Source organism: Canis aureus, chromosome 26 (assembly GCF_053574225.1).
Source record: "Canis aureus isolate CA01 chromosome 26, VMU_Caureus_v.1.0, whole genome shotgun sequence".
In the NCBI taxonomy this organism is placed as follows: domain Eukaryota; kingdom Metazoa; phylum Chordata; class Mammalia; order Carnivora; family Canidae; genus Canis; species Canis aureus.
Window position 1 is genome coordinate 22,656,359 of NC_135636.1, and position 143,700 is coordinate 22,800,058.

The 143,700-nt window shown below is 47.8% G+C and overlaps 2 protein-coding genes and 1 pseudogene across 9 annotated transcripts; 2 read left to right on the forward strand and 1 right to left on the reverse strand.

Annotated features, from left to right (window-relative positions):
- The first annotated feature begins 11,667 nt into the window (after positions 1-11,667).
- On the forward strand, positions 11,668-44,628 carry ADRA1D (adrenoceptor alpha 1D). Of its 3 annotated transcripts, XR_013365016.1 has the most exons (4): positions 11,668-12,981; positions 29,337-30,618; positions 33,966-34,608; positions 35,076-44,628. XR_013365016.1 is itself a non-coding variant. In XM_077872335.1 (2 exons), the coding sequence occupies exons 1-2, from the start codon at positions 11,871-11,873 to the stop codon at positions 29,939-29,941; spliced, it is 1,716 nt and encodes a 571-aa protein (XP_077728461.1). In that variant the 5' UTR covers positions 11,668-11,870; the 3' UTR covers positions 29,942-30,936. The 3 variants fall into 3 exon arrangements, 1 of the variants encoding a protein (XP_077728461.1); XR_013365015.1 differs by lacking the exon at positions 33,966-34,608; XM_077872335.1 differs by lacking the exons at positions 33,966-34,608; positions 35,076-44,628 and having other exon boundaries at positions 29,337-30,936.
- SMOX (spermine oxidase) lies at positions 30,279-97,650 on the reverse strand. Of its 6 annotated transcripts, none has more exons than XM_077872330.1 (8): positions 97,629-97,650; positions 63,447-63,680; positions 59,548-59,774; positions 55,199-55,372; positions 54,278-55,037; positions 53,367-53,527; positions 51,436-51,525; positions 50,518-50,979 (listed from the first exon to the last, which is right to left on the reverse strand). In XM_077872330.1, the coding sequence occupies exons 2-8, from the start codon at positions 63,652-63,654 to the stop codon at positions 50,842-50,844; spliced, it is 1,758 nt and encodes a 585-aa protein (XP_077728456.1). In that variant the 5' UTR covers positions 63,655-63,680; positions 97,629-97,650; the 3' UTR covers positions 50,518-50,841. The 6 variants fall into 6 exon arrangements, with proteins under 6 accessions (XP_077728460.1, XP_077728456.1, XP_077728454.1 ...); XM_077872328.1 differs by lacking the exon at positions 97,629-97,650 and adding an exon at positions 89,116-89,306; XM_077872329.1 differs by lacking the exon at positions 97,629-97,650 and adding an exon at positions 82,877-83,090.
- Positions 97,651-136,945: 39,295 nt separating this feature from the next.
- On the forward strand, positions 136,946-137,058 carry LOC144298927 (U4 spliceosomal RNA; annotated as a pseudogene).
- Positions 137,059-143,700: the final 6,642 nt, after the last annotated feature.

Genomic DNA, 143,700 nt, shown 5'->3' on the forward strand with positions numbered 1-143,700 from the left:
TTTAAATCAGTGTCTTTAAATGGAGTGAAATAATGTTCAGACACAAAAGGAGTGAAGTACTGAAACACATCAAAACACAAATGAATCTTTAAAATATTATGTTAAGTGAGAGAAGCCAATCCCATGATTCCATTTTAATGAAATGTTTAGAACAGGCAAAAATCTATAGAGATAAAAAGTAGATGAGGGGCACCCAGGTGGCTGATCAGTTAACCATCTGACTCGTGACTTTGGCTCAGGTCATGATCTCAGGGTGCTGGGATCGAGCCCCGCAGTGGGCTCTGTGTTCAACAGGGAGTCTCCTTGAGGATTCTCTCTCTCTCTCTCACTCTCCCTCTACTCCTCTCCCCTAGTCACCCTCTCACTCTCTAAAATAAATAAATCCTTAAAAAAAAAAAAGTAGATGAGCCATTGCCCAGAATGGGGGAGTCAGTGTGAGGGAATAGGGAGAGGCCACCTATGACAAGGGGGGCGGGGTTTCACAGTTAAAAGAGTAGCCTCTACCTCAGGTGGTCAGTGGGTCAGTCGTGACAAATGGCAATCCCAGAGGGGGACCCAAGGGTGAATGGAATAGATATGCCCCTGCCCACAGGCAGCCTCAAGTCTAGTAAAAGAGGCAACCATGAACCATCAGCCCAAGGGAGGACCCTAAGGAACAGTAACAATCCTGCAGGCACTCCTGACCAAGAGGCCACACAAGACCAGGCAGTTTAGAAGGTCCAGATGCCACCTGCCTGGAAAGGAGCAGGGGTAACATACTGTTTCCTCATCTGAGTGATGGTTACACAGGTATGTTTATTTCATGAAAATTCAGCAAGATATTTACCTATGATTTATGCATTTCTCCATGTGTTATGGTTTAATATGAAAATATCCTATTGATTCAAATATTCCATTAGAATTAAATGTAGACACCTTTCTGCATCTCTCTCTGGCCCCCAGCTTCCTCTCCAACTGCAACTCATGCCCTCAATCCTCATTCTCTGTGCTCTAAGATCACCAATCTTCATTTGGTGGCAAGAATGCCAAAATTGCCCTAGCCTGAGAATTTTCTACATGCTTTTGTTCTACCTGAAGTGCATTTGTCTGTTCTTCACAAACTTGGTATTTCTAAAAATCCAGTCTCAGTTGAAATGACATTCAGAGACGTTTGACCTCACCACTCCACCTGTGTTGCCCAGTGCCCCACATGGTCCTATCACAGTGCCCTGTGTGTGTTCTTCATTACACTAGACTCATTGCACTATTGTGTTTTACCACCTGTCTACCACAATAAACTATGGTATCCAAGGAAGTCAAGGCTGTATCTTACTCAACCTTTTACCCCCATGCCCAACAAAGTGCTTGATGTATAGTGTACACTTGTAATAAATATTTGTGAGTGAATGGGGAAATGGAGGGCATGATCAACCCAAGAGTGGAGCAAAGACGTGACTCTTCAGGCACTGTGGCAAGACAGTAAGTGAGGTTTTGTTGGCTGAATCTTGTGGCCTCCATTCAGTCACCCTTGATTAGCAATAACTGGAGATTATGAATTACAGCTACTCCTAGAGTCAAACTTTCAAGGCGGAAGGAAATGTGTTAAATTGCACAATGAAAGGAACAAAGCCCCTATAATTCCCACCATCTCCTCACACCTACCAACCTAGGAAGTCTGTGGCATCACAGAATCTTGATTCTTAACACAATGGCACAGGGGCAGTTCTGGCTTGTCAAGGGATGTGACTGTGAAAGCATCTTTGTGTGCAGGTGTGATGATACATTTCCCTCACAGCAGGGAGAGATGGCAGGCTGTAATTTAACCCTGCCCTCTATTATCAAAACCATTTTACTTCCTCCCCAACCTTAGAATGTACCTAAAAGTATTCCCCCCAAAGGTACCAGGTACAGCTGAGGATGGTCTCTTAATGTCAAAGGAGATGTTTAGAAAGTTGGAAGAGCTTAAATCAGGGTCAGAGGTAAGGCCAGTATTCCTGGGTCAGCCCTAAACTGGTAACATACTCTCAGAAGAAAACCACTGACCAACCCCATCGGCCTGCCCTGACCAGCCACCAACCCCTTCCCTGAGTACAGCCTAACCCTCACTCCACCCACAGCCTGACCTCCAGCATGCCCACAGCCTGATCCCTCAGCCTGGCCTCAGAAGGGCCCCCCTCCCCCGCCCCCAATTCCAAACACATAGTCCTGCCCTTCAACGTCCATCTTATTTCCTTACCCATACCGTGAACTTGCTGAGGCGAGACACCAATATCTCCTGAGGATCTGAATATACAAATGGACATTGGCCAGACCATACATGACAATAGAACTTTTACCCACGGTCTGCAGCAACCCCCCTGGGGAAGTCAGATGCTCATACCAATTGGCCTGGAATGGTCAGGAATTGTTCAATGACTTCCAGCTTCTTGATTTTATACACCTGCTTCCAACGCAGGCACCACCAAAAGAAGGCAAAGATGCACCCCCACCAATCACATAAGATGCTCTTCTTCTAGTTGCATTCCCTCCAGTGTCCCTGTGATACTGGAGGGACAATCACAGCACAATCAATCACACCTGAATCACAGCACACCTGAAACCTTCCTTTGTCTTTTTGCTAGAACACTTTCCCAGTCCCTGCCTGCCTTTAAGTCCCTGACCAATGCAAGTAATGGTGGCTGACTCCCTTGCTATAATAGGCTCTGGATGAACTGCTTCTGTTTGTTCTCATCTAGAAGGTCTTTGTTTATGTCCACAGTTTTCCTAAAGGTCCCAACAAGATACAGTTTGCACTGTGACCCATGGCTGCTGACCCCAGCCTTCGGCCAGGTGCGTTCTACACAGACCTCATATGAACCCTTTGTGCCTTGCTACTCGCAACTTGTCAGATCTACTCCAGTGTAGTAAATCAGTGCTTAGTCTGAACTCCCTCCCTTTGCATTGAGTCCTTGGCCACTTATTATCGGTTTAGTGGGTCTCCTTTGTTTGAATCCTTGGTAGAACTAGGCCATTCCCTTTATCTCTGTTGCTGCCTTTTATGTTTCCATTCAGTGCCCTTCTGTCAAAATTATTGGCCACAAGATGGAGAATCACAGGGCCCCCTACAGGCAGAGCTCCCCTGTAGACCTACAGGTCATGCCAGCTTCCTAGAGTGGTTTGTGGTGCTCACTGCATCGGAATCCATTCAGACGAACTGCTGTGGATCACCAATAAAGCTGAGGGAAGTTCTTTCATCTCAATACCTTGCCCGGAGAGCGTCTTTTCTCTGGTTTTCCATAGGGAGTTGCCAATTGTCAGGCCTGCATTGGAAGACAGCCAACTGTCATGAGGTCCTAAGACACAGGTGTCAATGCACCACCTTTCTACAGACCATTGCCATCTTTCATGAGTCATCCAAGTCCCCTCCTCCTCCAGGAAAAACTCCTGCCTTCAACAGATTATTCTCATTAGAATCCAAATTCTCGTACCTGTCTTTCTAAATGACCTAACTTCACCAAGAATCATTTGGACCTTCAGTAGCCACTCCAGGAAACAAGTGACTTGAACACAATTGTTGATTTGAGAGATACTTTGAAAACAAAAGGAATAAGAAAGATATTTGGATCAGCGTGCAAAGGTCCCCAAAGGAAATTCTGATTTAAAAATCGCTTCACTGAAAGATCCTTTGGCCAAAGCTAATGAGCAATTTGAAAACTTAAGTAACATCAAACTAGACTCATTGCCCTTCATTTTCCCCCTCCTTGTCCTCCAGTTACTGCCCTGGATGCAGCCCTGTCTCTCCCCCTCTTACCCATCCGCTGCTGCCCCCTCCACACCGCCAGTGACTCCAACCTCCTCCTCCCTATCCTTTCTCCAACAACTCCTAAGGTCCTTAAATGCCAGTTACCTCTAAAGGTGGCCCATCCATGGGCCAAGGATGCTGACAAATGTAGAATTAATTAATTAACTAACCAGAACTGAATAATAACCAGTCATTAATTAACCAGAACTGAATTAATAAGTATAATTAAAGATTTCCTAAACCCAGAGAAGACCAGCAACTATTCAGAAAAGAACTGAGAATATGTTTAGGTGTGTGTAAGCCAGGGTTACCTGAGATATTACCAATTTTACATACATTGGTTAGTCTTGGATGACAGGTTCTAATTAAACTGGCCTGGATCTCCCTAACCACAGTGAACCTGAGGGTCAAAACCAGGCCCCAAAAGTAGAACAAGATCCCCTAAAAACCATATCTGAAACTTTTCTGATAAAAATCCATTGGGTCACAACTCAATCATGCAAAAGAGGAAAAGCTAGGCTCTGGTGCCATTATTTGTGTTGCCGTTTGTGTTTCACACACTAATCTAGACGTGTGAGCGTAGGTATTTTGTAGATGTAATAGACATCAACAAGCAGTTCACTTTAAATAAAGGAGATTACCCTCCATAATGTGGGTGGGCTTCATCCAATCAAGGCCTGAAGAGCACAAACTGAGGTTTCCCAAAGAAAAAGAAATTCTGCCTCAAGACTGTAACATCGAAACCCTACCTGGGTTTCCAGCCTGCTGGCCAGTGCTCCAGATTTCAGAGTTGGATTGCAACTTCAACTCTCACCTGATTTATAGCCTGCACTAGAGACTTTGGACTTGCCAACCCACACAACTGAGTGAGTCAGTTCCTTAAAATAAACGTTAAAAGTTTTGTATATATATATATATATTTTTTTTTTTCAGATACATTTATCCCCTATTGGTTCTGCTTCTCTGGACAATCTGTTACATCTCTGAAGATCAAACAGTTAGAAGATAGACTTCCCAACTGACAACCTTTATTAACAAGGATGCATGTAGATACTGTAAACACAAGGCACCCTGGTAAAAGATCAGTCTCTTTTCCAAAAAAAAAAGTCCCTCAATTTAGGTCAATAGGGTGCTCCAGAGAATGAAACCACTCAATATCCTGCTTTATCCATAAACAACTAATGTAAATAACTATACCTACAGATGGTCACCCTCAATGATTCTTGGTAGACACAGCTGCTATAATGTATATGATAAACTGTCTTTGTTCACCTTCTTCCTCAGAGTAAACATGCCACCCAGGTGGCAGATATTTCAAATAGTTTACAAAATTTCCCTATCCCCCAGCCTACAATTATAACCCTTGGGCTTTGACTGAAAAACTTTCCTTCCTGCCCAATGAAACACCCCTGACAATTTAACACGGACAGATTTATTTGGCAAACAGAATTGAAACATTACATGTATACCACAGGGGACTACCTCCGGAGGTTCCAGACGATCTCTCTACTCCTAATCAAGTTGGGTCTGCCCCAGGTATGCCTTTACCTTCTCCTTTGTAGTTGATAAATACACCTTAAAAAGCCCTCGACACCATTTGTGTTGCTTGAAAGGGAATGCTTTGGCAGACCAGAATGCCAATCTCTGGTTGAGGTGTATTCGCTTCCTGTGGCTGCTGTAACACATGAACACAAACTGGTGGCTTAAGACAACAGAAATTTAGGGGCTCCTGGGTGGCTCAGTTGTACTTCTGCCTTTGGCTCAGGTCATGATCCTGAGGTCCTGGGATCAAGCCCCTTATCAGGCTCCTGGCTCAGCGAGGAATCTGCATCTCCCTCTGCCCCTCCCCCTGCTCATGCTCTATTTCTCTCAAATGAATAAGTAAAAATCCTTTAAAAAAAAAAAAAAGACAACAAATTTATTCTCTCACAGTTCTGAGAGCAGAAGTCTAAAATTCAAGATGTTGGCAGGGCCACATTCCCACCAAAAGTTCCAGAGAAGAATCCATTCCTTGCCTCTTCCAGCTTCTGGTGGCATCTGGCAATCTTTGGCCTCCCTTGGCTTATGATCACATCACTCTGTTCTCTGCCTATCTTCACATCACTTTCTCTGTGTATCTATGTCTCACCTCCCTCTGGCTCACTCTTAGAAGGATATTTATCATTGGGTTTAGGGTCCACCCGGATAATCCAAGATGTTCTCCCTATCTCAAGATCCTTAATTTAGTTACATCTGCCCAGACTCTTTCTATAAAGACTTGTAACATTCAAAAGTTCCAGGGATTAAGATGTGGGCATCTCCTTTGGGAAACCACTGTTCTCCCCGCTACACAAGGTTATGATCCTAACTAAACCACCAAAGAGCAGATCCCTAGAGGGATTCAAACAACTCCTAAGATCCTTAAATGCCAGTCACCTCTAAAGATGGCCATTATAAAACGCCAACATTTAGCCTCTGATTTTCAAAAGGAATGCAAAAAAAAAAAAAAAAAACTGTTTGTAACCTTCACCCACATAATTTCACAGTGGCCAGTTGAGTTGGTGGAACCAGATGATTTCAAATGAGTGTTCGCTGAGCGAGAGTCACCAGTGTTCCTCTGCTAAGTATGTACAGACGCAGAGCAGACTTCTGCCCCTATCAGAGAACTCACTGGGTCCTGCAGTGTCCAATGACCACCTTTCTTCAAAGGCCGAAGGCTTTAGACAAAAACCCAAGCCAAAAACTACAGGAACATGTCAAACACATTCCAACCCTGGGCACTTTCTATTCCTTTTTGGGAGCAGGGGCATGCACCACTTAATCCAGGCCCTGCTGGTGACTCCCAGAGGCACTCCTCCTGGGAGAAAAATGCCCATTCTTGCCCTAGACAGACCAGGCTCCCTGGAATGTGCGAAGTCCTCCCTAGTTGCCTCTTGCAAAAGGAACTGGTGCTCAAGGACAGAGCTACACATTCTAACCCTCAATGACACTTAGAGGTGTGCGGTCCTTCATGTCTTCAGTTGTTGATTCACATGTTCATCTCTCGACTGAACAAACTCACTGAGTGACTTCGAGCGAGCCCAGGCCTGTACTCACTGCTGGGCACAACAAGACAAATATGTCACAGTCACTGAAAATCCCCAGAAGGCCACTGTCTCCAGATATCACCAGTAAACAATGAAATTACAAAGGACTGCTGAGGAATAAATCGAAGGCAATGGGGACCCAAAGGAGGAGGTAAGTGAGATTTTTGCAGACACTTAATCCCCAAGTGGGACAGTTATTATCACCACTTTACATTTATAGGGAAATGAAGGATCCAAGAATAGTGACTAACCTGCAGAAGAGAGAGGAAGAGGAATTTGGTAGGAGCCCAAGGAGTGATAAGGCACAGAGAAAGCAAAGTGAGGAAGGCCAGTCTCACTTCCTAATATTTTTTTCCTGGGATACTTGGGATATTTCTTTCTTTCTTTCTTTCTCTACCTTCCATTCCTCCAGAGACTCATTATCAAGGGAAATCCTCCTTTCTTCACTGTCTTCTCCAGAGAATCTTGGCCCAGGAGAAAAGGAAATGGAAAATGGCTTTGAGCCATCTTATTTGTGAGCTGGAAGGTTGACATCCCAGCAGGAATTGTCTTAGCCTCCCTAATTGGGATTGGAGTCATGCAACCCTGCCTGGCCTCTCAAGTTGATTATAGGCCACTTCCTCTGAGTTGACTGGCCTATTTTAATTCTGTGTTAGGAAATCTCCCTCATTAGCATTTGCCACTCGGCTTGAGGGTCAGAGAATTTGTCAGATTAGCAAAGTTTATCCCTGGAACTTTCTCATCTTTCTTTTCATTTGTACAGAATATCCCCATGGACTGTCTTCCCCACTTTTCTGTTACCCACAATGGGTAATCCGATCTCAGGGGCCAGAGGAGGTAGTAAGATTCTAGGTCACTTGTACTAGGAGGTACAAAGAAAATGTGATGTAACGAGAAATACTGGTTCTTGGAGTTAGGAGACTCAGATTACAGGAGTGGACTTCTAGGCAAGGAAGGTGAGAGATTCCCATCTGCACTGGGTGAATCCTACTAGAAAGGGTTCGCTAATTCTCCATGAAGGTTAAAGGAATGCAAGCTGAGCATCCACTGTCCATGTCAATCTCCTGATGCATTCCCAGAGCTGAATGAATTGAAATTGTCACCATCACCAGCTCATTCCCAAATGGTATTCCCAATTCCCACGTTTTTTTAGCAGGTGGTGCTGAAAATGTGCCTGATGGGCCTGGTCAGAAAGGAATAGCCACATGAACAGCATCCACTGGGCCTGGGTGGAGTGTTAGCTGGGGTTCAGAGCAGCCAGCCTACCGGCTCTTTTCACAATCTATCCATGAAGCATTGCCTGACTAATGCCCAGATCAAGTCTTCCCGGGACTCTTGCTGTCCTGCAGCACAGACAGGCTGGGTGGTCATCATACCTGTTCCCTTTTCCTGGACATTTGGCTGAATCACATTTCCTCCTTGCATCTAAGTGAGAGCATGGGCTCGGACAGAGGTGCTGTGTGTGGCTCCTCCTAAGATGTCCACATAACCCTCCATGCTCCCACTCTGTTCTTAGGGCAGCTGGATGTAGACAATTTAGAAGAGGTCTCCAGGATCCTGGAGAATTCCCACACTCTGGGAAAAAGTGGAGCCATGCATCAGAAGGAGCCTGGACCCCTGAGTTCCTCATGGAGATCTGTCCATGAGAGTTGCCAACCTGGTACACTCACACTGGATGCTGAGTAAGTGAGAATTACAGTTTCATTGCACTAAGCCACTGACCTGTGAGGGTTCTTTATTACAGCTTTTAACCTATCCCAACTAATCTCTGCCTCACTCAGAGTTTTCCACCCCAGTGTGTCTTCCAACTTTGTCCAATATGCTGCTTCCCAATAATTTCCTCTCCTAAAGAACATAAAAAGAAACAAAAAGCTATCTCTTAGGAGCAGAAGCAAACACAGCTGCAAAGCAAACAGCCACTGCAAGGGTCTGCAGAACAGCCAGCTCCTTGCCAGGCCTTGAGTAGGATATCATTCTATTGGCGTCCATCCCCAACCTCTACCTTCTCCATTGTGATGGGATATATAATCACTAACCTCCAACTCCATTAATTTTAAGCAAAAATTAGCATAAATAATCCAATCATAACTGATCTCAAGTCTCCTACAGCTTCAGTTGACAGAGGGATCAGGCTGGCTGGGAGGTTATTAGATCACCAAGCATCTCCTTCCTACAAACGACATCCTTTCCCTATATACTTACTCCCTGACCCAGGACCACCGGGAGGTGCCAGTCCTAAGCACCAAATTCTGCTGTCCTGAGGATGAGGGAAGGTAGCCCCAAGCCCTCACGCCTTCACCCAGTGCCCCTGCTGACCACAGTATGTAACTGGAGTAAATGACACAATTAGGGGGATCAGGAAGGCTCAGGTTGTGGGTCAGTAGGGATTATAGGTCTGGTGGTAGCCAGGAGTAGGGTCAAGCCATAGGAAGCTGAAAGGTCAAGCTAGGACTAGAGACCCATTTGCAGCTGAAGAATAGACTGGATGTCCATGTTCTTCATAGGGACTGATCCAAGTGGCTGCTTTAGCCACATCTACCAATGATGTGCATGATTTTGTACTCTTTCAGTCTCCACTACTATTCAGGGGTGGGGAGGTACTGAGAAAGGGTTTCTCTGGATTTGGATTTTCTTTGAAGATTTCATTGAAGAGAGTCTCCAGGACTCAGATATCAAAGCCAGAGAAAGCTTCGGTCCATAGCAATAGGACAGCTCTCCTCCTAACACTTAATGACACTTTATGCCATTTGAATGTGAGCCCCAGAAGTCATTCTGCGTAATTTAACATCATATCCAGTGCCCGGAACAGTTGCAGCATATAGCTGGTGCCTTATTTGTGCTGAATGAACAAATAAAGGTTGGTGGAGTGGAAGGGAGCCAGGGGAATGCTGGTCCCCCAAAACAGGATATCCATCAGGAACGACTTCTCCATCAGTATCCTCTCCCATTCGGCATTCTGACTCTGCAAGTGACAACCACCTGTACCATCTTCACGAGAGAGGAGGAGGTCCAGATCTCCTCAAACCCCTTGTGACCTCTAATAGGGGCTCCAGTTCAGGTTTATCTGCCCAGGGGTTAACTTCTTGGTTGTGGGATGAACTTCTCCTTTTTCTTTATGCTCGCTCTAAAGGGGCCTCATACAGGAGGGGAGATAAATACACATGCTAGGTATCCATCTAAAACCCAGCCTTGCCACTGTATCAAAAAGAACCAAAAGGTCAGGAGGGTCATCAGAGCTCACCTTGCTTTCACTCCTACTCTTCTATGGTAAACTCTCAAAGACCCAAGTAAAAGATGGAAGATGTAATGGGGAAACAGAGGACCTTGGAAGAGCTGTTTCTAAGCTAGGACACTAAGAGCTTTAGCTTCCTGGGCTGGATTTCTAACAAATTTCTACCATTTTCTGCTTTGTCTCCATAGCACCTTCTCATCTAGGTCTCTCCCGGCCATCCACAGCCAGTGGGCTCCAAGGCCCCCAGTTCTCCACTTCTTTCCAGACATCTCTCCAAATAGGCCCTCAGCTCCCTGGCACAGCTCAAGCCTTGGTCACCTTGCACCTACACGGTGCTATTCTCTTCCCCCTGCCACCCAACGTGTCCAGCCAGCATGATGCCCGCCACCCTGGTTAGTAATTTTATGTGGGTCAAATGAATGATCTCTTTTTGTCTCTCCCTACCCAGTCCTGCTAGTTAGCAAGAGGCTTCCCAAATGCAACCCTCCACCTGTGTCCCTGGTTCAAACCAGTTCCATAGATCCTCTGCCCTCCCTGTCCAAGTCCTGCCTGGCCAAGACCCACGCAGCCAACAAACCCAGGCCCTGCTCTGGGGTCTTAACACATTTTAACTAACTCAATGTTCGTATCATTAAATAGACACTACTCTTACCCTCATTTTACAGATGAAGGACTGAGACACAGAGAAATCAAAGAGCTCCTATGGTCCACAGCCCAGATTTGGAGCCAGCCAGTCTGCCAACCACCCCCCCACCCCCCCACTCTTTAACCATCGGTCCAAGTGCCCTTTCCCACCCTCCAGCACTTAACCCTCCCTTCCCGGAAGGCCACTTAGTGTACCAAGGAAGTTTCATTCCACATCTGATATGGAGTAAAGTAACAATGCAGAAGTTGGTACATGCAAACCGATGACTGGTGGGCAGGATCCCAGATCCATAACCAGATAGTCCCGTTCCTTTTCCCGTCACAGAGCAGCACTGGCATCTGGTTCCTCCCGGGACTCTCTGCACTCCCCGCGCTGCACAGAGGCGTTGGAGACCCTCGCCTGGCCAGTGGCTTGGGAGGAGTAAGGAGGTGCGGCAGATCCCTCCAGGCAGTCCCAGGAGGCAAGCCGCGGTATTGCGCGGTCCAGTCCGCAGTCCGCAGATCCCAGGCGCTTGCTGCTCTCTGGCGGCCGGAGCCGGGAGCCGGGGAGCCCCGGAGCCCGGCGACCCGGGAATCGCGCCGTCTCCGCTCCGCGCGCCCAAGGGCACCAGCGAGTGACCGAGAGGCTGGGGGGAAAGGGCGGGAGGAAGGGGCCCGCGGCCGAGGGGAGAGGAGGGAAGAGGCCCGGGAGGGGCGCGCCAGGGGCGCAGCGCGGACGGCGAGGAGGGAGGGCGGTAGTGGGCGCCGGCGCGAGGCAGGGGTGGCTGCCGCCCGGCCGGCGCGGACGCCCCGCCGCGACCCCCCCCCCCCGGGCCCCGGCGTCGCCGCTCGCCCCTCCGCCCCGCGCGGGCGCCCCCTCCCTCGGCGCCGGCCGCCCCCTCCTCCTTCCCGGCGCTGCCCCTCCTCCGTCCCGCCCCCCGCGCCCGCGGAGCGCGCCGCAGTGGCTCTGCCTGCACCGCCCGGCCCCCGAGCCGCCGCTCTGCCCGCTCGCCGGCCCCGGCTCCTCCACCGACCGCGCCGCCAGCCCCGGGAGCCCCGGCCGCCGCCCCGCCCGCCCCGCTGCGCATCCAGGAACTCGGGCGGGACCGCGCGGCGATGCCCGGGGCCCCGCTCCCGGCCAGTCGCTCGCCCTGCGCCCGGGCCCGGCCCCCGACGGCCGCGCGCTGAGATGACTTTCCGCGACCTCCTGAGCGTCAGTTTCGAGGGACCCCGCCCGGACGGCAGCGCCGGGGGCTCCAGCGCGGGCGGCGGCGGGGGCGGCGCGGGCGGCGCGGCCGCCTCGGAGGGCCCGGCGGTGGGCGGCGTGCCGGGGGCCGCGGGCGGCGGCGGCGGCGGCGTGGTGGGCGCGGGCGGCGGCGAGGACAACCGGAGCTCCGCCGGGGAGCCGGGGGGCGCGGGCGCGGGCGGCGAGGTGAACGGCACGGCGGCCGTCGGGGGGCTGGTGGTGAGCGCGCAGGGCGTGGGCGTGGGCGTCTTCCTGGCCGCCTTCATCCTCACCGCCGTGGCGGGCAACCTGCTGGTCATCCTCTCGGTGGCCTGCAACCGCCACCTGCAGACGGTCACCAACTATTTTATTGTGAACCTGGCCGTGGCCGACCTGCTGCTGAGCGCCACGGTGCTGCCCTTTTCAGCCACCATGGAGGTGCTGGGCTTCTGGGCCTTCGGCCGGGCCTTCTGCGACGTGTGGGCCGCCGTGGACGTGCTGTGCTGCACGGCCTCCATCCTCAGCCTCTGCACCATCTCGGTGGACCGGTACGTGGGCGTGCGCCACTCGCTCAAGTACCCGGCGATCATGACCGAGCGCAAGGCGGCCGCCATCCTGGCCCTGCTCTGGGCCGTGGCCCTGGTGGTGTCCGTGGGGCCCCTGCTGGGCTGGAAGGAGCCGGTGCCCCCCGACGAGCGCTTCTGCGGCATCACGGAGGAGGCAGGCTACGCCGTCTTCTCCTCCGTGTGCTCCTTCTACCTGCCCATGGCCGTCATCGTGGTCATGTACTGTCGCGTGTACGTGGTCGCGCGGAGCACCACGCGCAGCCTCGAGGCGGGCGTCAAGCGCGAGCGCGGCAAGGCCTCCGAGGTGGTGCTGCGCATCCACTGCCGAGGCGCCGGCGCGGCCGACGGGGCGCACGGGCCGCGCAGCGCCAAGGGCCACACCTTCCGCAGCTCGCTGTCCGTGCGCCTGCTCAAGTTCTCCCGCGAGAAGAAGGCGGCCAAGACGCTGGCCATCGTCGTGGGCGTCTTTGTGCTCTGCTGGTTCCCCTTCTTCTTCGTCCTGCCGCTTGGTGAGTGACCCGTCTCCCACGGCCCTTTCCTTTCCTCCTCGAGCCTGTGGCTCTGCCTTCCCCCCCCCCCCCCCCCCCCCCCCCCCCCCGGCTCCCAGACGGGGTTGGACGGTGACTCTCCACCTGCGCATGAAGGGTTGACTCGGTTGAGCTCCCTGGTCTCTTAGGCAAGTGCACTTTGTGGTCGACAAACAGGGGGCCCTTCGTACTTGCAGGATTCGTTTCGCAGGCTTCTGACTTCTTTCTTCCCCCCTCTGAATTGCCATGACAAGCCTTGGGCTTGTTTTAATATTTCAGAACCCCCTAAATATAAGAGATCTGTGGCATCTGTGCGGGCATCTGCCCCATAGTACGTGGCCAGCGGTGTACATGTTCCTCTACATATCCCCCAACACACACACACACACACACACACACACACAAATGCCAACCTCCAGAGGTGGGTGCATAATGGGTGGGGTCTCCACTGAGGTGCAGCAAGCACGACATCAGCAGGTACGAGAAGCCACCTGCTTTCTCCAGGAACTTCTTCAGTTCCAAATGGCCAGGAGACCCTCCCCACCTGCTATCCAGGAATGCCCTGGGCTCTCACTTCTGAACATCTCCTTTTGGAGGTAGGGTGCTGTGTGGGATGAGAAGGAAGGGGATAGAGACAAATTATCAAATGAAAAGTTAGTATCGTTCATCGATTTTTCTGACATTTAGTGAGTCCTTTAGCTCTTTTGAGAACTTTCCTATTTGTTTCATCAGCTTCCCTGCAGTCCTGGGAGGTGGGCGGCAGTTCTCAGGGGCTTAGTCCCACCCCTGAAGGCTCCTCCTAGAGGCATTGGGGCTGGGTCAGCAAAGGGAGGTGAAGGGGAGCACCATCTCTGGGGATGCGTTTGCCCTGAGTCATTTTGCCCATGGCTGCAACCTCAGCCGGCCCCAGCTAGGCCTCCCCTGCCTTTCCCCGACCCTGCGGCTGAGTCAGGAAGGGGACGATGGCCTGCCTCCTGCTCCCCTGCAGGCCCTCTCCACATAGTGGCCAGAGTGGCCAGAGTGAACTTTATATATTATAAATTATAGTGTCACTCTCTACTAAAACCCCCTCAGTGCTTTCCAACTGCCCTGGGAACAGACTCCAGACTCTCCACTATGGCCTGTGAGAGGGTGACCTTCAAATTTATTATTGTCCAAACCAAAATGAGACATGATGAATATTTATGCTGGGATCACAGGCACGAACCGGGACAGTGGGAGCAAACCCGGACATGTGGTCCCCCCTCCCGCAAGGAGGGCCTGGAGTGATGGCCTCCTGGCTTTGCTGCCCCTTGCTCACTGCGTGCTTTGGCTCCTCTGACCCGCTCCCGATTCCTTGCCCACAGCGAGCTCATGTCCTTGCACTTGCTCATTTCTCTGTCTAGCCTGCCCTGTCCTCCCTCCTCCTGGCTAACTTTAGGTCTCCGTTTAAATGTCCCCTCTGCAGAGAGGTCTTCCCAGATGCTTCGGCTTCAATGTGTCCTCCTCTGTGCTCTCTCCCTTGGGGCACAAGTTGCTCTTCCTTTACTGGCTCCTTAGCTCTAATTACATCTGCATGTTGCTTGGTTGGTGTCTGACTTGCCTGCACTAGCCCTGAAGCTCTTCAAGGGCAGGGCTGTGTCATTACCAAATCCGCAATGCCCAGGACAGTGCCTGGTATGTGAGGAACAACGTAGTGCAGCAATGAGGAACCACAGGCTCTGGCACCAGGCAGCCTGGGTTTAAATCCCAGCTCTGCCCCTGACTGGCTGTGCAACTTCAGGCAAATCCCTGAACCTCTCTGTGCTTCTGTGTCCTCATCTATAAAATCCAGATGATGGTGATGGTAACAGCACCCACCTGCAGGGCCTTCATGAGAGTTCAGCAAGTTATTATCTGTAAATATCACCATTCCTTGTCATGAGTGCCCTGTGAGCTATTGCTTTTGTAGTAGCTGCTCACTGAATAAATCACTGTTTTGAAAAGCAGCCAGCCAGAGGCTGTGGTGGGGGTAGAGGGAGGCACGGACACTGAGCAATATATACTTGTGGGGGAGGGCAAGTAAGCAGCCAGGAGAAAGCCAGTGTGTCCCTCCCCTTTAAAATCTGCCCAAGATTTAGTACGACCTCCCACCAGGCTCTCCACCCAGGCTCCTTTCTCCCACCAGCCAACCCCTGCCCTGTCCCTGCCCAGCCGTGCCCCACCCCAGGTACCCTCATTACCCCCTGCCTCTCACTTCACACTGCCTCCCCCCCACCACCACATAGGGAATGATCAAGCTGTGTACAGAATGCCACCTCCCATTTGTTATTTTAACTTCTTTTAAAATTTCGAGTTGTAGAACGATGCACAGAAAAGGAGAAAGGGGTATACCAAGTGTCTCTGTACCCATAATCACCCATATTGAACAGATGTTAACATTTTGCCATATTTGCCTCAGATCCCTCTCTCTGTTTCTCTTTCCAAAGAAATAGAACACAGCCAAAAGTACATTCCCTCTTGCTGTCCCTTCCTCCATGTCTCCCGCCCTCCTCAGAGGTTAATCTGGAGTCTGTCACCCCCATTCATATGTTTATACTCTTACCACAAACATCTATATCCACAGTAATATATGGCATTGTCTTGTGTGTCTTTAGGACCTAGATAAATGGTATTATGCCATGCACATCATTCTTCAGTTTGCCTTTCTCGTGCAACATTATGTCGGTCAGATTTATCCATGCTGGTTCGTTTTAGCAGCAGTATGGTATTCCATTTGAGAGTATTCCATGGTGTGTTGATGCAGTCTTGTGCTGAGCATTCAATTTTTCATATTTTTCACTGTTACAGTCAACACTGCAGAGGGCTTCTGTTTTTTTGAGGTTTAGAGCATGTGCTCCTCTTCCAGGAAGTCATCCCTAAATTTCCATGCCCTTTGGCTCTTTCTCAATCCCTCCATCTCTGCTGCTCCCCACACTTAGCATGGGGCCCCCACCGTGTCCTTGTCACCTCCTTCTCACCAGTCTGCGTTCTGCGCAGCCTCCTGAGCCCCAGAGCAGAGCCCAGGGCTGCTCGTGGAGCTGAATTGAGTGGAATCTGGCAATAATGAGCAAGCAGGACAGAGGCCAAGCAGGGAAACAGAATATTCTGATCTGCCTGTGTCATGGTGTGGCTTGGAGGGCGCAGCCACAGGGAGAAGTGGGGAGCAGAGCCTACAGTGCAGAGCAGGAGTGGCTTGAGGATTGTGCAGAAGGGAGAAAAGGTCAGGAGTTCCTAATACCCCAGCACCGGGCCCAGGCCTGGGAGAAGGGAGAAGGCCTTTGAAGGATGAGGAAAAATTCTGAGGAGCAACTTTTAGGATGAGGGAAAATTGTGAGGAGCAACTTTTGGGAGGAATGTGGAATCCAAGGAGCTGGCATATCTTGGTATGGAAGGGCCAATAGATGGTCGGGGTGGAAGATGTTAGAAACTTAAAGAAAGGGGACCACGTCGGGGGTGTTTGCCGAAGGAGGAGCATGGGATGCAGTCTTCCAGAAAGAGGATGGAGGGACAAAGAGAAGAGGGAGGCTGGGGATAGAGCTTCAGGGAGCACTCACTTTGAAGGAACCAGAAGGGGGCCACCAGGAGGAGTGACAGCTCCCTCCACCCAGGCCCTGGTCTTTATGCCAGGTGTGATGAGCACCAGAGGTGGAGAGATTGAGAAAGAGCAGTGTGTGCCAGCCAAGGCTGTAGCCCATAGAAATGAAGACACCTAGTAGGGCCGCAACCCAGGAGTTGTCTGAACAGACCAGGATTCCCCTCACCCACTCGTCCACACACAAAACTGAGTAGAAACAGGAGCCACAGCCACAGCAGTGAGCAGCCCCAACTGCCCAGAGGACATGGAGAGGCTTAGGATGGGGCCCCAGGGTCCCAGAGGATCATTGGCACAGGGGCCATGCACTGCCATCTATATACCTGAAAAACTGTGGGTCAGGCCTGAGTGGCAAAGAGACACAAACTAGATGTCCTGAATCGTGGAACTTCTAGAGGCCCAAGTCACTGGCTAGAGGGGACTGAAACTCAGATTTTAGGAACCAAAAATCCTGAGGGGCCAGGAGAGGGATCTCCTACACCTCCACTGTTCCCCTTTCCCCATAAAGAGCAGCAGCAGGGCATGTGACCGGCAGGCAGAGCGTTAGCTCCATGAACCTGATGTTCATTCTGTCTGTCACTTGTCTGACCCCTAGATGACAGTCAGCAAGGCCAGCAAGGGCAGCATTGGCTCCTGCCGGGGCACCCAGGGAGCTGTGTATAGACGCAAGAAGCGTCACTTGCCCTCATGCCCGCCTGACTGAGTGTTCCTGCTGGTGCCCAGCTGAGCCGCCCGCTCCACCAGAGTACCCATGCACCCTGGTTTGCCCAGGACAGCCCTGGTTACACTGGCATGATCACTGGTCATGCTTCCCTTTCACTCTTAGATCTGTTCCAGGCTGAACAACAGAATATGTGGCCACCAATCCTTGGGGAGGAGGGGCTCTTCGCAGCCCTGAGCATGACAGATATGCACCCCCTACTCTCACCTCAGCGAGCTGACATGGAACTGGGTGCCTTAGAAAGTCATAGGACATTATGTAAAGGTTCCTCCTGATGTCTGGAGGAACCTGCACCTCTGGAATGCATATGGCCTTCCAGTTGGTGCCTGCTGCCCACAGACTTCCAAGGAGAAAGGGGGCGTGGTGGGGTGGGGTGGATTGCAAGTGCACCTCATTAATCCACCCCAGGGCACTTCGTGCAGGAGTCCTCTAACCCTGAGAGGTCTGGGCTAGCCTCTTGAGGTAGAAATCCCCGTGAGCAAGAGGGGAACAGAGAAACTGAGGAAACCAGCAAGCACCTATCTGCAGAAGAGCTCCCTCCCTCTCCCAGCCGCCTCCAGACACTACCTCTCCCCCTTGATGTTCTCATGGCAGCAGTCTGGGTCTGGCTTTGGCTTGCCTGGCAGATGCCCCCTGAGCCATCCCCAGAGGTGGACCTGTCCCCTGGGACCTAAACACACACAAACACACATGCATGTACATGCATGACGGCACCATCTCCTATTATTCCTAGAAACCACAGACAGACCCCTGTCCTGTACCCCAAGCTCCCTGTCGTTGGGCAGGTCCCTGGGCCTCTCTGGCCTCTGAGTTGGCCTCCAACTGTGCTCAGTCATGCAGAGAAGTCTCAGAGGCTCAGAGCCCACAGTGGCCTACCAAGACCACATCAAGGTACCTGGAGGCTCAGATATGAGAAGTCCCAGGACAGTCCAGCCACTGTCCCAGGCCCCCATCTCCCACTGTCCGTGAGCCATACCTGGGCCTCCCACCCTGTACTGTCAATCTCGGCCCTGTGGTATGGCTGTCCCACCTGACCACCCCTGGATTTAGTTAGGTACTCCTTCATGCTCCCCAAATACACTGCACAGGCTTTGATCACAGTACACTGTAATTGCCAGTATTCTTACACATATTACAAAGCATGAGGACAGAGGAAACTACATATGTAGGTGCAGAAAAGTGTAGTTATTTGTGGGGTGCCCTGTGGCTTGGGAGACATGGAATGGAGAGCCCACAAGAAGAGGAGTCATGAGATGAGACAAGATGCCATCAACAGGAGGAGGGGTAAATAAATTGTGCTGTTTTCATAGGGCTGGGAAAAATAACAAGTGTGCTGCCTACAGCAAGGTAGATGAATTCCATGGACACTATACTGGGCAAAATAAGCCAGATCTGCAACTAAAGGCATACATAATACATGATTCTGTGTGACAAAGTTCAAAACCAGGCAAAACGAATTGATGAAAATTAGGATAGTGGGTATGTGTATTGACTGGAAGAGAGAGCGAATAAACCTGAAGGGCTGAGAATGTTCTAGATCTTGAGCTGGGCAGTGATCACATTGATATGTGCATATGTAAAGTCATCAAGCTGTACTCTTAAAGTGCATGTGCTTTATCACTTGACTGTCATTATCTTATGTCTTAATTAGAAATTTCTGAGAGAAGGCGGTACATGCTGAAGAGAGGCTTGAGCCATGCTGAAGAGTTGGTGTCCAGATTGGAAAGCACACACTGGCAGCCACCTATACAGGGTAGATTCCTCATGTGCATGTGAGAGTGTTGGCCAAATGCCAAAGGACTCATCTCCACAGGTTCCCTGACGTGGTGCAGGGGGAGTGGTAGGGGATGCTTTGTGGCAGGTCCTCAACAGTGGCATCACTGTCCTCTGGCCCAAGAGCCTGAAGAAAGGGCTGGCATGACATCTCCTAACTGTGCCTTTGCGGCACCTGGCACATAGTAGGTGCTCAGGAAATATGTGTAGAGGTAGGAAGTGGTGGAACCCATGGCCTCTTCACATCCCCCCATGCCAAGGGTCTGAGTGGTAAAGCACCAGCACTCTTTTTTTTTTTTTAAGTTTTATTTTTATTAAGATAAAAACACTTAACAGGAAGTGTACAATCAACACACTACTGTTAACTGTAGACACAGTGTTGCACAGTCCATCTCTAGAATTTATTCATCTTAAGTGAAACTTTATGCCTGTTGATTAGCAACTCCTTATCCCCTTTCTCCCAACCCTCAGCCTCCACCCTTCCACTCTTTGATTCCCATGACCCAGCTCAACAATGTTAACCCAAGGCCAGTCTCTGTGCATCACCACCCTCACCCGCTGTCCCAACACTGAGGATGATTTTGAAGAACATCCAGACACCATATCTGTTCACGTAAATTCTTCAGTATACATTTCTAGAATACAAGAGCTTTTTGAAAAATAATCACAATCCATTATAACATGTAAAAATAATTGTTTAATATCAAACACTGTCTACTTTAGTGTTCAGATGTTGCCAGTTGTCTCATATATTTGTAGTTTGTTTGAATCAGGATCCAAAAAAGGTGCACATGTTGCATGTGGTTTATTTGCTGGCTAGGTCTATTCAGTTGGTAAGATTTCCCCTCTCCCCACCTTTCCCTTGCAATTTATTTGGTGAAGAAACCAGATCAGTTGTCCTGGAGACTGGCCCATGGTCTGAGTCGGTATCCCCATAGTACCATCTAATGTGTCCCTATACTTCCTGTAAACTGACTTAATCAGATTCAGGTTCAATGTTTCAGCCAAGAATTCTTCTCTTTGGGGCTGTTATGAATGGTCAGGGGCTCAGGTGCCCAATACGATGGTTCAGGCTCAGCTTGTACTTTTCTTCCCCCGAAACCTAGAAGCAGCCATTTCTCAAAAGAGCCTTCGTCCCTTTTAGTGGCAAATGATTATTTAAAGACCACAGTCTGAGCTCTCAGCTTTTCAGGGATACTGAGTTGGTCCCTGATCCAGCAGACAGAGCTAGGAAGTATATTTTATGTTTTATAAAAGAAAAATACACCACTGACGGGATATGCCTAGGAGCTGCCCTTCTGCCTACATCCTCATAGCTACAGAAGAGTGTCCAGGACCAGACAAATAGTTCTCTGCTGGCCTCTCAGAGTTTATGGGTCCTGAGGCAAACATGGGGGCACAGGCCTTCTATTCCTGGTCCATCTCGAGCCAGAGGACTTGCCAATTACCTCTCACCGTGGAAAACTGGCAATGCAAGGAATTCAAGAGAACTGGCTTGGCACAGCTGGCACCACTGTGCCCTCAAACCACCCCTTCATGTTCTCACAATCCATCTGAGACCTGGCCCCTATCCAGGTCACCTCTTTCTGATGGCCTTCCATGATTGTGCCCACTTCAAAATGGCCTTATCTCCTACCACTCTCCCCTTCACCTTCTCTGTTCCAGTGATCCCAACGTCTTGGTTGTCCTCCAACTTCTCAAGTTCCTTCTTGCTTCAGGGCCTTTGCACATGCACTTTCCACTCTCTGGAATTCTCTTTTCTCAGATGCATGGCTCAGTCCCCCCACAGCATCTTCAGGTCTCGGCTCAAGTATGCTTTATTAGAGAGGCTTGTCTGACCCTATAGGGGTCCCAGATGTCCCAGCCTCTCTTGACAGAGAAGCTATTGAGCTCCAGAGTCAGAGCCACTGAATGAGCAGTTGAGAGAAGTGGAAGAGAGAAAGGGAGTATAGAGTGGGGAATTCCGCCTCTCCTAGCCTTACTGGTAAGAAGACACCTGAATATCTAGGAGAGTGTGGTATTTTCAACCCCACTCTATCTCTCTGGCCAGAGAGAATGGCTGCCTGTGGATGGAAAAGTCCCTAGTGATGGAGAGGTGGGAAAGGGGGCAGGCCAGGGTGCAGCTTGATATTTCATGGTCCGCTGCAAGTTATGAGCAATACTGGCTGTGAATTCTGACATTCTGCCAAGAACAAGTTCCCTTCTGGTGATGCCAGAAGAGTGCTGTTAATCACACATTCTGCCCCATGGCTTCAGAGCTATCACTCCTTGGTGAGACTTGGCCACATTGGTCAGCTCCAGCCTAACCAGCATCTCAGTGACATCTCCTAGACCTGGACGTCTCTGGTCCTGAGGAGTGGGGACTGGCTTGTGACCATCAAGGCTGCAAACACAAACCTCATGGGCTGCCTCAGTTTCCCCAACAATGTGTGGGCCAGGCTGACCCCGTCAACATGCCATAGAATGAGCCTACCTGCTGACATAGGAAAGGCCCTGCCTTTAATGACTAGTGAATGTCCAGCCCCACCCCTGCCCAGGACATAGGTTAGACTCCTGATAGAGGCATCCCAATATAGGGAACAGGAGAAGGCAAGTGGGAGCAAGCCTGATGGGAGACCAACATGAGAGCAAGGTCAAGAAGAGAGAAGCAGGCAGGAGTTGGGTCTGTGCTCATCTCCCACCTGCATTCTTACTACCTCTCCACACAGGCACGTAAATGTGACCCCTCCCCTGCGATGAGGAGGAAAAGCAAGCCCAAAAGCACCCCTGCTCTGCGTCAGGTGCTTGTGTTAGAGGATGAAAACAACCATCATTTGCTGCCTCAAGAAACCGGTAGTGTAGGAGGGCAGATAGAGCAGTAACAAATTTTATTAAAATGCACACTTGGGATGCCTGGCTCGGTGGTTGAGCGTCTGCCTTCAGCTCAGGTCATGATCCCAAGGTCCTGGGATCAAGCCCCACATCAGGCTCCCCACAGGGAGCCTGCTTCTCCCTCTATGTCTCTGCCTCTCCCTCTGTGTCTCCCATGAATAAATAAATAAAATATTTTCTAAAAAGGCAGACTTGCATAAAAGGGCACATAACCCAAGCTTGGTGGGGAGGATGCCTGACCCAAGACTCAAGGCCTGGGTGGGAGGAAATAGGGCCAGACAAAAAGGCAGAGGAGGAGCCCAGCCCCTATGGGAAGACCTGCTCGCAGCTTCATCCTCTGGCTCGTGGCCACATTTGAAGGGGAGCTAGCTGGAGATGGCACTGGGTCCTGAAAGGCCTTGAATGCAACACAAGAAAGCTTGGGCTTAGTCCTCAGAGCCTCTGGAAGCCACTCCTGGGTTTCAGAGGTTTAAGTAGAGAAACCAATTTTAGAAAAAGCCTCCAGCTGTGTGCAGAGTAGAGAGGCCAGAGGACCCTTGGGGGCTGTCACAGCCATGCAAACAAAACGAGATGCCAGACTAAGCAAAGGCTTCGGGAGCGAGGTGAAGGCAGGGACCCCACTAGAGAGAAAACTGAAGGCACCGGGCATGATGGCCAGTTGGACCTTCAGGGTGGAGAAGAGGGACTCACTGAGCAAAGTCAGCAGGAGTTCAGCACCTACAGTGTGTTAGATGCACTCAGGAAGGCTTCGGGGCCATGGGAGTGTTGTGCCAAGCAAAACAGGCACAAGTCCTGCCCTGGGGACTTGGCTGCAGAGAGAGATGATGGACAAAATGAAAGCTAACTCCAACAGTACGGGAGGAGGCCGTGAGTGCCACGGAGAGCTACAGCACCAGTTGGGGGGTGGGGGATGGGGAGTCATGGGTGGGAGGGCAACGCAGTTTTACCTGGGAAGTCAGAGATACCTCACTGTAGAGGTGAGGGCATGAGCCATGTGGCTATCTGGGGGAAGAAGATGAGGAGGAAAAGCAAGCCCAATGTGGGAGCGTGTCTGGCATATCCAAAAAGCAACATGGAGGGCAGTATGGCTGGAACGGAGTTGGGGGTTGGGAGGGGATGGCAGAAGGTTTGGGGGAGCCACATGCTGAGCTGTGTAGGTCACAGGCTCTTACTGTGAGGAGAAAGGGTAGTTCTTAGAGGGTTTGGAACCTAAGGAGTGAGTTGATCCAGTTATGTTTTTAAAAAAAAATCACTCTAGCTGCTGGGTTGAGGACAGAAAGCATGGGAGAGTGGAGAGGCTGCTAAGTACTTGAGGTGGGAGATGCTAGTGTCTTTGACAGGGTAGAAGAGCACAGGGAGGAGGGTAGCTGTGAGTTCTGACCTCACGTCCTTCCTCTCTGCCCTCAGTCACTCCATTCTATAACCACCAGCCTCATCATTGTTCTGTGAACATACCAAGGCCACCTCAAGGGCCTTTGCACTTGCTATTCCCTCTACCTGATATGCTTTTCCTAGATGTCCACATACCTCTATTCAACTCTTTACTCAAATATCATGTCTTCAGCAGGCCTTTCTTGGCCAGCTTATCCAAAAATCTATACCGCCACTCCCAGCCACACACAGACACATAAACACATACTTCCTATCTTTCTTCCCTACTTTACTTCTCTTTAGCACATTTTATTATCTGATGTGTTTAGATTTTCCTTGTTTATCCTATGTATTGCCAGCTTTGCCCAATGAAATATAAGCTTCATGAGGTCAGGATAAGTATGAAATGCTGGTAGACACACAGACACACACCCAAGTGGAGATATCTGGGAGGTAGTTGGATCTGAGTCTGGAATTTGGGAGAAGAGTCTGAACTGGAGATAGAACTATGGGCATTATCAGTCTGAAGTCGGTATTTAAACCCATGAGCTGGGATGAAATTACCAGCAGAACGTGAAGGGAAGAGATTCCAGACTCTTCTAGGAAGGAAGGGCACGCCTACGTTTAGCAGTGGGGACTGACAGAAGAAGCAAGCAAAGGAAACTGATACAGAATAGAAAATCCAAGAGCGTGGGACCTGGGATCCATGAGTGAGATGAGAGGAGTCTGGGATGAATGAGAGAAGTGTCCACAGGTTGGGCCCTGGGAGGAGCGGGGCTGTATGGCAAAGCAGTGAAGAGCAGGTGCGGAAGGGAAGTAGGCAGGTGCGGACAGAAAGGATAGAGAGAATGAGGTTTGTAGCCCGAGAACCAGCAGAGAGGGTGCAGCTATGGCAGGTGCATGCCTGAAGGGGACTGATGGATGGAGAGTACTGCCACACAAGCAGGGATGCTGACCTTGGGCAGGAGAAGAGACCTCTTTCTTACAGAGGAGGAGGAGAGGTGAGGAAGGCTTGAGCACATGCCCAACTTCTTTGGCTTCTGTTTTCTCCTCGAAGCAGGAAGTAAGATCAGCTGCCCTGAAGGAGGCGAAGGGACAGAGTAAAGGCTCATGGAGCTGGTGCAGGACCCGGGCAGAGCAGCAAGGTCACGGGGAACCCTGGATGGAGCTGAGGTTGGGGACCCTCACATTCAGGGAATGGGCAAATCACTCCAGAGTTAGAGTCTGGCTGGATAAGCACAACCCAAGTCCAGAAGGATGCGAACATGCGAGGACTGAGAAGGCAACTTCAGAGGTGTGAGTGACTAGGAGTCTCAGCTGAGCAGGGGCAATAGGAGACTTCGAAGGGGCTGCCAGAAGGTCAAAGAATGGTTAAGAAAGAGGATAAGAAGCTGCAGTGGAAAATGGGTTTTATTTTATTTTTTTAATATTTTATTTATTTATTCATGAGAGACACAGAGAGAGAGAGAGAGAGAGAGAGAGAGAGAGGCAGGGACACAGGCAGAGGGAGAAGCAGGCTCCATGCAGGGAGCCCAACATGGGACTCGATCCCAGATCTCCAGAATCACACCCTGGGCTGAAGGCGGTGCTAAACCACTGAGCCACCCGGACTGCCCTGGAAAATGGGTTTTAAATGAAGAAGTGAAATACTCAGGCTTATCTTTTTAAAAGGATCCCTCCAGGGGCGCCTAGGTGGCTCAGTTTTTTGGGCGTCTGATTCTTGGTTTCAGCTTGGGTCATGGTCTTGTGGTTGTGGGCTCACCCTACATCAGCTCCAGGCTCAGCAGGAAGTCTGCTTAGGGATTCTCTCCCTCTGCCCCTCTCTGCACTTGCTCGTGCTCCCTAAGATAAATGAGTAAATCTTTTTTTAAAAAAATAATTAATAAATAAAAGGATCCCCCCAGCTGCTGTGTGAACACGGTGCAGGGGTACAGGGGCAGGAGCAAGGAACCCCCTTAGAACAGCACTTCAGGTAGATGATGATAGTAGCTGGGACCAGGGGGTGGCACAAATTGGGGGTGTGTTCCAGGACCAATAGGAGTTGATGGATGGGATGCAGGCAGAGAGAGGGGTTGAGATGTATGGAGCACCTATGATGTGCCAAGCACATGTAGAGAGCTCACCATTTAAAGATAAGATAGACCTGGGGTGCCTGGCTGGCTCAGGTGGGAGGAGCATTTGATTCTTGATCTCAGGATCATGAGTTTGAGCCCCACATTGGGTATACAGATTAAGTCAATAAATATTTTTTTAAAAGATTAGACAGGAAACTGATAGTCACCTATTGTGTTCTTGGCACTTAGAAGTGAGAAGGTGTGCTATAGGGAGAGTACTTCTAACTGCCAGGTTGGGAAGGGTTGGTATGAAGAGAACTCCCAGGTGGAGGTGCCAGTGGAGCTGGCGGAGGGAAGAGGAAGGGCAATCCCAGAGGAGCAGGAGCAAAAGCCCCCAGGCAAGACTGGGGAGCCTGCTGGGGCCAGAGGGCAGCAGGAGGTCAGTGCAGCCATTTAGCTGATGCACAAAACCAAAGTAAGACTGCTGAGGGGAGCAGGAGCTATAAGAGAAAGAAGAGCAAGGGTGTGATGCTGGGCACCAGTACAGAAAGGTGGGAGGCTGAGGGAGGGTGTCCCACAAGGTTCTCTGTTTCCAATGACAGCTGCCAAGTTGAGTTAGCACAGCTGGGCTTTCTGCCTGCAAGGAAGGCTTCGGAAGAGGGAGCCCCATCAGGACAGAAAAGAGACAAGTGGCCTTGCCTCAGAGCCCCCACCTGCTCATTGAGGCTCTCCTGTAGCTGGGCTCAGGAGCTGACAAAGTGTGTGCCAGGCCGCTGGAGAGGGATGAGAATTCATACAGGCGAGGTTGGCCCGAGTAGCCACAGGTCAGAGTGGCTGGGGGAGCAGGAAGCTGGGGTGGCCAAAAAGGGGCTTGTCCATTGATGCCCCCACAGCCGGGCAGCATTGCAGGGACAATGCCCATGAGCCAGGAGCCCATCCTCAGGGGCCTCGGGGCAGTTCCCCATATTATCCATGCATGCAACGGACAGGGATGTGCACACAGCCCCCTCTGACCCTGGAGATCTTTGCCAGAAGTTCGACCTGATGAGAAAGTATTAGGGGGAGGGGGGAGGACAGCAGGGAGAGTGAGGCTGTACAGGGTGGTGTGGGGGGCAGACTGCAGCTTTCTGGGCAGAGGTGGGTGTGGGGCTCAGAACTGTGAGACAGAGGTGCTGTTGCCTGTAGAAGCTGGAGCCCAGGCACAGGCGCCTGTATTTTCCGGGCAAGATGTCTATACACAGTGGGCAGAGAACACATGAAACAGTTGTGCCACATGCTGTCAGTGTCCCCTCCAAGCCACCACCCTCCCCGGACCTTCAGGGCACATCAGCCAACTTCCATCCCAACACCTGCCTGCACCTTTGCCCAGGGGCTCACTCTCTCCACCCACCAGAATCCTCATCATCTACCCACACAGGAGGCCGGGGAGAAGTGTGGGAAATTAATACCTCTGGGAGTAGCCCAACCGGTGACTGATGGGAGTGGGGGTATAGATACTCCACCTCCCTCATTCCCCTGGTGGGATAGCTCTGAGATTCCTGAACTTCATGGTATCATAGGATTATGCCCCAGTTGCCCACAATTAGTGACTTGCACTTTGATCCTTGTCTCGGGGTCTGCATCTGGGAGAGCCCAAAGTAAAACAGAACCTCAGTGGGACACAGTAGGAAAATCTTGGGGCAGAAGCTTTTTTGTGTGTGTAGGGCATTCCCAGCCTGTAGCAAGCATCTGCACAGGTTGCTTGAGCATAAGTTAGAATAGTGTTTATAACACGGTCCAGGGCATACTACAGTATGCCATGTCGCCCACCAATGTGAGTAAAAACAACACTGATAACGATGCTGTTTGGCCAGCTTCAGGCTTGCAGCTGAAAGCATAGTCCACTGATTTGTCATCCTAGGCTAAATATAAAAGAACTGTGGCCTGAGTCAGAGTTATTTTCAGCACCGTGTCTTACTTTGCAGCCATTGAGGGATGCTATTCAGAGGGCCGCCTTCCTGGTGGGTGAAGTCAACCCTAGTGGCCCCCACATTCCAAGGACAACTGTCTAACTCCCCTCCTAGGGGAGGTTGTCTGCTCAGCATATGCTGACTGATGCCCCAGCCTCCCCCAAAGCCACCAGGTCTTGGCTTCTGTTTCTGATTACTCTCCAGAGCTGGAAACTGGGTCTCTTCCCCACTGGGGTGGAGCTGCCCTCTTTCAAAAGCCACCACATAGGAAGAGGGGAAGTAAAGAGACACCAGTGTTTAAGAGCCTGCGACGTCCTGCACTCTGAAATGCACGCATTTCACAGTGGAGCTGTGTGACCGCAGTTTCAAAGGCCTGTGCCTCATGACACTCGTGACTCTCCTCCTCTGCCACCACCACCATGTGTCTGTCTCAGCAGCAGAAATTCTCTATCTTGTAGGAGGTGGGTGATGGGCAAGAGCTCCCAGGTCAAAAAGGGGGGCATGGTGCCTCTGCCCCCTCAATAGGAGACCCTGCTCTTCTTTCTTTAGGGGCGGAGGAAGAGAGCAGGTCCCATGATTTGTCAAGGACCCCTGTCCCTGGTCTGCTCAGTCTCAAGGGCACCTGCAACTTTTGCCTGGGATGGGACGCTCTTGCCACCTACCCCCTCCATCCACTGCTGCTGAGGATGTGAGAATGAGAGTGGCTTTTGCTTTTAGGGTCATGCCTTTGCATTTTGTCAAGTACCTTTTGAAGACAGGACCCCTTACATGGTGGAGATGCCAGGAGAGAAGTTTGTGAGGAGGAGGGTCTTTCTGACACAGCTCAGGTCTTAGTGCACCCACCCTCTCCTGCCTGGCACTCTGCTCCCGCAAAGCCATCCTAGAAGCCTTCCCTGACCAATTCCACTGGGACAGCCCCAATGACCTTCGTTCCAGCCACCACTGGCATTGTTTACTGAGGCTTAATTCTAGGCTCCGTTTCTTGCCTGCTTGAAACTATCCATGGCTCCCAACTACCACAAATAATTGTGTAAATTCCTTTCACCATCTGTCCCAAATGACATTTTCTCAGCATATCCCAGAGGACATTCCCAGGCCCCAAACTTGTACTCCTCTTGCCCACCTGTCCCCTCCACTTCTAACACCCTCCATCCCTCCTCATCCTGCCAGGCTCCTGTCCATCCTCTGAGAACCCTGGAAGCCTCACACCCCATCCCACATCCTGAGCACCACCATCACACCATCTTCATTCCCTTGGTATTTTATGCACCTAGCTACTCAGGGAATGGGGCTTTGTTTGATGTGAGCCCAGCACAGCACCTGACGTGAGGCAAGCCTTGGTCAACATTTCATTCAAAGGTTCTTACCCTTTTTGTGCTCCAGACTTCTTGGGCATCTGGCAAAGCTTATGGAGCCCTTCTCAGAGTTATGCTTTCAAATGCTTAAACTAAAATACAAAGGATTGCAAATAAAACGGATTTCGTTGAAAACACCAAAACATTTGTGAATGAAATCTCTGGCTTAGTAAGGAATGTGCTTCTAGGTTAAGGCATTAAGTAAGAGAATCTAGTGGTAGGTTCTGATGACTGTCATTTCCAAATAGGAGCAGACAGTATTTCAGAGCATCTGCAGCAACTGAATGTGATAGGAAAATACCTGGCAGGAACTGCTGAGAGTCAGGTCGAATTCTAGGAAACTGCCCATCTTGCACCAGTTTTGAGCTAGGAGAACCGGGACGGCATAGGGCTTCCTCTCCCTCCTACTTGAGTTTGTTGCCTACACTGTCATTCAGGGAAACTGCTCAGTATCAAGGAGACGTCAGTAAAACGGAAGATGATGATTTTTTCCTCATCAGGGACCCCCTTGGGGAGAGAGACGTTGGGAGCCCCGAGCTGGCAGCCCAGCCCCTAGTTGAGGACTTTGCGCCCAGGGGGCTGCCGGGCCTCGCTCTCCTGGAGCTAACAGGCGTGGGTCTCTACCCCCCCTCCCCCCCCCCCCCCCCGCAGGCTCCCTGTTCCCGCAGCTGAAGCCCTCGGAGGGCGTCTTCAAGGTCATCTTCTGGCTCGGCTACTTCAACAGCTGCGTGAACCCGCTCATCTACCCTTGCTCCAGCCGCGAGTTCAAGCGCGCCTTCCTTCGCCTGCTGCGCTGCCAGTGTCGGCGTCGTCGGCGCCGCCGGCCCCTGTGGCGCGTCTACGGCCACCACTGGCGGGGCTCCAGCGGCGGCCCGCGCCCCGACCTCGCTGCCGGCCGCGGCGCCGCGCCCCCCGGGGCCCCGCTGGCCCTCACCGCGCCCTCGGCGCCCGGCTCCCCCGGCTCCCCCGGCTCCCCCGGCTCCCCCGGCGCGCCCGAGGCGCAGGGCCCCGTCGCCGGCCGTCGAAAGCCGCCCTGCGCCTTCCGCGAGTGGAGGCTGCTCGGGCCGTTCCGGAGACCCACCACCCAGCTGCGTGCCAAGGTCTCCAGCCTGTCGCACAAGATCCGCGCCGGGAGCGCGCAGCGCGCGGAGGTGGAGGCGGTGTCCCTCGGAGTGCCCCACGACGTGGCGGGGGGCGCCGCCGGCCAGGCCTACGAGCTGGCCGACTACAGCAACCTCCGGGAGACCGACATCTAAGGCCCGCGGGGGGGCGGGGGGGCTGCGGGCGGGGGCGGGTGCAGGTGCGGCAGGGCGCGGCGGGGGCCCAGCGAGGCTGGCTTGACGCTGATCCGGGCTGCTCCCGGGCCTCCCTGAGAAACTGAGGCTACGGGGTAGGGCCCTGGAAAGGTAAAAAGTTATGGCCTCCCTCCCCGACACAGGTGCCTGGAGCTCTTCCTTTCGGAGGAAGGGGCTGTGGGTTCCGGGGGGCCTGTTGCCCCCAATCCCTGTTTGAGAAACACTGCCCCATCCATGCCTTGAACCCTGGACAGACCGCCTCAAGAGGAGGGGCAGGCCTGCCTGGCTGTCCCCAATGCCTCCCCTAGGGAAAAAGCCAGTGGGACCAGGGGGACTTCTCAATGGACACAACTTCTCCTTACTGCCGACTGGAGGAACCCAGTGGACCAGCCCAGCCACCAACAAGCTTTGGTGGCAGATTGGATGACCATCCCACGAGCCTGTTGTATTTACCCATGGACCCACTCCCCACTACAGAGGCTCCTCCATGCATACCCCACCACCTGGCCCTGCCCCTCATTATGTCCCAAGGGCCTTACTGTTTACACTCTGTACATAGTGCCTGTGCCCATCACTTCTTGCGAGGATCTGGAGCCATCAAATGGGGAGAGCTTTGTCATTTTGAGACATATTTATTGGTAAGAGTACTTCTATTTTGTCCAAACTGTGCAAACTGTCCCTCTTTAGCTTGTAACCCATAAAAAACTACTTTTTTTTTTTTTTTTTTTTCTAAACTCCTTCAAGTTCTAAAGCCCAACAAGAGGATAGTCAGGTCTGTATTCACCTTTCTAGTTTCAACCCAACTATCTGTTTAACGGATGGCTGTTCTCCTCTGGGACTTTTAGCATGACCCTTAAAGGACTTAGGGGTTTTGTTGGCTTTTAAGATTCATATGATGAGTCTTGGGAACCAAAAGGTAATCATAAGCATAAATGTTCATTTTGTCAGTCTCCCCAGATGTATCTGTGATGCTCTTGGTCTCAGTGAGGAAGATGGCCATCAGTTAAATGGATAACACATTACATGAAAAAATATAGAAGCCCAAGTAGACAAGCATACATGGTATGAGAGAACACCTACTTAGGAATAGTGCTGTTAGCTTTGAGTGAAATGTCCAGCACTTGTCACATACTCAAGAGATTGAGGTAATTCAGTCTTCAGCTGGATAATATCAACCACACACATACAGCCGGAGTGGGGGTGATAACTGTGGTCCAGTGGAAAGCTGGTTAGGCAATACCCCAGGGTGTCTGGAGTGGGAATGTTCTAAAACTAGAAGAGCCAGTTGCTGGGGCCAACATGGACCAGTAGTTTGAATCAAAAGTTTCCATCCTGTGCTGAGGAAGTAGTCTATTTGAAAGGTAACCACGATTTTAGACCTCTCCAATTTTATAAGGTAAAAAGATAGCCAGTACCAGGGCTCAGGAGCAGACATTTCATACTGTGGATCTACATCAGCTTCTAGGCCTGGCATCCCCGCAAGGCACAGTAAGGGTAGTTAAAGGCGGGTTCTGGGTACATGCTGTACACCCCAAAGAGGGCCCACTTTACAGGACATTGGCCACCTAAAGCTGGGGACACTGGAGGACAGCCCTTGCTATCTTCTCACAGAGGTGGGGGCCATCCCTCAAATCAGGAGTCAGCAAAGGGGCTGACCCCTCATCAGAGAACTGAACATTGGGCTTCTGGGCAGAGGTTCCAACAGCAGGGGAAGGTCTCTGAGCAGGCGAACATGGGCTCCCACATGCCAGGGCAGTGGAGCCCACAGGAGGTCAACAGTGGGGATAAGGGAGCAGGTTGGGGAGGGAACGTTCATAGGGGGACTTTAGGGGGCCCTCCCTGCCCTGGAAAACCCAGTAGGTGTGCAGGCAGGTGGAGCTGGCAGCTAGCCCAATACTTTCTCTAGGCCCAATGATTAATCTGCAAAACATGTCTCATGTTCAAGCCTCAGCCCTCATCTCCTGGCCACAGGGGCCCTCTGCACACAGCTGTCTCCTCCTGTACCCCCATGCCTTCAGGACATCAGGGGGAGCTACAGAGCTCCCCAAGAGGCTCTGCCACAGGGACCCCCCACCACCACCAGGGACCCAGTTCTAATCATGGATAAAGCACTGAGTTGCTGACCTTGGGGTCAGGACATGTCCAAATGCCGCACAGTGGCCTAGAGGAATTGAGGGAAGAACAAGAGCCACTCTGGATGAGGGAGCCTCTTACAAGTGATTTGGGGACATCTGGAAGAAGTGTATTATTCACTGTACCGTTTCCTGGGTCCTCAGGCGCCCCAGTCCACACATCTGATTAGAGATACCGACTCTGAGGTACATACAGAAAATGAGGCCGTGATCTCCAGGAAGCCTTGTGAAGTACCAAGGTGACCAGGAGAGTGGGAAGACTCTGTCAGTACTGATCAACATGGGAATAAGCGTTCCTTTACACAATCTGCTAGGAATGGGGTGAAGCCTTGAGGGGGTTTGTGAGTGGGAAAGGGATGGCCGTGTGAGATGGGACAGGGACAGAACAGGCCTCCAAGAACACTGGCATTTGCCTAAGCCCTTTGTCCCTCACCATCCTCAGAAAGCCCCATTCCTGCTTCCCACACCAGTCTGCCCACCCTCCCTCTCAAGCTGGGCTCTTGCCACCCATCTTGCCTTGCTTCCCACACTCTTTCAGGGACCTCTGCCCCAGTATCCCCCAGAGCTGCTTTTGCAAGTCACCTGGGACGTCTCATTTCCTCAATCTCCTGCCCTCTGTCTCTGCCACAGTCTACTCTGGTGGCTGAAATGTTCTTCTCCCTGCCCGAGCCACGCCCCTGGGATCTCTTCTGGTCCCCTAACCACACACTCTCTCTCTGTCTCCTGCACAGGCGCCTCTCTCTGCCCTTATATGTCCCCCAAGGTTCTCCTCTCCCTTTTCTCAACTCTGCACACCATCTCATCCACCCCCAAATCATCTCAATGACCACTTGTACATAAATGGCTCCCAAGGGTTTGTCTGTAACTCCAGATGTGTATTCACCTCTCTTTGGGTGGTTTCCAAACACCCCAAATATGTCCACTTGCCTCCTGCAAAACCGTCTCCTTGACTCCATATAGGCATGACAAGGCCACTGGTGCTGAGGCTGGAAGCTCCTGGAAGCCCTCAGCCTGCCCACCTTCTCCACTCCATCATCTTCCCAAGATCTTCCCAGATTCCCTGCTCAAAACTGAGCCCCGAGTGTCCCTTAGCCTCATTGGTAGCTCATACCAAGGTCATCCTGGCTTAGCCCACTGATAGAATCCATACCTGTGTATAGGAAGAGGGCTCCCTGTCTCCAGAGCTGCTCAGGGCTGGGTGTGAGTGTTCATTAAATCCTGGATTGATGGAGTTGGCCCACTGACACTTCCCTGGGACACTGCCCCACTGCCCACCTAATATTCAACATCACTGTCTTTGCAAGACTCTAACCCTTACTGCAGTCCTCACAAGGCTGAAGCCTGTATCCTCCCCCAGCCAGAGAATCAGCTGTGCCAGGGACTTCTACGGGAACACCTGCTCTGTGTGCCTTCCAGCCCACCCAACCCACCACCTGGAGCCCCACCCCAAGCCCTTAGGCCCTCCTGTTCCAGGCGCTGACAAGTCCTGGCAAAAGGTTTGGGACCTTGGTCGCCCTCCCTTCAGTGACCTGTCAGAGCCCCGACTCCTCAGTGCCCTCCTGACCCTATTTCTATTTCCATCCTGTTACACCCCCAGGGAGTTACATGTTCACCGTACACTTGGAAAGAATTTCCTTTTTCTTTTTTTTTTTTTTCTTGAGGCTCCAGTGAAGCACAAAACCAGATGCTCATAAAGGCTAAACCAGTCCCGCAGCCTCTGCTCAGAATGGCTCTCTGGGGAGCCCAGTGGGCCCAGGTGGTGCTAGAGGTGGGGTCTTTGGGCAGGGGGCCTGCACTGGCCTCTCCCCCATTTGGAGCTGGCTTTCTTCCCTTCCCCCACCCGCTCTTGGCAGGAGCAGGGAAACAAAAGGAATGCTGAACAGGACTCCAGCCTATATTCTCCAATTGCTCTAGTCTGGGGAAGAAATAAGCAGGAATTGGAGGATGCATTTAGAACCAAGAAGAAATCCCGGAACTGGGACCACAACAGCCTGAGCTCTTGGAACTGGAGCTGGAGGGAGGGATCCATTGGAGGCCGTGCCAGAAACCTCCCCTGTGACACCTGTAGACACCCCTCCAAGGCCTCACCATTCACTTGATGCCACTGCACCGTTTGTGTCTACCTCCTTCTGTCCTGCTGAAAAACCAAAGAAAGGAGTCCCCATTCCCACTCCTGAGAGTGACCCAGATTGGTCCCACTTATATCTTGAGTCAAGCCACATGGGTCTCTGGTCAGCCTGTGGACTGGCTAATTTGGGGGTCAAGCCTGATCAGCTGGGCAGGCAGATGGAAGTGGATCATATCACACAGCACAAAACACAGCTGTCCAGGTACCAGCATCCACGAGGGAAGTGATGCTCCCAGATTGGGCAGGGACAGACAGCTATGGACATCTCCAGCATGTCACAAAGATTAAGAATGCAACTGCAAGTAATAAGGAAGCTGATGGATAGCTGCTTAAACTCTGGGCATTACTCTCACGTGTCAAATTACAAGGTGGGCAGTTGCTAACATTATCAGTTGCAAGTCTTTGCTTTCTAATCTCTGGTGTGATGACTTGTATCTTCTTTGTTGCTTAATCATGATCAATGTTTCCATAATCCACATTCTTATTCAAAACAGAGGGGAAAAAAGAAAGATCTGCTTTTATCAAGATAATAAAAGCTTTCCCAGAACCCCTCCCCCAGCACACCTCCACTCTGATCTTATAGGCCAGAACTGGGTCCAATTTCCCACAAGGGTGACTGCTAACACCAAAGGCTGGGTGCTTGAGGATGGAGGTCTGCATTCAGCCCACCACCTAATTTTGCACAGCCCACAAACTAAGAATGAGTTTTACATTTTTAAATGGTTGGGGCAGGGTGGGGGGCAGGAAGTCAAAAGAATATGTCACAATAAGAAAATTATATGGAGGTTTCCTCTTGGCTCCCAAAACCAAAATCTTACTGTCTTGCCCTTTACAGGAAAAATTTGCCAACCACTGCTTTAGGGCAATGAGGATCACTGCCTGTCACTGGGCACACAGCAATCCTGAACAAAAGCAGGATTCTGGCAACAGGAAGAAGCAAAAAGGATGGACATGGAAGGGACAGCTCGCGGTGCCTACTACCTATGCCAGTCAACACATTTCAAGCCTGCATCCAGTTATCTAATCTGCAACAGCAGAACGAAGAGTCCCCATTCTAGCTAGGAACCTGACACAAAGGGGTTTTTCTGGAAGCCCTCAGCCCTGAGGACATCTTCCCAGACTGACCAAATGTATAAGATTTTGAAAGAGACCTGTGAAAAGGAAAGGGGGATACCAGGAAATATCAGCACTGGCTGTGTCTCGAGAGGCTCAAGGGGCTATTATTTGCTCAGTGAACTCACCCCCAGCCAAGGTGTTGGTCCTTGATATTATAGGTCTAGAAAATGGATCTGATCAGGATTCCAGAGTTACCAGTCACATAAAAACTGACAGTCTAAGTCACTAGGATGTGAAGTTCATAAGCCCAACACCAATGTGCTAATTTTTCATGGGAAGTACAGCCTAACTATATATATACATACCAATGTTCTCATGGTGACAAACAAACTTGATGGAAATCCAAACTGTGGTCTGAAAGTCCCTTAGTAAGTTCAGAGGCTGAGCAGGGAAGTTGATAGGAAGAGTTGTTGATTTAGTGCATCAGCCATAGGGCTCCATCCCCAGTTCACATATTCACCTCCTTGTACATCCTGCCTCTGTTTCCATGGTACATCTGCCCATACAAATGACTCATGCTTCAATCCCAGCCTTCAGTCTTTCTCTGTGCCTGTAAGTTCCCTTTACCTGTCTCCAGTCTCATCCATCATGGACCCATTTCAGACTGGAACCTTCAGAAACCATTCTTGAGAGCTTTTATGTCTCACCTCTTGGGGAACATCTTATGGTCATCCTAGGGCAAACCTACAAGCATCAAATGACTGGACCTCTTAATTAGGCAGCTGGTGTTCCCCCAACCCCAGGTGTGAACTGCACAGGTGAGGACTTCTGATGCCTTTCCACCAGCTAGCACTTACCAGCCAATAACAAATGGCCAGACAATGGTCACTGCATGTATTTGATAATAGTTACTGAGTATCTAGTTATGTACCCGGTAAATGAAAAGGCATCAGTGTACAAAAGAAAAAAATCTCTGCATCCACAGAATCCTCATTTCAGAAAGGAAGGATGGGTAACAAACAACAATAAACAAAATATACAGTAGATGGTGACAAGCAAAGAAATATAACAGGGAAAGGGAACAGAAGTGTTGGGGATGGGGCAGATTGCACTTTTAGATCAAGTACCCAGGAAGGTCCTCAGGTAGAAGGTGATGTATGAGAAAGGCCTGAGATAGTAAAGGAGTGAGCTATGCAGATCCTGGGAAAGAGCATTCCAGGCAGAGGAAGCAGCAGGTGCAAAAGTCTCAATTTAGGAGGAGACTTGGTATGTTCAAGGATTAGCAGAGGAGGGGAGTAGGCACTCAAGGTGCCAGAAGCAGTAGGTGACAAGGGCCCAAGCATACAGGGCACTGTAAATCACAGTAGGACTCTGGCTTTCCAGGTGGGTCAAGGTGAGCCGGGTTGGGTGGGGGTGGGGGGTTGCTTAGGCAGGCTTGACAAAAGTAGAGATAGGATTGGTCTTGAGGTGAACAGGGTCACTCTGGCTGTTGTGTTGGACTGATACAGAGAAAGAGGGACTAGAGCAGAAGCAGGAGGCCAGTTAGAGAGAGATAACTGCAACAGTCCTGGCAAGAGATGGTGGTATTTGGGCCACTGGCCACAGGGATGGAGATGAGTGATAAGAAGAGGTAGAGCCTAGAGATTTTGCAGATGGCATTTCCACATGCCAGCCCCACACTCAGCATTCCCAGAGTTCCAGCTAGACCTGCCTGCCTTGTTAGAAGCCCCTAACAACTCAGGAAAGGTTTTCTTTTTCCTGCTCTTCTTCTGTCTCCCCCCATATTTAAGCATTTCCTAAAGTTCTATTCTCAGGTTCTCTCTCTTTCTGTGTTGCCATCCATAGGAATGTCCACATCTCAAATCCACATTTCCAACCCCAGCACTATCTCCATACACAAAATCTGTAGTTGTCCATATACAAATTTTCTCCTAGCTTTACTACTGAAACTCATACACACCAGTGGTGGGGGAAAGATCTTTTTAATCAGGGACAGACACTCCTGACTTAAAATGACATCCTATCAAACTCTCTATAAGGCCTCTCCCCTTAAAACCAAGAAAGATCTAAAAAAAAAAAAAAAAAAAAAACAAGAAAGACCTAAAAAGCGGATAGAAATTCAAAACAGGTCTGAAAAGTAAGGATATCAGCCAACCATTTGGAAACAGTGGGGACTCCAGAGCTGAGGAAGTTCAGCTCAGAAAGAGGCTCAGAGGTCCTTGCCATAGCTTTGTCCTCTGCAACTGAGGCACCACTGACCAGGAATTGGTAAGAAAAGGCTCTACCCTCTTCACTGCATACCTCCCAGCTTCCCACCTGTAACCCGAAGAAGGGTCTGCCCAACTATCTAACCTCCAGTCACTGCTCCACTGTCCAAGGACTGCTTTGGGAGCAGCTGAGGACATAGTAATGATGCCCCATCCTCCTGACTCCCTGCAGGAACTTTCTGCCTTCAGCACAGATTTCCTGCTCAATGGATTATTCAGGCTTATGGATCTGGGATCAGAAGAGACCTGAGAGCAGAATAGGACGGGATAGTTTCTCAGATGTTCCATTTGATGGAAGAAGAGTAGCCAGCAACTCTGAAATTTTTAGAACACAGTTCTTCCTCATTAGCTGAGAACTAGTTGAGGGCAGTTGGGGGTAGAAGAGCTTTCCTCAGTCTGTTAGAATAGAACTAAAAGAATGTCCACTGGCTTCTGTCTCCTCCAGCAATTTTAGCCAGAGTCAAGCCATATAATGCATCCTCCAAGGGAACTGAATCCCCTTGGTCCATTCCTACCAGGCCCCTTTGTGAGAATGAGCCACCTTGGACCCTGGGTGGCTTCCCCATCTATGGGCCTATTGCTCGTTCTAACACCAGTGCCTAGAAATATCCCTCTTGGGCTGAGCGACTTCCCCAAAGAGAGGTGTATCAGTCAGCTATTGCCATAATGTTGCAAAACCAGCCACCCCTAAATTCACAGGTTACAGGAGCAAGCATTTGTTCTCTTTGCTTATGTGCCTGTCTGTAGGTCCTAGATTTGGTTACAGGTTTGGAACTATTCCCCTTTCCTCCACATTCTCCTGAAAACATCAGCTATTGGGGGCATGTTCTTCTCATGACAAATGGCAAGTACATGAGAAGTGAAACCCAACTGTGTGAGCATATTTAAAACATCTGCTCATATCACATCATGTCTGTTCACATTCCATTGAGCAAAACAAGTCAGATGGCCAAGCCTAAAGTGACTGGGGCAAGAAAATAAACTGCTCCCAGAGGGAAAGGAAAGTGATTGAATATTTGCTGAATAATCTTCCAATGTATCACAAGTAGCTGGGTTAAGACATCAATATGTGAATCTGAGAGAAACACAATTCAATCTCTTTAGTGGGAGGAGATACAAGGTCATGTGGCAAAGCAAGGGGTCATAGGGAGAAGCGAAGAACCAAGGTCACTTTTGTCATCATTTACAAGTGGCAGCACCAATCTAGTCCTTACCCTAAGCTAGAACAAACACTGGTCCAGACTGGAACACCCACTCCTCCGGCCTTGAACAAGGACCCCATCATCCCAAGCTCTAGGTTTCCTTGTCTGTCAAGGAAAAGACAGCTCACATTTTTCTGTGAGAAGCAAATGATACCCTATTGCACATGTGCTTTGAAGAGCAGAGAGAGTTATAAAGAGAAACTGGTTTTCTAAGCTAAGTAGGGTATCATTCAGGCATCAAGGCAAGAGGCAGATATTTCCAAGCATGAACGAACTCTTCTTTTAAAACAGTACCCTTTGAAAAAAATAAAAAAATAAAACAGTATGCTTTGAAAAAGCCCAGTCACCATAAACACAATGAAAAAGAATATACCTGAAACAAAAGGAGGGTATGACTAATTTCACACAGAATACTGTGGACCATTTTGAAGCAGTAAATGTTTAAACCATCACGGAAATGCCAATTTCCTAAGAAAATATAAATTGCCAAAATTGCATCTCCCCCCCAGAAGTAGGAAATGTTAACAAAGTTAACCATAAAAGAAATTAAAACATCAAAGTTCTACTTCCAAAATAACCAAGTCCAACCAGTTTTGTAAGCAAGTTCTTTAAGTCTCCAGGAAACAGATAATTAACATTCTATACATACTTTCCCAATATACACAGTAAAAAGATGTAAATCCACCCAAATTATCTTAAAAGCCTAAGAGGGGAAGAAAAAAAGCCCTGGAAAGCCCAAGACAAAAAATCTTAGGTCACTCATGAACATAGATACAAAAGCCTAAATAAATATTTGCACATTAAATCCAGCAACATATTAAAATAATAATATGCCATGACTTGTATGATAGATTGTATTATAATTATGAAAACATTTGTTGCCCCAACTCGCTGGGTACTTTTCTGCAGGAGGATTATACATCTATTCACTGACATCAAGCTCAGCCACTGACTGGCTTTGACCAATGAAATGTGAATAGAAGTAACATATGCCACTCCTGAGTAGAAATGTTAAGATGTTCCAGTATCTCTCTTTTCCATCTACCATGAGATGCTCCATCAACGTGGGTCCTAGAATTAAGAAGACATGAAATTAATCCTTTGTGCTCATATGGCATGAGCAGTAAATAAATTTCTATTGTAATTCCCTAAAATTTAGGGATTGTTTGTTACCAGAGCAGAATTTAGCTTAAGCTGACGAATACAACAAAGACTGTCCCCAAAACACAAAGAAAATATTAGAAATATTAATGTAATTAACACATTAACAGATAAAAGGAGAAAAGCCCTATGATAATCTCAATAGATACAGAAAAGGCATTTGATAAAATTCAATATTCATTCATAATAAAACAGTTATGAACTTAATGTATAAGGGAATTTCTTTAACCTGATAAACGGTACCCACCAGAAACCAAAAGCAAACAGCATACTTATTAGGAACTTCAGAAGCATTCCCATCCATGAAAGTCAGAAACAAGGCTATGATCCTCCTATCACTCCTTTACTCAACACTGTACCAGTAGCTATACTAATGCAATAAGAAAAGAGAAAAAGACACAACAGGTACATTGTTGACAGTAAAGAAACAAGACTATCAACCTTTGCAAATAAAATGATCTTCTAGCCAGAAAACCCAAGAAAAGTAACTGATAAATAATTAAAACTAATAAAAGAGTTTATAATTTAGTCAAGGATTAACCAATATTCAAAAACAAATAGCTCTTCTATTCCCCAGCAATAATTATTTGATAACATTTCAAATGAGTGGGGAAAGGGTGGATCACACAACAGGTAATATTGGGATAACCAGCCGACAATGAGAAATAAGCATAAATCCAGATCCCTGCCGACAATGAGAAATAAGCATAAATACAGATCCCTACCTCATACCACAAGTCCACTGAAGATCTAAATATATAAAAGTTTAAGGATTATTTTTAAAAAACATAGAATATTAGCTTTATGGGTTGGGGTAGAAATAGATATTCTTAAATAGGTTATAAAAAGCACAAAATTGATGGGGCATCTGGGTGGCTCAGTTGGTTAAGCATCTAACTCTTGGTTTCAGCTCATGGTCATGGGATCGAGCCCTGCATAAGGTTCTGTGCTGAGCATGAAGCCTGTTCCTCTGCCCTACTGCCTCCCCACTTGTACTCTGTCTCTCTAAAAACAAGACAAAACAGAGTATCAATATTTGTTCATTTTTTAACATAAAGCTTCTACATGTGAAAAGACCTCATAAACAATGCAGCTGTCTGAAGGAAATATTTGCAATTCATATCATGGACAAAAAGACTATTATCCTTAATATAATTTTTTAAACTCATACAAATCACTAAGAAAAAACAATACCACAAATGTGGGCTAAGGTTTAGGACAGACAACCCACAGGGGAAAAAAGACCTGAAATGTCTAATAATCATAGGAAAAAATATCACTAGTTGGGAAATGCAATTAAAACAAAAATGGGACACCTGGTTTTACATACCTGGTGACAAAAAATTTTTTTTCACTACACAGAACGATGGCAAAATTGCATAGATACAAGTATTCTCATATCCTATTTGTGGGAGTGTAAATTTGGTAGATCTCCTTTCAGGATAATTTGGCAGTATCTTCCAAAACTGAAAATACTATGCCCCATGATCCAGGGACCTTTACACATGTGCACACAGAGGCATTGTCTATGTTCATCATAGCATTGTTTATAATAATGAACAATTAGGGGGCAGCCCCGGTGGCACCGCGGTTTAGCGCCGCCTGCAGCCCAGGGCGTGATCCTGGAGACGCGGGATCGAGTCCCACGCCGGGCTCCCTGCATGGAGCCTGCTTCTCCCTCTGCCGGTGTCTCTGCCTCTTTCTGTGTGTGTGTCTCTATGAATAAATAAATAAAATCTTTTAAAAAAATAATGAACAATTAGAATCAACAAAATGTCCATCCTTGGCAAAGTAGATACTTAAATGAAGTGTGGTCATACAATGAACTGCTATCTATCAGTTAAAAGGAATACACGAGACATATAATTTACACAGAGAGTTCTTTTGTTGTATGAACAAAAAGCAAATTAAAAGAGAATGTGTATAGGGCAATTGCAATTCCATTTACTTAAAAATATATATACATACAAAATACTATATAATTTACATTCACATATTGTGGATATAGAAATATATTTTGTTTTTTTTTTAAGATTTTTATTTATTTATTCATGATAGACATAGAGAGAGAGAGAGAGGCAGAGACACAGGCAGAGGGAGAAGCAGGCTCCATGCTGGGAGCCCGACGCGGGACCCGATCCCAGGACTCCAGGATCGCGTCCTGGGCCAAAGGCAGGCGCTAAACCACTGAGCCACCCAGGGAGCCCCTGTAGGAATATATTTTGATAGGACAAACACCAAATTCTTCTTCTTCTTCTTTTTTTTTTTTTTTTTTTTTACAAACACCAAATTCTTAAGGGGTGGTCAGAATTAAGAAAACAATCACAGGAAACTCTAGTTTTATCTGTAAAGTTCCTTTACTTTTAGGAGAATATTTTTAAATTAATTTTTTAAAACCTGAGGATCTTACACCAATTATATTGTTACTTTCATCCACTTAATAAACTTTTTTTGCATCCTTATTAAATACTTGGATGCTATGGGGATACAAAGATGCAATCTCTGTGAAGACACATGGTCACATTATTAGCAAACAAGACAAGTGTAATGATGGCAGTAAAGAAGCAAACCAAAGTGCTTTGGGAATTCAGAAGACAGAAATTTACTAGAAAGGGCAGGGAGTCATAGATAAGACAGTAAAATCACCAGAAAGCTTCATTAAAGGGAATTACCCAGATGCTGGGTCTGAAAGCTTTGACAACTTGAGAGACAATCTTGAGAGGAACAAGAGAGAAACACAATTCTGAAGACAGCAGATTGCACAGAGGCCAGAAGAAAAGCACAGCATTTAAATGCTGAAATAAAAGAGCTGCCAATCAGAATTCAACGTCCAGGGATGCCTGAGTGGCTTCGTGGTTGAGCATCTGTCTTCGGCTCAGAGCGTGATCCCAGGTCCGGGGATCTGGTACCACATCAGGCTCCCTGCAGAGAGTCTGCTTCTCCCTCTGCCTATGTGTCTGACTCTGTGTCTCTCTCATGAATGAATAAATAAAATCTTTAAAAAAAAAAAAAAGAATTTTACATCTAATAAAAATACCCTTCAGGAGTGAAGGGGATGAGAGGAGCCTAAAATGATCCATGTGGTGATAAAGATATCAGTAAGAATACACACTTAATATAGATACAGATAGTTACATATAAAAATATTCATAGATATTTACATACACACGATTAGTAGACACATAGCTCTGTCTGCTGAGAGAGCCTAGAAGGGACATCTCCACAGCAACACGCACACCTAATGCCCAAATCTCGGTTTCTAACACCAAAGAGCTAGGGTTCCATAAAGAAGTGGCTGTTTCTATGACTGGAGCAGGATACATATGAGATGAGCCTGCAATATCTTGTAGTGCCAGAAAGTAAAAAAGTGTTCAAAAAAGAAACACACTGGGACACCTGGGTGGCTCAGTGGTTGAGCATCTGCCTTTGGCTCAGGCTGTGATCTCAGGGTCCTGGGATCGAGACCCACATCAGGCTCCCTCCAGGGAGCCTGGTTCTCCCTGAGCCTATATCTCTGACTCTCTCTCTGTCTCTCATGAATAAATTAATTTTTTTTTAAATCTTGAGTTAAAAAAAAAGAAACATACACATGCGCGCATGCACACGCGCACACACACACACAAACATTGATGAGGGTATGTCAAAGGGACATAGGAGCCAACTAAAAGAGCCAATGGTCAAAGCTGGGACAATTTAATAACAAAATTAAGTAGTATCGGATAATCAAAAGTGTAAAATCAATACCCATGAGTCCGTTTTGATACATATAAATAATTGAATAAATTAATAAAGGGCTAAGGGAGAGAGGAAAGAATTCTCCTGTGCAGAAGAATTCCAAATAGATTAAAGATGATACTCTAAAGAAAAGGAGCACAACTCCTTACTTGTAGCTGCCCATAAGGACTTCCTTCCAAAGAGGAGAGCATGGAAGGGGGGGAAAGAATCACTTTACAGTGCAGAAACCTGACAAACACAACCTCTGTCAAGGGAGCAAGGTCAACACCAACAGTTATAAGTCATGTTGATAATGTATACCACTGATACAATGAGATGGAATGGTACATGATTCCTGTGGTTTTCCTCCCTGAAACCTATGACCTCAGTCTAGTGATGTAGAAAAACATCACACAAATTCTAGTAGAGGAGCATCCTAAAATATACCTGACTGCACTCCTCAATACTGATAAGATCGTCAAAAATGAGTCTGTGAAAATATCACAACCGAGAGGAGCCTAGGGAAATATGACAACTAAATGTAATGTCACATCCTGGGTGGAATTCTGGAACAGAAAAAGGACATTAGGTAAAAACTAAAGAAATTTGAATAAACTAAAAGAAATTTGAATAAACTAAAGACTCTTGTTAATAATAATGCACCATCATTAGTTCATTGTTGTTCATAACAAACATGATATTAATGTAAGATGCTTATAACAGGGAAAATAGTTGGAGGCAGGGGACTCTATATATTTATTTTTTCTTAAGTCTAAAACTGTTCGGGATCCCTGGGTGGCTCAGCGGTTTAGCGCCGCCTTCAGCTCAGGGCATGATCCTGGAGACCCGGGATCTAGTCCCACATCGGGCTCCCGCATGGAGCCTGCTTCTCCGTCTGCCTGTGTCTCTGCCTCTCTCTCTCTCTCTCTCTTTCTCTGTGTCTATCATAAATAAATAAATAAAATCTTTTTTTAAAAAGTCTAAAACAGTCTATTGATGTCACCATAAAAACCTGATAGAACTGAAAGGATAAATAAATACATAATTATAGTTAGATACTTCAACACTATTCTCTCAACAACAGCTAGAACTAGCAAAGATAAAGAAGAAACCAACGTCTAGAACTAGCAAAGATATAGAAGAAACAAGTATCACCACCAACCAACATAATCTAATCAACATCTATAGAACACTCCACCCAACAATAGCAGAATACATATCATTTGCAAATCCCCATAGATTATGTGCCAGGATAGACCATATCCCAGACCATAAAACAAACTCAACAAATTTAAAAGAATTTAAATCCTAAATCCAACTTTTGCTTGAGAAACAAAAGAGTTCAAACTTCTTATCTATTTATTTACTTAGTGAATGTATTTATTAAAGTACAATTAAATCTTTTTTTGAGGCTGGCATACAAAAGGAAGACACTGAAAGCCTGATAGAGAAAGGGAGGGAGGAAAGAAAGAGAAAATCTTATCTTGGACCTAACAAGGTTTCTTTTTACTGTTAAGAATCAAAAATCAGTGATACTCTAGAATAAGTTACAATCTTATTTTATTCACTTATTCAAGTAAATTAAAGATACTTTCTATGATTTGTTGGGGGTGTTGTTGTTGTTGAATTCAGAAAAAACCCCGGAGAGAAACCAGTACACACACGTTCTCCCTGCAGCAAGAGGGCTGTAGTCCCATTTGGCCCGCAGATGGCGCCCGAGGATTGTTTTGGACCACGAGTTGGTTGCTTCCGGACAGCCCGGAGTCCAAAGCCCATCCTCCCCACCTCCCCTAACCTTGGTGAGCGCGGAGCCTGTGTCTCTCTCTGCAACCTAAGGATCCTCAACAATAACCACTAGGGTAAGGATAGTGAGAATGCAGAGAGAGCAAGTGTAGAAAATGCCAGCGAGAAGCTTGGCTGAAAGGAAGGCAAGAGACGGTGGCAGAAAGAGGAGGGGGGTGACAGGAAAGACAAGGGCATCTTGAAATGTGGATGGGAAGGATGGAGTAGAGAGAAGAGGGAGAGGAAAGAATGAGGCAAGGCCCCTGACTTTGGGACATGGGACGCACAAGGGAGAGTCACATACTTCCTCTGTGTCAGGGGGATTGGGGGCGGTCACTATCAGGATGGGTGTGAAGACTAACTCTTTGTAGATTTGGCAAGGAAGTTGCCTCCAGTGGCTTATGTTGAGACTATGAAGCAGGAGACATTGTTGTCTGTTGACAGCGAGGACACAGGGGGTCCATAGTAGTATGAAGGGAGAGAGCTGACAGGGGAAACCTGGGCGGGGGCAGGGGGCAGTTGTCTCAAAATTGCTCAAATACAGAGCTTGCTGAAACAAAATATGCCTGACATTTTGCATCCCCTAATAGAGAGCCAGGTTTTGAAAATCAGTGCCTGCAAAATCAGTGTTCAGCAACCACTACCAGAACCATGAGAGGCGAGACCAGCTTTTGTATCTACAACTCCAATTAAATAGTATGAAGCAGGGCTGTGATCAACCCTTAGCTTCTTACGTTAGATGCCCACCATGAGCTTAGATGCCCTGGATGCCACCTTATTAGGACCACAACCCCTCCCATCTGTTGAGATTTGATTACCCTACACAAATCAGGAGTAGCCTCAACAAACAGCACAGCCAGTCATTACGAGAAAACACAGCCTCTTGTAACTCTACCATTATGTTTGGCAGACCATTACTTAAGCAGGCAGTTCTCTAGACCTGAACCAGCAACCCACCTCGCTCTGCACCTTGAGGTTACTCTTGGGCTCATCTCAACAGGCCCAAGTAAATGCAGGGTGACTCAAAGCAGAAATGCTTCTCTCCTACATTTGCCTGTGGGCAGCACAGACATTCCAAGCAGCTCCCACGAAATAGGAGCTGTTAACCTGTCCCATAGCAGCAAAGGTGGGAAGACATAGTACCTGCCAAGTACCCCAGGCCCTTTGAAGAACATTTCTGAGGCTTCCACAAGACCACAACTGAATTCCTTCCTCATGGATTCACTGATGCCCATAGCACAAGACATCACGCAACCATCCTACTAGAATCTTGTGCCAGAAAAGATATTTCCTTTCAAGTGACTTTCTTTCTTTCTTCTTTTTTTTTTTTTTCAAGTGACTTTCTATAGGTGACTTTTTCTATAGGCTCAGTGGTTGAGCATCTGCCTTTGCTCAGATCGTGATCCTGGAGCCCTGGGATGGAGTCCCTGCACTGGGCTCCCTGCAGGGAATTGTATAACAGGTGTTGATGTGGGTGTTAGGCCTGCGCATGCCACATTTGCCATCCATGATAGAGTCCGATGAGTGTCCACCAATGCCAAGGCTGCTTCAGAGACTTAGTCACAGCAAGGAACTCATCCTATGTTCCCAGTACATCTAGTCTGTCTCGCTTCAGAATGGCCCTTGCTTTTATCTGCTTCAAATCTGGTTTCAGAGGTGCAAACATAAATGCTCCCCACATTATGTGATTGTTGTGGAGGCAGCAACTGGAAGGCTGTGGCAAACTCCATGGCCATGCTTCCCGCACCTGTCCCCACCTTCCTCCCAGGGTAGCTCCCTCCCCCTCGGATGGCATCCTCTCCAAGCTGCGTAGCTTTGAACAGTCCCACACAGTTCTAGGAACCTCCATCTCCTCTGCAGTGAAATAATCCCCACCTCCCTCACATGGCTGCAGATGCCCAGATGAGGGGACGCAGGCAAGGGGTCTGATAAATGGTGACATGCTAGTAAACAGTAAATGTAAGGCCAGTGCTTATCACCAGGCAGCCAGAGGGACAGAAGTAGGTCCTTCCTCCCTTTATCTGTCTCAGGATGTGTCATCTCTGCTGCAAGGAGGAAATTCACTGGGTCAACACAACTGTGTATTTTGGGATGGGAGAGTGGGGGGAAGGGTGTCTTCAGACTCTTTTTAAACTTCTTAAATTGAGTTATATCATACACACAGAAAAGTGCATAAATCTTCAGTGTATAACCCAACGCATTTTTAAGAATGTATATACCCAGGACACCTGGGTGGCTCAGTGGTTGAGCATCTGCCTTTGCTCAGATCGTGATCCTGGGGTCCTGGGATGGAGTCCCTGCACTGTGCTCCCTTCAGGGAGCCTGCTTCTCCTTCCGCCTGTCTCTGCTTCTCTGTGTGTGTCTCTCATAAATAAAAAAATACGATATTTTTTTTAAAAAAAAAGAATGTATACATCCATTCAACCACCATCCAGGTCAAGATACAGAACATTTCTGTAACCCAGGAAGCACCCCCATACTTCCTCCCAGGCACTACCCATCCCTCCATATCTAATACTATGCTTGGGTTTGTAGGTTCTTGAATCTCATATTAAGAAATCATACTGTATGTAGCCTTGGTCTGGCTTCTTTCATGCAACCTAATGCTTTTGAGATTAATTGACATTGCAAATACCAACTTGTTCTTTTCTATTGGTACAGAGTATTCCATTGTATGGATGTACTACACTTTGCTCTACTATTGATGGACATCTGAGCTGTTTCCAGTTTTTGGCTATTATGGACTATGTTGCTATGTACATTCTGGTACATATGTTTGGTGGGCATATGCATTCATTTCCCTTGGGTGTATAGCCAGGAGTGGAAATGAAATGCTGGCGGATGCATGCCAGCTATATAGTAGAATCTGCCACACGGTTCCCCAGTGTGGCATATGCATTTCCACTCTCTCCAGCAATGGCCTCTAATTATTTTTTTCGGCACCAGCCTCTTGTTTTCAGTGCAATAAATAGAGCCTGCAACGTGGACTCAGATCTCAGTGACCTTAGGTGCCATTACTTGACTCTTACAGGATTTGTCTCCCGGTGGGAATAAATTGCCTTCCCCAGCCTGAGTTGGCATCCATATCAAATTAAGAGACCCATGCACCCTGTATTAATGACTGACACCCTGCCTGGTAGGTGGCTGGCTCTAAGTGAATATTCCCTCCCTCCCTTTTTCCCCACACCTGAAGCTCCTTCAACATGCAATCACAGAATAGACATTTATAGCCCTTTCACCCTCATGAACTTCTTTAGAATTCCTCTGCCAGTGATCCTGAGAATCTACTTACTATTTTCTTCCCCCATACTTATGTGACAGGCCACTTCTACCCACCCCTACCCCTTTAGTGGGGAAAACCCAGGACAGAGAGCTTCCTTTGCAAAGTAACTGTGGGCCAGGAAGGAGACACACCCCTTGGCCAAAGAAAGTCCAAACTTACAGTGTCTCTTTAAGCACCATTATGAAAGACCTACAAGATTCATTATGTTAGGGCACCTGGGTGGCTCAGTGGCTGAGTGTCTGCCTTTGGCTTGGGTCATGATCCCAGGGTCCTGGGATCGAATCCCACATCAGGATCCCTGAAGGGAACCTGCTTCTCCTTCTGCCTGCATCTCTGCCTCTCACTCTGTGTCTCTCATGAATGAATAAATACAATCTTTAATTTAAAAAATTCGTTAAGTAAAACAAGCAAAATGCAGAACGAGATGAATACTCTGTCACCTTTGCATAAAAAGGAGAAGGCCCCACATTTATCTTGACATACTAGAAATAGATACACAAGGCATTAATCGCATGAGTTGTGGGGAGCAGCACAGCTACTGGGGACAGCTGGGGGAGGAGAGGTTCCCACAACCCCTTTCATGACTTTTGAGCTTGCACCACATCCATAGAACCTCTTCTCAAAAAATGTTTATATACTTACAATTTTTTGTTATGTGTCAGGTGATTATGAATCCCTGACAGAAAGTCCAGGTGGATTGACCTTGGCAAAGCAAGGATGCCTATGAGCTATGTGCACGTAGTAGTTGTGCGAGCAGGGGTGTGTGTGGAAGTGGATGCAGGTAGGCCTGTGTGTAGGCGTGTCTACGTGTTGGACAGCTCCAGCATGACCAGAGGTAACACGGAAGAGGATGTAACGTCCTATCAGGAGCAGTGTCCCACACGTCTGAGAAGGGAGCCCCACCTAAGTTCACACAGTTAGACTGGGGGCAGGGAGGCACCTGGATTTTCATGACTTCCTCCACCACCAAATCCCTTAATTTTATATAATTCAAATTCTATCATTAGCAACCTGGAGCCAGGAAATGGCTAAATGTTCTTTAAGGTTCTACGCCTGTGTACAAGATGTAGCTGTGTGTAGGTATAAGGGTGCGGGGTGGTGTATCATGTAAGAGTGAGTGTATGGAGGGGTGTGTGTCTGTGGGTGCATGCAAGTATGTGTGTGTGCATATGCAGGTGAGTGTATGTATGTGTGCACGTGGAAGTGAGTGTGTGGGAGGTGAGTGTGTGTATGTGTGCTTTCACGCAGCAAAAAAAAGCAGAGAAGAGTATCTTCCCCCCAGTAAGTGATAGGCCCTTGGAATACAGCAGGTGGGTAACACTTAAGGACATCCTCCCAAATGGCCAGACTATCCACCTTCCCAGAAGTCAACAGTAGCCACCCCGAAGGCCAGACCTAGGGCCCCATGGCCAGGTGATACTCACTATTAATACATCTGAATTTAGCATAGAGCCACAACAGATGCCCCCTCCCCTAGAACTCACCTTCACTCCATGTGGCCATGCCACCCAGTAGGGCTCTGAGAAGTCCAGCAAAGTTGGCCAGTGGGCAAACAACAGGCCCATCCTGAAGGAGCTGAGCTGAGCAGTGAGGCGCCCTGATCCCTGAGGGGTCTCGCCAGCAGGAAGGCAAACAACCACAAGCAGATTGAGGTGAGGAGGTACTCCTTCCAGTAAAGGCAGATACCTTACCTTCTGGGGGCACAGCCGGGTCACAGCCCTCCCATCATCCCCTCATTCAAAAAGGATGTGCTAAAAAATACTAGAGACACACATACACACAAAGAGGCTGAGGTAAATGGAAGAGAGAAGCTGAGGAGCAGGAGAAGGGCAAGCCTCTTTTATTATCCCAAAATGCAAAGTATTGAAGGCACTTACAATAACAAGGCAGGAGGGGGGTGGGGGTCAGAGCACAGAGGTAAATCATCGGGTCCCCTCCCTGGTCACCACCCGGCATGGAGAAGAGGAAAAGCTACAGGACCAGATCTGAAGCCAGTCGGGGTGTCTACCTCTACAAAAGGTACAAATCCATTCTACAGAAGATTAGAAAATGAGGAGCACACAGCAGCAAGGGGCAGGGCTGGCAGTCACAAGTTAGTGGCTCTGTAAGGAACACACTCGGCAGTGAAGAGGGCCCTCAGGTCCCCTGCTGGAAGAGGTCCCGGTACATCTCGATGAGACGGGCAGCCTCGCGCTGGCCAGAGAGCAGAGCACCATGGGTGGTGGAGTAGTACTTGCGGTGAGTGGCCTCACCCGAGAACAGCACCTGCATGGGCTGGGCCAGGGGACGGGGAAGTGAGGGTCGAGGAGCAAGAAAGGCTAGGAGGCTACCTGTCTGCCCCCAGGAACCACCCCCCCCCATCCATACTACAAGTCAGAGAGCAAGCATCTGAGATGCAGGTATTGCTGCTTCCACAGGATGAGGACTTGCCCATCCCACCTGGCCACCTTCCCCTGTTTCTTCCCCAGACATCCAGGCCTCAGTTCTTTCTGCTCCGAGGCTGTCAGGAGTCCTGGTTCTGCAGTCCTGGAGGCTCACTGTGCCTCTTACTAGTGAACTCAGGGCAAGTGGCTTAACCTCCCTAGACCTTGATTTTGTCATCTGCAAAACAGGTTTACACCACCTACTTCTGAGGGTGGTTGAGAGGGTTAATTGAAATAATGTATCTAAAGTACTTAGAACCTGGAAGAACATAAGCACTCAATAAAGTTAGGCGGTAATTTAACAAACCTTTATGGAGCCCCTATTAGAGTCCAGGGACTGTTCTGGGCACTTGGAAGATAAAAGGTGACCGGGCTGCTGCTTTGAGGAGTTTCCTTGCTGGTGGGGAAGCCAGACACGAAACCCAATTACTAAAAGGTGCCACGTGTGACATGACGGGTGTTTGGGCAAGGTGCTGAGAGCCCAGAAAAGAGGCCCACAGTAAGGGGGACTGCACAAAGTTTCCCAGAGGACAAGACCATCAGGCTGCTTCTCAGAAGATGCTCGGTAAACAAACAAGCAAATGACATTTCAGGAAGAAGGAAAAACGGGGGCAAAAATGCACCAGAGCAAGGGACAGTGAGAATTTTGGTATAGCCAGGGCTCAACCTTAAGAAAGCAAGCTCTCTAGGTGGGATCCAGGTGAAGTACGAGTGCCTGCATCCCAAGCTTGAGTTCAGGCTTTTATCTCACTGTATCTCAAACTGAATGTGCAAAGGCACCAACCGAGGACCCTGGGAGAATGTAGTTTTTAATTCAGCAGGTCTAGGGAGTGCTGTGAGTCTGCATTTTGAAAGCACTCTCACTTGATGCTGGTGCTGCTGGTCCACAGACCACTTACTTTGAGTAGGGAAGCTTTAACCCACCAACAAGGAGGCTGCAGAGGCAGTTAAGCTGTAGGAGGGCGGGGTGGGTGGGGTGCATATTGTGGCAGAAGGCAAGCTGCCTACTCCCACATCCATTCTCCTCTTTCTCCTAGTAACAAAGCCCTGATTTTTAACTGGGTCCATTGTCATCCAGAATAAAAATGATGCTTCCCAAACCCTTTAGCAGCTGCTATAGGCAGGTGACTAAGTTCTGGCCAATCAGCTTCAAGTGCACTGTTGTTTAGAGGCACTGACTCAGCCCCGAGGGGTTCCCCTCTTCTGTCCCTCTACCTGTCACAGACTTGAGAGTGGCAACCTTACAGCCCTCTAGAACCACAGAGTGGCCCTGAAGATGGAGCTGGGTGCCCATGATACAGGGTCCTGACATCTACCTCTGGATTTCCCTTTGTATGAAAGAAGGAAACTGTCTGGTTTAAGCCCCAGTTACTTTCCTGTTGTGTTGCTTTGTGCTGTAGGCACCAGTCCTAACTGATGCAGGTGACAAGTGAAGGTTTGGTTTTCAGGAAGGTGGCTGTAGCAGCAGGAAGGGCCTCTTCCTCTCTCCTGCTGAGCACAACCAGGGCATGCACAACACATGCTGGAAATCTTCTTCACCAATTACACCAAAGAATCGTCTTAAATATAATTCTGTTGGGGTTCTAACATTGATTGTATGTGTAGGCTTGGTGGGGGAAACTCAAAATCCACTTTATAAGAACAGAAATATATACAACGTTTCTCTCAGATTTATTATTTTTCTCTATTATTTATTATAGAGTTGATATAATTTGGGGGAGGGTATTTTTTATTTTATTTTCTGAAACATATTAGGGGGAAAAAGTAAATAAAACATATTGGGGAAACTTACTTCTTATTGAATCACTGCTGTCCAACAGAACTTTCCATGATGATAGAAATGTTCTCACACCGCAGCCACTAGGCACATGTGACTATCAAATTTGAAATGTGGCCAGTGCAACCAAGGAACTAAATATTTAATATATTAATTTCAATTTTAATTAGTTAATTTCAATTAAATGTGGTTAATGGCTACCATATAGGACAGCAGAGCATGAAATGGCTCGGCTCTTACAACCTCAATAAAGCGTTTAACATCTCAATTTGATCCCATCTTTTCTTCCAGATGTTAAGTGCACGTCTTTCTTTTCTCTTTCAACACAGAAGTTACTCCATCCATCTCAGCTTGGCACCCCTCAGTGAGCACCGCCCGCCCTCTCCCCGGCCAACCAAACCCACATACAAAACCCCTGCCCCCAGCCCCACAGGCCCTCCTCACCCTGCACCCATGCTCACCGCCATCTTGGAGCTCTCAGTGTATGGCAGAGGCTTGGCCAGCTTCTCTACGTCTGCCCCACTGGAGCCCACCTGCGTGTACGAATAGGAGCCTCGGAAGTATGGGTTGCTGCCCCAGGCTGAGCGCAGGATTCGCCGCGGTTTGGGAATGTTGGGGTTCCCTGTTGGGGAAGAGCCAAGAGGAAGGAGGATAAGAAATGGCTGCACACCGAAGACACCACTGAGCAGGCAACCACCAGTCCACCACCAAGGCCAGGCCCCTGCGGGGAGGCAGGGGAGACGCAGGAGGAGGGAGCAAGGCTGGGGCTCCAGCTGTTTAGCTCTAAGTGCCTCCTTGTGGAACCAACAGATACCCTGCTATCCCGGCAAAACAGCTCATCACTTAGGGGCCCTAATTTTCCTATAGGAAAAAATATTCCAGCTCATCATGTTTCCTCTTCCCATTTCAGGGGCTCTCATCAAGCTTTTCTGGGACAATGGATGAAAAGTGTTCAACTAAAAGAATCAGACAGTGAAATGCAAATCCATCTCAGAGCAGGACAGTATGAGTAGGAAATGGGCAATCTGAGGTTTGGGGGTGATACCTGAGTTTTTTTTTTTACCATCACCCCTTAGAAGAAACACAGTGCCCATGGTTCTGCATGTTTCTTTTTTTTTTTTTTTTTTTTTTTTTTTTTGGTTCTGCATGTTTCAAGTTCCAAGGCGGATAGTGGGGAGGAGCCTGCCATCTGTGAGCCCAGCCCTGCACCCCCTTTGGCAGCTCTCCCAGTAGGCATGCCCCTCAGCTCAGTGGCACAGTCTGGGGCTGCGGAGAGATCCAGCAGGTGCAGGAGATGCAGAGGAACGGAGCAGAGGATGGGACAGGACCAGGGCTGGGAGGCCAATGCAGGCCCAAGGCACGGGGAACACACCTGTAAACTGCCGCAGCATCTCTGTGCAGATCTCAGCCACCGCCTCATCATCGCACTTCTCCATGACAAGGGCCTCCTCCCCGCAGATCCAGCCGCTCAGCACGTGGCCATAGCGCTCAGGTGGGTAGAGCACGTCAAAGCCACAGATCTTGCGGTACCAGAGCTCAGGTGGGTAGGTGAGGGTGCGGCTCTCCGCCTCGTCCTCCCACACAAACTGTAGGCTGTTGCACTCGGGGCCCCAGAAGGGCTCCTCAAATTCCAGAAAGATCTTGTCAGTGGTGCCGATGCCCAGGCGGTGGATGGCAGCCACCTTCTCAGCAGGCAGGCCTGGCCGGAAGAAGCTGGTGTACTGCCTCTTGAGCACACCCAGCGACACGGTCACGATCACATGGTCCGCCGGGATCACCTCACAGTCCTCACACTCCACCAGCACTGGCCACTGCTTGTCCTCATCCCGCCCATCCCCCCGGGGCTCCTCTCCCCCCTGGTCGCCCTCCCCGGCGTCATGATTGTGGTCACCTTCGCCTCGGGGCTCAATCTCAGGGCCCCGGGGGCGGGCCGAGGCCTGGTCCCAGTGCACACAGCGGACAGGTTTCCCCAGCTGGATGACGTGGGTGGGGATGCCCTCAGCCAGCAGCTCCACAACCCGCATGAAGCCGGAGGGGATGATATGGTGGGCCCCGGGGATCTCGGTCCACTCCCCAAAGGCGCTCAGGGACACCTCGTCCATGCTGTGTGAGCTACTCTCACAGCTCTCCACCTGTGGGAAGAGCCAGAGAGGAGCTGGGTGACCACCAGGGCCTGGCCGGGGTCAAACAGGGCCTCAAAGCAGCACCACCCCCCTTGGACCCAGACTCCCCAGAATCCGTCTTCCTCCCACTGGCACCCGTATTCAACAAAGCTCTGGGCAGACAAGGATACCTTGAGGTACTGCTGGATCATGGCGAGCTTCAAGCACTTGGTGGCCTCCGGGTCCTCAGGGTCATCCCTGATGCGGTTGCGCACCTCCTCCCGGGTGAACACCCCCACGCTGTTCTGACTCTCAGCATTGACAGGTTTACCATGCCGGAAGAACTCCTGGGTCAAGTTATAGACCTGCCAGAGAGACCCCAGGAGACTGGAAACACACTCCCTCGCCCCACCTCCATCTCAGGCCAAAGAACCCCAACTCAAAAGTCCCCACCTTCCAGGTGTCCCCAGATAGGCTGAGCCCACAGCTCCTCTTCCTTGGTGAGTCAGTGTGGCACTTAGTGCTGCACTCTGGCTGTACCAACAGGGCCAACGTTCAGGCTGGCAAGCTGCCCTGGGTAGCCAGCCTCCTTGCTTCCAGGACTGCCCTCTAGGACCCTCCTGGGTCTGTGAGGGAGGGAGGGAGCCCTGGAGGCTCACTTGCTGGGCCCTTGCTGAAAATAAAGTGGAATATTTGGTACCTGGTGGGAGAGGAACCGTGTAGCCACGCAGACCAACCACTAGAGAACCCAGGTCTGCATGCATTTCCTTTTTCTCAGAACCACATACCCAAATCCTTTCCCTGCCACTCCTGCCCGAGCCTTTCTGCTTCACCCTCTCCCAGGGGGCCAATGTTTGGGGGGGAAAGGGAGCAGAAGGAGCCCTGAAATCTGAGCTCCCAGGAGATCCTCCCAGGCTCTGCTTGGGTGTACACAAAGTGCCCCTTTTACTTCAGAACCCAGACTTATGTAAGCAAGATGGCCATGTTGGGGCAAGATGTGTGGCAGGAGGGAGGCCCCAGTGTGCCGAGGAATGAAAATACATTTCACAGGCATATTCTGGCAAGAACTTCAACCCACACCTTATCAACAGAGCAACAAACAGGCCCTTGGAGCACAGTCCTGCTGCCTCTCCTGCCTGTGGGGCGCATAACTCCCACCAAACATTGGGCTGGTCTGCCTGAGGAAAGTGTAAGTGAGTCTTGGGTCAGGCATGGCATCCCTAAAGGGCAAGGTCTGAGCCCCAACATTCACTCAACAAACATGTACTAGGCTGTGCCAAACACAGATTATAATGGTGAGCAAGACGGACATTCCCCTGCCCTCACTCAAATGGTTTCTACATGATGCTCTGTGACAGGGGAGAACACAAGGGTTGTGAGATCAGCCCAGATGACCTTGGACAGGTGGCAGTGAGAGAGAGGAAAAGATGAGGGAGAGGAGAGAGAATGCAAGTGGCTCAGTCTTGCAGAAGTGGACAGCGAGGAGAAAGTTACAAGAGATAACTTTGAAAAGACAGGCAGGGGGTGGAGTAGGAGAGATTAAGAGTCATGTCAAGAACTCTGCACCCTGGTATCACTGAAGGGTTGTGAGCATGAGCACACACCCACTCTCCCTCCCAGTACACTGACAGATGTGGGCTCCTTGGCCAAACTCTGTGACTGGTGCCAATTTGTGGGACTCCTCCTCCTAAAGTGAGTTTGAACTTGGTCAGCCCACGTTCATGGCAATGATGTCTGCCCTGTACCCCAGCCCTGGTATAGGCCCTGGGGCTGCACAGTAGAGGAAGGAAGGTGACATTGCCCATCCCCCACCATTCCACTCAAGGGAAAAGCCTCTACATGAGATAGAAATATGAATTAAACATGTCTCTGAGTATACAATATAAAGAAGAAAAGGAGTTAAATTGTTTGCTTTTCCTCCCTACAGTCACAAGATGCTGGGCATTTGGCCTTAACTGGAGTCCTCAGCAAATTCCTCATCCGGCTACTAACTGCCAAGGAGTCAGGCTTTCAGCTTGCCTCCTCCTCCCTGGGTTTTTTCCTTTGGTGATAAGCAACATGGTAGCCAGTCTTCAGCTCATGTTGACTAAAGGCTGGAATGTACAGCTGGGAGTGATAAATTTAGTCTATCTACATGATTCTTTGTGTCAAAAACCAACCGGGTCAGCCTTAACTGAACATGGCTTTGTCATATAACTAGTCTCCTGTCCTGGATTAAATTACATCTTCCCAATGTGACCAAAGGAAATGGTACAAGCCTGTGACAACTAATACTTACCCCAATTTTCATTAAGCGCTTTTCATCAGGATCTCATTTAATCCTCACAACACTCTGAAGTAGATTTAACTATGTCCATTTTACAGGTGAGGAAAGTAAGAGTCAGAGAGCCTCAACAACTTGCTCAAAATCATACAACTAATAAATGATAGAACTAGCATTTGAATCAAAGTAGTCTTGCTTCAAGGGACCAAGTTCTATATGATACTAGTGCACAAACTCATTTATTTGTTAACCAATATAATACTTTCAAATGAGCAGCCCTTCAAAATCATCACCTTCAAAGGAAGGCTGCATATTTATTATGAAGCCACCCTCAGGCAGGACTTCACATGTTTAGAGCATGCCTCTTCAGAATGGCCTCCAGCATTGGTTAAGGGCCACACAAGGAAATCTCTCTTTCCTCATGGCTAACACGTCCTCCTTCTGAACCAAAGTATCACGGCTCCAACTGATAACCCACCTTAACCATCCTACTCTCCACAGCTCACACTCTTAGCTTTCAAAAATCAAACGCACAAACAGAAGCTGATGATGATCTACTTTTAAGCACATTTAAGAGAATGAGCAAGTCATAGACCCTGAAAGTCATTCTCAAGAGGCATCCATGCTTAAAGCACTCACAATGACCTGGAAATCAGGATGTGACTAATTCTCAGTAAGCCAGAAAGGTCTACTTTGAAGAATACTAGTCCTTATCTGCTCATTAACAATTTGGTCTCTTTGTCCATGAGCGAGAACAAAAAATACCATGGGACTGCATGCAACATATCTTGTGGGTGCACATACAGAAGTCACTGTGTGCCTGCCCTCCACTGAGCAAGGACTATCCCCAAAGCAAGAGTCATTTCTCCTTTCCCATGCCGGAGAGACAGAAAACGCACAATAGGTGCTTGTTGGCCAATTTACTGACCTGGAGTGAAGGATCATTACACTACAAATGACAAGCTATCAGAAGGCAGGACCTACATGCTACCTTGCTCTTTAAGTGCAGTTCACAGCACCACTGAAAGATACTAAAAGCGTGAACATTTTTTTAAAAATCTGAATTAGGGGCTCCTGGGTAGCTCAGTGGTTGAGCATCTGCCTTCAGCTCAGGTCATGATCCCAGGGTCCTGGGATCAAGTCCCACATCAGGCTCCTTGCAAGGAGTCTGCTTCTCCCTTTGCCTATGTCTCTGCCTCTCTGTGTGTGTCTGTCATGAATAAACAAATAAAATCTTTAAAAAAAAATTTTTAAACCTGAATTAGACAAAGATGTGTGCCATTGCCACTTCTATCCAACACTGTACTGGAGACACTAGCCAGTGCAATATGGCAAGAAAAGAAATAGGTTGTCTCAGGCTGTGCTGTCCAATAGAGTAGATACTAAACACTGGTAGCAATTTAAAATTAAATACTTAGTTCCTCAGTATTAGTAGCTACATTTCAAGAGCTCAAGACTCACATGTAGCTAATGATTACCCTACTGGATAATATGGGTCTAAAGCATCTCCATTATTATAGAAAGTTCTACTGCACAATGCAGGTCTGAGGATTAGAAAGAAACAAACAAAATTATCATTTTTTGTATAGTATTATATACACAAAATTCTAAAATATTATTAGAATATAAACTAATATGTTGATATAATATTAGCATTAAAATATTGCTAAATATTTATCAGGGTAGCTAAAATTAATATATAATAATCAGTTATAGTTCTATATGCTGGAAAAATTAGAAAATAAAATTTTTAAAAAATCACCACTTACAAGAGTATCCAAAAGCAATAACAATAATCACCACTGAAGCACCTAGTAATAAATCTAACAAAATATTTTTTTAAGATTTATTTATTTATTTGAGAGAGCAAGGGGAGGGGCAGAGGGAAAAGGAGAGAAATCTTTAAGCAGTCTCCCCACTGAATGCAGAGCCCAATGCAGCCGATCCCAGGATCTCAAGATCATGATCTAAGCTGAAATCAAGAGTCAGATGCTCAACCAACTGAACCACCCAGGCCCCCTCTAATAAATGATGTTTAAGGCCTTTCTAAAGAAATATTTAATCATCTATATCAATGGTCTCTTATCTACTACTTCTCCACTCATAATCTCCATTCTGTCCTCAAATTGTCCTGATTTTCCAAATACAGGACCCACAGAGTGTGCAAAAACATGACCAGAATCACAGACCGCCACAGGTCACACAACTCCCCCATTCTGCCAATGTGCTCCCTGCCTCACACAACTCATGTGCCCAGCTGCCTTGCTAACACCTCACCTCGTTGTATAAATCGCTGAATTCCTCAACCACGTCCTTGGGGATCCTGCGGCCACGGTTGGTGAGGTAGCAGGCCACGCCATTCTTGGAGTAGAGGCTGATGCGGCCCACGCTGCGCTCCCCATCAGTTGTCTCTTCCAGGAGGCCATTGGCTTCTGCTAGATGATAGATGGGATTCCCATGGGAGCCATGGATCCAGGTGGCTCCCAACTCAAAGGTGGCGTGTCCTGATGGTGACAACAATAGGCCCTTAGAGGGGCAGGGACTCCTTCAGAGAGGGCCAGAACACTACCTCACCCTTCTTCCTCCAAGAGGATCCTTTCACCCCCACAATAGGGCAGGAAGGGAGTCAGGTCCTTGTCTGGCAACCAATCAAAGTCTTCAGTGAAACGTTCCCAGTGGAAACTACATGTAGCACAATATGGGTTCTGCTTCACAGCTGAGATAACTGCCACCCTGAATAACTTTGTGATTGCCCCAGTTACTTCACTGGACTAGTTAGAAGGCTCTCTTTGTCCATCCTGTCTTTGTCTAACACAGCACCAGACACTGGACCCTCCTTCCTCATTGGTGACTCAGGAGATATTCTGTGGGCACCTGAGGATACAGTGGTCCCAGTAAGGGGAGTGAAGTTACCTGAAATACCCAGTAAGGAGACCCAGGAGGAGGGCCTCTGGCCCAAGGTCCTCATCTGACCTTACTCCAATTCCTCAACATCTCCAAGGGCCCCAGACTCTAAGCCCCGTCACAGACAGAAAGTGGCCCCCCTCCCAACTCAGTCTGGGGCAGAGAAGAAACAGTTAACATTCTAGTCTGGAATACTTCTCCCCAAGGACTCCCCAGGCAGTCTAAAATAGACTTCCAGAGAAGATTAATCTCTGTCATCCTAAGGCAGAAGAACATGACAGAACCCTGGAAGTCTGACTAGGGTAGGGGGCAACTCCTGGAACCAAGCTGAGACTGGACTAGGGCTGGGGCTGGTTCTACCACCCCATCCACAGCCAAAGTAGCAGATGCTTTGAGGCAAGCTAACTCTGTGCCTGGACCTCAGTTTCCTCTTCTGATGCTACAGGGACTGTGGCACACTGTCTCCTTCCTTGCCTAGCTCTCAAGGAAGTTGAAACAATGAAAGGAGAAGAGAGGAACATTTTTTTTTGCATTTTGTTTTGTTTTGGAGGACTGATTCAAGAAATCATGTGCAGTTAACTATTTGCCAAGATGATCACAATAATTCCTCCTATCCATGTACACATGGCCCTTTGCAACGTGACCTTGCTAGTCCTCCCATCAAGAGGGGGGGTCTATTTCCCCATCCCCTTGAATCTGAGCTGGACTTGTGACTTGCTTTGATTAATAGAATGCAGTGATGTCTGTGACTTCAGAGCCAAGGACTCAAGAGATATCATGGCTTCCACATTCCCTGTCTTAGAATGTGACCATGCTGGAGAGGCTTATCCTGCTGGAGATGTGTGGCTCAGCCAAATGCCAGTGCCAACCAGCAGATAAATGGGTAAGGCTGTCTTAGACAAACCAATTCCAATCAAGCCACCAGATGACTGCAGCTGAATGGGAGATCCCAGGCAAGAAGAACAAAAGAACCACCTAGATGAGTCCAGCCCAAATTCTTGACCCACAGAATTTAAGCAAATAACATGATGCTGTTTTAAGTTGCTACAATTGGGGGTGATTTGTTATGCAGCAATAGCTATCTGATACACCATAACAGACAACAGTATCACCCCTCACCACAGGAACTGGACATTCCTTTTTGTGTGTACCTTCCCTCTCCTGGGTTGTGTCTAATTAAACTACCAGTTACTAAAAATAGCCCTGTATATGCTATGTGCCAAACACACACAAGAGAAAAGGCAATCAACCTCATGCCATAGCCAGTGAGACAGAATTTCCCGGTGTCTATGGAGGAAGAGGCAGGAATGTGCATGTCTCTTTGTCCAGGAAAAGCGGGCAGACTGAAGGCACAAGAAAACTAAAAACCCAGTGCCCTATCTCCAGGCTTGGGGTTCCCCAAGGTATCTTGCCTGATTTGAGCTCCCAAGAGAAGAAGGGGACCAGCACTTGGTGAGGAGCATGGGTCCTCCCCAGGGCATGCCAGGGAGCTCCAAATTACACAGTCACTGGGTAGGAACATCCAAGCCTGGGGCACCCTTCCTGGCTCCACACGTGGCACAAGCAGGAATGAGGTGAGCAGCTTGAGGTCAGCAGCAAGGTCAGCATCCCACCGCCATTTGTGAGGCTCTTTGAGGACGCAGGGTGAGCAGGCCCCAATCTAAAGATATTTCCTGCCCTCTTCTATCTGCCCCTCTGTGCTGTGATCCTTGATACCCCTGAATTGAAGGGCACCAGCGCCATCTCTTCATCTACCCCACAGCATTCCCGGAGCCTCTGGCCCTCGACACCTGCTCAACACCCCTGAGATTGACAGCTACCATCTTACACCGCAGCAGGTCCAGCTGCAGCCTGGGCTTTCAGCCCTGCATGACTACACACAACACATGCAAATTCGTCCTTCTATGCTCTCCCCAATCCTGGCAGGGTCTGCCTCGATCTTCTTCACATATATCACTCTACACATACTGCCCCTTCCTTCTTCTGCTCACCCAACTCCCCCGATCACCAAGCTCCCCCAACTCAGGAAGGCTTCTGCCACCAATACATGGTGCATCCCCCTCAGTGTCCTGTAGCCCTGCACTTCCACACCACTGCCTGTACCATGCACGGTATGTCTCAGCTATCAGTGACCACCAAGACTGGGCCATGCGTCCTCTTATCTTCTGCTTCTATGTCACACACTGAATGTCTTATCAAGACTCAAGAACCACAACTGGAGCTGCCCCTTCTCTAAGGCTCCCAGCCAGCCAATCAGATGTCGAGCAAAGAATCCCAGGGCTTCCCTCCTGGCTGTCCCCAGGTTTATGAGTGCCTTGGACGGCACTTTCATCCTCACTGCCAACACACACTCCTGTGTGTGCCAGCAGAAGACAGACGCAACCTCATATACGCCTTCCAGGAAATGCTCTAGAAGACTCGCAATGTATCAAAGTTTCTGAAAGAGAAAAGGGCCCCATATGTGTCCTCAGCGTCTGCTCATTCTAAGCCTGACCACCTATGTCCCAAAGTCAGTTTCCACATCCATCAAATGTGGGCACATAATGTCTGCGTGGCCTTGCTGCCCCATGTGGGAACAGACACTGATACAAAATCTCCTGGAGGATCAACATAGCATGTGCTTTAGGCCATCATGCATGGTCCCTACCCACTCAGACTCTCAGTGGTCAGATCCCCTGGCTGGGAGACGCTGACCTCCAGCTACATTTCAGGCAAGTTCCCCACCCTTTAGGACCCCTGGTGAAATCTATCCACCCCTGGGGTAAGTCTCTTACCTAGCTACTTTCTCCAGAGTCTTCATTATCTGCAACCTAGACAGAGCCTCTTCCCAGACAAGCCTAAGATCTGCCCATCACCCACAAATCCCAACCACCTCTATTGCCCTGAGCTCCTAATTGTCCTAGGACTAGCTCTCAGTCACGATATACTAATTCACACTCAAGAATTAATGACTAATAAAAACTTACAGAACTCCTCTTCTTGTGAAGTACAAACTGGTCCACCCACTGATAAGACACTTTGGTCTGGGTCCTCTCCTTTCTAAACACTGTGATCTTAGGTCATGTTCTAAAAACAAAGGCCAGAGCCCCATCCTGCCCACCTCAGAGGGCTGCTCAAAGGGCAACGGAAGCTTCTGGTAATGCCCAGCCAGCATGTATGATGGAACATTTAATGTGGGGGAAAAACCAAAATAATGAGATTTCAGGCAGGGTCGAAGCACTGGAGGATAAAAGATGACCTTGGCTTAGAAGTCAGAGAGTGGAGACACTTACCAAGTTTCACACTCTGCACACGGCCTCCGATGCAGCTGGAAGCCTCAAGCACAGTGACATCCGTGAAGCCCTGCTCCAGAAGTGCTTTGGCTGCAGCTAGGCCAGCCAAGCCAGCACCAATCACCACCACACGAGGCTGTCCCCTTCTCCGTAGGCCACAACTGAGAGGGTCATCCGCACTGTCGCCACTGGATTCACAACTTTGCATACCGTCCGCACTGGCCTCCTAGGAACCTGCAGGGGGCAGGGGTATCACAGCTTACCTGCTCTGCCTTCACTGCCCACCTGCCCTAAGGAACACTCATGAGCTCTGTCCTCAAAGGGGGGAGAACTCGAGCCCTCCTGTTCTTCCTGAGACCTGGACCAGAGGAGCCATATCCCAAGAACATGGCAGGGAGGAGAACAGAGGGAAGAAAAGAGGTAGGGAAGATACACTGTGAGCCCCCACGAGCAAGCAGGACTGCTGGAAGCCCACTCTAAGCCCCTGAAATCCATCAATCTCATCCCAAGCCTGCTAGGCACTGCCTCTTCCTCACACTTGTGACAAGAGCCAGTTAGGAATGACCAAAAAGGAGAAACTGTTGACACCACTGACCCTGAACCAGCCTGCCCAAATACAGCTGCTGTGGTCCAGGTCACACCAACCCCAGATCCTCACACAGACCTTAGGATGCTCACATGGACCCCAGGATGCTCCCACAGACCTCAGGACTCTTGCATACACAGCGCTGGAGCCTCTACTTTCCCTCCCTTGCGTGGTTCTTCCCTGGCACTCTCCTTTACCTCCTTCTCTCCTCCTCCTTCTCTCCTCTCCTTTCTGTTGTCTTTCACAGCCTGAAAGAAGTGGCAATTTGGTGGGCAGGACAAAGTCCCACCCTCCCCCCCCCAGAGAGTGCCACGAGGCTGGTATCGGACAAGCCTCTGCTATTCCGGGTAGGTCTCTGGTTGTTTTCTCCAGCCACCCAGCCCCTCAGTCACCGCAAAGCAGCAAGGAGCCCAGGAAACGGTGGACTGTGAGGACCCATGGCACCAGAGGCCAGACATCAAATTGACAGTTACACTAGCCAGCTTGTCCAGAGACGCCAGGCTAGAGAGCTGATGGCTGGGAGGCCAAGGGGGGTCCCTGAGTTGCCCCAGTGCTGGGAGAGGCTACCCTTCTATTCCCAGAGTGACCACGAGGGTTTGAAGGTGTCTGTGGGCCATCCCAAGGAGCCACTCAGCTCTGATCCTGTCCCTATTCCCCCTCTGCCCCAAGCAACTTTGATTCCAATGGTCTTGCTGAGGTTTCAGTGGCAGAAGCTCCAGACTCTAACAGCATTTAGGACCTAACAATAGAGGAAGGAGGGGGGACGGAAGGTGGCTGCTGGGCAGTGGAGTGGACAGGGGGCATAAAAAATTGTCTCTCAGGGATCCCTGGGTGGCTCAGCAGTTTAGTGCCTGCCTTTGGCCCAGGACGCAATCCTGGGGTCCCGGGATCGAGTCCCACGTCGGCTCCCTGAATGGAGCCTGCTTCTCCCTCCTCCTGTGTCTCTGCCTCTCCCTCCCTCTCTCTCTCTCTCTATGTCTATCATAAATAAATAAATCTTAAAAAAAAAAAAACTGTCTCGCATACCTAATAAAGCTCAGCATAACCCTTCCAATGACATAGCAGTCACATCCCCAAGAATAAACCCAAAAGAAGCAGGGCAGAGTCCATCAAATGGACATGCTAAAGAATGTTCATAGCAGCTTTATTTATAAAAGAAAAAAAAAAAAAACAGAAGCAGCCCAAAAGGTCCCGCCACAGAAAAATGGATGAATAAATTGTGCTATGTGTAGCATTTTCATTCAAGGGAATATTCTTCAGCAAAAAAAAAAAAACATCAAATCTTGGATACCCTTCCTTGACCATTACATTGAACAAAAGAAGCCAGAGACCAAAGAGTACATATTGTATGACTCCACTTAGGTGAAGCTCATGAAAAGGTGAGGACAGAAGAGAGATCGGGAGGAAGGGAAACACTGAAAAGAGAATGACTGGAAAGAGTCAGGAGGTGGGACGCCTGGGTGGCTCAGTGGTTGAGCGTCTGTCTTTGGCTTAGAGCCTAATTCCAGGGTCCTAGGATGGATCCCCTAACTGGGCTCTCCTTAGGGCACCTACTTTTCCCTCTGCCTATGTCTCTGCCTCTCTCTGTGTGTCTCATGAATGAATGAATGAATGAATGAATCTTTAAAAGAGAAGAATGTCAAGAGGAAACTTTCTGGGGTGGAAGGAATATGCTTCTCGATCTGACTGGTGGCCACACGGTGTACATTTAAACATCCACTGACTTGGACGTTTAGGATTTGTGCCATTATTATATGTATGTGTATACCCCGATCACTATTCGGATATCCATTTCTGGCCCAAAAGGCGGGCGGGGGGTAGAAAGCAAAGACGCTCCCCCGCGGACTTCCTTCTCACGCCTCCCGGTCTGACCCCTAGAGCTGCCGTCCCACCTTGCACCGCACCCTCCAACACCTCTTTCGCATAGGTTTAGCAAAGGGGTTTTTTTCTAAATAGGCCGAGGAGGCTGCGCAGCTGCCCGGCCCGCCTGCCGACGCCTGCCGACGCCGCTCCGCACCGGGGCTCGGGCGGCCACGTCCCCGCCTCCCGCCCGCGAACAACCTGCAAACCCCCGCAGACCGAGGCCGCCGCCGGCGCCCAGCGCTTCCCCAGGCGGCCGGGAGGTGGCGCCCGCGGCGGGGCCCTCCGAGGCCGGGGCTCCGTGGGGGCCGGGGCTCCCCGCCCTCCTTCCAGGGGAGCCGTCGGCAGTCGCCCCTGCGGTCCCCTCCCTCCTCCCTCGGTCCCTCCCCGCCCCCTCCGGTGGGGCGCTGTGGGGTTCTGGGAGCCCGGGCGGCGGCTCGCGTCCTGCCCCCCCACCCGCCGGGCCCAGGTTCTCCTTCCGGGGACTAAATTTAGAGGGGAGGGTGTGGCTGCCCGCCCGGGGCCAGCGGCCTGCGGTGGGGGGGGGGGGGTGTTGGGGCGACGCGGGCCGGCGTCAGGTTGGTAAACACGCACCGCGCTCAGAGCTGCTGCTGACGCCGCCTGCCCGGCTCCCCGCTCCCCGCTCCCCGCTCCCCGAGATGCGACCAGGACTGGAGCCCGCCCCGCACCCGCACCCGCACCTCAGGCCAGGACGGGGACACCGCGTGCTGCTCTCCGGGCTCCATCCGCACCCCCTGCCCGGGGACCACCCTCCAAAACCGCCTCGCTTGTACCACAAAAGAGGGGACTGCCGCAGGGGTCTCACACCTGGTGCCCCCCACACTTCTTGAAAAACTCCCGTGGGGCCCAGAGCGGCGGGGAGGGGGTCCCCACTCCCTTCTGAAGTCACTTCGTAGAACCTCCAGTCTCTGTGGGCCACTGCCTCTGAAAACCCCGGGTCGGGTCGGGTTCATCTGGAAGCTGAATAGGGGAAGGAATAGATGGGACGCAGCACCTTCCCAGCAGGCTACTTGAGCTTCCTGGCTAACCTCAAAAGTGGCGGGCTTGTCCTCACTACCTTGTTGTGATAGTCAAATAAGTCCCTACGTGGACGTTTGTCACAAGATTGGCAATATTTGCCAAAGCCTCAAGTGTGAAAGGCATCTGTAAAGTTCTGTAAATTATAAGCAGAGTGCCTTTGGGTTGGGGCTCAGAAATGCACAGTGGGATATGGCAGGTGGGTACTTTGCCTTTCAGATGAACACAGGAAGAGCCCTGAGCTCCCAATGTTACCAGAGACTTAAACTTGAACACAGGGCACACGGTAGAAGTAGGGAAGCAAGGGCCAGGTGGGTCACCTGCACCTCTGATTTTCACAAGGAATCCCACAGCCTGGTTCCCTCCAAGGCCTTGTCCCAGATGGGACTGCCAAGGAGCCTGAAAAGCCCTATGCACAGCCCACAGAGGGCAGAGGGATGAGGAGTCCATCCCAGGGGCCCCCACATCAACCCATGGTGCCAACACATCCTTGTGTCCAAACTGAAAGGGACAGAGAAAAATCATGTGCAGGAACACCTACTGTGTGCCAGGCCCTCAGCTAACCCCTGAGCTGGACCTTCCAGTGCTCTGTTATCTCCAGCCAGAGGGGAGAGGAGGGGGTGAGAAGCAACTTGCTTTCTGTTGGTTTGTGGCATCTTTTTCTATCAGGATTTTTTGTTGTTGTTGTTGTTTTGTTTGTTCATTTGTTTTAATTTTATGAAAAAGTGGCTTATGGAGGAAGAAGACTCACTTAATGCTCCTCCATGCCTGCCCGTCCTTCTCTTGCCTTTGGGAAATAAATAAATAAATAAATAACATCCGCTCCTTGATCTGTATGCACAGGAGAAACAGAACACCCTGTACTTTTCGAGCAGATAAAGGAGAGAAGAAAAAAGTGCTGGCTCAGCCAGGCAGGGAGGAGGAGGAGGGGTGGGAGAGGAGGGAGGTGCAGGGCAATAGACACTTGTCTTCTTGCTCCTGCTTCCATGGCAAAATGAGAGTGGGAGCCTGAAGCTCCCATGTCCTCAAGCAGGCCAAGCCTAGTAGCTTCAAGAAATCAGGCCAGCCATGGCATGACCATCCCACCCTCATTCAGAATGCCCTACTGCCTCCCTCCTGACCTCTGCTCAGGCCTGCGAGCCACCACCTCCCCCTGCTGCCCAAAGCCAACACTGCCCTGACTGAACCTGCCCAAGAAGCCAATCTGGAAAGAAGGCAGCAGGCGAAGAGAGGAAAAGAGGGAAGAAAGGCGCTGTCCCTGTGACAGAGTCACCCAAGAAATAAAGATGAATACTAGGAGGCCAGGCCACAGGAGGGGCATTAGCAGCCAAGCATGTGTCCACTGCCATCCCCCCACACACACTTTCTCTCAACACGCTTACCAGTTTCATTGCATCACCCTCAATTTTACCCTCCAAGAAATGCCTCCTAATTGCCAAATACCAGAGACACGCTTTAGTCCTGGCCTCCTCCTGAGCCCCTCTTGGAAATGCCCAGAACTGAGCTGGGGGCACTGTCTATCTCCTTGTGCTTCCCCATCATAGTTAAAACCGCTGGACCATGGCAGCCCCGGTCGCTCGGTGGTTTAGCGCCGCCTTCAGCCCAGGGTGTGATCCTGGAGTCCTGGGATCGAGTCCCACGTCGGGCTCCCTGTGGGGAGCCTGCTTCTCCCTCTGCCTGTGTCTCTGCCTCTCTCTCTCTCTCTCTCTCTCTCATGAATAAATAAATAAATAAAATCTTAAAAACAAAAACAAAAACACTGGACCACCAACCAGTCCCAAGGCTCAAAGTTGAATGCATCCTTAGGGGAAGACCAACCCTCTTCCATCAGGTCAAACCATGTCAACCCCACAGCCAGAATCACTGTCACCTCTACCCTCAATTTCCCCACACACTCGCTTGCCTCCATCTGAACTATACCCCTAGAGAATTGCTAGGCCTGCCCCAAGTCACACCCAGGCCCCTCACTGACCAGGAACACAACCCAGCAATTCACTGAGCACTAAACCATGTACCAGCATGGGGAAGGCCTCAGGATGTCAGCCCTTTACCCTCTGAACCCAGTTGCCCTTCTGGCTTCATTTCTCACTCAGATGACACCAAACATAGATACTCCAACTTCACTGAAGTCTGAAGATCCCCAGTGCTGCCCACCTGAAAGCCTATAGGAAACATCCCTCCCTCACACATGTCAGAGAAGCTGGCTCTGACTTCTCTTAACATGCACCCCCTTGTGCAGAGCGCTGGGGCAGGGCAGCTACCTGCCTGCACAGCTGTATGTTGTTGAACCCACCAACAAGGCCTGTTCTTCTGATGTTTCTTGAAGCAACAGACACCTTGGAAATGTGAGTTCCTTGTACTAGTTGGGCACTGTGCTCACTCTCCCATACACTCACCCTCCCACACCTATCACACTTCTCTGTTCCCAAAGCATGGACATCTCACCTCAGGAAATTCTGTGCTATGATTCAGTAATGAGACTGCAGCCCCCCGTCACTGAGCAGGGTATGGTCCCAGGCTACACTGGTGACCCCTCCCCAAGCCGTGGGAGTGAACCTAATGGAGGGCCAGTCACCTAGCTCAGTGCGGGGCGCCCTCCCTCCTCAGGATTGGAGTCCACTTCAGCTCACCTAGCAATCGGCAGGTCACTTCCCTCCCTGATCATGGCCACTACAACAAAACCACTGCCACAAAGGGCTAGCCTCCCAGGTGCCTCATGCCCCTCCAGGGTCTCCCCTCACAAGAAACAAACAAAACAAAAAACCTTACCCATCCTTGGCTCCCCTCTGAACATAGGCTACTCCCAAATGTGTCTGCCTCACTGTCGTTTCTCAAGGTCACCTCATGATGAATGACCCGTTTCCCAGAGGAGAACAGTATGGCCAAGGCAGTTAGCCCACCTGGCCCACCTCACCTCACCCTTAAGGGTCTAGACTCCACCAGCTGAAGCACTCCAAAATAGGCCCACCACTGCTAACCAGTTGTCTTCTCCCTTCCTATAAACCCCATGTTTGCTCATGCAGGCCTCTGGGCGCCACCTGGACCCTTCCCTAACCAATCTTGGGGACTTACAAGTCTCTCCTCTGAACAGATACTCCTAGTGCTCAAGGGCAGCAGCCCTACCTCAGTTTCCCTGGAGGGACCCCTCTCTGCTTCAGGCTTCTAACAGAAGAGAGGGAGGGGAAGGAAGCTGGAGGGAGGCAGGGAGCTGGTCCAGGGGAATCTCTTTGGACTGCCTGGCAGGTCTGGGAGGGATTTGGATTCTCCTGGGCCCCCCAGACAATGCAATTATTCTTCAAATGTACAAAACGCCCAGAAATCCCAGACCAGCTGCTTTGCACAGCGACCCAGACAAAGGGGCTCTGTGTCTGCACTCGAGGCCCCTCCTACCCCTCAACCCCAGGGAGGGGCTGGGCCCAAACCCCTCCCAGCCAGACCCTCCCCAGGCCTCCTCACCCAGACCAGGCAGCCAGGAAGTGAAAGAGGCAGGGCTGTCAGGCCAGGCCTGGCCAACCACAGGGGCATGAGGGTGGGCAGTGAGAGGGGGTAAGCATGGGGTCAGGGCAGAGGCAGCCTGGGAGCCCAGACACCTGGGGTCAGGCCCCAGTTCAGTCTTTCTCTTACCAGGTAACCCTAGACTAGTGTCTTCCCTTCTCCGGGTCCTACCTGGCCAATACCCTTGAACTCACCCCAAGGACACAGCATCTGTATCCCACCTCCTGGACACATTGGTTTAAGCCCCCATCTGATGCTTAACTGCCTCCTTTAGTCTTCCAGCTTTCCCATCTGTAAAATGGGCATTGGTACCGCTATATGGTAGGACAGCCGGGAGGATTAAATGAGATAGTGTAGCCAGAAGGTGTGGCCCTGCCAGGGCCACCTCTGAGAGAGCAGAGAGGGGGAAGACCCCTGAAGAGACCAGGACAGAGACGGGAGGCTCGGGGGCTTCTCCTGGAGCCCAGGGCTCCATCTCACTTATAGAAGAACCCCAGTCAGCATCTGAGCTCAGACCCAGGCCTCAGCCTTGGCTCCAACCCTAGTATCAGACGAAAACCTTGACCCTGACTCAATCAGAGTACACCACAGCCTGTGTTTCACTGACCCCCAACTGAGTCAGCCTACATCCTACCCAATTCTGGAGGGTCGGGCATCAGAGACAATGGTCATCAGCTGACCCCAAGCCCATAAAAGGGACAAGGCGTGGGAGCCTCATTCCACAGAGCCCACCCACCAGCAGTGTTCCCTGGCTTTCACAGGCTAATGTGGGGAAAGTGCTCTGGGGGCCCCATCTTCCTTCCTGGCACTTAGACTTCTCTCTCAACACAATGTCTTTGTTACCCATATCTCTTCCTCACAACCAGATGTGTAAAGTCCCTGAAAGCACAACTTTGAAAGTCTTTGTAAGCCTTTTCAGAGCAGGAAGCCTACATGCATGGAGAGAGAGTGCCCTAGACCTGGCATATAGGGGGACAGAGCCAATGGCACAGCAATGGTACACAGGCAATGGTAGGCAGGAGGGGGAGGCATTCCTGAAGAGGTAAGCACTGGGGCCTGGCCTCTACTTCCCTGGATGCTGTGCAAGGCAGGACAGACCCAGGAGGATTATCCCAGGACCCCAGCTTATAGCCACCTACAGAGACAGACCACGGAGATGACCCAGCCCATGTTAGAACCCTAGCTGGGGGTGGAGGAAGGGAAGCAAGCCTGGAAAGAAGCCAGAGAAAGGCTAGAATCCTTCTGATGCGCAAAAAGCTCAACTGGCAGCCTCAATGACTGTGTAGCCAGAGAGAAACAGAGGCAGAGATGGGCCAAGGCAGAGCTCAGGACTATATTCTCGCCCCCACAGCCACACTCCTTTAGCTTTGCTCCACACTCCACCCTTGATAGCCTACCCCAAGCAAAAGTAAGTGAGTGGTTTACAACCAGATAAGGGGCTGGTCATGACTGCTTCTAAACAATCAGCTATGAACCTCTCCAAATCTGGGCCAGCCCACCAGCTCCAAACTCTGCTTCCATCTCCAACCCTCTTTCCTCATACCCCACGCCCTGGGTTCCCATGTTTGTGCATGACTGCATGCAGACATCCTCTCTGGCCAGGTAGGCAGCCATCTCTCTGCAAGTAGGGCCCACGTTCTTCCCCTCAGATCCCAAAACTTCCAGATGCAAGCAAACCCCATGCTCCCTCAGCCTAAAGAGAGGTCAGGGGTCTGAGATGATGACTGCCACTCCTAGATGCTGCTGGAGAAGATGAAATTTCCCAGAGAGCAGCCTCTGCCCCAACCAGTATGGTCTTGGGGGAATCCATTAGCCCTTGAGCCTCAGTTTTCCCATCTGAAAAATGGGAATAATAAAATAGCAACAATCACTCCTGCCCTGAGTGAGGCCAGACCTGACCCCAGACCCTATTAGCCAGCCTCCAGTGTCCCCCAGCAAAGTCCTTTAGGTCTCACCATGGCTCCCTTCAGCAGCCCTTAGGATAAGATCCTGTGGCCTGGATTTCCTCCCTCTGAGCAGGACCTCATGCCCAAACTCCGAATCCTCCTCCAGGAAGTCATCAACCACACCAGTGCAAGAGACCACAGAACTGATCACTGTCCTAGTGACCATACTGGTGTTGAGACTGCCCTTGGTGACAGAAGACCAGGCTGTGGGCAGAAGAGAGCTAAAGGGAGATGGTTCTCACAGTGACTCACTCCTCTGAGAGGAAGATCTCCTCGGGGTGAACTTGAGAGAAAATTAGCCTCAAGACAAAGTTACTAGCCCGATTTTGAGGCATCCAAGTCACTGTGGCCCTTGGGGAACCCCAGTAAGAGATACTTACATCCCTCCCTCTTCTACTCTCTCTGTCTCTCACACACACACAATCACAAAAATATACTTCCTTATGATTCACTTGATGACCTAGCTTGACAAATAGTCTCCTCCTTTGAAGACATGCTATAGCACTACGGTTTTCATACAGGCCCTCCCTGGGATCAGATCACTTGTTTTTTAATACCAATGGTTTGAATCTTTACCACTAATTAGATGAGTGACCCAAGCCTAAGTATCTTCATCAGTAGAATGGGGATAGAGTGCCTGCCTCACAGGGTTGAGTGTGACAATGCAAACTACTTAGCCCAGAGCCAGGCATGTAGCAACAATAGTTCTTATATTTGTTTTCCTCCAGGCCCAAGTGCATGCTAGTCAGGATCATTGATTGGGGATTTGGCCAGGAGACCAAATGTGGTGGGGGAAAGGGGAAGTTGAGCCAGTAGAAAAGTCTCAGACCTTCCTAAAAGATGACTCCAGAGCAAGACCTCCAGGCCTCAGAAAGCCACTCCACCCCACAGTCTGGTGACAGGAGGAACAGAGCATTAGGAGAAAAGGGCCACCCCACTTACTGGGGGTGCTTGGACCTCCCAGGCAAAGGCTATAAGGCTGAAAGTGAAACAAAAGGACAATCCATGTGGTCACCACCAAGACGGCCCTCAATGATTTTGCTTCCTAGTACTTGTGCCCTAATGTGGTCCCCTCCCACACTGACCTGGGTAATAGGATATCACAGAGGTGACAGAGCATGACTTCTGAAACTGAGTCAGAAAATATACTGTGGCTTCTACCTTGCTCTCTTGGACTGCCTACCTGAGGAGAAGCCAGTCACCACCTTGTGAGGACACTCCAGAGATCCTATCAAGAGGCCCGTGAGGCAAGACACTGAGTCCTACCAACAGCCAAACCACCTTGCCAAGCTGTGAGTGAACCACCAGGAAGCAGATCCTCCAGCCCCAGTCAAGCCTTCAGATAAGTACAGCCCCAGCTGACATCTTGACTCAATCTCCTGAGAGGCCTCGAACCAGGAACACCCCCCTAAACTGCTCCCAAATGCCTGACCCACAGAAACCAAAAGGACAATAAGTAGCCTCTTTAAGCTACTATATTTGGGGATCACTTGTTATACAGCATAGGTCACCAATCCAGCCAACAATTCTGTCTCCCTAGAGAGCCCTAAGGTAGAAACGCTCCAGGCAGACTTCCCCATTCTACTCAGGATCCCAGCTCCATTTTTTCTGAAATGCAGGGCTGTGCTGGAGTAAAAGAGAGGCTGGCCCAGGCCCTACAGCCTACAAGCCCAGGAGACAGGAACTCTTTCCCAACCAGTGCATTAGGCTCCCAGGAGATTTTTACAAATGACCAATACCCACTCTCATACTGGGTCACTTAAATCAGACTCTTTGGGGTGGGAATGGGCATTTTAAAAGCCCTATATGATGCTCACATATGCCAAAGCTGAGGACCACCACTCTAGAGCAGGCTCCCAATGTAGATTCCAGGTCAGCCTGGAACATCCAGGGTCTGCTGTGCAGGAGGAGGAGGCAAAAAGAGCAGCAAGGCCAAGAAGTACTCAAGATCCACTCCCTCCCCCAGCTTGGGCTTAAAATCTTCCTCTGCTTCCTCTCCCCTGCTTCCCTGCAATGCCAGCCTCCACCCCCGCCCCATAGTGCACCTCAAGCCAGACAAGTCCAACCTCTGCCCATGAGGACTGCTCCCCTAGAGAGGACCCAGTGCACAGGACAGGGTGTAGCTCTCAGTGATCCTGGGGAAGATCTATTTCCTCACCTATAAAATAGTAATTGCCTTCATGTCTGCTCTGCTCTCTCATGGGTCCTAGGCTCCCCATCAGATGTCTTCAAAGATTTAAATGTTTTGTTTCCCCCGAGATGCAGCCCTGACTGGCATTGCAGTTCTCCCCCTGGGGAGAACACAGCAATGGATCAAAGAGAGAAGGTAAAAAAAAAAAAAAAAGAGAGAGAGAGAGAGAGAGAGAGAGAGAGAGAGAGAAGGTATGACAGGGATGTGATAAGAGCTATGATGGTGAATGTGGAAGAAGTTGGGACAAACACCTAATGGAGACAGGGAGAGGAGTCAGAGAAGATTTCCAGGAGAAGCCTGAGAAACGAGCTCCAGCAGGGGCAGTGCAGAATCTCAGAGGCACTGCTTACAAGATCGACTCTCAATACCACTTATCCCTCCTCCAGGTCTCATCATCCTCCAAGCTCCAGGCCAGGGAGCCCCTGCCCCAGCGTGGCCATATTCACCTGACTTTCCTCTGCAGTGAAACAGCCACCACCTGAGCCACAACTGCAGGTGTGCAGGGCACCCCCTGAGCTTCCTCAGGTGAGTCAGCCATGCCCATAAGCTTGCCCCCATGGGGACACCCAGGAGAAGGAGCAGGATAGCACTTGCCCCTCAGAGGGCATGACACTCCTCAGGCAGCACCCCAACCCTCCAGAGAAAGGGGCAGGATGCAGCCCTCAACAAACAAAACAGGCACTGTAGACCCAGCAGAGTGCAAGGTGAAAAGCAGTGAGAAGTCTGAGGCAGAGGGGCATAGGACCTGGGGGTGGGGGCAGGGGGAGGATGTCTTAGCTGTATCCTAAAGCATGGGGGCATGTTCCAGGCCAGTGGGGAAGACCCTGGAGATAAGCACGAACAAGGTAGGAGAGAAAATGAGGCCTAAGAGGAGAGGGGTGAAAATGGGGGCGAGAGGAAGCAGGAGACAGATTTTCATTCACTCGTTCAAAATTGTTTGTCCTTACACCCATTAGGATGGCTGCTATCAAAAATAAATAACAAGTGTGGGTAAGGATGTAGAGAAATTGGAACCCTTGTATACTGTTAGTAGAAATGTAAAATGGTATACCTGCCATGGAAAACAGTGTAGCAGTTCCTTTAAAAATTAAATATAGGGGTACCTGGGTGGCTCAGTCCATTAAGCAGACTATGCACTCAATGCACAGAGCCTACTTGGGATTTTCTCCCTCCCCTTTACCCCTTCCCCTTCTCACACGCTCTCTCTCTAAAATAAATAAACAAAATCTTAAAAAAAAAAAAAAAAAAGATTTTCCCTCTCCCTCTGCCCCTCCCCCCTCGCTTATTTAAATGAATGAATGAATGAATGAATATGAAATTTAACTATAAAGTTACCATATGATCCAACAATTCCACTCCTGGGTATATATGTGAAAAAATTGAAACCAGGGTCTTAAAGACATATTTGGACACCCATATCCCTCAAAGCGTTATCCAAAATAGCCAAAAGGTGGAAGCCACTCAAGCATCCATCAACAGATGATAAACAAAATGCTGTAGACACATACGATGGAATATTATTCAGCCTTAAAAAGAAGAACATTCGGGGATCCCTGGGTGGCTCAGCAGTTTAGCACCTGCCTTCAGTCCAGGGCGTGATCCTGGAGTCCCGGGATCGAGTCCCACGTCGGGCTCCCTGCATGGAGCCTGCTTCTCCCTCTCCCTGTGTCTCTGCCTTTCTCTCTCTGTGTGTCTCTCACGAATAAATAAATTTAAAAAAGAAGAAGAAGAAGAACATTCTGATACCTGCTACAACATGGATGCACCTTGAGGGCATCATGTTAAGTGAAATTAGCTGATCACAAAAGGACAAATACTATATGATTTCACATATATGAGGGACCTAGAGTGATCAAATTCATAGACACAGAAAGTAGAGTGATGGGTGCCAGGGGCTGGGAGAGATAGGAGAGGGGGAGTCATTGCTAAATGGGAATAGTTTCAGTTTTGAAAAAAGAAGAAAAGTTCTGGAGATGGATGGTGAGGATGGAGCACAACAATGTGAACATCCTTAATACCACTGCATTGTATACTTAAAAATGGTTAAGAGGATAAATTTAATGTTATGTATATCTTACCTCAGTAGAAACAGTAAGAACAACTACATGAACAAAAATGTTTAGTGCTACTCTGTGGCAGGTACTTGGGACACAGCAACAGCCAGAACCACCAACCCCCCAGAGAATCTAGTAGGTCAAGAGTGTGACAACTGTCACCAAACAAAAGCAAAGCAGGGTGAGGGGAAAGGCAACTGCTCTGTGTGGGGGGAGGTCAGCAAAGTCTGCTGATAAGGTGACACTGGAGCAGAGGAAGTGACAGGCAGGAGGGGAATAGAGGATGAGAGTGCTGTGGTGACCTCTTGAGGACTTGCTGAATGACAGGATGCGGGGGTGAGGGCCAGGGCAAGATCAGGATGACTTGGGTGACCAGTCATGACATCAGCAACCTTGACAAGTTCTGTGTCAACCGGCCACCCCCTCTCCCCTTCACCACAAGCCTGTGGATAGGAAGGAGGAGAAACTGAGAAAAGAACTTGGTACAGGTGAGAGGGGGGCCCAGGGCTGCACCGACTCCCAGCAGCCCCTGACCAGACCGGCATGGGCCACCCCACACAGAGATCCACCCATTCTGCGGATGGGGCCCTCGGAGCCTGGGAGGCTTCTCCCCTCTCCCTGCCAGGAGCCGCAGCCGCCTCAGTTCTGGGGTGAGGGAGGACAGCCCAGTCAGCACTTTCCACTGACTCTTTCAAAACCACTGACAAGAACCGAGGCTGGGAGACAGACTCAGCCTGGGCACAGCTCCCCCCCCCGCAGGCCCCTCGTGACTGCACAAAGCCCATCTGTGCTTGGACTCGGAGCCCCGGGAGGAGGGAGGTCTCCTGCAAGCCCATCCTCTCTTGCAGGAGCCACGGGGTCCCCACTCTGCCTCGCTGAGGACACACCCCCACAGAGGCACTGCAGCCCTGGCGACACAGCAGGGCTGCCCACGGCTTATGGGGGTCCACGCAGTGCTTGTGGGGACCTGATATGCCTAGCATGACTCCGTACCCCCTCCACTGTAAACTCTTTTCCGGCAAAGCTCCCTCTCCTGCGGCCCCCACTCACCATTGTTTATCACAGGGCGAAGGTGGCATGCATGACCACGAAATGAAAAAAAGGAAAACATCCTCAAAAACCCAGTCACCAGATACCTTCCATAGCAAACTTGTCTTACGGAGCCCTTTGCGTGCCAGACCCCATGCTGGGGACTTGCCAGTTCACTGAATCATTTAATACAACACCCTGCTGCCCATTTTACAGATGACGAAACAGCTGGAGAAAGGTTCACAGATGTGATGGAGGCCGCCCTTGATGGAGTGAGGGGCCGAGCAGGGCTTGACAATGCTGAGCTCATCTCTTTCTGCCCAATGTTCGCTGGGTTCTCAGGCTCCCACTCAGCCTCCCGAGGCAGCAGGCCTGAGGACTGCCCTCAGCTTGGCACTTCTCCTGCCTTACCCTCCCTGCAGACTGACACTGAACACATTGTGCCAGGCACTTGGGGCTGGCAGGAGGTATCCCCGAGCCTGGCGGCTCAGCCCATCTGCACTGCCAAAACCTGGGGCTGCCACTGGAAGGCCACCTGCCTCCCAGCCGAGGCACTGTTGGGGCGCCCTTTGCCTCCCCACTGCAGGACTGCCTGGCTTCAGGCTCACCAGGTACTACGCAATGCCAGGCCATAGCCCTTGGCCCTTGGTTTTGTTTCCATAACCAGGCACAGGAACAGAGGTCTAATTGCTTTTGCCTGCACGAAAGGAAATTCTAAGACCAACTAACTCATGCTTTCCTCTTGACAGTCACCTCCCTTCTCACTGGCCCAAGACATTCCCCACCCGGTACCTTCAGAGTGGTTTACCTGTGCTCTCCTAATGAGTCTTAACACGGGATCACCCAAAAGGGCTCTCCATAAAGTTCAGCCCTGAAGCCAGAACCCCCACCCTGGACCCCTGCCCCAGCAAGAGCTGGAACAAGATCTGGAAAGCCAGTGGTGTGGGCTTTCAAAACACCTGTGTGGGCCCTAAGCCCATGATTTCATCCATAAAACACCTACGGAGTTAAGACGCTAAGCTTGGACAATAAACATATTCTTCAAGTCCTTTAGTTGAGTTCAAAGACAGACTTAATAACTCACCAACTTTTGAGATCAAGAAACATCTAAGTTCTTATAAATTTTGTCATCATCATTATGACTACTTTTGCCAAGCACAGGTGAGGTACGAGCCCAGGGCGGAGGAATATATCCATTGATGCTCACATCAATACCCCCATTCTGCAGAGGAGAAGACTGAGGTTCAGAGAGCTTCCACAACCTGCCATCGACATAATGCGCTCCAGAATTCACTTAGCAAAGATCTCAATGCTCAGGCTCTACTCTTTGGTAAAACCAAGAAATGAGTCAATCTGGTTCTTTCCTTGAGTCACCTTTTCAGATTAACTCAAAAGATTTGCATTAATTGCGTATGATTTTTTTAATTTTCCAAAATAAGAAAAAGAGAGTAAAAGAGATCTGTGTGTTTAACACTTAAAAGCCCCACTTAAAAGTCTTTCTTGAGGATGTCTGCACATTGAGGGTATTGAGTTGCCCTCTGCTTGAGTCATCTTCAAATCTAGATGACTTGAGGTCTCGTTTTAGGCCAATCTGAAAGAAAGACCCATCAGCCCTTCCTTCATCTGGAGGAGTCTGGAGTTTGGGGGACTGGGCTGGGCTGGCATGGAGAGAAGGCCTGGTTGTGTAGGGAGGCATGGTTGAAGGTTTGGGGACAGGCTCTCCGGGGGCTATGAAGGAGAGAAAGAGTACTAGACCAGACGTTTTAAAACCTGGCTTTGAGACCCAGTCATGCCATTTGCTGGCAATGCCAAGTGTCTCTGTCTGTGAAATGGGGTAATAGCTCATGTGGGGGGGAGGGGGCTGTGGAGAGGAACAGGAACTATGGGTCTGCCAGGGCCAGGCACAAAGTTGGCAGAGACTGGCTAGGTTCTTTCTTCTGTTTTCTAATAAATTACAGATCATTTCCCAGTGCTGCTTCTCTTGGTCTTAAATCACCTTCCTTAACATTCTTCCCCTAAGAAGCAACTAAAAGGGTAAAGGCATCTGGACTAACTGAGGGGGCAGGGGTACTCCACACCCCCCAAGCCAGGCTGCACCTAAATGCTTTTCTTCATCTTCCATCCTCTCAGCCTCTGATGTAGAGAGAGCAGGAAAAGCCCTGATGCCCACCTGTTTGGGGAAGAAAGAGCTGGGGCAGGGACACCTGGGTGGCTCAGTGGTTGAACATCTGCCTTTGGCTCAAGTCATGATCCCAGGGTTCTGGGATCAAGTTCCGGATCGGGCTCCCTGCATGGAGCCTGCTTCTCCTTCTGCCTGTCTCTGCCTCTCTGTCTGTGTCTCTCATGAATGAATAAGTAAAATCTAGAAAGAAGAAAAGAAAGAGAGAGAGAGAAAGGAAGGGAGGGAGAGAGAGAGAGAGAGAGAGGAAAGAAAAAGAAAGAAAGAAAGAAAGAAAGAAAGAAAGAAAGAAAGAAAGAAAGAAAGAAAGAAAGGAGGGAGGGAGGGAGGAAAGAAGAGAAGGAGAGAAAAGGAAAGAAAAAGAAAGAAAGAAAGAAAGAAAGAAAGAAAGAAAGAAAGAAAGAAAGAAGAAAGAAAGAAAGAAAAGAAAGAAAGAAAAAGAAAGAAAGAAAGAAAGAAAGAAAGAAAGAAAGAAAGAAGAAAGAAAGAAAGAAAAGAAAGAAAGAAAAAGAAAGAAAGAAAGAAAGAAAGAAAGAAAGAAAGAAAGAAAGAAAGAAAGAAAGAAAGAAAGAAAGAAAGAAAGAGCGAGCCAAGGCAAAGGAGGAGAAGAGGCTGGCACTGGGCTGGGCCAGAAAGTTCACGGAGCATCCTCTGCCAGGGCCTCCCTGAGTGCCGAGTGCCTTCGTCAGTCGTGAGCCTGTCCGCCCCAGCGCACCATTACAGCAGCTTCTAGGTCACCGCTGGGGCGGCCACACCCCGTCTCCTCCACCTGAGCTGCTGAACAAAGAGCCCTCACACCTCGGAGGAAATGAGATGTGGCAGGGGGCAAAGCGGCGTAGCCTCACTGACAGTCCCCACCAGTCACAGGGGAGCAGAAAAGGAGAGGCAGGGAGTAGGGGCCCACCCCTCCTGCACTTGCAACACCCCTTCCAGGAAGGCGACAGGGTAAGACTCTTAACCTTTTGGGGAAAATGACTCAGAGCTCTGAGAATCTGGGAAGAAGGGTCATGGAGGCAACCTGACCCCTCCCCATGCTTTGAGCCATAAAGGGGCATAGCCATTCTGTGAGGAAGCCCAATGTGTGTATTTTAAGGGGATCCTGCACTGCCACCCCACCATCACTGCACACCCACGCCATGTGTCACACTAAAGCACCATTCTGATCAAACCACTACCCTGCTCAAAGACCTTCAATGGCTCCCCAGGGCTGGTTTCTGTCACCTTCCTGCTGCCTTTAGCACCCCATCTCCCGCACACATACCCCTTACTGGGTCTTCTGACTCCCACCCCCAGACTAGGCCTGGGAAATCTCATTCTGTCAAAATATCCTCACCCTGCTGGCCACTCCTCCAAGCAGCAGATCCAGGCTACCCTCGCCCTCACTTTCTTCCTTCCTACAGAAGATCACTCCTCTTGTCTAATTGAGACCCACCTGAACCCTAACCATGCTCTCTGCTGGCGTTTGTACCTCCTCACGTCCCTGACAATGGTCCTCTTCCCTGGGTTCCTCCTGGAGACACTGCCTACAGCCACGTCAATCACACAAAGAGCAGCCAACCAGTATTCGAGTGTCACAATGGCCCTACAAGGGAGGTCACATTATCCCCCACAGTCCAAATGAAGAAACTGAGGCACAGAGCAGTTTCACTTCTGGCCCAGAGATCACAAACCCACTCTCTAAGGTGAAAGGCTAGGAGACCTTGCAGAGCAAGATGATGGCAGGGGAGGGGTGGGAGGAGGCCCTCCCAGCATCACAGAGACCCAGGCCTGGCTACCGTTGGGTCCTGGGCAGCACAGCGGTCCTCCAGGTCCCTTCCTCAATCATCTAGTCCAGTGAAGCAGAGCTGTTGCCACTAGAACCCGGTGCTGGCTCTGGGCCTGGATACCTTCTGACCAATCCTCCCTCTGCAGTACCCTTTTCTTCCACTGACTGTCTAAATAGTACCCATCCCACCAAACCCACCTCCTTCAGGAAACTATCCACCCATCTGTCTTACCCTACCTGGTACTTCCAGGCTCACCCATCACCCATGTCTGTGGTCTCTTGTGGAGCAGCATCTCTCCACAACAGCCCTTCCCACTGAGTGTTTTCCTGGTCAGAGGGACATATTATTAGGAAGGCTTTCCAAAAAAAAAAAAAAATTTTCATGGTCAAATCAGTTTAGTAAACACCAAAAGGAGGGCAGCCCAGGTGGCTCAGAGGTTTAGCGCCACCTCCAGCCCAGGGCATGATCCTGGAGACCCAGGATGGAATCCCATGTCAGGTTCCCAGCATGGATCCTGCTTCTCCCTCTGCCTGTGTCTACCCCCACCCCCCACCCCCGTCTCTATCTCTGTCTCATGAATAAATAAATAAAATCTTTAAAAAAAAAAAAAAAAAAAAAAGGAAACACCAAAAGGTTTCTTTTTTTCTGCAGGACTTGTCAGAACTTTTAATTCTCTTAAATGCACTCTGAATCTCCCATAGACTGGTGATTTGCCAGTTTCTACCCTTATCTGTCCCAGAACCCCTGAGGTTTTTCAGAAAACTGAGAAATGCTGCCCCCTCCTACCCCTTCAGAACAGCCTGGCACAGCAGAGGGCACACAGGCAAGGATCACAGGGTGGGTATCCTTTTAGGACACATATGGGACATTTGGGGAACTCAACCTGATAGCCCCTCTTGGCACTTCCCTGTCTGTCCCTTCCACCTTCCTTTGGGTGAAGTGACTGCCTACCCTCCTGCCAGCATCTGGAGGGACCTCATCTAACTGGAGCCCTCAGATACCAACCTCCTCCCACCCCACCAGTCACATAGAATCCAGACAGCAAGGGGCCCTAGGAAATCCCCAAAGCAAGCTGGACAGTTCTTTGGGCAAACTACTTATTCTACTCTATCATTAGCATTGAGTTTTAATATGAGACCAAAACTAAAACGTAGTAAGCTACCATTCTAGAAGATGCAGTGCCCCACCAGCAAACCCTGTAGCCCTCCCCCACCTGCTCTCCAGGGAGGGGACTGAATCCTTTGATTTACAGGAAACTAGGGCCTCAGAGGGAAGCAGACACTTGCCTGTAGAGCCCAGTCAGGGGCAGAGCAGAGAGAAGCATCCAGGTCCCCCCACTTCCAGGTATGCAGGGAGGTGGCCCAAGAGGGATGAGACCCCAACAGCGGCTCACGTAACCATCAGTGCCAGCTGTAAGGACCCACAGACGCCAGAGGAAGAAACGCTGCACACCCTGGGGGTGACAGCTCAGCGGCTGGAGTGAATTTGGGCATTTTTAGGAGAGGGTAGCAATGTCCAGGACTGGAGTCAGCTGTTTCCCCAATCTTCTTGGCCCCACCCTCGCTGGAGGAAGAGTGCTTACCCCAGATTGGCTACCCACAGGGCCAGGCTCAGCTGTCAGCAAAGATAAGATGCCGTATATGCCAGCTGTGTGTCACCCTGCCTTGGGGCAGTCACCTAAGACACCCTCTCATGGTCTTGAGAGTTCCTCACTGTCAGGTACTCTGAAAATCAGGCCAATGTTACAGGTCTGAGACCCCAGAGGCCTTTACCCAGCCCCACCTCCCAGCAGAGTGGCCATTGTATTCACACCCTCTATCTACTCCGCTCCACTGGGCCCCCACACAAGCAGTTCCTATGCCAACTACAACACAGTCCACAGGAGCCAGGATGGTCCCCTTTACCTGTTCTAGGTCCCACTTGACCTGCACCTCCCCCTGTACCTACCTGTCTGGGCCCCCTGAGTCCCCAGTCTCAACCCTCACTATACAAAGATGGCCCATGGACCAGCAGGTCTGTACCATCCAGGAATGTGTGAGAGATGCAGTCTCAGGCCCTGGCCTTGACCCACTCACTGAATGAGAGCTTACATTTTAACAAGATGCCCAGGTGATCCATGTGTTAGAGTTTGAGAAGCACTTTCATAGACCACTGGTCTAATCAAGTCATCGCATCCCGAAGCCTATAACCTTCGATGGCTCCCCAGGGCCCAGGGAATCAAGTCTAGACTCAGCAGCTTGGCAGTTAAGCCCTTCCCTGACCTGGCTTCAACCCAGTTCTCCAAGCTTGGGCTCTCCCTCCACCTTGGGAGTACCATCTCCTCCTCTGTTGGCTAATCCTGCCCAGGACTTCAGGGCCTTCTATAGCATCACCTCCTCCAGGAAGCTGGTCTGAACCATACTTCCTTATATCACATCTGGCATGGCTCACTCATTTCCTGCAGAGTGGAGATCTTATCTTGTGTTCCCAGTGGCTCTGAGCACCAGACTGGGGCACAGGTGCTGACCACAGGTAACAAGGTAACAAGATGAGGGGGAAGTCCACCCTCAGCTCCAGCCTGCCAGCCTCCAGCTCTGCCACTGTCTTCACCTTGACTCAGCACACAAGGACTCAACATGGACAAGTCTCCCTGCCAAAGGAGGGGGCACTCCCAAGAACCATGGGCCTGGTGAGCTTCTAGCAGCAATGTGCCTCCTCTGTGCCTCAGTTTTCCAAAATGAAAAGAACGCCACCAACTCTTCCTCTTTTCCTGGGGGACTGGCAGGATCTGCCGAGATTGATGAGCAGACCTCTTAATCTGTAGGGCTCAGAATTTGGAGCAAAGAGACTCCACTCCTGTATGGCCAGCAACCCTTGTTCGGCCGGCCAGCCAGTCAGGCCCCAGGGAAGCCAAGTCACCTGCCCAGAGCCATCCTCATGACCAAACAGGAAAGCCTCGAAGGACAGGGCTGCCGCACCCTCTGCCCACCTCCCTCCTTCCTGGCCCAGTTCCTCGGGGCTGGCACCTCGTGGGAAGTCCTCACTCTTATGCTAGGCCTGCAAGAAGGCACTCAAGCATGTAACCTCGAGGAGTTCCCAACCTCCACAACTTCTGGGGGGCAAAGAAAAAGCCTTTCCAATCCCATTTTACAGACAGACAAGAAGAGGTAAGGACAAAACCAATAGAGATGTGGATTAAGCTCTATTCAGGTCTCGTTTCTCTGTTACCCTAGCTCTGCTCAAACCTCCATCTGCACTCCCCAAGGCCAAGTCTGAAGCTCCACCTCACAACATTCTAGAAGTAATCCAAAATAGCTTATCTGCAGAGCCCCTATCTGACCTCCTGAGTTCTCCAGAAGCAGATAAAGAGGGTAATGGGCAATGCTAAATCCAGAGGGGTGACAATCTTTTTCTTCTTAAGATTTTATTTGTTTATTCATGAAAGAGAGAGAGGTTGAGACATAGGCAGAGGGAGAAGCAGGCTCCCTGTGGGGAGCCCGATGCAGGGACTCTATCCCAGGACCCTGGGATCACAACCTGAGTCGAAGGCAAACACTCAACCACTGAGCCACCCACATGTCCCGAGGGGTGACAGTCCAATGGCATCCCAAGCAGGGAGCTGTTTTTGTACCAGCTTCCCCAGCACCCCAAAATCACAGTATACCTGATGCCCAACTATTTGGTCTGGACCTGGAGCTCCTCCAAGAAAAAATACGCATGAAGCAAAGAACCTCAGCTGCCCACTCGGGTGAGGACCCCTTCTGCCTTAGAAATTATGACTTCTTTCCTACCTCCCCAGCCCCCAAGGTCAGGCATCTCTGGGAGTCAAGAAAAAACCCTTGTGTGTAAAGAAGTCTTCAGCTGTTGCAGATCTGAGTGGCATAGGAGAAGTGGCAGAGCGGAGTGGTTTAAGGCACGGATTCCAGAGTCAGGCTCCCTGGGTTCAAATCCTCACTCTGTCACTACTGAGTTTTAAGACTGTGCCTCAGTCTCCTCATCTGTAAAATGGGAATAAGACCTACCTTATAGAGTATTTGTTAAGAGGATTAAAGGAATTAATGTTTGCAAAGTCTTTACAATGCATGGCACCCCATGAGTATACCAGGCCCTGGCCCAGCCTCTTGTGCTCTGCTTGATTTCTCCGGCCCAGGATATTCCCCTTGCTCTCACCTATCTCAGCTCCAGCTCCTAGTTCCAGCGCTCCTCTCAGAGCATCCCCTTGGTACATCACCAGTCCCTCTACCCAGGACCCTCCCAGAGCTGAGGTCCCTTGGCTCTCAGCTCTCCATTTGGAGAGCATTAGCCACACAATTTAATTCTCAGCTGACTCCTTTGTACAAAGAGGAGAGCTGTGGGTGGAGAGACAAGAGTCTATAGAAAGACCCCTGGCCCCAGCTTCTTCCTCTCCTTCACTCCCTGCTCCCAGGGCTGGGCACCCAGCAGGCACCCAGGGAGTAGGCCTGAAACAAATCTCTTGCTGCCCAGACCACCCCTATCTCCTGATTTAGATAACACACATACACACACACACACACACACACACACACACACACACACGGCCCTCTCTTGACCTAGCCTGGATTTCCACCAAAGAGAGCAAAAGAAATCATTGGTGCCCAACCCACCACAACCTCCACCAACTCTACATCCCCCAGACCTGCCCGATCTCCCCCTGGGCATGCAAGCCTGATCTTGAGCTGCTTGTACCTTTCTCACTTTCCTGTTTCATATCCCACCAGCCCTTCTCAATTTTACACAACTTCTTTTGTGGAAGGAAAATTAAAACCCTCAGGTCATCTAAGGGTTAAAGTAGGCTCTTGCACTGACCGCAGTACCCACGTCTTTCTGCCTAACCCAGCCCTGACCTTCCCACCTGGCTCAAGACTTCCTGAGAGCCAATTACATGCCAGGGATTGTGCTAGACGCTCCAGATACAGCAGCGGGGCATTCAGTTAAGGTTCAGCCCTTGAGAAGCCAGAAAAAGTAAAGAGACAACTGCAACAAATGGTTAGGGATGGTGATAAATATAATGAAGAATGGAAACCAGGTGCTATGACGAATTACACGGCAGTGGTGAGGGGACCTCTACCAAGATGGGGAAGACATATTTAAGTTGAAACCTGGAAATTAAGAGGGAGCAGAGCCAGCCCAGTAGAAAACCCTAAAAGAACATTCCGGGCAGAGAAAACAGAACAAGCAAAGGCCCTGGGCAGGAAAAAGCTCAAGGGGCAGAAGTGATTCAGATGTAGCTATTAGGAAGAATGCAAAGGGGACAGTAGTTAGGAGAAGGCTGCAGGAGGTCAGCAGTGGCCAGATCATGGAGGGTCTGATAGGTCTGACAGGAAAGTTCTGAAAGTTTATTCCAAGTGCAATAGGGAGCTTTAAGAGTTTTAGAGAAATATTATCTAATCACTATATTTCTAAATCATCCTTGCTGCTCTCTTACAATAGATTAGAGGTGGGCAAGTGGGAATTTTGGGAAAGCAGATAGTAGTAGCTACTACAGCATTTGGGCAAGACAGAAAAGGTGGCATGGCCTGGGGCAGTAGCCTGGGGCCATAGCAGTGGAGTCAGAGCATGAAGAACAGGCCTGAGATTTTGCAGAAAAAGCCAAAAGGACATGCTGTTGGACTGGGTATGGGGAGAGAAGCAGAGGGAGGGGCTGGTGCCACCTGTTCCTGTCTTTAAAGGTGGGTAGGTTATGAGCTGTTTAGAGAGATGGAAAGGCCCATGGAGGGTCACATCTGGTGAGTGCAGTCAGGGTTCCGTGTCATCCATATGAAGTTCTCATACCTACAAGACATCCAGGGAACCCTAAATCATCATCAGGTGAGTGGCTAGATAGAGAAGCTGGAGCTGGTGACAAAACTTGCTACTTAAAATCACAAGAAGGAAAATGATGTACACTTAAGATCAGTGTGTTTGTAAATTAATGCTTGATTTTTAAAAATATAAGAGAAAATGAGAGCTGGGAGGACAGGTAATTAGAGTGGAGTCAGGAGAGAGGAGGGGCTGAGGACAAAGCTCTGGGATCCTCCAACATTTAGAGCTGAGTAAAGGAGTTATCCCCAAAGATCTAAGGAAGGGCTAGCCAGGGAGGGAAGAAGAAAACCAGAAGTAAAGAGAGAATATTGATTCTAAAGGAGAGAAAATCAACAAGACCAAGGGGTCAAGGAAGACCTGCTTGTGGGGGCGTGGAAATCCCCAGAGACCTTGACCGGGGCGGTTTCAGGGAAGTGGTAGGACCAAAGCAAAGGAATGTGCTCCAGAAGAGCAGGTGCAGACAGCTCTTTGGAGAAGTTCTGCTGTGAAGAGAAGTGAAGTCGTTCTGCACACCGAGGGAGAATGAAGGATGAAGGCAAAACAGGAAGCTATAAATGAGGGAAGGAGGGTGTCCAGGCATGTTCTTATCCTGTTGTGAATGATCCAGGAAAAAAAAAAAAAAGAAGCCACTTCTAGCACTGGAGAGAGGGGAAGTAATTCAAGAATGTGGGACAGGGAGCACCTTGGAGCCCAAGTGGAGGTATGGGCCTGTGGCAGGAACTGAGATGCTTCCTCCCCCCTCACAAGAAGGAAGGGGAGCAGAGGCGGCAGATTACAAATGCGGGCCTTCACTGGACATGCTTCCAGATGCACACCTCCCCAGCTCCCCATTCAGGCTTACTCCAACGACCCCTGGGGCACCTGTTGTTTTCTGCCTCTTGCTCCAAACACCAAGTTGCCCCCGTGGCACGGAATGTGTCACCAGCAGCAGGTTCTGCAAACAACCTGTGGGTACATCTCACCATTCTTGCCAGCCACTGCACTCACCTCATCGGGGCTGTGCCCCTTCCTAGTGCTAGCTCTGAGGGGGTCCCTCACCTGCCCCACCGGAGCCCCCGCCCCCAACCCCGAGGCGGTGGCCTCTCCAGCTCCTGCCCCAAAGGAGCAGTCAGTACACCCTACCCCTTTCCTAGCCCGGCTCCCTAGTTGGCCCTTGGGAGAGAGCTGCCTCCACCCCCGCCCCCCCCACCCCAGACCACCCGGACAGCCGGAGCGAAGGCGGCCCAGCCTCTCCCCGCGCCCCGGCTGTAGCCCCGGAGCCTTCTCTTCCCTCCCCAGCGCCCACCCCCTGGACCGCCCGAGTCGTCGCGGGGCGCCGGCTCCCGGCTTTGTCTGCGCCCACCGAGCGCGCCCGCCGGGCGTCCCGGGCGCTCCCCTGCAGCACGCGGCTCGGGGTCCGGCTTGCCCTCCCCCCGCGTGCGCTGGCTCGGCCGGCGCAGCCCCGGCCCCGAGATCACCCCACCCGGCCGGACCACCGCTTCCCGGGACGCCGCCGACGCCAGCGAGGGGGGCGCGGCGCCCACAGAGGTCCGCGAGCCCCGGGCACCTCCGCGCACCCCAGCCCGAGCGCCGCGCAGGCTGCCGCAGCCCCGGGCCGCCGGAGCCCCTCACCCTCCCGCGGGCGGCCGCACCCCCCCGCGCCGGCGAGGGCTGGGGGCTCCCGGCCGGGGGCAGGGGCCGGGGGCCGGGGCCGGGGCCGGGGCCGGGGCGCGGCGCGCGGTACCTTTCCCTGCTGAGCCGGGGAAGTGAGTGTGCGGCGAGCGGCGCTCCAGCCTCGGCCTCCTCCGCCTCCCCTCCTCCTCCAGCCGCCTGGCTTCCTCCTCCAGCCGCCGCCGGGACCGTAGGGGCCCGAGCCAGCCGCCGCGGCCTGTGTGGGGCCCCGCTCCGCCTCGCGTCCCCGGCCCACCCCGCCGGGTCCGCCCGGCCCGGCCCCCCGCTCCGCCTCGGGGCGGGGACGCGCCCAGCTCCTCCCCGGCCCGGCCCGCCAGGGGCGGAGAATGCGGGCGGCCGGAGCCCGGGCCGGCCGGGCCCCCGCCCCGGAAGCCCCCGGCCCAGCCCTCCGCACCTGGGCCCCGCACCGCCTGCTCCAGCCGGGCGCCGAGCGTCCGCGCTCAGCTCCGGAGGGAAAGCGGCTCGCCCAGCCCCGCCCTGGGCCCGGCGCGCTTCAGGCCAAGGCTGCCCGCGGGGAGACGCGCAGAGCCAGGACGCGGGCCTCAGTTTACCCGCGCGGAATCTTAGAACCCTGCTTCTGGAGGGAAGCCCCCCCCTCCTGGAGCTGCCTTCACTCGCGCAGACCCTACCCTGGATCTCAGTTAGGGATCAGTGGATTCATCCCCGGGGCGCCCACTAATTTTTTTCTCCCCAACACCGGTGCCTCCACTGCCACTGCCACCTGCCCCCAGTCCACCACGCCTCTGAGACCTCTGTGCCTCAGTCTCCAACCCTACACAGTAGAGGGCGGGGCGGGGGGCACTCAAATTGCCGCAGCCCGTCCCTTCGCACTCCACTAAGCAGAAGTGGCCTCTTTAAGAAAATAGCCTTCAGTGGTACCCACTGCCTCATCCTTGATTTAATAAAAATCGAAGCAAATAGCTGTGAGGGTCACTTTTCATTCTCTTTTAAAAATCATAGTTATTGGGGCACCTGGGTGGCTCAGTGGTTGAGCATCTGCCTTTGGCTTAAGTCGTGATGCCCCGCTCCCCATGGGAAGCCTGCTTCTCCTTCTGCCTATGTCTCTGCTTCTCTCTGTGTGTCTCTCATGAATAAATAAAATCTTTTTAAACATAAAAATAAAAATTATAGTTATTTGGAAATTAGATTTATTGGCTATTTGAGATTTTGCAGGCACTGCTCTGGTCCCTTGTACAGTTTTTCATTTGTGCTCTTTTAAGGGGCCAGTTCACTTGGTTTGGTACCATTTCATTCTGTTTAACTCTGTGAGCATCTCCAGGGCCTCCAGGAGCTGACAGAGACCCAGTCCAAGGGGTGGAAGCCTTGGGTAGAAGCCAGGCCCCTGCCTTAAACTGTCTTTCAGGCTGAGGAGGGTGCCTCACCTAACCTAGACCCTACAGGGGACCCACCAGGCCCCGTTGCATAGCATAGGTCTGCATGGGTGGGGGCCAGCAGAGCAGAGGTGTCCCTACAGTAATGGGGTTTGATGCCTCCCTGCAGGAGGGACCCATGTGAGCACAAGCTTCAGGGTAGGGACACGGTGAATTTTAGATGAAGTTTCTTCTCAGCAGAAAAGTCCTTATCATTGCCCAAGCTAGTCCCCTCACCTAGAAAACCTTTCTGCCCCCTCCCAACCAACCTCTGTGTCCCCTTGGAGTTAAAGGTCAAGTTAAAGGTCACACCTTCCTCTGTGAATCTTTCCCTGTCACCCAGGAAGCAGAATGTTTCTGAGTGGGCTCTCAGAATTAGATACCCTGGATTTGAATTTTGCCTCCCTCTGCTTCAGTTTCCTCATCTGTAAAACAGGATCAATAAATAATACCTACTCCAAAGAGTGACTATATTAAATTAAATTATATACATTACTCTGAAGAGTGATTGTATTGTATTAAATAAGAATGTTAATATGGACTTGGCAAATAATGGAAAACTACTCAGATTGGCTTGGTATAAGCAAAGAGGACATGTATATACTCACATAACGGAGGATGCCAATGGTCATCCTGATCCGGGTACCAAGAGGCTTCAAAAATATCAAGACTCGGTCTTCCTCTGTTCCTTGCTGCGGCAAGATGGCTGCCAGCAACTCTCAGTTCCACCCTCTCGGCTCAAGTCCTCATTTCTTTCAGCTGTCCCAGCAAAAAGCCAAGGTTACACCAAGTTGGCTCTGCTCGGGTCACATATCACTGTTTGGGCCTGAATCACATGCCCAGCCCTGGAGTTGGTCCATTCCAAACCACAGGGATGCGGAGTGAGGGAGGGTGATGTCAGGGCACTGTTTACAATTAGAAGGTGGATGGGCCCAGCACTGTGTGCCAAGCACACAGAGAGTTCACCAAAAAACATTTGGCCATCATTGAGAACCTTCATCGTATTTCAGGGGTGTCCAGTACCTTTTGAACATCCTTCTGTGTTTGGGGAACTTTCCATGTCACAGATTCTGCACCCCCTCCTCCAAAGCCAAAAATGCTCTTTCCCAGCCTCCTCTGCAGCAGGGGTGCTGGCATCACCCAGGCCCTGCAACCAGATGCACTGCTGAAGATTTTTATGTGACAGGCGTCACCCAGAATCCGTTCAGGAGGCACTGGAGACATCTGGCTGTAGGGATAACTGTGGCAGAGGTGCCAGAAGACCTGCCAGAGTATGTTTCAGTTGCTATTGCTCCATAACAAACCACCCTTGAAACTTAGTGTCTTAAAACAACGATTTCTTATTTCTCAACTTTTTAGGTTGACTGGGCTCAGCGAGACAGTTCTTCTGCTGCATGTTTTGTTGATTAAGGACATCATTTGGAAGCTTGACTGGGTCTAGAACAACCCAAATGGTCTCTCTCACCATGAGACCTCTCCTTCAGGATAACCTGGGCTACCTTACAACATGGCACCCTGGCTTTTCTCTGAGGTGAAATAGAAGCTGCCAGGCATCTGAAGACCTAGGCCTAGAAGTGCCATTTCATTATTTCTACCACATTTTATTGGCTAAGGAAAGTCACAAAGTCAGCCCAGACTCAAGGGGAGAATAAATGGACTCCACCTCTTTTTTTCTTTTTTTTTTTTAAGATTTTCTTTATTTACTTGAGATAGAGAGCACGACCGGGGGCAGAGGAAAAGGGAGAAGCCGACTCTCCACTGAGCAGGGAGCCCAATGCAGCGGGACTTGATCCCAGGACCCCAAGATCATGACCTGAGCCAAAGGCAGATGCTTAACCAACTGAGCCACCCAGGCACCCCTGAATCACATTTCTTGATAGAAAGAGTGCAGTGTTGTATTTGCTAGGACTGCCGCAATGAAGTCCTACAGAGTAGATGGCTTACTCAACAGAAATTCATTGTCTCACAGTTCGGGAGGCCAGAAGTCCAAAGTCAAGGTGTCAGCAGGGTTGGTTCCTTCAACTAGGGAGAATCTGTTCCATTGCTGTTCCCTGGTTTCTTGTGTTTTACTGGCAATCTCTGGTGCTCTGTGGCTTATACATCCACCACCCAAAATTCTGTCCTCATTCCTTTATCTTCACACAAGTTCCCATGATGTGCCTGTCCCTATTCTGTGTCCAAATTTCCCCTCCTTATAAGGACACCAGTGAATTAGGACACATCCTAATAACTTCATTTTTACTTGATTACCTCTATAAAGATACTGTCCTGAGGTACAGGGGATTAGAACTCCAACATGCCCAATATATCTATGGGAGAGACATAATTCAACCGTAGCAAATGAGCACACAGGAATGGAAGGGTTCCTTGGTAACCACACTACAGATAATCCACCACAAAGTAGAAGGCCCAAAGAATACCTCTCTCTTGTCTTTGAGAATGGATTTCTGGGGTATATAGTTGTGATTAAGGCCTGGAATTTTAAGTGTTCCTTACAAATCATATAACCACCACCAGCAGCCTTGGGTACAACCTGTTTTACTATCTCCCCCACACACACACCAAGGGGGTCTTTGGAGCCTGATTGGTGCAAAGTGGATTGGAGCTAAGAAGGTACTTCATCATTTCCTCCCAGAACAGCGAGGAAAAGGAGGTCAGGCTTAGGCACCTGAACAGCTAGCTGTAAGGCCTGAAGCAACTTTGGCAAACTCTCTTTTGTCGCCCTTAAAACGGGAGTCAAGCTAGGAGCCTGTCACTCAGGGTTGTATAAGGATTAAAAAGAATAAGGGATATAAAAATTGGTGTCCAAGCCATCAGGCCCCCTCCAGATGTCAGTAGTTATAAGCATCAGTCTCTGCTACATCCATACAACTGATCTAGACTCTGCTTTGTGTTGAAACATCAGTAAAGCACTGATCACATGCTTCACATGTGTGGAGTACTTTATAGTTTACAAAGCACTCCCATAGCCACCACCACAGGGAGACATCAGAGTGGCAAAGAAGGGCTGCAGGAAGTGCATTGTTATAAGTAATGCTGGCTTCTATAAAAAAAGAGACCCAAGAATACAGTGGTTCAAACATAACAGAAATTCATACCTTACCTACACAATAAAGAGGTATTCCCATAACATAATGGCTTTCCTCCACATTGTGATTCAGAGATCTAGGCTCACTCCAACGTGTGTCTTCAGCAACCATCAGGGTCTTGTAGTCATCTGCACAAAGCCAGCAGCAGAAAAAAGCCCTACCTTGAAAATGAACATTAGTTCTACTCACATACCATTGGCCAAAACCAGTCACAAGGTCACACTTAACAACAAAGGAGGGTGGGAATTATGCTCTAGCTGTGAATCCTGGAAGGGTAGAAAAGTGATTTTGGGTGAACAGCGAGCAGTCTCTGCTATTAGGGAGTTTTTTAAAGTTCTAGAAGGGATGGTTCATGTATCCCTTCTATGGAAGTGAGGAAGTGTCATTCCAGTTTGGAGGACACAGTGGGTTGACTTACTGTCCACAATTCTTCACTTCCCTGTGTAGTATTTTGCATCCATATTCTTGCCACAACTCAGGTGGAGTGTATTTTCCCACCTGCTGACATTAGGTTTGAATGAAATAGAGTAGAAGTGGTAGTATGTCTATTTCGAACCTCAGCTTTAAGAGTCCTGCATGATTCCACTTCCTTTTAGTGCTTTCTCCACCTTCATTAAAAATATTCCCCTGCATAGCTACTGCCCTTCAGCCTGGGACTGCAGAATGAACACACAAGAGCAAACCAGGGCTCAACCCAGAACCAAGAGCCAGACTCACCCAGACTGTATCTTGAAGCACCAATCTGATCCAAGCCTAGATCAGCTAATGCCCAGCCGACTTGTAGATGCAGGAGATCAGCAGAGTCATCCCAGGCAACACACATACCCATAAGAAATGAATACTAATTGTTGTATGCTATTGAGGTCTTGTGGTCTTGTTACACAGCACTGTTGTGGCAATAGCCAACTGGTAGAGAAAGACAAAGAGCAACTTTGCCTACCCAGGTTTTTCATCAATTACATCAATTCCATCTGACTGAAAAAAGAATTAGAAAACAAGAGACTACATGGCTCAAAACCCGACCTGCACAGACATACGGTAAGAGAATACTGCTTCTGAAGTCAAGGCCACACTCTACACTTCTGCTTGTCCTCTCCATATATCCTGACTGGTGTGTCCTTAGGTTCTCTGCCAGGACAGGAGTCCCTGCTCTTTAGCCAACATTTTTGGCTACTCTATGGCTTTCCTAATGGAACAATGATGTCTTGATGAAGAGGCACTAACAGACCCAGGCAAAGAACATGAGTTCGGTCACTGTGGGTAAGCCTACAAATTTGTGTACCCTGGAACGGGAGATAGTGCAGTGGGCTCTGATGGACAGACTAGCACCCGTGGCCTTTGGGTCTCCACTGAAGGAAGCCAGCTGCTGCTGTAGCCACCCCATCAAGATGAGGTTCCCAACAGGTCTGCTAAAGCAGGTCTTCTCAGACTGCATGCAAAGCACCTGGAGACCTCACGAAAACACAGGTTGTGATTCAGCAGGTCTGAGGGTGGGGCCTGAGACCGGAGATTGATGCCACTGGTCCTTAGGCCAGACTTTGAGCAGCAAAGCTCCAAAGCAATGGTATCAGTGTCAACTGCACACTGGTATAACTTGGGAAGCTTTTAAAAGCACTGATGCCTGTGTCGTGCCCTGAAAGGCTCTGAAACAGGGAGCCAGGGGAGCACCTGGAGGGAGGAGGGTGGAGCCACTGTTCTAAAATCACCCTTCACTGTTTTCAGGGAACGTGTACTATCATGCCTCCTCTCCATTTTTCTGGAGGCTCTGGCTCTCTGCTTGCCCACCCTTTATTCTACCAGGCAAGGGAGTTAAATGTTTTTAACTAAAGTGATTCCCACGTTGTGAAAGACATATCAAAAAGGCAGACTAGAAAGGCAAAAATGGAGTCCTTTAAATTGAACAAATGTGACCATTTGAAAATCTTACTCTCCTGCCCTTCTTTTCCTCGTTAACTGTTGCCCAGTGCAAACACCTCCTAGTGCTCCTTCCATCCACTGGAAAGCTGGCCATCAGGATGAGCAGGGCCTCAACTGATCCACAACCAAGTGTAAATATACAGGAAATGTTTGCTTTTTAACTAGGATAAATTAATAGCTGTTTTATAGCAAAACAAAGTAGAAACAGAGAAGAGCTTAAACTGTACATGAATTTTGGAGGTGAAATCCCAGACTTCAGAATAATGCAGGGTTTGCTACTAATGCAGGGTTTGCTACTAATGGCTACTAGGTGGGGGTTGAGGGTGGGGACCAACCTTTGGAGGGCTTAGAAGCATTGCCAGAGTTAGCAAATAAAAATGCAGGGCACTCTGTTCAATCTGAATCTCAAACAATAATTTGTGCACAGAAGCGTGGGCTCCCGTCACACAGCAGAGAGTGGCACAGTCGAGCCCCCCAAGGCCAGATCTTTCTGGCTCTTCACCATGACAGTACGTATACAGTCAGGCCACGAGGCTGACCCTGGTGAGCTCCAGATGACCTCAGGAATTCCGAGAATACTCTAGAAGCATCAAAGGGCATCCGCCTAGGCTCTCCACTTATGTGGATTTTGTTTGTTCCTTGGTTTTTTTGTTTGACAATCTTTGCATGCTTGAGTTTAGAAGTCAGGCCCTGGGCAAGCACCTTGAAAACACAGAGCATCATTTTCTTGGTCTTGGGTCCTCCATACCTCTATTTAAATACCCATCACCACCACCTGTCTCCCCACAGGTCTGTCCTGACTCCTCCCCCTTTTGAAACCTTTTGGATCTCCAGTCTAACCCTGACCAGTGCCATGGCACAGGATTTGAGGAAACCAAGAAAATACAAACCAAAGTGTGTATGTCTCAAGTCACATGAATTAGGGAGGAAGGGCCCAATCGGGAAAGGGGAGCAGAGGGGATGTGGTAAATGGTGACCCATTCTGTAAGTCCTTTGCCTTCTCTGCTCCTAACTCCCTCGTGTAAAACTGGGCCCACCGAGCAAGCTGCCTTCTGACACTATTCCTCCAGGCACTGCCTTTCCTGCTTCTGAGACTTCCCCACCCCTGAGGAACTGTGCCCTGGGCATTCGGTTACAGTCAGAAGACCTTTCCTGAGCCCTTTTGTGCCAAGCATGCTGGGTCATGGACATCAGCAGTGGAGGAGGTGACCTTAGCCCAGCTGACTGCCCTGCAGCATCCCGGACATCAGAGCAGCACAGCCCAGAACCTCCCGGCACCGGTGAGGCAGAGTGACCTGGTCATGGCTGAGTGTGTATGCCAAGGTGTGTGTCAGCATCCTGGTCCCCACCCCACCCTGGGGGGCTGTGGACGGCCTTACTGACCACAACGCACTGTGTCAGTGACAAGTAAACAGGATGGATTGATTGCTGACTCCATAAACAGATAGATGCCAGTCACCATCTAAACAGGAAAGAAAACATAGAACCCATGGGGGGAGAGGGGCCTTTGCTATTCTCTGTGATGCAGGAGAGAATGGGGAGGAGACGGAGAGAGAAAAACAAATGGACACAAGAGTGGAGAAGAGTCAGACCCAATAGCACGGGAAGCACCAAACCCAAGGTTGTCCACACTGCAGCTCTGTCCCCACCAAGGTACCCTACTTGCCAGGCTCCCCTGCCTTAGGCCAGTCTTCCCACATCTGACTTCCCACCCTCCTCCCTTGGAGGCCTCCCCACCCTCCTTCAGGCCCTGCTCAGCCTACAGCTTGTCCTAGAAATCCTCAAGAATAAACCACCCCCAGGGCTCCCCCTCTTTTGCACAGAAAAGTTCCAAAGCATGTCTCCAGCCAGATGTATTCCAAGAGACTCAACTTCTCTCCTTTTGGGCCACTCCTAAGTCTCATATTGTAGGATATAAGACTCTTTCCCATTTTCAAATAGAAACACTGAGCCCTTTGTGGGTCCACCCAGGTCCACCCCTAAATGAGGAACAAATTGAGCCTCCTGCAACTCAGGCTTTCAACTCCTACCATCTTTCCTGGTCCGCTTATTGCTGACCTTTCTTGGTCTGCCCCCCGCCCCCCCTGCGCTGGGTCTTGCTAGCAATGTGGCTTTGATGGAAGCAGGGAAGGGGGTTGGCTGAGGTAGGGGGTGGTTAGGGCTGCCAACTTCCTGGGAGGAGCACTTACCCATGAAACAGACCATCCTCTGAGTCACTGGGACGACTGAGAGATCCTGGAGGTTGGGAGAGGCTGACTCATCGTTGTCTCTATTTCGTTGGGGAAGAAAAAGGCCTCACACATAGGAGAATGGCCAGTTCATCGTCATTTCAGACAGAATTGAAAACTGTAATGGAGCCATGCAGAAAGATGGAGCAGGCCTCAAGAAGGTCCTAGAAGACGTGACATGGGGAGAGAAAGGAGAATCTGGGGTCCTTTCAAAACACCCTGGGCAGGAAAATTCAATATTCAAATTTAGACTAAAAGAAAAGTACACTTGAGGGGCTCCTGGGTGGCTCAGTTGGTTAAGCATTTGCCTTCAGCTCAGGTCATGATCCCAGGGTCCTGGGTTTGAGCCCCCCTCATCAGGCTTCCCGCTCAGCAGGGAGTCTGCTTCCCCCTCTGCCCCTCCCCCTGCTCATTCTCTCTTGCTCCTTCGCTCGCTCATGCTCACTCTCAAATAAATAAATAAAATCTAAAAAAAAAAAAAAAGTACACTTGAAAGATGTTGTTTGTCTTGCGAAATAATCATTCATTAGCCCAGAGTTCCTTTAAAGGGCATTCCATCCTTGGCAGTTTCCAGGATTTGCTTGCGGATCTGTCAGGGAGCTCACAGCCCTGGGACCTCCTGCCCTTCCTCACCGGCAAGTTGCAGACCGTCCCCAGTTTCCCTGGGCTCCTTCATGCTAGTTCAGAGCTTCTCAATCCCTCAGAATTACCTGCAGAGCTTGTGAAAAACTCAGTGGGTGGGCCCCACCCCCAGTGTTTCTGATTCAGTAGGGTTGGGGTGGTGCCCGCTTATTTGCATTTTAACAGGCTCCCAGGTGATGCTCTTGCTGCTAGTCCCGGAAGCACACTTTGAGAATCACAGGTAGGTGAGGCCCACCTGCCTGTGCTCACTGCCAGGGGAACATCACTCAACCTGGTTGCTGGTCTCCTCTTAGGTCAGGGCCACAGGGCTCCTCAGGGGACTCTGCCTTGTGGGGTGCAGACCCTTCACACTTCCTGAGGGACGGTGTTGCCTTTCCCACCGCTGCCGTGACTTGTTGACAAGTTCTCTTCTTTGTCCCCAAACCTCCAATAGCCCCTCATGTGCCCAGCTCAGCTCAGAAAGCAGGCTCCATTGCCCTCCCACCACCAAATCTTCAGACCCCCACCCCCCAATCCCTTACCCATGCTCCTCAGAAATGGCGGAGGCATCTGCCCCCACCTAAGGCCATCACACCACCTGTGTCCCTCCTCCTTCTGCTCTCTCCTATGTCTTTCCTCACCCCCTCTCTTATGGGAAGACTGGATCATACCCGTAAGCATACAAACATTCTCCAGCATCTCTCATGTTTTAAAAAGCGGGGAGGGATTGGGGGTAAGAGGCTCCTGGGTTGCCCAGTCAAGTGAGCAACCAACTCTTGGTTTCTCCTCAGGTCATGATCTCAGTATGGTGGGATGGAACCCCACTTCCAGCTCAGCATGGAGTCTGCTTGAGATTCTCTCTCCCTCTCCCTCTGCCCCAACTGCTCATGCCCTCTCAATCTCTCTCTCTCTCTCAAATAAATAAATAAATAAATAAATAAATAAATAAATAAATAAATAAATTCTTAAGAGAGGGGGTGGTGGGCTCCTTTAGACCCCCCTCTTTTGCCTCTAGCTATCCTTCACATTCCCCACCTAATATTCACAACAAAATTTCTTCAAAGTAACAGGGATAGTTCCCATCACCACTTCCTCCTTCCCAACCCACTTTAGACCGCCTCCCTTTCTTAGCACTCCGCTGGAACCCCAACAACTCCCACGTTGCCACATCCAGGGCCTCACCTCAGTCAGGCTCTCAAAAACAGTGGGGACTGTGGACTGCTGCCTCCTGCTGGGAAGACCTTCGGCTCTTGGCTTCTCTGGCCCCACTTCTCCAGGTGTTGGAGGGCTCTTGTCTTGGAAGTGACCACCTGGCCTGGCCTCCCCTCCCCTCCCCTCCTCTCTGTCTCGCTTCGTGGCTTCAACATGGTGTCTGCTAAATGCGCATCCACAGCGCATGATCACTCACTCCCCTGAGTTTGGATTTTATTCAACTACCTTTGAGCATCTCAAACACAATGCACCCCAAAACAAAACTCTTGATTTCCCCTGCCTAGTTTCAGGGGTGAGGGGATACATAAGAGAAAATTTACCATTTTTAAGTGTGCAGTTCAACGGCTTTAGGTACATTCACAGTGCTATACAGCCATCACCACCACTTTAACCACTAATATTACTCCCTCATTCCCTGGTAACCACTATTCTGTTTTTGTCTCTAGGAATTTGACGATGGTAGGTACCTCAAAGAAGTGGAATATTTGTCTTTTTGTGTCTGCCTGCTATTTCATCCCTCAGTTTTTGCCATCACCCAATTGCCCAAGAAAACTCCCCAACAAATAAATTGGAGGTTGGCCGGCTCTAAGAAGGTTTCTGAGATGTCCTTCCTTTTTTTTTTTTTTTTTTTTTCAGGTATTTGTTTTTCTGTTTAAAATTTTTAAATATATAAAATAAAGTAGTTGAGAATGACATAACACCATGTTCCAATGTCTCAGATTTATCATTGTTGACATTTTATGTCAGTTGCTTTGTCATTTTCAAATATGAGAAATAAAGCATTATAATTCAAATTATAATCTCCTTTTTTTTTTTTTTTATTTATTTATGATAGTCACAGAGAGAGAGAGAGAGGCAGAGACACAGGCAGAGGGAGAAGCAGGCTCCATGCACCGGGAGCCCGACGTGGGATTCGATCCCGGGTCTCCAGGATCGCGCCCTGGGCCAAAGGCAGGCGCCAAACCGCTGCGCCACCCAGGGATCCCCAAATTATAATCTCCTTTTAACTCCCACCACCAGAGGCAACAATAGGTAAATTAAATATACATCATCTAGTTGATTTTTATAGTGCACACTTAATCTATATCTCATCTGATCTAAGACACACCATCAGTTGTAAGATGCACTATTATTTTAAGCCCCACTTAAAAAGAAAAACATTGCCAATTAAACTATGACACAATACTTTCTAATCCGAGATTTTTATTTCTAATCTGTAATTATTTTATTCATCACTTACATATAATACCCAGTGCTCATAACAAGTACCCCTCTTACTACCTATCACCCCATCTAACCCTTCCCCCACCCACCTCCCTCCATCAACACTCAGTTTGCTCTCTATGCTTAAGAGTCTCCTATGGGGGAACCTGCGTGGCTCAATCCATCATACGTCGGACTCTTGATTTCAGCTCAGTCATGTTCTCAGGATCCTGGGATTCGGCCCTGCCTCCCAGCTGAGCCTGAGTGTGGAGTCCGCTTAAGATTCTCTCTCTCTCCCTTTGCCCCTCCCCCTTACTTACACTCTCTTTCTCAAAAAAAAAAAAAAAAAGAGTCTCTAATGGCTTGTTTCCCCTCTCTTTTTTTTTTCCCTTTCCCTATGTTCATCTATTTTGTTTCTTTAATTCCACATATGAGTGAAATCATATGGTATTTATCTTTCACTTATTTCACTAAGCATCATACACTCTAGATCGATCTACATTATTGCAAATGACAAGATTTCATTCTTTTTAGTGGTTGAGTAATATTCCATCATATATATATGTATATATACACACATATATTTCACATCTTCTTTATCCATTCATCAGTCATTGGACACTTGGGCTCTTTCCAAAATTTGGCTATTGTTGATAAATACTGCTACAAACTTTGGGGCACATTTATTCCTTCAAATCTATATTTTTGTATCCTTTGGGTAAATACCTAGTAGTGCAATTGCTGGGTCATAGGGTAGCTCTATTTTTAACTTTTTTGAGGAACCTCCATACTGTTCTCCAGAGTGGCTACACCAGTTTACATTCCCACCAATGGTGTAAGAGGGTTCCCCTTTCTCCACAACCTCCCCAACATTTGTTGTTTCCTGTGTTAATTTTAGCCATTCTGACAGGTATAAGATGGTATCTCATTGTGGTTTTGATTTATATTTCCCTGATGATGGGCAATGTTGAGCATTAGATTTTTATTTAATACTTATTTTGACCTCCTTACACATCTCTAGACATATATTTTATCATACCATATTTCATTGAACCTAAAATACTGTCAATTTTATTCAGAGACTTTATTTAAAGGCATCTCAGGGTCAATGAATTATGGCTTATCACTTTTGTGCACAAGTAAGAAGGACATTTCAAGGAACATAAAATTAGTTACGTATTCCTAAAATTTCACATCTAAAGTTTCACTCTTCTGCATTACTTTTTTAAAAAATTAGTAGACTTTTTAACAGTTTTAGGTTTAAAGGAAAAATTGAGCAAAACATAGAGTTTTCATACCCCCCTACATCTTTCCTATCAATTTCCCCTATTTTGAATATCTTGCATTATTGTGGTACATTTGTTTTCATTGATGAGCCAATATTGATGCATTACTATTAACTAAATCCAATAGCTTACAATAAAGTTCACTCTTGGGGTTGTATATTTTATAGTTTGACAAATGTATAATGACATGTATCCACCATTATACTATCAGAAAAATAGTCTCACTGTCCTAAAATTCCCTGTGTTCCACCTTCCTCTCTCTCCCTGCCACACCCCTGGCAACCACTGATCTTTTTATAGTCTTTATAGTTTTGCCTTTTCTGGAATGTCATACAGTCAGAATCATACAGTATGTAGCCTTTCAGACTGTCTTTTTTCACTTAACCTAAATGGTTAATTGGTCCTCAAATTGTCTCGAAACATTAAGGATGAGTCTGGTCATACCACCAAATCATGATACTTTCTGGTGAGTTTTTTCTACTTTTTTTTTTTTAAGTAGGCTCCATGCCCAACATGGAGCCCAATGCAAGGCTTGAACTCATGACCCTGAGATCAAGACCTGAGCTGAGATGAAGAGTTGGACACTTAACCAACTGAGCCATTTAGGTGCCCCTGTATTTTTAATAATTTGAAAATTATTTTCCATTCTAGAATGCAAATGCCCTGAGGTTTTTAGAGGTTGTTTTTATCCTCATATGAATAAAGAGAGAGCATTTGAGGAGGAAAGGTCAGATGTATTCACCTAATCCAGTCCTTCTTACTGAATTATGTAGAAAAGCCATCTGCCAAAAGGAGAGAGAAGGCTGGGAGAAATGGTTCTAGAAACTTGACATGACAACAACCAATGTTTTTGGTGTGTATTGGGGGTGGGAGATTGCACACAAGTGTGTAATGAATAGCATTTAGTTCCATGTCAAAGAATGTGAGACTGTAAAATAGCCTAAGGATGCCTCATTTCTTTTTCTTCTTCTTTTTTTTTTTTTTTTTTTTTTTTTAGTTATAAAGTACATCCAGGAATGCTCACCCTTGTTAGTATACAGTTCTGCAACTTTTGAGAAACATGTAAGTTGTGTTATCACTACCACAATTGATGTATAAAACAGTTCTATTACCTCCAAAATATTCCCTCATGCCCCTTGATAATTAATCCCTCCCCCTTCTCCAGCCCCTGGAAACCATTGATCTGTTTTTTTGTTCCCACAATTTTGCCTCTTCTGGAATAAATGGAATCATACAGTATGTAGCCTTTTGATTCTGGCTTCTTTAACTTAAACTAGTGGAAATTCATCTATGTCATGTATATTAGTAGTTTATTCTTTTTATTGCTGAGTAGTATTCCATTATATGGATATACCAGATTTTATTGTTCACTAGTTGAAGGACATAAGGGTCATTTCTTGTTGGTAGATTATGAATAAAACTGCTATAAACATTTGCATATAGATTTATGTGTGGACATAAGTTTTTATTTCACTTGGGTAAATAGTCAGATCACTGGGTCATATGGTAGAGGTGTCATGACATCTCAATAGTAATTTTAACCTACTTTTCCACAGTGGCTAATAATGCTGAGCATCTTGTCATGTGCTTTTTTGTCATCTGTGTATCTTCTTTTGTGAAGTGTCTTTTCAAATCCTTGCCTGTATTTTATTGAATTGTTTGTTTCATCATTGAATTGAGACTTCTTTTTATATTGCAATTTTTAAATAGGAAAAGAGCCTTGAAATGATTCCATCATGTGTTTCCTTAAGCCGTATTTTTCTCTCTGTAGTTTCCATCACATATTTCAAAATGAAGGTAGTCATAGTCTTTCTAATGGCAGCAAATACTCTGGCCTTGAAATTAATTTTCTCAACCTCTTAAAGCATTTGGTAGCAATGCTTTTTTTTTTTTTTTTTTCCAGTCAGAAGCTCCTGAGAATTGGGCAAGTGGCAGAGCCACGAAAAGGAATGTTTCTGGTAATGTGAAGCAAATACAATAGAAAAATACATAAACACATTTTTCTCTCTTTCTTTCTTTCTTTCTTTCTTTCTTTCTTTCTTCCTTCCTTCCTTCCTTCCTTCCTTCCTTCCTTCCTTCCTTCCTCCCTCCCTCCCTCTCTTCCTTCCTTCCTTCCTTCCTTCCTTTTTTCTCTTAACCTATTTTTTGCTTCTCAGCCCTTCCAACTGAGTTCATTTTCCTTCTATCTAAATCATTTATTGAACAATCATTAGTAAAGTTCAGCTGGCAATAAACTCATAATTTAGACTTTTTTATTTTGCCTTTCTTAAAAGATGTTTTACCTGGGTATAGAATTATATGGATTCTTTTTGCCCCAACAAAGTGAAAATATCATTTCACTTTCTTCTAACTTCTATTGCCACCTAACGAAAAGTTATATCTTTTTCCCACCCCCTCTGGCTACACTTAAGATTTTTTTCTGTGTCTTTGGTCCTCAGTATCTAGGTATAGATTTCTTATATAGTGTCTGGAATTGAGTTTCTTGAATCTGTGGGTTGATATTCCAATAATTTCAGAAAATTTTCAGCTGTTATCTCTTCAAATATTGCCTCCATTCCTGTCTCTCTAGATCTTCAATTTCTAGTATTTTTATTAAATATATATTAGAGCTGGGACACCTGGGTGGCTCAGTGGTTGAGCAACTGCCTACAGCTCGGGTAGTGATCCTGGAGTCCTGGGATTGAGTCCCACATCAGGCTCCCCGTAGGGAGCCTGCTTCTCCCTCTGCCTATATATCTCTGCCTCTCTCTGTGTGTCTTTCATGAAGAAATAAATAAAATACTTAAAAGATATATATATGTATATATATATACGTATGTATATATATACGTATGTATATGTATATTAGAACCGCTCACTGTGTGCTCTCAGTCTCTGGCCCTCTGTTTGTATTATCCGTCTTTTTGCCTTTTGAGCTTATTATCTTGCTGTCCAAATAAATGCCCACAACATACATCAAGAGTAATGTACTGGGTAGACTGGCTGCTAATGCCTCCTGTACATCTGATGCCTGTTAGGTAATCCTCCATTGGTTCAGTTAGCATCCATCCATTATTGTATGCAGCCACAGTAACATCTTTGAGGAAAATACCACCCTCAGAAAGTGCTTTATAATTTAAAATCAGGGCGACCCAGTTTACTTGGGACATTCCCTACTATCCTCACATAACTAACCATACTCCCTCTTTTACTCTCATAAGTATTCTGTTTTGAAAATTAAACTACGTGAACACCTTATTCACTTTAAAAATTGTGGCATCTTTGGGTTAGTGGCAGCTACATGTAACATCACAGTGATTGGCTTATTTTAGAAACCTTATGATATTAATTTCTTTAGTGCTTTCAGAATTGACAGTACAATTTTAAGGTTTTTAAAAAATATGTGATATTGTCATCCTTCCCTATTTGCCTAAAATCACAGTTTCATTTTTCCCTGATTGAATCACATCATTAGAAATTAAACTGCCTCTGTTCAAAGTCAGCAAAAAGCTTCTGGGAAACTGATTTTCAAAGCTTCAGCAGTAGTTCCTACATGATACATCAGTCACACCAGTCTCTCGCTGTTTTTTTTTTTCAGATTTTATTTATTTATTCATGAGGGACAGAGAGAGAGAGAGAGAAGCAGAGACACAAGCAGAGGGAGAAGCAGGCTCCATGCAGGGAGCCCTACGTAGGACTCATTCCGAGGCCTCGAGGATCAGGCCCTGGGCTGGAGGCGGCGCTAAACCGCTGAGCCACCTGGGCTGCCCTCTCTCACTGTTTTTGTTTGTTTGTTTGTTGTTGCTGTTGTTTTTTTTTTTAAGATTTATTTATTTATTTATGATAGACATAGGAGAGAGAGAGAGGCAGAGACACAGGCAGAGGGAAAAGCAGGCTCCATGCCGGGAGCCCGACGTGGGACTCGATCCCGGGTCTCCAGGATCAGGCCCTGGGCCAAAGGGAGGCGCTAAACCACTGAGCCACCCAGGGATCTCCCTCACTGTTTTAAAGCATCTTTTGTGGGACACCTGGGTAGCTCAGCGGTTGAGCACCTGCGTTCAGCTCACATCCTGATCCCAGGACCCGGGATCGAGTCCGGCATCAGGCTCCCTGTGAGGAGCCTGTTTCTCCCTCTGTCTGTGTTTCTGCACCTCTCTCTCAGTCTTTGTCTCTCATGAATAAGTAAATAAATCTTAAAAAAATAAAACATCTTTTGTGCAACTTGAGAGGTTTAGGAATTTCTCCTACTTTGAGTTACATTGCATGGTGAGTGATAGGCAAGCTCTTTGGCCACAGTATGGCTTTATCTACTTATAAATATCTTTATTTCATAAAATCCTTGGTTGTTGTTCTGTGAGAAAAAATAGAATTACAGAAATTCCTTCAACATCATGCACAGGCATACTTTGTTTTATTTCACTTCACAGATATTTTGTATTTTGCAGATTGACAGTTTGTGACAACCCTGAATTGGGCAAGTCTGTCAGTGCCACTTTTCCAACAGCATTTGCTCACTTCATGTCCCTATGTCACCTTTTAATTTTTCCTGCAATATTTCAAACATTTTTATTATTATATGTATAATGTAGTATAATATGACATGACACAATCAGTTATCACTGATGTTAAACTATTGCTGTTTAGGAACACCCCAAACCATGCCCATATAAGACTGCAAGCTTAATAAATGTTGTATTTTCTCCATGCTCCACCCACCAGCCATTTCCCTCTCTCTCTTCCTCTCCTCAGGCCTCCCTAGTCCCTGAAACACAATAATATTGAAAGTAGGTCAATTCCTAACCCTAAAATGGCCTCTAAGTGCTCAAGTGAAAGGAAGAACAGCACACCTCTCACTTTAAATCAAAAGCAAAAAAATAAAATAAAATAATAAATAAATAATAAATTAAAATTACAGAAATGATTAAGCTTTAGTGAGGAAGGCATGTCAAGGGCCAAGGTAGGCTGAAAGTTAGGTCTCTTGGGCCAAAGAGTTAGCCAAGATGTGATTACAAAAGAAAAGTTCCTGAAGGAAATTAAAAGTGCTACTGTAGCGGACACACAAATAATAAGAACGGGAAACAGCCTTGGTGCTGATATGAAGAAAATTTGATTAGTCTGGATAGAAGATCAAAACAGCCACAATATTCCCTGAAGCCAAAGGCTAATCCAGAGCAAGGCCCTAACTCTCTTCAATCCTGTGGAAGTTGTGAGAAATGAGGAAGCTGCAGCAGAAAATAATGAAGCTAGCAGAGGCTGGTTTGTGAGGTTTAAGGAAAGAAGCATTGCCATAACATAAAAGCACAAGGTGACATAGCAAATGCAGATGTAGAAGCTGTAGCAAGTTATCCAGAAGACCTAGCTAAGAATGAAGATGGCTACACTAACATCAGATTCTCAGTGTAGATGAAATGGCCCTCTATTAGAAGAAGATGCCATGTCAGACTTTCATAGCTAGAGAAGAGAAGTCAATGCTTGGCTTCAAAGTTTGAAAGGATAGGCTGACTCTCTTCTTAGAGGCTAATGTAGCTGGTGACTTGAGGTTGAAGCCAATAATCATTACCGTTCCAAAAATCCTAGGGCCCATGAGAATTATATTAAATCTACCCTGCCTGTGCTCTATAAATGGAACATCAAAATCTAGATGATAGCAAATCTGTTTATGACATAGTTTACTGAATATTTTAAGCCCACTGTTTAGAACTACTGCTCAGAGGAAAAAAGGCTCCTTTCAAAATATTGACAACGCACCTGGCCACCCAAGAGCTCTGAGGGAGATACACAAGATTAATGTCCTTTTCATGCCTGCTCATACAGCATCCTTCTGCAGCCCATAGATCAGGGAGTAATTCTGACTTTCAAGTCTTATTATTTAAGAAATACATTTTGGAGATACCTGGGTGGCTCAGTTAGTTAAGCGTCTGACTCTTGATTTTGACTCAGGTCATGAGATCTCAGAGTCGTGAGATTGAGCCCCATATCAGTCTCTGTGCTCAGCATGGAATCTTCTTAAAATTCTCTCTCAGGATGCCTGGGTGGCTGAGCAGTTGAGCATCAGCCTTTGGCTCAGGGCGTGATCCCGGAATCCCGGGATCAAGTCCCACATCGGGCTTCCTGCATGGAGCCTGCTTCTCCCTCTGCCTATGTCTCTGCCTCTCTGTGTGTGTGTCTCTTGTGAATAAATAAATAAAATCTTAAAGAAAAAAAAATTCTCTCACTCTCCCCCTGCCCTCTGACTCACTCTCTCTCTCTCTCTAAAAAAAGGGGGGGGGGATACATTTTGTAAGACTATAACCACCATAGAATAGTGATTCCTCTGATGGATCTGGACAAAGTAGATGAAAACATTCTAGAAAGGATTTACCATCCTAGATACCATAAAGAACATTCATGATTCACAGGAAGAGGTCAAAATATCAACATTAATGGAAGTTTGGAAGAAGTTGATGGATGACTTATGGATGATTTTGAGGGATTCAAGACTTCAGTGGAGGAAGTAACTGCAGACCTGGCAGAAGTAGAGTGAGAATTAGAAGTAGAAGTAAAACCTGAAGATGTGATTCAATTGCTGCAACCTCATGATAAAACTTTAATGGATAAAGAGTTGCTTCTTATGGATGAGCAAAGAACATGGTTTCTTGAGATGGAACCTACTCCTGGTGAAGATGTTGTGAAGATTGTTGAAATGACAGCAAAGGATTTAGAATATTATATAAACTTAGCTGATACAGGAGCAGCAGGGTTTGAGATGATTAACTCCAATTTTGAAAGAAGTTCTACTGTCTGTGAAATGTATCAAACAGCATCACATGATGTTCATGAAAGGAAGAGTCAATCAATCTAGCAATCTTCAATGTTGTCTTATTTTAAGAAATTGCCTACACTTATGGTGATCATAATGTATAAAATTGTCAAATCACTGTGTTGTACACCTGAAACTAATACAGCAGTATTGTATGTCAATTATACTACAATTTAAAAAAAAAGAAAGAAAATGCCACACCCACTCCCAACCTTCGCCAAACACCATCTTGATCACTCAGCAGTCATTAACATCGAGGTAAGACCCTCTACCAGCAAAGATTATGACTTGCTGAAAGCTCAGATGATAGTTAGCATTTTTTAGCAATAAAATATTTTTTAATTAAGGTATGTACATTTTTTAGACATAATGCTTTTTCACACTTAATGATGAGTGTGCCTGCCAGCAGCTCACGGCTGCCCCTTCTACAGAGAATTGCCCTCAACTGATGGGAGCCATTTCATCTGGAAGATTTGCAACCACCTCCCCACCCCCGCCACCCCCCCCCCCACTCCTAACAGCTGTCTGTAGTCAATTATTGATTGAGTAGGAATACAAAAGTTCAGCCCCCTTGCCTCAGAGTGGGACCAATTCTGTGGCCATTCATATTCCAGAGCTCCCCATGGATCAGGCCTGGATGGATTCTATCAGAGACCGCATCCTTGCTTAGCTTCTTCCCCTACCTTACCCAGCTACTCTCAGCTCCCTTATTCTGAGAGCCCTCTCTCAATAAGTCACATACACAAGAATCCCCATCTTAGTCTCTACTTATAGGAAACATGACATGTGATTGTCATATAACTATAAATGATAATATTAGAAAAGAAGAAAGGTTGAAAATTATTGAACTTATCAATCAACATTAAACATGAGGGGAAAAATTACAGAATAAATCTGGAAAAAAAAGAAGAGGTGAAATAATAAAATTTGGGAATTAAGGACATGTATATGTATACATATATATGTGTGTGTGTCCTATATATTATAAGAATATATTAGGGGTGGGATCCCTGTGTGGCGCAGCGGTTTAGCGCCTCCCTTTGGCCCAGGGCGCTATCCTGGAGACCCAGGATTGAATCCCACGTCGGGCTCCCGGTGCATGGAGCCTGCTTCTCCCTCTGCCTGTGTCTCTGCTTCTCTCTCTGTGTGACTATCATAAATAAATAAAAATTTAAAAAAAATTTTTTTAAAAAGAATATATTAGGGGCAACCCGGGTGGCTCAGTGGTTTAGCACCGCTTTCAGCCCAGGGCATGATCCGGGATCGAGTCCCATGTCGGGTTCCCTGCATGGGGCCTGCTTCTCCCTCTGCCTGTGTCTCTGCTTCTCTCTCTTTCTGTGTCTCTCATGAATAAATAAAATATTTTTTTAAAAGGAATATATTATATATAAAAAGAATACACATAATATATAAGAAAACACAACCTAACAATATTAAAAATGGAAAGATGCATAATGATAGAAAATACACGGGGATCCCTAGGTGGCTCAGCAGTTTAGCGCCTGCCTTTGCCCCAGGGCGCGATCCTGGAGACCGGGGATGGAGTCCTGAGTCCGCTCCCGGCATGGGGCCTGCTTCTCCCTCTGCCTGTGTCTCTGCCTCTCTCTCTCTCTCTCATGAATAAATAAATAAAATCTTAAAAAAAAAAAGAAAATACAGGAATTTGAACTATTAACAACCATAAACTACGGAGTTTTTGCTACTAAACTTAAAAACAGATGAAATGCGTAACATCCTAGAAAATATATATATCCAAAACTAAGAATAAATAGAAAAGATAAACAATTCCATAACCATTTGAAAAACTTAATCAGGGATCCCTGGGTGGCGTAGCGGTTTGGCGCCTGCCTTTGGCCCAGGGCATGATCCTGGAGACCCGGGATCGAATCTCACGTCGGGCTCCCGGTGCATGGAGCCTGCTTCTCCCTCTGCCTGTGTCTCTGCCTCTCTCTCTCTCTCTGTGACTATCATAAATAAATAAAAAAATAATAAAAAAAAATTAAAAAAAAAAAAAAAGAAAAACTTAATCAAATGTTTAAGAAACCTACCCATTTAGAATGGGGCTTGGGTGGTTTTATAGGTAGTTTCTTCAAAGCATTCAAGGAATAGATCATTCCAAACTCATGCAAACTGTTCCAGAAAATAAAAAAGAATATGTTCCAAATCATTTTATGAGGTTAGAAAAACCTTTTGGATTTGATACCTAAACCAAACAATAATAAAATGAGAAAGAAATATCACAAACCAATATCACTTATAAGCATAGATGTTAAAATTCAAAACAAAATTCTACAAACTATGTACAATAATGTATTTAAAGCAACAACACATTATACCCTCATTAGATTTATTGCCAGAATTCAGGAATAGTTCAACATTAGAATATGTTATTCACCTCATTATCAAATTGCAAAAATACACAAGATTACCTCAAGTGGAAAAAGAACTTTTTTAAATCACACCCATTAAAAATTAAAATTCTTAATTGTCTAGAAACAGAATGGAACTTCCTAAACCTGGTAAATGATCTCTACCAACATCCTTTTTAAAAAAAAAATACTTTAAAAAAATGCTTAAAAGATTAAAAAAAATACTTAAAAGAAGAATGTTACATTTTTACTTTTAAAAATCTATAATAAGACAAGGAAACACACTATCATTTGCTTCTATTTGTACTGGAAGTCCTGACTAACCTTCTAAGAGTTCAGGAAAACTAACTTGACATAGAAATAAGCAATAGAAAATTATCAAGGCCAAACAAAATAACCTCCCTACAGATGAACGTGAGTCAGAAAGATGTGCCCACAAAACAGATTTTAAAATGTAGTCTTCTATACCAAAATGAGCTAAAAGATAATGAGATCTATAAGATATGAAATAGCAGCATAAATCAGAATAGAAAAAAATTAGAAATAAGGTGCAGCACTTAGAGAATTTTGAGTAAAATAAAAAATCATTTCAGAAATGAAGACTAAGCTAAAATGAACACAAGTAAGCTTCTTTTTAAGGGTACAACCTGGGAATTGTATACATCACTTCCATTCATATTTCATAGGCTTGGATACATAGCTACATCTAGCTGCAGAGGAATCTGGGAAATGGGGTCCTGGCTGGTAACCACTGCCATAGAATAAAAGGAAAATAGAGAAGATGGGGTACATTGATAATCTTTCTAACAGTTCACCACTTTTGCCATGCAAACCCTTGTACCCACACATAGAAAATCTCTTTACCCTTCCCAAGGGAGATGACCCCAAAATCCCATCCAATGAATGACACCAGCTCAAAAGTCAGGGTCTACACAAGATATGCTGCTCTCTCCACCAGGTCTGGATAAACTTGTCTGTATTCAATGACCAATAAAATAAAAGTTATCTGGGGATCCCTGGGTGTCTCAGTGGTTTAGCGACGCCTTGGGCCTAGGGCGTGATCCCAGAGTCCCCGGATCGAGTCCCACATCGGCTCCCTGCATGGAGCCTGCTTCTCCCTCTGCCTGTGTCTCTGCCTCTCTCTCTCTCTCTCTCTCTCTCTCTCATAAATAAATAAAATCTTTAATTAATTTATTTATTTATTAATTAATTAAAAAATAAAAGTTATCTGTTCCGTACCACACATGGGGATATGTACAACGCTGGAGTGGAAACAGAGTAACAAAAGCTCTCATTTGAAAAATGTGGGGAACCTGCCCAGCAGTCGATGATTCAAGCTACAATCAAGCCCCATGTAGCAGAGAGCCAAAGGGGAGAAGTCATGGAACTCACCGCCCTGACGATGGAGTGAGATCTTTGGTTGGCCCATTTGGTTCTACTCATTTCCTCTTTTGCCTTGACATTGCCCACTTGAGATGAATTCTTCTCAGTTTATTTATTTATTTATTTTTTCTTCTCAGTTTAAAATGGACTTTGAAGCATGTGCATGAAAACCAGGGTTCTACAGAGCTTTCACGCTGGTTTCTCCTGGTTCAGTTCTGGGGTCACTAAGGGGTTTAGACCGGGCTTGGAGTTTCTTTTTTTAGCAGTCCAACCTCTTCAAACCCCTAGAAGGCTTCAGTCTAAACCATAAATAAATAAAATAGTTTTTATAGGTATTCGGGATGGTCCACCTCCAGGGTCCTCATGCTGGGGTCCCCCCCTCATGCCAGGTAACACTTTGCAGAAGTATCTAAACAATTCTCTTTGCTTCTTATGTATGCCCACATCTGGTACAAGAAGACTAGCCCCTTTGACCCACCACTTCTGGGGCTACGGCTGCTTCCCAAACATAGTCACATTTCCACTTAGATCCCAGATAGTCAGCTCTAGGCACAGTCCTTTCACAAATCAAAGTTCTTGGGTGGTTCTAAGGCCAGTCTACTATCCCCTCCCAGTTCCAGGGGCATATATTAAACTTTCTGAGTGGTATCATGGAGGCTTCTCTCATTTGACCCTAGATAAGAGGGAAGAACCACTCTACCTCATCCCAGGGCAGGGGGTCTTTATTCCTGCAAAGAAATTCTAATTTTCTACTCTTTCTCTCTCTCTGCCTCACCAACCTCTTTGATGGGCCAGCGTGGAGAGGGTCATCTAAGGTTCCCCCAAGTGGTATTCAGCACCTCTTCCCACATCCTGTGTAGGTGAACTAACAGGACTTCCCCTTGGTACTGAGGTTGGGATGGAGCCACCTCTTCTCTCCACTGAAATCAAGACACAAAGAGCCCGATCCTGCCATATGCATTAACATCCTGCCATATTCAAGGGTGACAAACAACCCAGCAGCAGACTCCAGATCTCAAGGATATTTTTCAACTGGGAACATTAGGCTAAATTAAGCGCTTCCTCTGTGGGAGGGAATGTTTGGAGGGTGGCGGGGCTGTCACTTCATTCCAACTCTTTTTCATGAATGAAAAAATAAATAAATAAAAAGCATTCACCGGGAATATCCTCAGAGCTCGGAAATTCCACGGTCAACTCAGCTCCCAGCACCACTTCCTGCTTCAGAAGGAAGATGGGTTCCGTTCCAGATATTCTGGGCTCAGCCTTGGCTGGCTTCCCTGGATGGTGTGTTTATTTGGCAGTTGCCACATTCTTCCTCCACCCCCATGTCCCACCAGAGCTTTCCTCCTCCCCAGCGGATGACTGAGGAACAGCAGAGAATGGGAGATCCTTTCTTCCATCCCCCATCCCCCATTCTCAATTCCTCCCTATCACTCAAGGAGCAAACCCTTATCGGCATCTCCCTGCCTTAGTTGTCCTTATCATTCCAATCCCTGGAGCTTTTACTTCTCTTATTGCTCCATAGAAACTGTTCTTTAATGATAACATCCTCAGAGGACCTTTATACATCCTCGTCTGACTTACCCTCTTGGGATCATCCGACTCACTAGCCATTTCCTCCTTCATTGGCAGTCTTCTTGGTTTCTTTGGCACCAGGGCCTGGTTTTCCTCCTTACCTTTGTGGCCACTCCTTTTCGGTCCCCTCCTTCTAACTCTTAAATGTGGCAGTTCCTCTGAGTTTCGGGCTCAGCCTGCTTCTCTCAAGGCACACTCTCTTCCTAGGTGGGCTTCATTTGCCATGCACTTGCAAACACCCTACAAATCTGTATCTGTAGTCTGGATGAATCCCCTGACCTTTTGTATAAACTCCCAACTATCAGATGTCTCTGCTTGGATGAGCCTCAGGAACTTAAAACAAAACACACACGAAAGGAAGCTCACTTCCCCACCCACCCACCCATAAAATCCTATTTCTTTTTTTAAATTACCTGAGTCATCAAAGACACCGTATCAGTCCAGCTGCTCAAGCCAGAAGTGTGTATGCTTTATCCAATTTGGCTTATCTCCCTGTTCATCCTCTCACATTTAGTCAAAGCCAAACCATGCCGCGTGGACCTCTCTAAAACCATCTACTCAGGTCGACACTGTGATTATCCATCCACTGGACAACTGTAATACTCCCAGATAGACACTGTGCCTCCAGTTCCATCCTTTCCCCATCCATTCTCTATTCCATAGTTCATTCATTCAAAAATAGTATTTTTGAGTAGGTGGGCAGAGAAATTTTTCTAACATGAACATCTAACCAGGATGCCTTCCGTGAATCCTGACCTGCCTGGCCATGTATCCTTACGACTCAGCTCAGTTGCCCTCAGCCTTTCTGAAATACCCTCTCTGACTGCTCCCAGCCCAAGCCTCTGCCAACAAGTCCTAATGCCTCCCACTGCATCCCCAGCCCTCTGCCGAATTACCTGTTTCCTGCCGGATGCTTGGGCCACAGGCTTCCAGAAAGCAAGACTGGGTTTGGGGCTGAGTTGTTCTACTCGTGAAATGTTGAATGGAGAGGCAAATAACAAAACAGGGTATATCTGATAATGCCAGGGAAGGGTTCGTGGATGAGGTAGAGCTTTCGATAGATGCTGAATCCACAGCTGATCTGGGCTGAGAAAGCAGCCCAGAGAAACATCGTGTGGAGGCAAATGGCCTGGGGCGGGAGGGCTGACTGTCACTATACCAGATCAAAGGACATTTCACAAGAAACTAGCACCTGGAGTCTTTGGAATCTTGATGTATTCAGATGTGTTTAGAAGTGAAGCATATCACAACTGACTTTCAAATGTTTCAGGAAAAAATATGTATGTATAAATAAAGCCACGATAAAAAAAATATTACCACTTTTGAACCTAGGCGGATGGGTACATTGTATATTGTATGGGTATTTGCTGTACTGTTCTTTCCATTTCTTTCTGTGTGCTGAGAGATTTTCGTAGGGCAAAGTTGAGGAAATGAAAGCTTTCCTCTGATCACGGGGGAAGGAAAGGAAGCTGGCACTCAGGGAAGAGATGTGGGGGTGTTTATCATTATTCTGTGGTTTCATTTTTAATTGTACACACAATTCTTGTTGATTTTAGAAAGTTTCAGAAATTCAAACAAAAGCAAAGACATGAACAGACAGCACCCATAGGCACAGATCCAGGGGGGAAAGAGGTTATAAATGCTTTCCTATATTTCTGTCTGGTCTTTTTATATTTTTATTTAACTAGATTCCCCTTCTCCTTCATCCCCCTCCCCCAGTCCCAGGCCTCTGGATATGTTTACGGCCAAAATTACTCGGGGTTTTCCTTTTCTTTCTCCCAACTCCCAGAATTTTAGACACCTGATGTGCCAAAGCAAAGAGGACTGGAGTTCAGACAGGTCATTGCACTGTCCCGTCCAGCAGCACCTGCCATGCCATGCCTCCAGTGGGCTCCCAAAGGGTAGCAGGTGAGCGCCGTATCAGTTGTAAGGCCTGGGGCAGAAAACTGACACTGAGGGAGCAAGTGACACCTTTGGGGGGTTGCCGGTGATGGGGCCTCTGGCCTTGGTTACTATCTCTCTGTAATGGAACCCAAGCCCCAAGCTCACACACCTCTAAGTATACACATGCAAACACTCCCCTATGCACACATATGCACACCTCTACAGAAACACACACACACACACACACACACACACACACACACCATCTGCTCTGATACCGGCTTGGAACTACTAGGGAAACTAATTTGTGCCTTGCCTTTGGTTTGGTTTGGTTTGGTTCCCCTCATTGGAGACAGAAAGTAAACATTTTTCCTCTCTCCCCTCCCAAGAAGGGCAGTTGAGGAGGAGAATCATCAAAAGGGTTTTATTTATTTCCCCGTGAAACATGTCCATGTGATGTCTTGACCGAGGGCAGACAGCCTAAGTCTTTGAGACCCAGAAGGAAAGGGCCTCATTGCAATGGTGCTCACCTGAGATCCAGGGCCTCCTCAGCTTCCTGGACTGCACAAGGCCCTCTTGACTGCCTTCGAACCAGCTTACAGAGGACAGTAACCCAGCAGAGTCATTGTGGTAGGCAAGGCCTCAGAGCCAGGTTTATTTTTATTTTTCACAAGCAAGCCAAATGACATTTTCTGTTTTACATCAGGCTGTTGTGTGGTAATTCATACCTGTTGCACCAATAACAGCTCTAGGCATTTGGAATAAGCAGCAACTTGGAGCAATGAAAGTCTAACAATTAAAGCCTTGACCTAATTCACAGAGGGGATCTAGAGAGTAATTGACACCAATATGTCCCACCTTGAGACAGGCGGCCAGCCTGTTCCACCCCATCCATCCGTCATCGTCCGTGGCCCACTGGTGGGGGCAGGGGAGGCGGGTGTGCACATAATCTCTCTGGCATTTCTGGGCATAGAGATTCGGCATAGGGCAATGCTCAAGGGTTAGCTGAAGACTGTTAGTAGCCAACACTCACTCCTAGGAGTGGGGGAATGGGGTATCTGCAGCTATGGGAGATCTAGGCAGACACCAGATCATCCCCCTGCACATGTTGTACCAGCAACAGCTCCATGCTGTTCTCACACTTGATTGAGCATCACCCCCTCCCCCTGGGGGGCCTCCTTCAAACACGTATTGCTGGGTTCTACCCTAGGTGTGGCATGGGGCCTGAGAATGTGCATTTCTAACCAGTGCCCTGGTGATGCTCACACTGCTGATCTGAAGTCCATTCTTTAAGAATCACAGCTCTAAGCATTTTCAAGAAAGTAAAGGCTGAGTTATGAGAGCAGATGGGCTTTCCTAATAAAATGGTCATTAACATCATGTGCTCAGCTTCCTGCGCAACACCAATTTGGGGCAGGGTTTGGGGGAAGAACAAAGAGAAAGAGGGAGAGGCAAGAGCAGAGAAGGTTTAGCTGCCACAGCATGAGGCTCTTACCCTGGCTGGGAGCCTGAGCTTTCTGAATGAAGAATGGGGACAGGAGAGCCCTGGCTCCTCTCCTGGAGGCCACAAGGACTTGGGCTCTGAGAGCCAGATTTGAGTCGGCTCTGCTCCCGGCCTTCACACCCCACCAACGGCTCCCAGGGAGTGATGCTCACATTCGGTGGCAAAGCAGGGCAAGATGGTCTCCCCACAGCCACCCATGAGAAGCCAAGGCTTGAGAGCAGAAGGGACACATCCATTGACTTAACTCACTAGAAACAAACCCAGGTTGGATCGCAGGTCTCCCAAGTGACTCTGGGAACCAGAGAATGGCCTCATGTGTGTACAGTTCCATCCTAATCCCCCTCACTAAACAGCAGACCAATAGAGCAAAGCATCAGTGGCTCCCATCCCAGCCAGTGATCTTCCCTTTGCTGGCTCTGGGAAACTGTCTCTACATTCCCACATAAAATACTTCAGACATCAGATGTGTGGGGTTTTCCCCATGGCAATGCCATTCATTTCTCTGATGGCCACCAGCTAGGTGTCCTATAATTTAACTCAATTTTGACAGTAACCTACCTGGAGGTAGCATCAGACCCCACAGGTTAAAAGTATCCCCGACCTCAGAATGTAAACTGGTGCAGCCACAGTGGAAAAAAGGATGGAGGTTCCTTGAAAAATTTAAAAGGGAACTATCATCTGATTCAGCAATCCCACTTCTGGAGATGTAGCCAAAGGAAATGAAAATAGGATCTCGAAGAGATATCTGCACCCCTGATTTCACTGCAGTGTTATTCACAATAGCCAAGATATGGGGACAATAAGAGTGTCTGTCAACAGGTAACTAGATAAAGATGGTGTGTGTGTTTGTAAAATGGAATATTGCTCAGCCATGAGAAAGAAGGAAATCCTGCCATTTGCAACAACTTGGATGAAACTTGAGGGCATTACGCTAAGTTAAATAAGCCAGACAAAAACAAATACTATATAACTTCATGTATGTTGCTAAGAAAATAAATCTTAAATATCCTGATCACAAAAAAAGAAATGATAACTATGTGGCAAGATGGAAGTGGAAATCAACACTAGGGTGGTAATAATTTTGCTGAATATAAGTGTATCATATCAACACATTGTACACCAATTAAACACGAACAATGTTATATGTAAATGACATCCCAAACAGCTAGAGGCAAACAGCCTGGTCCTCGACTCAAGTGCCAATCCCAAGTCCCAGGCACCCATACTTCTGACTGACTAGCTATAAATCAGGTCTTCCCACACCCCTTTGTCAACTTCAGTAATTTGCTAGGATACCTCCCAAACTCAGGAAAATGTTTACTTGTACCTACCTTACCAAGTTAAAATAAAGGATACAGATTAGCAACCAGATGAAGAGGTTCATAGGAGTTTGGGAAGGGTTCCGCCCCATCTAGAGACTATGTAGGGACCAGATCCTAAATCACCTCATTAGCATAAACTCAAGTGTGATCCAAAGGACTTGTTATGAATAACAAAAGACACTTCTATCACCTAAGAAATCACAAGAGTGTTGAGGTGCTCTGGGCAAGGAATGGAGAGAAACACGGAATACTTTTATTTCTTATAAAACTCCACACAAACTAGCTTTAAGCAAGAAGAAAATTCATTTACTCATATAACTGAAAGGTTCCAGGATAGCTAGCTTCAGGAATGGTTTAATCAGGGCTCAGACAATGTCAGCCTCTCAGCCCTGCCTTCTTTCTGGTCGGCACCTGTCCTGGATTTAAGGTCAGAAGCTCCAGACCCCAATATCTCTCAGCAGGTCTACCAAGAAAGAACCTCTTTCTGGTTATGAAGGTCCTGGAATCAGTTTTGATTAAGCCAGATTGGCTGATTGATTTAGGTCAAAAGGTAAGTTAGGGGACTGAGAGGACGAGAAGATGAAGTAAAGGGAAAATCTGCTACCAGCAAAAGGAAAGCCCTTCAGCAAGTGCTGTCTACATGTCCGCCTGCCTGGCCACCTGGTCACCTGATTGTGTAGTTATCTGAGTCTCTGCTTGTCTGATTACCTGATCACCTGATCAAAGGGGATCTGCCTGGGGCTGAGGTGCTGATTGAGAAAACCAACTTGCCTCCATCAGGCTCAGACGCTGAAGAAGGAAAAAAACACAACCTCTAGGTCCCTGATTCCTAATTAGCTGAAGATCAAGGCTCTGGTGGACATCACTGGGAAAACATGAGAGGGCGGGGGGCCCCCAATTCTTCAAGTAGCCAGGGAGTAGGCCCTGACATGAGTTCTGGGATACTCAGCCCTGGACCTGGCTGTCCCTAGGGACTGGAAGCTACAAAGATTTGGGAGTGCAACAGAGAACAAAGATCCTTGTACCAGTCGGGGTTCCAGAAAGAAATAGATGCAAATTCAAATGGGGAAAATCCTGGGAGAGTTGGATAAAGGGACTATTTACAGAGGCTTGGGGCAGGGTATCAGGACAACTCAAGGGGGAAAAAAACAGTAGTGACAACTGGACTCTGAGCCAAGGGAAGGGAACTATTAAGCTGGGAGAGTCAGACCCTAGAGGCAGAAAGGGCTGTAAGTATAGAGGAAGCTGCCTGACTGGGAGCTGTGTGTGACCTGGGACAGGGACCCCCACCAGGATAGGAGGTTCTGGGAGGGAGCTGGTGAAATAAATGCCCCACTTGTCTCATTCCCCCCTCCCTCCAATTTCTTGCTACTGCTACCATTAGTCACACTCAACGGGGAAGCCAGAATGCAGGCAGCCCACTGGGGCAATTATACAGCCCAGCCTCCTGGGGCACAGAGCTGGGTGAAGAAGCCAGGAGGGTGGGCCCAGAGAGAGCTTAGAGCAACCCTGTGACAAGGAATATGTCTGGGGGCTCTCCAGGGGCTGCTAAAATCTAAATCCAAAGGTCTGATGATTGTCCACAGAAGAAGAAAGGGACCTCCAGGGATCCACCTCCTACCCCAGAGCAGACACAACAAACACAGCAGCAGGGGTGAATGAGTCAGGACTCCTGGGTCAGAAGACGTCCCCCCCCCCTCCCCAGGCTGCCATGACTCCAGGAACCTGGGGGGGTGGGGGGGCGGCACCGGTGAGAAAGACTAGCTGTGCAGGGAACACTGGCTCCAAGTATCTCTGAGACAACAGATGTCCTAAGCTGGGGACGGAGTACATTTTGGCATCATCTCTGAGCAGCTCCAGGGCCCCTCTTTGGTGCAAGGGAACTTGTGACAAACCTGATCACCCTGACAGAACCGGGCTTTAGGGGCGTGCAACCGGTGTGCACGGAAGGCCCCCATTTGGTTTTTGCTCCGTTGTCACTGTCTGGAAACTCTTCATAAACTCATAACCTGCATTTCCTAACCTTCATAACCTGCATTTTGTTGTTGCACAGAGCCCTGCAAACTGTATAGCTGGTCCTGGCTACAGTTTGTTAAATTTGGCGAAACCTACCTAGCAGAGGGCAATGCTCTGCCCCAGGTTTCCTGCACAAACAGTAGGACAGACCAGGTAGGGGAAAGACTTAAGCTGTGGGACAGGGGGTGTGCTTTTGGAGCCCTCACATCCAGTCACGTAGATGAATGCCCACTGTTTGTAGGGGCAGAACCAGTCCCACACAGAATGTGGAGACCAAAGGCAAGCCATTCCCAAGAGGCAGCCACAAAAAACAGTGGAGTCCTGGTGTCAGTGACTATTGATCTACGCCTGTGCCCCTGGCCCTGGCAGGCTGGATACTGAGGGGCTGTGTGGCCTCCAATTCCCCCGCCTGAGATGGTCTAGGTTCTGAGAGCCCACACAGCCCCAGCTGCCCTGCCAAGGAGCCAGGGTTGCCTGGCAGTCCCCCGGCTCCTGGTGTCCTCTTACATCCTATGACATCAACTGGGGCATCTTAGGTGTCTGAGAAGGAGTGAGCTGGAGCCAGCCTGTGTGGCCTAAGGGTAGGAGGTCGGGAGTGTTAAAACAGGAAGCTACCAGTGAGCCAGGAACCTTCAGGTCTCCCCCATCCTTCATCCACTGCCCGATATTCTGACACAGCCACTCTTGTGGGTAGGGGGAGTCATAGAGATGGGCAAATGCTAGGTCACCCCAACAGCAAAAGTCTGAAGATCTGTTCTCCACAGGGCACTAACCAGGCCCTTTCAGCAGTGCCATGAAATAGGCACTATTATCATTCCCTGTTGCACAGAGTTTTGTGCACACTGGGTACCAGCAGCCAGAGGAAGCCCCAAGCAAAGAGATGGAGGTGCTGACTACTGGAAGTCATGACGTTGAGGAGATAGGTGGGGCTCAGCCGCATCCACTGCATCTGGCAAGAATGTGGGCCTGTGCACCCTGACCGGATGTTGTGCCAGGCGGGGCAGAAGGGGGAGCAGGGTCACCGCATACTAAGCACCTACTGTGTGTGAGACCCTAGGCTAAAATCCCTTTATCAACAAGCTCTCTCTCCTAACAACCCATGATAAAAACTCTTACTAATGATTGATGATGTGGACAATCATCAGATGATTTCAGGAATGAGGAAACCGAGGCTTGGAATGATGGTTTTTTTGGCCCAGGCCACGCCCAGATGGCAAATAGCAGAGCTGAAATTCAAACCTGAGTCAGTCTGACTCCAGGGAAGGTACAAAGAGAAGGTGAGGACATGCAAGATGCAGGAGGCAGGAGATGCTGCTGAAGAGGGCCTTCCTTGCTGTAGGGAGCCGCTAATTTCTGAACCAGTACCACAATTGGGTCTGGAGTCTCAAGAGGTCCCTCCAGCCATGTAGGGTGAGCAGAGGGGATTGGGGCCAGACTGGAGGCAGAAAGGGCCATGAAAGGCTTTTGGGTTTGTGGGTGCTGGGCCGAGCCCATGCTTACCGGTGGTCCTGTGCTGCCCCCAGGTGGGAAGCCAGCAGAATTGCTTCCTCTGCCTTCCTAGCAAGTTCCCCGGTGATGAAGGCGGTCTGGAGACCACACTTCGACAAGTACAGGCTTAGCTGTTTGCAAGGGACCATCTGATGAAGCTGTCCCGCGGGGAGACAGGGGGTAAAGAGGCTCCTGACCTTTAAGAACTGTGACCTCAGGTGGGCGACGCCGGAAGCAGGTGGGGAGGGCTTCTGAGGGTGCTGGGCTCAGAGAATAGTTAGGACTCAAAGGATCCCACTCCTGGAAGAAGCAGGAGCTTCAGGACACCTGTGAAATAGCTGTCTCTGGGAACCAGGGTGGCTCAGTGGCTGAGCGTCTGCCTTGGGCTCAGGTGGTGACTCGGGGGTCCTGGGATGGAGTCCCTCATGGAGCTCCCTGCAGGGAGCCTGCTTCTCCCTCTGCCTATGTCTCTGCCTTGCTCTGTGTGTTTCTCATGAATAAATAAAATCTTAAAAAAAAAAAAAAGAAAAGAAATTATCCTATGTCATTTTTAGTAATAGGAAAATATTTTTTTATCTCTGTTCTAAGCACTTTACACGTACTAATTCAATCAAACAAATCTGTGAGGTAAGTAAATTCTCTCATTAGCCTCCTGTAGGGGCTGAGTTATATCTCTCCAAAATTCCTATTTGATATTCTAACTGCAAAGACCTCACAATGTGGCTGCGCTTGGAGATAGTCTTTAAAGATGTAACTAAGTTACAATGAGGTCATTCAGGTGGGTCTGAATCCAATATAACTGGTGTCCTTATTAGAGGAGGAAATTAGAATATGGTCACAGACGGATGGAGGACCATATACAAGCCAAGCAGAGTTCTGGGAAGAAACCAAGCCTGTCAAAACCTTGATCTCAGATCAGACCAGAACTATGAGAAAATAGATTTCTGTTGTCTAAGCCATTCAGCTTGTGATACTTTGTTATGGCAGCCCTTGCAGACTAATAGCACTTTCATTTTATAGAAAAGGAAAAACTGAAGCACACCAAGACTAATTAATGTGCCAACAGCTACCTGAGCCCAAGGAGTCTGGCTCCAAGCCATGCTCTTTTCTTTCCGAGCACTAGGCACTATGCTCCCTTTGCCCTCATCCCCTCCCCCAACTACAGGGCAGACATTTTTGCAACTCCCATTGGACTTTTAAGAAGATCACCTGAAACTCATCTCCTTGAATCCTCCTCCCATCCCTTCTTTCCCACTGCAGCATCCACACACACACACCCTTCACCCCAAGGATTTTTTTCTGACCCAAATCAATGTTGTCCCTGCTCTGTTTAAAGCACTCAATGGGGATCCCTGGGTGGCGCAGCGGTTTAGTGCCTGCCTTTGGCCCAGGGCGTGATCCTGGAGACCCGGGATCGAATCCCACGTCGGGCTCCCGGTGCATGGAGCCTGCATCTCCCTCTGCCTTGTGTCTCTGCCTCTCTCTGTCTCTCTCTCTCTGTGTGACTATCATAAATAAATAAAAATTAAAAAAATAAAAAATAAAGCACTCAATGGCTCCCAACTGCCTTCGGGATGCAGCTTTTCAAAGCCACTTTCAGACATCATGACACATCATCCTGCAATACTTCCTTTAACACCTCACAATACTTTCTCCCAAGCTAGGCAGGATGGACCCCAACAGCTGTCATGCCCAGTGGGTGTCTAGGTGATGACTACAACCACTGGAAATCTCTCTTCTCTTGCTTTGGCTTATTAACTGGTTCTGCTCCCTGCTTTTGGGCTGTGCTGCTTTGTGCTGGATTTGCTGAGTCCTAGTGAACATCAATAATAGATTTTTCTATATAGGGCAACTAGGTGACAGGTGGGCATTAAAGAGGGTACATGATAAGATGAACACTGGGTGTTATACTATATGTTGGCAAATTGAATTTAAATAAAATTTTAAAAAGTAATAGGTTTTTCCAAACAAAGTTGGAATTTTTAATAGTTAGCATTCAGGAACAGGAGTATGGGATTGGGGCCCTCCTTAATGTGGCCCTGGGTCATGTACCTTGGCCTAGATCTATCTATGTGTCTCATTGCATCATGTTTCAATTTCAGCACAAACCATGACTGATACCAGGCTCAGAGGAACAACTCTTACTCTGTGACCATTGGGTGTGTGGCTAAGCAGTTGCAAGGGACCTGCAGTTGTCATGTGGCCTGCTGAGGTTCACACCTCTAAAAGCAGATGGCTCAGCTTTAAGGGGAAAAGACACCATGGCCCCCTCAAGGCACTGACCCAAAGCTATTCCTTCAAAACTCATTCTTTACCTCCTTCTTCACCTAATACAGCCTGGCCACCTTGGAACCCACCTAAAATGCCCTTCTTTTTTTTTGGTAAAGATTTTATTTATTTATTCATGAGAGACACAAGGAAAGAGGCAGAGACATAGGCAGAGGGAGAAGCGATGCAGGACTCGATCCCATAACCTCAGGATCACACCCTGAGCCCAAGGCAGATAGATGTCCAACTACTGAGCCACCCCGGTGTCCCTAAAATGCCCTTCTTAATATGACTTCTTTCACTCAGCATAATTATTTTGAGATTCATCTATGTTGTTGCAGATATTAATAATTTACTTTTATTCCTGGGCAGTGTTCCCTTGTATACCATAATTTGTTTACCTATTCATCTGTTGGCAAACATTTGGGCTGTTTACAATTTTTGCCTATTACAAATAAAGCTGCTATGAACATTCACATCAGGTCTTTGTATGAACATTTTCTTTCTGTTGGTAAATGCATAGGAATGAAATGCCTTGGTCACATGATAGGTGTATGTTTAACTTTTTAGGGAATGCCAAACTCTTTTTCAAAATGGTTGTATAATTTTCATTCCCAACAGTACTGTATGAGAGTCCCAGTTGACCTTCACCCTCAGTGACACATGTTGTGGTCTTTCTCTTTATTTGAATTATTCTAGTAACTATAAAGTAAGAATTCATTGTGTTTTATTTTACATTTCCCTAATGACTAACTAGGTTGAATGCTGAGCTTTTTTTGTACATTTATTTGCTACCTGTATCCTTTCTTTGGTGAAGTATCAGTTCAAATCTTTTGCCATATTTTGTTGAATTGCTGGTTTTCTAATTAGTTTTAAGAGTCCTTTATGTGTTCTGAATGAGTAATGTATTTTTTAAAGATTTTATTTATTTATTTATTTATGAGAGACACACACACACACAGAGAGAGAGAGAGGAAGAGACACAGGCAGAGGGATAAGCAGGCTCCATGCAGGGAGCCCAACATGGAACTTGATCCCAGGTCTCCAGGATCATGCCCTGGGCTGAAGGCGGTGCTAAACTGCTGAGCCACCTAGGCTGCCCATGAGTAATGTATCTTGATGGTCTAAACCTACCTGGCCAATATGGTAGACCCTAGCCATATGCAGCTATTGGGCACTGGAAATGTGACTGATCTGAATTGAGATTTGTTATTATAAGTATAAAATGCACAGCAGATTTTGAAGATTTGGTGCCCAAATATTGTAAAATATATCCTTAATTAATTTGTATATTGATTTCATGTCAAAATAATAATGTTTTGAATAGCTTGGGTTAAATAAAATATATTATTACAAGTGATTTCATTTCTATGTTTTCAATGTGGCTACTAGAAGACTTTGAATTACACATGACTGCTATACAGTACTTTGAACCAATCATAACAATATTATTCTATATTAGGGTTCTCCATAGAAACAGAACCAATAAAAAAAGAACTAGAACCAATAGAATTGATTGATTATAAGGAATTGGCTCATGTGATTTTTTTTTTAAGATTTATTTATTTATTTACTCAGGGGAAGAAAGAGAGGCAGAGACACAGGCAGAGGGAGAAGCAGGCTCCACGCAGGACTCGATCCCGGCTCTCCAGGATCATGCCCTGAGCCAAAGGCAGCGCTAAACCACTGCGCCACCAGGGCTGCCCGGCTCATGTGATTATGGAAGAAGGCAAGTCCCAAGTACTACAGCATGAGTCAGAAAGCTAGAGACCCAAAAGAGACAGTGGTTTAGTCCCAATCCAAGTCCAGAGGCCTGATAACCAGGATCGCTGATGGTGTGGTTCCCATCCAAAGACTGGCAGGCTCCAGACCCAAGAAGAGCTGATGTTTTGGTTCAAACCTGAAAGCAGGAAAAAGTCCATGTCCCAATTTGAAAGCAGCCAGCTAGGAAGAACTCTCTTTCACTAGAGTGACAGTCAGCCTTTCTGTTCTATTCAGATCTTCAACTAAATGAAGCCTACATTAAGGAGGGCAATGTGCTCTACTGAGCCAACCAATTTAAATGTTTATCTCCTAAAAAACAAAAACAAAACAAAAAACCAAAACCTCACAGAAGCACCTAGAATAATATTTGACCAAATATCTGGGCACCCCATGGCCAAGTCAAGTTGACACATAAAATTAAGCATCATATGATCCATTTTTCCAGCCTCCCTTGAAGCTAGAACCAGTGACCCAGTTATGAGTAATGAGATGTGAAGGGAAATCTGCTCAGGGAGTCCTAGAAAAACTTTTGCTCCCATAGAAGGAGACACAATTACCACCTTCTTTATATCTCCCCAGCTTACATGTAGATGTGATGCTTACATCTGGAGTAGCCATCTTATGAACATGAGGTAACAAATAAGGGGAGAGCCATCAACGTGGTAAGAATAATGAAGCAGAAATATGGAAAGAGCCTGAGTGCCTAATGATATTTTGGTTCACTAAAACAATACCAGCAATTGGCTTGCCTTTGGATTTCTTCTTAGGTGGCTAAAATAAACTCCTATTTATTAGGTTCACTGTTTGTCCTATTTTGTTGTTACTGGCAGCCAAACATATTCCTAACTGATTTTAGAAGAACAGTAGGCATTATTTTAGGCATTAGGCATTGCAACAGTAAATAATATCCTTAGGATGGGAAGACTCATTTTATTTATTTTTAAAGGTTTTATTTATTTATTTGAGACAGAGAGCTAGAGAGAGAGTGCAAACAGGGGAAGGGGAGGAGAGCGAGAAGCAGACTCACCCCTGAGCCTGATGTGGAGCTCGATCCCAAGACCCTGGGATCAAGACCTGAGCCAAAGGCAGATGCTTAACAGACTGAGCCACCCAGGTGCCCTGGGAAGATTCATTTATAAGGGGGGGGAGGGTCAATGTGTAAACAAGATAATGTAAGATTGTGATAATTTCTATGAAGGAAATAAATAGAGGGAAGCTGACTGTATCTCCTTTGGTTTTTTATTATATTTTATGTATTTATTCATGAGACACACAGAGAGAGGGAGAAGCAGACTCCTGGGGTGTAGGGGGGAGGAGAGCCTGATGTAGGACTCGATCCCAGGACTCTGGGTCACAACTGGAGCCAAAGGCAGATGTTCAACCACTGAGCCACACAGGTGCCTCAGCTCCTTTGTGATAAAATAGTTAAACTGAGCTATGAAGAACTGAAAAAAGAGCTAGCCACACACACATGAAAAAAGGATTTACCAGGCAGAGGGAATAGCAGGTGATAACACTCTGAGATGGAAAAGGGCTTGGCTGGTTAAGGAACTGAAGGAAGACATGGAACAAGAGGAAGCAAGGGCGAGAGTAAAAGGGGGTGGCTGAGTGGTTGAGCGTCTGCCTTCAGCTCAGGGCTTGATCCTGGAGTCCCAGGATGGAGTTCCACAGCAGGCTCCCTACAGGGAGCCTGCTTCACTCTCGTGAATAAATAAAATTTTAAAAGTCATCATTTAAAAAAAAAAAAAAAAAAAGGAAGAGAGTAAAAGGGTGAGACTGGAGAAACAGGCAAGCCCCAGATCATGAAGGGTTTCAGGGGGCCACAGGACATAATTGGGACCTTAGGTGCAACAGGAAAGTCTTGAGGGCTTTTGTGTCATACATGGTGTTAAGTAAGAGAATTCTAGGTGCAATGTGGAAGCTGGAAGACCAGTAGGAAGAGAATGAGGCATACAGAAGAAATAAAATAGAAAATCACATATGAAGTTACATATCTAAGATGGGACATAAGATGGAAATTCATAGGCAGCAAGATGGATGCACCTTGAGACACCAACGCTCTCTCAAATTTGTAATTATACTGGGATGCCTGGATAGTCAATTAAGCTCAGATTCTTGATTTCCGCTCAGGTCATGACCTCAGGGCTAAGATCGGGCCAGAGGGGCTCCACATTCAGCCAGTAGTCTGCTAAAAGTTTTCTCCTTCTGCCCCTCCCTCCACTCACTTGCCAGGGCTCTCTCTCTAAAATAAATAAATCTTTTATTAAAAATCTGTAAGTACACTAAATCCACCAATGACCTCAGTTTGGAGGAACTGATTCTCTCCACTTGAAAGAAGAGGAATCTGTGATCCAAAGAGGTGATGCCTGGCTCAAGACCACAGAAATCACTCACAGAATGAACCAGCTCCTTCACCCCAGTTTCCATGCCTGGGCCCTCATGAACCCCAAGGTTTTCTGAGCCAATTACCATGCATTTAATGGGGGATTTTAAACCCACCAAGTCCTTTGCTCGGACAACAACCCCCAACTTTGCCAGCAACAAGTGTTTATCCTCTCCCCAATCCCAGCTCTCCTCAGTCCCAATCTTCGTTCCACTTTGGGGGTAAAAAAGTAGGCTAGGGGAGAAAAAAAATCGATTTAGGAGTCACCGAAGTTCTCACCAGATGCACGAGGGGGCGAAAGAGAGCCAGCGGCCGGGCTGCCATCCTTTCCAGGCTCCCAACCCCCGGAGGAAGTGGAATACGGAGCGGAGCGGAGGCCCAGCTCTGGGCTGGTTTGCGTATGCAGGGGCCGAGGGCGGGGGGGGGCGGGGGCAGGAGTACGGCAACTGCTCGCCTGGCCTCCTATCCACGGTGGGAAGGACCTCGGTCCCCCGCACTGGTAGGCCGAGCGTGGCCGGGGCCGGAGTCCAGCCTCGGCGCTAGGACTCACCTGGGGAAGGGGGCGGGGCCCACGCGACTCAGTCAGCCATTGGCTGCGGGCTATGGGGGTGGGGCCGCAGAGCCGACCGAGCCCGGAGCTGGATTTGGGCAAATTCTCCGGGGAAGAAGGCAGCGGTGACCCAGCGGCCTGCACCGAGCACAGCAGCTGCGGGCGATGCACCAGCTTGTAAAGGAATCTGGGGGAGGTACCAATAAGTGGCCGCTTTAGTCCCCTTTCCAGTGTACTCCTGTCCCCTGCCAGCCTCTCGCGCTCTTTCCAGGGTAGGAACTGGGGAGCCTATCCTCATGCGGACCCAGACACCGGGAGAGAATTTTCATAGCAGCTGGACAAAGTCAGTGGGACTCTAATGGGTCCTGAGACCAGGCCTCCTGCACAGATCCTCTTGCCAAGCCCAGGGGAATCTCTCTTGCACAACATTTGCCGGTCTCCTATTTCCTGCCTGACTACAGAGGGATTAGGTCATGCTTTTAGCTTTTGACCTACTTCTTTTTCTCCAGAGGACCAGACTAACTTTTTCCTTTTTATAGCTTTGTAAAAAAAATAATAATAAGTTTTTTAAAAAGAGTCCCATCCTCACTACTTTATCACTTAAACCAAAATGGGTTTGTGGCTTTTAACTAAAAGAATGCTTGTAACAGCAGGAATACCTCACACCAGCTAAAATATCATTCCTCCTACCCCACCCCTAGTGGCTTTGGGAGCCAGCTAAGCACCATAAAGTTTGAGAAAATAAATGTCTGCATTCTGAATCTCCTGCCTGTGATTGAGGAAACCCCCACTCACTGGGTCAGCACAGAAATTACATGAGATTTTTTTCACTCCCATTTCCAAAATTAGCGGCTTTGGATGTTTCCACCTAGGTCTTTGAGTCCATTAGCAAATGATGCAAGGAAGGAAGAACTATAGAGGATTCACACTGGCGGTGGTGTTGGCAGCAATGTGCAGGGGTTAGGGGCATCATAGGTGGTAGTGGTGGCCATGGTGTCTCTCCCCCACTCACCCCCCCAGATGCTCCAGCATTGTGGTTTTGATGGTAGTGCTGGCTGTCCAGCCCTCACCACTTGTCCTTGTGTAATCTCTGGGTCTAGTTGTCCAGGGGTCCTGTGAGGTCATCAATACCCTTTGATTAGACTCCTTTTCTGCTTTAGTCACTCAGCCTGTTTCCGCTGCTTGCAACTCTGACCTGACTGATACAGGGTCTTTGAAGGGTTGGGCAAGGAAAGGTGATAGGATCTTGATTTGATCTGACTTGCACTTTGAAGAAATCCAAGCACAAGAGAGGGCAAATGGGAGTAAACCAGTTAGAGCAACATTTAGGGCTCCTTGGGCTCAGGCAGTGGCAGTGGGAAAAGTTGAATGGAGCTTTAAAAGTGAAATCAAATTGCCTTGGTGATGTAGTGGCTCAACCTGTGTGGATCCCCAGAAACCACTTCATTGCACCAACTCAAAGACCCCCAGGCGGCTAGTGGAGCTGGGGAGCTGGGAACTGACCTGGGACCTCTGTTTTGCCTCCTGTGAATAAAGATACCCCAGAACACAGTGAAAAAGGACAACTTATTGGGCAAAACTTCATCAACTGACATAATTTTCACATCTTCATTTTGCATCTTTGCTTGGCAGAGGCATCTAGGCCTGATGGATACATAATTATCCTCTTTCTATTCTGAACTATTCTAATGGGAGGGAGGAGAAGAGGAAGTGAAGACTTTTCCCAAGACCTAGGCAGAACCTGCCCCATGTCTTCTTTCCAGGGTGGGGGAGTGGTTGGGGAGAGGCTATAGATAAAGCAGGTAGACTTGAATGCATGAAGACCTCACACTTCAACCTAGTTATCTGGGATGCCTATCCTTTCTGGCATAAAAAAAAAAAATCTATCTTCCCACGCACCTCTTCATCCTCATCCCACCTACCTCAGGTATCCCCACCGTGGAGGCAGCTCATCCTGGGCTTTCTGTCAAACAATGTCAGAACATGTTGGGGGATAGATAAATCCATCATTGATCCAGAATATGGGGGCTCAGGACCTCTCTGTCTACTATATCTGCCGGGAGGTAAGGGCCAGCACCAGGTACAGACACAGGGAAAGGATGTCTGAGGGATCTTCTAGGGAAGCCTTGCTGAGAGGCACAGAGCCTTGGGGAGAGAAGGGGGAGCAATGGGAACTGGCAAGACCCTGCCACACTCACCAGTTCAAAGTGTGTGCTCATCTGACTCTCATGAGGCTCTATGCTTGCAATTCTGGGCAGGCACTTGCAGAAGCAGGGGACTTCTGGGGGCTCCCTCATTGATAGAAGCTATAGTCTGGCAAAGACCATGCCGAGAGGAGGAGGCAAAGGGGTGAAGGTCAGGCCAGACGAAGAGGGGCTGAGGAAGGTCATTGCATGACTTGATACTCTTGGAATCTGTCCTGATCATACAGAAGTGGACTTGGACAATAATGAGGGCTGGGGAACTGGCGGTATCTCCAAGGATGCTAGAGGGAGACATGGCCCAAGTCCTCCACTGAGGTCTTCCGTGATGAAGACGCTGCAGAAAGGAGGGCAGAGCAGGAGAGCTGGTGAGCCCTCATTCCTGTTCCCATCTGAGAACTGGAAGGACCCATCCTTGGGATGTGTGGTTGCCTCCTGAGCCTGGGAAGACACTTTATCAGAGAGCTGGAAGGGGCTGAGGCTGGCCACCAGGGGGCAGCTGTGAGCCCCACAGTCTTGCCAACCTGCACAGCTCCTCCCTAGGGAAAGCAAGCCAGGCCCTGGCTGGCTGAGACCTTGCTTTAAAATTCCAGCCAGGGCGCCTGGGTGGCTCAGTGGGTTAAGCGTCCGCCTTAGCTCAGGGCATGATCTCGGCATCCTGGGACTGAGCTCTGCGTTGGGCTCCCTGCTCAGCGGGGAGTCTGCTTTCCCTCTCCCTCTGCCCCTCCCCCCACACTCGTGCTCTCTCGAATAAATAAAATCGTAAAAAAAAAAAAAAAAAAAAAAAAAAATCCCAGCCAGTACTCCACTGACCCCATGAGGTATCCCCAGGTTGGAAGGAGTGAGATGCCCTCCAAGAAACCTTGTCCCAATAGGCAGACCCCTAACTAACCCAACCAGGTTTCAGCACTAAAAATGAAAACCAATGCTATAATAATGTGGCCTTGGTTATCCCTGACCTCAGACTGCCCCTCTAAACCCAATGCAGTCCCTCATTTATTCATGAGCCCTTTCGTGAAGATGATGCCAAAAGCAAAGAAAGAAGCCCCTGCTCCCAAAGCCAAAGCTAAAGCAAAGGCTTTGAAGGCCAAGAAAGCAGCACTGAAAGGCATCCATAGACACATCAGAAAAGAAGATCCACCTGCCTTCTGACAGCCCAAGACACTGTCTCCAAAGTCAGCCCAAATATCTTAGAAAAAGTGCCCCCAGGAGAAACAAGCTTGACCACTATGCCATCTTCAAGTTCCCCCTGACCACTGAGTCAGCCATGAAGAAAGTAGAAGACAACAGCACACTTGTGTTCATCGTGGATGTCAAGGCCAACAAGCACCAGATCAAACAGGCTGTGAAGAAGCTCTGTGACTTGATGTGGCCAAGGTCAACACCTTGATCAGGCTGGAAGGGGAGAAGATGAATGTTCAACTCGCTCTTGACTGTGATGCTTTGGATGTCACCAACAAAGTTGGGATCATCTAAACTGAGTCCAACTGCCTAAATCAAAATATAAATTGTTTTCACCATAAATAAATAAATAAAAATAAAATCACAATAGGGTGCATTCTTTGACCAGCAATGCGGAGAGGGATTTTGTAGCACTAAATGCTTACATTAGAAAAGAGAAACAAGAAAAAGAAAAGGGGAAAAAATCCAGTAGAAAGAAGGAAATAATAAAGACAAGAGCAGATATCAATAAAATTGAAAGCAAGAAAATCTGAGTGATAAAAGCAATAAATCAAAATGTTGCTTCCTTAAAAATAATTGACAGATAAACCACTAGCAAGACAGACAAAAGAAAAGAAGGAAAAGACAAACTACCAATATTCGGGAAGGAACAGGTGCTGTCATTATGGACTCTGAAGACATTGAAAGAATAATAAAAAAAACACCATGAACTCTACACAGAGAAAATTGACAACTGAGATAAAATGGGCCATATTCTCAAAAACCACAAGCTATCACAATTCCCCTTCCCAATATGAAATGGATAATTTAAGCAGACCTTTAACTAGTAAGAACATTGAATTCATAATTTTATTTTTTAATTTTTTAGTGAATTTTTTGTTATGTGAATTATATCTCAATTTTATTTTTTAAAAGATTTTATTTATTTATTCATGAGAGACAGAGAGAGAGAAGCAGAGACACAGGCAAAAGGAGAAGTAGGCCCCATGCAGGGATCCCAATGCGGGACTTGATCCTGGGCCAAAAGCAGGCATTAAACTGCTGAGCCACCCAGGCATCCCGAATTCATAATTTTAAAACTCCTCCCCCAAAAAAGAACTATCTGGACCCAGATGATTTCACTGGAGAATTCTATCCAATGTTTAAAGAAGAAGCAACATCAATTCTAGACAATCTTTTCCAGAAAGTAGAAAAGGAAGGAACATTTCCCAATTCATTTTGTGGATTCAGTATTACCCTAATATCAAAAATAAGCAAAGACAGGACAAAAAAAGAAAACTATAGACCAATATCCTTCATGAATATAGGTGCTAATGTCCTTAACTAAATATTAAGACAGATATTTAATTTTTAAATTTAATTTTTAAACAGAATTTAAAACATATTTTAAAAGACATATATATGTATATCATGACCAGGTGGGGCTTAATCCAGGTAGAAAGCCTGCTTTGGTTCTTGAAAATCAATGTAATTCACCATATTACCAATAAGAAAAATGATATCAGGGCGCCTGGGTGGCACAGTCAGTTGAGCATCAGGCTCCTGGTTTCAGCTCAGGTCATGATCTCACAGTCATGGCATCGGGTCTCACATCAGGCTCTGTGTTCAGCGAGGAGTCTGCTTGAGATTCTCTCCCTCTCCCTTTGCCTCTCCCACTCATGCTCTCTTCCTCTCTGAAATAAATAAATCTTTTTTAAAAATCATTTTTATGTTTTTTAAGATTTTGTTTATTTATGAGAGACAGAGAGAGAGAGGCAGAGACACAGGCAGAGAGAGAAGCAGGCTCCCCACTGGGAGGGGACCCAGGACCTCAGGATCAGGACCCGAGCCAAAGGCAGACACTCAACCACTGAGCCCCACAGGCATCCCTAAAAATCCTTTTAAAAAAAAAGAAGGAAAATATCAATTGATGCAGAAAGGTGTTTGACAAAACCCAACATCTGTTCATAATAAAAACTCTCAGGGGCACATGGGTGACTCAGTCGGTTAAGCATCCCACTTGGCTCACATCATGATCTCAGGGTTCTTTTTTTTTTTTTTTTTTAATTTATTTATTCATGAGAGACCCAGAGAGAGAGACAGAGACATAAGCAGAGGGAGGAGCAGTCTCCATGCAGGGAGCCCGATGTGGGACTCGATCCCGGGACTCTAAGATCATGCCCTGAGCTGAAGGCAGCACTAAACCACTGAGCCACCTGGGCTGCCCTGATCTCAGGGTTCTTGAATCAAGTCCCACCGGGGGCTCCATGCTCACTCAGCAGGGAATCTGCTTGAGATTCTCTCTCTCCCTTCGTCCCTCCTCCCACTCACTCATTGTCTCTCTTTCTATCAAATAAACAAATCTTAAAAAAAAAAAAAAAAAAACTCTCAGAAAACTGCGAATAGAGAGAAATTTCCCCAACTTGACAAAGCATATCTACAGAAAGGTACCACTACAGAAAGGTACCACTAATATCACAATTAATGGTGACTGAATGCTTTTCCACTATGAAGAGGGACAAGGCAAGGATGTCCGCTCTCACCAGTGCCATCCAACATAGTACCTGGAAGAATTAAACCATGCAAAAAGGCAAGCAAAATAAACAAATAAAACATACAGATTGAAAAGAAAGAAGTAAAAGTCCTCTGTTTGCAGATTACTTGATCACCTATCTAGAAAATCCTAAGGGATTTACCAAAAACAAACAAACACCCCAAACAAACAAAAAAAACCTTCTGGAAGTAATAAGTGAGCTCAGCAAAGTCGTAGCATACAAGACCAACATAAAAAAATCAATTGTATTTTTTTCTATCTCCATGCACTCAGAAAATGTATTGGAAAAACAAAACACCAGCAGGGGTCTGGTGGGAGTCCTCACGACAGAATGTAACAGGCTGGCAAAGAATATACAGAGTGGAAGAGGCAAAAGAGTGAGGGTTAGGCCAGACCAAGGGGGCCTAGTAGGGAGGTAATTCCATGACCTGATACTCTTGGAACCTATCCTGAAGATACAAAAATGTCTTTAGAGAGCAAGTGAGCTTGTGAGCTGGGTTTTTTGGGCATGACACTGAAAGCACAGGCAACAAAAGCAAAAATAAACAGTGGGACTACATAAAACTAAAAAACTTCTGCACACCAAAGGAATCAATCAGAATGAAAAGACAACCTACAAAATGGGAGAAAATATTCACAAACCTATATCTGACCTATCCAAATAGTGGTTAATATCCAAAATATATAAGGAACTCATGCAACTCAATAGCAAAAACAAAACAAATAACCTGATTTAAAAACCAGGCAAAAGGCCTGGAGAGTAAAGGGATATTTTTCCAAATAAGTCATGCAAATGGCCAACAGATACGTGAAAAGATACTTAACATTGCTAATTATTGGGAAAATGCAAATCAAAATCACAATGAGAGATCATCTCACTTCTTTCAGTATGGCTATTATCAAAAACACATGAACTAACAAGTGTTGGCCAGGGTGTAGAGAAAAGGGAACCCTTGTGCAGTGTCAGTAGAAAGGTAAATTGGTATAGCCACTATAGAAAATAGTATGGAGGTTCCTCAAAAAGTTAAAAATAGAACCACTGTATGACCTGGAAATCTCCTTTCTGGGTACATATCCAAAGAAAGTGAGATCAATATCTCAAAGAGATATGTGCACTCCTGTGCTCATTGCAGCATTGCCTACGATAGCTAAGATATAGAAACAACCTAAGTGTCTATCTACAGATGAATGGATAAAGAAAATGTGGTATAGGGGAGGCTAGGTGGCTCAGTCCATTAAGTGACCAACTCTTAATTTTGGCTCAGGTCATGATCTCATGGTCCTTGGATCGAGCCCTACGTCTGGCTCCACTTTCAGCAGGGAGTCTGGTTGAGGATTCTCTCTCCCTCCTTCTCCTTCTTCCCCTCTCCTGCTTGTGCACTCTCTTTGTCTCTCTCTCTAAAATAAATAAATAAATCTTTTTTTAAAATGTGGTATTTATATACAATGAAATATTATTGGACATCTTGTCATTCACAATATGGTAAACCTAGAGAACTTCATGCTACGTGAAATAAGCCACACACAGAAAGACAAATACTGTTCAGTCTTACTTACGTGTGGAGTCTAAAAAAGTCTAACTCATAGAACCAGAGAGTAGAGTGGTGTTTACCAAAAACTGGGGAAGGGGGTCAGGGGCAATACTGGGAACTGTTGCCCAAAGGGTACAAACTTTCAATTTTAAGATAAATAAGTTCTGGAGATCTAATTTATAGCATGATGATTATAGTAATATTATATTGTATACTATATGCTAAACTTTGCACAGTGGCAGTATCCTAGCCAATGAGGTTTATCCAAGGTGGGATTACTGCTAGTTGAAAACTGTATATTATATGTTAAAAGAGTATATTATACGTGTTCTACCACACACAAACCCAGTAACTATGTGAGGTGATGGATGTGTTAACTAACTTGATTGTGGTAATCATTTCACATGTATTAAAACATCATGTTGTACACCTTTAAAAGGAATTATACAATCTAAACACATATAATTTTTATGTGTTAATTATACCTCAATAAAACTGGAAAAAAGGCAATACAATTTACAGTTGGTATAATTTATTTGTTTATAATAAATGAGACGTTTACATGTAAATTTAAGAAATCATGTATAGAACTTGTATACTTAAAACTACAATACTAGATTAAAGAGATTTTTTTAGATTTTATTTTTTAAGTTATCTCTACACTCAATGTTGGGCTTGAACTTAAAACCCCAAGATCAAGAATTACATGCTTTACTGACTGAACCAGCCAGCAGCCCCAGAAATTTTTAAAATCTAAATAAATGGAGAAAATGGAGAGAGATCATATGTCCATGGATTGTATTCACTACAGTAAAAAAGTCAATTCTTCCCAAACTGATACGCAAGTTCAATACAATTCCTGTCAAGATCTTTTATATAGACAAGATTATTCTCATATTTGTATGGAAAGGAACTAAGACTTTGAAAAGTAATAATATGGTGGGAAGAGTTAATTCTATTCGATGATAAAGCCTAATATATAGCTATAATCATTGAGACAGTATATTATTGGTGGAGAGATATACACATAGATCAATGAAACAGAATAGATAATGCAGAAATAGCCCCACACAAGCACAGCCAACCTATCTTTTTTCTTTTAAGATTTAATTTTATTTATTTGTTTGTTTGTTTGTTTGTTTTAGAGATAGAGAGCAGAGGAGCAGAGGGAAAGAGACAAGCAGATTCCAAGCTGAGCTCAGAGCCCAATGCAGGGCTTAATCCCAGACCCTGAGATCAAGACCTGAGCTGAAATCAGAGTTGGTTGGTTAACGACTTAGCCACCAAGACACCTCTAGCCAACTGATCTTTGATGAAAGTAGAAAAGCAATCAAATAGAGAATTTTTCAAAAAATGGTGGTAGAATAATTGGATATCCATGGGCAAAAATATGAACCTAGTCCTAAACCTCACACCTTATACAAAAGAGTTCCTCAAAATGGATCACAGAGTTAAACGTAGAACTATAAAACTTTTAGAGGAGAAAACCATCAGGATCTAGGGCTGGTGATCTAAGAGTTTCTAGATATGACACCAAAATCTTAATTCATAAAATCAATAAGCTGGATATCATCAAAACTAACAACTTTTGCTTTGCAGAAGATACTGTTAAAAGGATGAAAATACAAGCTACACTGTGATAGAAAATATTTGCAGACCACATATCTAACAGAGAATGCAAATCAGTATATATAAGGAACTCTCAAAACTTAATGATTAAAAAAACAAACAATCCAATTTGAAAATAAGCAAAAAGGGGCACCTGGGTGGCTCAGTGGGTTAAACAAGTGACTCCTGGTTTTGGCTCAGGTCATGATCTCAGGGTCATGAGATCCAGCCCCTATCAGGCTCCACGCTCCATATAGAGTCTGCTCAAGATTCTCTCCCTCTCCCTCCCCGCCACTTCTCCCCCTATTCACATGCTCATAATGCTTGCTCTCTCTCACTCTCTCTCTCTTTCTCTCAAATAAATACATAAAATATTTTTTTAACTGAGTAAAAGACATGAAGAAATGTTTCACCAAAGAAGATATACATTATGGTAAATAAGCCCATGGAAAGATGGATAGAGATAGAGATATCTATGTCAAATAAATAAATAATTAAAAAAAAAAAAAAAAGGCTGTATAGGGGCCACTGGGTGGCTCAGTGGTTGAGCGTCTGCCTTCAGCTCAGGGCGTGATCCTGGAGTCCCGGGATCGAGTCCCATGTCAGGCTCCTTGTATGGAGCCTGCTTTTCCCTCTGCCTGTGTCTCTGCCTCTGTGCGTGTGTGTGTGTGTGTCTCTCATGAATAAATAAACAAAATCTTAAAAAAAAAGGCCATATAAGATATCACCACACACCTATTAGAATAGCTAAAAAAATTTAAATTGTGATAATACCAGATACTTGAGAGGATGCAGAGAATCTGGATCTCTCATGCACTGCTGATAGGAATATAAAATTACAGAGCCACTCCAGAAAATAGCTTGGCAATTTCTCAAAAAATGAAGCATACATTTATTGTACAGCCCAGTCATTGTACTCCTGGACATTTATCCCAAAGAAATAAAGAGTTACATCCACACAAAAGCCTGTCAAAAGTTGATCATTGCAGTTTTCATTATAGTAGCAAAAACTAGAAACCACCAAAAAATCCTACAACAAGTGAATGGTTAAACAAACTGGTACATACACACCAACTGGTACATTCACTACTCAAAAATGAAACAATTGGGGCAGCCCGGGTGGCTCAGTGGTTTAGCGCCGCCTTCGGTCCAGGGTGTGATCCTGGAGATCCGGGATCAAGTCCCATGTGCTCCCTGCATGGAGCCTGCTTCTCCCTCTGCCTTTGTCTCTGCCTCTCTCTCTCTCTATGTCTATCATAAATAAGTAAATAAAATTTAAAAAAAATGAAACAATTGATATATTCAGCAACCTGGAAGGATCTCTGGGATGGGGCAGGGTACAAAGGATCACATCACTGTATGCTTCCACTTGCATAATCTCAAAATGACAAAAATATAGAGATAGAGGACACATTAGTGGCTGCCAGGGATTAGGGATGATAGAGGAGCCAATGTGATTACAAAGGAGTAGCGGGAGGGAGATCTTTGTGTTGATGAAATACTTCTGATTCTTGACATGGGTTGTGCAAATCTATACAAATGACAAAATAACACAGAACTATACATACATTATATCAATGTTAATTTTCCAGTTTTGATACAGTACCACAGTCATGTCAGATGTAACCACTGGGGGGAGCAGGATGAGGGTTACAGGACACGTGAGACATTTCTGTACCATCTTTGTAACTCTCTGTGAATCTATAATAATTTCAAAATAAAAAGTTTGTTTTTTTTTAAATCAATATAGGATAGTTCATAGTGATGACAGCCTGGGTTAGACTGTGTTGGCTTTGAAGTTCCAGAATGGGAGAAAAGCAAGCATATATTTTTGGTATGTGGGAGAGGGGGAGAAGAACAGAACAGACATATGAGTTTCAACTGTGGCTTACACATCTTCCGTCTTGGTGGCAGAAAGTGGCAGGCAGGCTGTAAAGACCTAGAAAGTAAAGGCTCTAAGGACTTCTTACATAGCATTTCCTGGAGCTTAGGCGGGGGGCAGGGGGGTGGGTGGCTTTTACCTCACCATGGGGTTACTCTCTGTCCAGAAGGCAGCCAGCCTCTCAGAGCCATGACGTCCCAGAAACAGATCTGTTTTGGTCCTTGGCAAGCCTCTGGACCAACTTCTGTGACCAGGCTGCTAAGACTCCGAGAAGAGCAGCAACTTTCCAAATATCACACAGTTAGATTATTGCACCAGAGTGAGGACATGAATAACTCTGACATCTGAGCAAAGATTGAAGGAGTTTGGTAGTGAGGTAGCAGGGTAGTAAAAGAGGCTGTGGGGAGACCAGCTAAGAGCCACTGAAATAGTAAAGGGATCAGACAAGAGGATTCAGAACTTAGAGATTGAATGGGGTGGGGAAGGGGGGAAGAGGAGATATGAGAGTAGGAAACATGCCCAGGCTGACCTTAGCCTTCTGGCTTGTACACTAGTTGGATGAGGCAGCCATCTTACCAGGACATGGAGTAGTGTGTGGAATACTCCCCAAAACTGGATTTTGGAAGACTCTGGGTCCTATCTCCAATCTTCTCAGCTTGAGGTCCCTGGGAGACAGACATCCAGGGAGAGTTGGGAGAGTTATTTAGGAAACACTGTGCTACTTGAGTCCAGAGCTCCAGGAAGAGGTCCACATAGGTCATTGGAATAACCTTAGCACCAGGCAAGCACATGAAAAGAATGTCGAATTCCATCAGTCATGAAAAGAATGGCTGAATCCAGGCAGTAAAGGAACACGAAGAGAGGAGTAGTTCACAAAATTCTGAAATAGCCCATCAAGTTGGCAAAAGGTAGCCCAAGAACTGGGCATGGGAATTATTAAAGTGGCATTGATTCCTGCCATCACATTAACAGATTAGAGACAGAAACTAAGAATCAAAGCCATCCTCTAATAAATGTAGAATCATTTAAAAAGTGTGTGGCTCCCAGGTTCAGTTCAGGGACCCTCTATAGCCTCCCACCTCCCCAGCCAGATTGCACCCCCACCCCGAGTGCTTCCTTTATAGAAATTCTGGAGCTGTAGTGCCTCTTCTCACATCCAGCAGGGAACCATGATTCAGGGCTAGGCAAACTGGCACGAGAACCCTTTGGTTCATCCAAGTCCGCTGCCCTGGGTCCCAAGTCTGCTTTCACAGACCATTTGCATGTTAATTTCCACTGCTCTGCAAACCCTGGATTCTTCTATAAAGGGCTAGTGCCTCTTTTTTCATTTCATTCTCATCTCTTCACCCATACTCCTAGGTAATGTGGGCTTTGGTGATGAAAAAAAAAAAAAAGAAATTGTCTTGTTTGCGGGGTCCCTAAGTTCCTGTATTCATTCAAAATGTAGGGATCCCTGGGTGGTGCAGCGGTTTAGCGCCTGCCTTTGGCCCAGGGTGCAATCCTGGAGACCTGGGATCGAATCCCACATCGGGCTCCCGGTGCATGGAGCATGCTGCTCCCTCTGCCTGTGTCTCTGCCTCTCTCTCTCTCTCTCTCTCTCTCTCTCTCTGTGTGACTATCATAAATAAATAAAAATGTTTTAAAAATGTCTTATTGAGGCTTAGAAATCCATTATGGGAATGCAGGCTGCCCTCAAGAACTGGGGACTCTGTTATTTTCTCCTACCTCCATTCTCTAACACAGTCCATATCATGGGGAGAGGGCACAACCCCCAGGCTCCTGGGTGGGAAACTGAGCTGGTGGGGTAGGGGGAAAGGATTGTGGTCTAAGGACCCATACGCGCAGTCGAGGATTCAACTCCTGGGGAGGAGCCCACCAATCAGAACTCCCTGCAACTCAGTTGAAGTGACCTATTTATTCATAAAGCCTAAGGCCAGATAATAAAGGTCCTTAACAGGTGAAGGGTGAGTCCTGTTTCCTGTCCTGGAAAGGAGGAAAAGTGTCATGGGACCACACTCTGGAGACTGCCACTGCCTTGGCTTCATGGTACAAAGCAGATCCCTCACACACTCCCTGCCCTGCCAAGGAGACTCCAGTATGGGAAAAAGATAACCCCTTGGCTTTGGAAATCATTCTTCATCAAAGTGTTTCTGTATCCACTGTGCTTGAACTTGACACACCAGCTGAGAGGCTACCTTGGGGATCCTGAACCCTTGTTTCAGGATGTATAAAGTAAAGACCAGATGATTCCTTTAGTCCCTCCCATTGGGCCTAATTAACCCACACCAAGCCACACTGTTCACTGTGGCTGGCCCCTGGGGCAGAGCTACATTCACTCAAGAACCCATATACTCCAGCCTGGCCATGGCCCCTCTGCACAGCCTCTTGAGCACTGCAGTCTTCTTCTTCTTCTTCTTCTTCTTCTTCTTCTTCTTCTTCTTCTTCTGCTGCTGCTGCTGCTTTTACAGCTCCACTGTGAATGAAGCCCCCCCAGGGATACTCAGGACTCAATGCATTAATCTCAAGACGTCAAAATATGTGCATATGCTGCTCTGTGCAGAACAAAGCAGGGATGACTGCATTAATCCCTGAGGCACCAGCCTCCAAAATGGCCCCTATGACCCTCCCTTCCTACTCTTCATGACTTCATGCAGAACCCTACAACACTGAATAGAACTGATAAATAGTTGGTAGGATATACAGAAATGTCAGTATGTATCTTCCAAAGCTAGGTCATGAAAAGCATTGCAGCTTGGCCTCACTTTTTTGGATCACTTGTTCTGGGAGAGGCTAGCCACTATGTCATAAGAACACTCAAACAGCCCTACAGAGAGGCCCATGTGGAGAACAGAAGCCTCTCACTAATAGCACTAACTTGCCATATGAGTGAGCCATATCTTAGGAACAGGTCTTCCAGTCCTATCAAACTTTCCTGTTGGCTGGCCATCAAATTGACTATAACTTTATGAAAGACCTCCAGCCAGAACCACCCAGCTAAGATGCTCCTGGATTCCTGAACCACAGACACTATGAAGATAATAAGTGTTTTTTGTTTTCTTAAGCTGCTAAGTTTGGGCTTAATTTAATACACAGCAGCAGATAACTAATATCTACATCATAACTAACATGGGATGTTTCCATTTCTCCTGGGTAAATACAAGTAGAATGGCTAGGTCCTACAGCATATGTTTAACTTCATAAAAAGCTGCCAGTTTTTCAGTGGTTGTTCTATTTTATACTCCAGCCTACACCACATGCCAATCCAGCTGATTTTCTTCAAGACCCATCTCACCAAAGACAAATAACATTGCCTTTGATTATAGGACCCAGCAAGGTGTGGGACCCTCATCACACCAAACTGCTGTATCTTCCTCCCTAGCTCCTTTTCTTTATGAGCCAACCAATGTTCCATTGCCAGAATTGGAGTGACTCTCTGGTCCTTCCACAGAGTTGGAAACTTCCTGCCATCTGATCATGTGCATGGCCTTG

Excerpts from the sequence above, each read along its gene's own strand:
- ADRA1D (XM_077872335.1), top strand. The coding sequence starts at position 11,871 with ATGACTTTCCGCGACCTCCTGAGCGTCAGTTTCGAGGGACCCCGCCCG. Across the intron at positions 12,982-29,336 it reads CTTCTTCGTCCTGCCGCTTG|GCTCCCTGTTCCCGCAGCTG; the intron begins GTGAGTGACCCG and ends CCCCCCCCGCAG.
- SMOX (XM_077872330.1), bottom strand. The coding sequence starts at position 63,654 with ATGCAAAGTTGTGAATCCAGTGGCGACAGTGCGGATGACCCTCTCAGT. Across the intron at positions 59,775-63,446 it reads TGTGCAGAGTGTGAAACTTG|GACACGCCACCTTTGAGTTG; the intron begins GTAAGTGTCTCC and ends TGTCACCATCAG. Across the intron at positions 53,528-54,277 it reads GATGCTGCGGCAGTTTACAG|GGAACCCCAACATTCCCAAA; the intron begins GTGTGTTCCCCG and ends CTTCCCCAACAG.